Source organism: Stegostoma tigrinum, chromosome 1 (genome assembly GCF_030684315.1).
Source record: "Stegostoma tigrinum isolate sSteTig4 chromosome 1, sSteTig4.hap1, whole genome shotgun sequence".
NCBI classification, from domain to species: Eukaryota; Metazoa; Chordata; class Chondrichthyes; order Orectolobiformes; family Stegostomatidae; genus Stegostoma; species Stegostoma tigrinum.
Genome location: NC_081354.1, coordinates 155,786,879 through 155,931,057, shown reverse-complemented (window position 1 = coordinate 155,931,057; position 144,179 = coordinate 155,786,879). Strand labels below are relative to the sequence as shown.

Here is a 144,179-nt window from a genome sequence, read left to right as displayed (position 1 = left end):
CTACCCCTTACAAATCCATGCTGACTATCACAAATCACACTGAGACGATCCAAGTGATCATAAATCCTATTTCTCATGCCCTTTTCAATAATTTGCCCACTACTGACGTAAGACTAACTGGCCTGTAATTTCCGGGGTTATCCTTATTCCCTTTTTTGAACAAGGGAATGACGTTTGCCTCTCTCCAACCTTCCAGCACTATACCCATAGACAGTGAGGATGAAAAGATCATCGCCAAAGGCCCTGCGGCCTCTTCCCTTGTTTCCCATAGAGTCCTTGGATAATTCCCATCAGGCCCGGGGGAATTATCTACCTTCAAGTTCCTCAAAATTCCTAGTACATCCTCCTTACTATCATCCACCTCCTCTAGCTTACCAACCTGTTTCACACTGTCCTCCTCTACAATTAGGTCCCTCTAAGTTGTGAATACTGAAGAAAAGTGTTCATTAAGGACATCTCCTATCTCTTTAGGCTCAGTTCACAAATTCCCTTTATAATCTTTGATCGGCCCTACCCTTTCTCTGCTCATTCTCTTATTCCTCACATATGTGTAAAAAGCCTTGGAGTTTTCCTTGATTCTATATACCAAGGTTTTCTCATGCCTCCTTATAGCGCTCCCATGCCCTTTCTCCAGCTCCTTCCTGGGTAACTTGTATCCCTCTAAAGCCTTGTCTGATCCTTGTTTCCTAAACCTTACATAAGCCTCCATCTTCCTCTTAACCAGTTGTTCGACCTCTCTCGAGAACCAAGGCTCCCTCACTCGACCGCATCTTCCCTGCCTGCTAGGGACAAACATATCGAGCACACACAGTATGCATTCCTTAAACAATCTCCACATTTCTATGGTGCATTTCCTTGACAGCATCTGTTTCCATTTTATGTTACTCAGTTCTTGCCTAACAGAATTATAATTACCCTTCCCCCAGTTAGGGGCAGCACGGTGGCACAGTGGTTAGCACTGCTGCCTCACACAACCAGGGGTTCAATTCCAGACTTGGGCGACTGTCTGTGTGGAGTTTTCAATTCTTCCCATGTCTATGTGGGTTTACTCCGGGTGCTCCAGTTTCCTCCCACAGTACAAAGATGTGCGGGTTAGGTGGATTGGCCATGTTAAATTGTCTGTAGTGTTCAGAGAGGTTGAGGGTGTATATTAGGTGGGTAATAGAGGGATGGGTCTGGGTGAGATGCGCTGAGGTTCAGTGTGAACTTGTTGGGCCAAAGGGCCTGTTTCCACACTGTAGGGATTCTATGGTACTTATAAACCTTAGCCTGCTGTATGTACTTATCTTTTTCCTTATGGTAAAAGTAACAGAGTTATGATCACTACCGCCAAAATGCTCTCCTACCAACAGGTCTAGCATTTGGCCCGGTTTATTGCCAAGCACCAAATCCAAAGTAGCCTCGTCTCATGTTGGTCTATCTACATCCTCTAATAGGAATCCTTCCTGAATGCACTGGACAAAAGAGATAACAAGGTATGGAACTGGAAGAACACAGCTGGCCAAGCACCATCTTAGGAGCAGGAAAGCTAACATTTTGGGCCTAGACCCTTCACCAGATGGGTCTAGGCCCGAAACTTCGGCTTTCCTGCTCCTAAGATGCTGCTTGGCCTGCTGTGTTCATCCAGCTCTACACCTTGTTATCTCGGCTTCTCTTGCATCTGCAGTTCCTGTTATCTCTCATTTCACTGGACAAAATCCATTTCATCTAAACTATTACAACTAAAATGTTTCCAATCAATTTTTGGAAAGATGAAGTACAACCCTGTGACTTCTGCACCTTTCCAGTATCTGGCTCCCAATCCACTCCTCCATTTCTCTGCAACTATTAGGGATTCTGTAAAAACCCCCCAACAAAGTGACTGCTCCTTTCTTGTTCCTGACCTCAACCCAAACTGACTCTGTAGACATATCATTTTGGAACTGCCTTTCAGTAGCTGCTATACTAGCCCTGTCTAGCAATGCCACTCCGCCACCTCTTTTATCACTCTCTCCATTTCTTTTAAAGCATCTAAATCCCGGAACTTCCAACAACCATTCCTGTCCCTGAGTTCCCAAGTTTCTGTAATGGCCACAGCATCGTAGCTCCAAGTACTTACCCATGCTCTAAGTTCATCCGCCTTATTTCTGATTATTCTAGCATTGAAGTATGCACACCTCAAACCATCTGTGTCAACAATTATGCTCCAACAACCACATTTCTTTGTTAACAACGTCACTCCCTGTTGTGTCTGTTGAAGGCTAAATACCTCATCTTCTGAATTACAAATCCAGTTCCCCACCCCCTGCCGATCTAGTTTAAACCATCCCGTATAGCTCGAGCAAACCTCTATCAAAGGAAAGGGGAGATTTTGAAGCTTGTGAAATCCACATTGATACCATTGGGCTGCAGGGTTCCCAAGCGGAATATGAGTTGCTGTTCCTGCAGCCTAAGGGTGGCATCATTGTGGCACTCTAGGAGGCCCAGGATGGTCACGTCGTCTAAGGAATGGGAAGGGGAGTTAAAATGGTTCGCGACTGGGAGGTGCAGTTTATTGCGAACTGAGCAGAGGTTTTCTGCAAAGGGTCCCCAAGCCTCCACTTGCATTCCCTAATGTAGAGAAAACCACACAGAGGAACCCTGCAGCCCAAAGGTATCAATGTGCATTTTACCAGCTTCAAAATCTCCCCTACCCCCACTGCATCCCAAAACCAGCTCAGCTCGTCCCAGCCTGCCTACCTTCTTCTTCTCACCTATCCCCTCCTCCCACCTCAAGCCGCACCTCCATTTCCTACCTACTAACTTCATCCCGCCCCCTTGACCTGTCCGTCCTCCCCGGGCTGACCTATCCCCTCCTCACTTCCCCACCCATACTCTCCTCTCCACCTATCTTCTCTTCTATCCATCTTCAGTCCGTCTCCCCCTCTCTCCCTATTTATTCCAGTTCCCTCTCCCCATCCCCCTTTTCTGATGAAGGGTCTAGGCCCGAAACGTCAGCTTTTCGTGCTTGGCCTGCTGTGTTCATTCAGCCCCACACTTTGTTATCCCTGTACTTGTTTTTCACATTCTCAGTCCTTTTTCTTCCTATGCCATTGGTACTGATGTGTATCATGACTGCTGGTAGTTCACCCTCCACCTTAAGGGTCCTGAAGTTACAATCCGAGACCACATGAGCTCTGGCACTCGGGAGGCAACACACCATCTGTTCATCTCATTCGCGCCCACAGAACTGCCTGCCTGCGCCTCTTACTATTGAATCCCCCAGTACAATTACTCTCCTATTTTCCCCCCTTCCCTCTGAGCCATAGAGTCAGGTTCAGTGACAGAGACCTGTCCGATATGGCCTTCCCCTGGTAGGTTGCCCCCTCCAAAAGTATCCAAAACAGTATACTTAGTATTGAGGGGAACGGCCACACAGGATCCCTGCACTGTCTGCCTATTCCTTTCCCCTTCCTGACAGTCATCCAGCTATCTTTTTCCTGTACCTCGGGTGTGGCCACCTCCATATAACTCCTCTCTATCACCGCTCAGCCTCCCGAATGATCCAGAGTTCATCCAGCTTCAACTCCAGTTCCCTAACGTGATTTTTGAGGAGCTGGATTTAGGTGCACTTCTTGCTGGTGAAGTCAGGGGGACACCAGCAGTGACCCTTACCTCCCACATCCTGCAAGAGGAGCATGCAACTGCCCTAACTTCCACTCCCCCTCCTCTAGATTTCCAGAAGAATAAACAAAAATGCCTTACCTTAGCCAATGTCCAAATATATTAGTTCACTTCCTGGCTCACATTCTCGCCACTCCCGCCACTGAAAGCATTAATTCCAGGTAATTAAGAATATCAAAAGATAGTACAAATAGTGTGAGTAGAATGTTGACAGGCGAAGTAACAAGTATTTGCAGATGATCAAAGGTATCCAACAGTTTGTGTAAAGTATCAACAGCTGAATAGCAGGTGAAGGGATGATCTATGATCCGATTAATTGATTGATTGATTGATTGATTGATCTTATCGTTATATGTACCAAAATATGGTGAAAAGCTTTGTTTACAAGCTGTGCAGCCAGATCACAGCAAGCAAGGATGTACAGATCAGAAAGACTTAGAGGCATACAGGCTACATTACATGTTACATTATTTGAGGCTAGAGCCCATACAACAGTCTGATAATGGCCAGAAAGAAACTGTTTCTGAACCTGTTAGTGCATGTGTTCAGGCTTCTGTATCTTCTGTCTGATGGAAGAGGTTGTAGGAGATTGTTACCAGGGTGTGATGGGTCTTTGATGATGTTGGCCCCCTTTCTGAGGCTGCAAGCCATGTAAATAGAGTCCGTGAAGGTCTGGGCTATGCACACCACCTTCTGGAGTTTCTTACAGTCCTGGACAGAACAGTTGCTGTACCAGGAGGCAGAGAGATAATTATAAAAAATCAAAAATAAAATGGTGGAAGACACAAATCAAATGGCTGGAATAACATGATCGGTATAAGAGTCACATGCCAAGGCTCTAAGCAAAGTAACAAGTAATCCAACACTGTACAAATTAATTAAGGTAGAGAGATCATAACAAGTTATCAAGGTGATGGTGTCAAAACAGGACAGCAAGGAAGATTTTACTGAAAGGGACAGTGTGGATGTGTTACATATAGCGTGACATGAACCCAAGATCATGGTTGAGGCCGTCTTCATGGGTACGGAAATTGGCTATCAGTTTCTGCTCAGCGATTCTGTGTTGTTGTGTGTCTCAAAGGTTGCCTTGGAGGATTCTTAGCCGAAGTTCAGAGGCTGAGTTCCTTGACCACTGAAGTGTTCCCCTAATGGGAGGAAATATTCCTGTCTGGAGATTGTTGAGCCAACCATCAATCATCTATTGATGTCTACGTGATCTTGCCACTATTCCATGCCTCGGGGCATTCTTTCCTGCAATATATGAGATAGACAACATTGGCCAAGTCACATGAGTGTACATGGTGGGTGGTGTTCCCACATGTGATGGAAGATCTCCGTCGATGCAGAGGTGCTATGGCAGGGTTGGGTGGTGTTGTGGTCAATGTTCTCCTGAAGTCTGTGTAGTTTTCTGTGGACAATGGTCAGTTTGAGGTTTGGCATTTGTTTGAAGGTGAGCAGTGGAGGTGCAGGGATGGCCTTGGCGAGATGTTCATTGTCATCGATAACATGTTGAAGACTGCAAAGAACATGGCGTAGTTTTCAACAAAGAAATACACCAAAGATCCTCAGACTGCACCTTCCAAACCCATGACCACTTCCATCTAGCAGAACAAGGGCATCAGGCATATGGGAACACCATCATCTCCAAGTTTCCCTCTAAGTCACTCACCATCCTGACTTGGAAATATATTGTCATTCCTTCACTGTCACTGGTTCAAAATCCTAGAATTCCCTCCCTAGTAGCATTGTGGATCAACCCACAGTAGGAGGATTGCAGCAGTTCAAGGAGGCAGCACACCACCACCTTCTCAAGGGCAACTAGGGATGGGCAAGAAATGCTGGCCAGCCAGTGACACCCACATCCCACAAATGAATAGAAAAAGAATGTTTCTCTGCTCCAGGGAAGTACTGAACAATGATGGGTATTCTATTGGTCATGTCCTGTGCCTGTCATCTGTGGAGGTCATTACGGTTTTTCACCATGGCACATCGGAGCTGGCCATTGGTGAACTGGGCATCGAATCCCACTTTTAAGAAGGTATCTTTCACCATCTTTTGGTGCCCACTGCTTTCCTTCTTCCTGTGTATAAACAGGGCTTGCCAGTAGGAGATGGTCTTTTTAACATGTTTAGGGTGGAAGCCAGGGAAGTGAAGCATTGTGAGGTTATCTGTTGGTTTGTGGTAGAGTGAGGTACTGAGGTGTCCGTCCTTGATGGAGATACATCTATCCAAGAATCAGATTGATTCTAAAGTGTAATCCATGGTACGTTTGACGGTGAGATTAAACTTGTTGATATCATCATGTAGTTATTTCAGTGATTCCCCACCATGAGTGCAAAGGAAGAAAACGTCATCGATGTATCTGGTGTATGGTATTGGTTGGAGGTTCTACGCAGCAAAGAAGCCTTGCTCAAACTTGTGCATGAAAATGCTGGCGTACTGGGGTACAAATTTGATCTCCATGTCTGTTCCATGTATCCGGATGAAGAGCAGGTTGTCAAAGGTGACGACGTTGTGGGTCCAGGATGAAGCAAATGAGATGTAGTATGGTGTCTGCAAATTGGCAATTGCTGTTGTTGAGTACTAAGGCTGTTGCAGAAATGCCATCATCACGGGGGATGCTAGTGCAGATTGCGGAAAAATCAATTATGACGGGGAATGTTCCTGTTTCAACCGGTCCATGCGTGCTGAGCTTTCCTGTAAGAAGTCTGTAGTGTTGTGACAGAAGGGTTTCTTATACAATGGGTGTCAAGATTCCCTTAAAATAGCTGGAGAGGTTCTCACACAAGGTCCCGTTGCCTGGTAAGATGGGACAACTGGGCGTGTTGGCTTTGTGCATCTTCAGAAGGCAGTAGAAGTCTCCTATGCGAGAAACACATGGGATGAGAGTGCATAGGATGTTCTGAAGATCTGGATTAAAATGTCTTGATCAGTTGATGAGTCTATTCTTTGGTCAGAGCAGGAGGCTGTTGTCTGTAGTGTTCCTGCTTGTTCAGCTGTCAGTCTGCTTCTTTGTAGTTTTATGTTCTCTTCTCTATGACAATGGCTTCTCCTTCAGCTACTAGTTTGATGACAATGTTGCGGTTGGTCTTGAAAGCACATACGGCATTGGGTTGTGTTTAGGTGATACTCTGCGCTATCTTGTGAGTGCGACTGGTGAATCTGGTGTTGACGCATCTCCTGACAGCCTGAGTATATATCTCGAGCCAAGTGCTGTGTTGTGGGTCAACTTGAGTGGTTTCATGATCATAGAATCGTCATAGAATCCCTACAGTCTGGAAACAAACCCTTCAGCCCAACAAGCCCACACCGACACTTAGAGCATCCCACCCAGACACATTCTCCTATAACCCACTTGATCGGTAGCCCTTTTGGGATCTTCGCTGCTGTTGACACTTTACTCAAATCGTTTGATGCTTTTGATCACCTGCAAAGACTTGTCGTTCAAAATAAAATAAAGGAAAGAAATGTGGATGCTGTAAATCAGGAATAAAAGCAGAAATTGCTCGAAAAGCTCAGCAGATCTGGCAGCATCTGTGGAAAAAAAAATCAGTGTTAACGTTTTGGGTCTGGTGACCTTTCCTCAGAAGACTTGTTATTCACCTGTTGACACTCACTCACACCAATTGTACTTTATTTTGATGCTCTTAATTACCTGGAATTCACTTGCAATGATCTCTCTGCCTGTAAATTCTGTGTCTGTGCAGTCCCTCCACTTCACCTGATGAAGGAAAACTTGTGATTTCAAATAAACCCGTTGGACTATAATTTGGTATCATATGACTTCTGTCTTTGATTTAAAGCATATTTGGTTACAATGGATTATTAATCAAGATAACTGGAAGTTACCACAACAGCAGGTGAAACAGATAAAAAGAGAATATTTTTTAAATCCATGATCTTCCAGCCAAACTGCTTCAAATAATAGTCTGCAGCTCGTGAACGAATATTTTAAGACATTTGCAGAAGATTATAGAATCAATCATGTGACTAATAGCCTTCTTCTATCCTCAGCCCATTGAAAAGGCCAGGGGAGTGATGAAAACCATTTAAATGCTGATAATTAAGAATAATGATTGGGATTTAGCTTTGCTGAAGACTAGGGTGACATGATGAAGCAATGTGTTTTGCTGGCAGACTAACTTATCGGCTGAAGGTTAATGATACAATTTCCAATGTTGAATCAGAACTTAGGGCCAAATATCACTTCAGATGACTATGAGTAAGTGCCAAACAAACTGTATGAGAAACAGAAGAGCTGGAAAACCTCCAGGCATAGAGTGAAGAGTTCATCAACTTTAATGGCAGTTACTTGTCAAAAAGCATGGACCAGAGATTGAAAATCTGAAAAAACAGCTCTTAGCCAAAATGAATAGCCACAATCCAAACCCATTTAAATTCCATATGCAACATTGAGCAGAAACGGAAAATTGCTAATATTTTATTTGAGGCCACAAGAACAAATGAGTTTGAGTATCACAAGCTCTGTGATGATGATAGGAAGTCTACATTAATCACCTCACAGGTTGCTGATCCAATCAGGACTTGGTGGGAATGTCAAAAGTTTAAGGACTTAGTTGAAGAAAATGGCTTATTAACTTTATTATAAAATTGAGGTATATTTGAGTCGGAACTGTAGGACAATGAGATATTATCTGAAAATCAGCAGTTAGTCAGACTGAGCTGCGAAAAGGGAAATAATCCTATGTTTCAGAAAGTGATGTGCTACCTCACAGTATATAGTGTGTATCATATGGCTGAGAATTGGCTTGCGCAGAAACTTACCAGAGTAAGACTATTGTTACTCTGCGATTGCAGAAACCTTTCAAAGGTTAGAGGTATCCAATTGTATTCCAGAAGTGGAATCAAACTACAAACCATTCTCAAGAACAATTAGGGATGAGTTCAAAAAAAAGTACTGATTTTGTCTGTAGCTTTCACTCCCCATAAGGAATAAAAAACAAGATTGGAAAACTCTGAACAATATCAACTTCATGCTTAATAATCTAACATATATTTTGCATTCATTGTCTGAAAGGTTGCCTTTATCTTTAAGCCATGTTTATGCATTTTATTTACAATAGCATGCTGGGCCAGATTCTCTCTGTCCCCTTGCAGTTACGACTGAATTTGATTTCCTTTTCCAATTTTTAAAACTTGACAATGTGACACTACCCTATTACACAGCATCTGTGTTTGTGGCATCTCTGATTCAGATTGACCATCAATGTGTGTTCCTGCTAAAATGTGTAGAGTTTGGTGCCAGAAGCATGCACCAAGTGGAAACTGGAATTGAGGACTGAATATTAATTCGCAGGAGGGTTTAGCAATGTATGGTGGACATTAAAGGCACTAAAATGGATTGTGTTACAGGGAACTAGCTCAAAACTCTTGCCATCTTTGGTGCATAAAACCTTGTCCACACAAAGCCTCAGGAGAGAGAACTGTTACTCATTTTAATATTGCAATCACTCAAACACAACAATATTAACATGGCTGAAGCTGTTTAACCGTATATGCAATGGTTTTCTATTCTTCCTGGCACTCAACATTGAAAGTTGGCAGTAAGGCAACAACAACTGAGAAGGATGAAGACCTGACCGGGAAATATGCCAATAAATACTGAGGCAACACAGCTCCATTGTTGTTTGCTTATGTGAGAGGTTCTGTGTAAACTTCTGCTTGGGATCTCTATAACCTTCTGGACTCAATATCAGGTTCAACAATTTTAGGGCTTGAGGCATATTCTCCCATGTCCCTATCCAACCCTGACATATCAAGCCTTGTTATTACATGATCTGCTATTCCACATAACCCATTATTAGCTACAAACAGTCCCCATTAGGAAACATTTATTCTCTTAAGCTGACCATTATCCACTCCTTTGTCTGTCTAATTGTTCTTCTCTTTTTTTGGGCTCTATCTCCACCTATCATTTGTTCCTTAACCCCTCCTCCCATCCTATCTTCTGTATGAAGACAAACTTTTTTCCTAGCTAGCATCAGTTCTGAAGAAGGGTCACTGGACCAGCAGATTTAACGCTGATTTCTATCCATAAATGTTGCCAGACCTGCTGAGCTTTTCCAGCAATTTTTTTTGTCTCTGACAGGCAGTAAATGTTGGCCGGCCAGTGCCTCTGACGAGTAAATTTTTTAAAAAAGTATGGTCCACTTCTGTCTGTCAACTGAAGCAACAATGTTATGGTATAGGAGACATGCTACTGGAGTCAATTAGCTTGGGAAAAATTATTTGTTTAAGATAATTAAATGAAACTATTTATTTATTTAATTTATCCATCTTCCGTGTTATGGGGACAAGTTTGGGGATGTGGAGACAGTATGCTGCCTTTTCATTTTATGTGTCCTCCAACATCGAAATTACACCAAGCTGGGGGTGCAGTGACACCCAGTCCCTCATCTCTCGCCTCTGCTTGACTTCTCTCTCTCTCTCTCTCTTTCTCTATCTCTATCTCTCCAGTTAAATTCACTACAACGAACAAAAACAGAAGTTGCTGGAAAAGCTCATCAGATCTGGCAGCATCTGTGAAGACAACTCAGAGTTAACGTTTCGGGTCCAGTGACCCCAGTTCTGTGGCAAAGTCACCAAACCCAAAACGTTAGCTCTGATTATTATTCATAGATGCTGCCAGACCTGCTGAGCTTTTCCAGCAACTTCTGTTTTTGTTCCTGATTTAGACCATCAGCAGTTCTTTCAGTTTTTATTTAGTCCCTACAACTAACTATTGGTGGAGTAAGAAAGAATATATTGATCAATTTGAAAATTCTATTTTCACATCGTTGCCTACTCATGTGATCTTTACTCTCATTGGAAAATGTTTCCTAATGTGAGCAAAGGATCAGTGGTTTTGTTCCACTGCACTTTGTCATATTTTGTAAAGTTATTTTAGATTACATGCTTTCAGATGACAGGAGATCTGAGCTTAAGCCTTGTTTGAGATATGTTCGGCTGCAGGATCAAGAAATGGAATGCGCAATCAGTGATCATAAGACTTTGATATTGATGAAGCTACAGAACAATTTCTCCAGAGGTTTTCCATAGTTTTTTTCAGTTTGGAAAATTTGTGATTACAATTATAATTAATGAAATACAGTATAATTTGGTTCTTTGCCCAAAGCCATTAAAGCATGAGTGTTTTTTAGGGACGGGAAAATGCCATTCAGCCAAAAGCAACATTTTTCACTTTTCACAGGTCAGTCCAACCATTACACTTTCAACATCATCAACTATATGTATTTACAGAACAGCTTTAGCATTGGAAAATGTCTGCAGATGTTTCTTAAGAGAGAGGGCATGCAAATGTCAAGCTTCTAAGGGAGGGAGACGTGAAGTTCAGTCAAACAGCTGATGAATCCACCAAAGCTTTTAAAGGTGTAGGAGTAGATAGTGAGGTGGGGTTGACATTTGGCAGACTGAGGGAGATGGGACGAAGGTGAATTCATTGCTCCCTCCTGCCTCCACCATCTCTGCACTTTGAACCATTCGCCAGGTGGCAAGTTAGCATCCATCGAGCTGCCAACTGGTGCAAAGAGGGAGCCTCTCACACAATTGGGACAGAAGTGTCACATGCTCAAGGGGCTGCGCTGTGGTTGGGAAGTTGCTCACTGCTATAAATCTAAAGGCCCCCTCCATCTTCCTTTACTGCTTATTTCAGTCTCAAGCAGGGCAAAAATGAAGGTCAAAAGGATGCACACACCACTAGTCTGCTGTTACACACAGTTATAACCCTGCTAACAACTCTTTCCTTCTACTCGTGAGCCACCTCTTCATATCTTCTTTAAATCACTTCCAAATGTTTTTAATAAGACCCAGGTTGATTGGATATTTAAAATTGGCAGGGTACCTCTAATTTCTATGCCCATGTGCTGTCCACAATTTTGAAATTGGCTTGAGGTCAAATTGCAATCTCATCAATTTCACACCATCTTCTATATTCACCCTTGCGAGATGAAAGATGGCAAAGGACCACTGAATTTGTTCAGGTATAGTCCTGACAATGGAGAAATTTTCAAAGAAATTTATTGAAGTGGCTGATGAACAAAGGAGTTGGTGGCCAGTTAATAAGACGTGAAATTAAATCGATAACAAGCAGCAATATAGGATGGGATGGCATAGGATCTATGCAAATAGAGTTGAGGAGCTACAATGGAGCAAAGAACATGATAGGAGTTGTGCACAGGCCTCCAGCAGTAGTCAGAATGTGAGGCAGAACATAAAACTTTAGAAAGCAAACCAAGGTATGACTTATGCAGTAAATGGTAAGATCCTGAGGAGTGAATTGGAACAGACGGACCTAGGAGTACAAGTACCTAGCTCATTGCAAGCAACAGTGCAGGTCGACAGGGTGGTGAAGAAGGCATTTAGTATGCCGGCCTTCTTCAGCCATGGCATTGAGTATAGGGGTTGGGATGTTATGTTACAGTTGTATAAGTCGTCGGTAAGACCACACTTGGAGTATTGTGTACAGTTTTGGTCACCCTGTTATTGGAAATACATAGTTAAACTGGAAAGTATGCAAAGAAAATTTACGAGGATGTTGCCAGGACTAGTAGGCTTGAGTTGTAGGGAGAGGCTAGCCAGGATAGGACTTTATTGCCTGGAATGTACACCTTATTGAGTGTATAAAATCATGAGGGGCATAGATAGGATGAATGCATACAAGTCTTTTTCCCAGGGATGGGGAATTGAGAACTAGAGGTCATAGGTTTAAGGTGAGAGGGGAAAGATTTAAGAAGGACCTGAGGGACAACTTCTTCCTGCAGATATGGTGTGTATATGGAATGGGCTGCCTGAGAAAGTGATTGAGGCAGGTATGAAAGCAACTTTTAAAAGCATTTAGATAGGTACATGGATGGGAAGGGTTTAGAGGGATACGGACCAAATGCAGGCAATTAGAACTACCTGAGTTGGCACAATGGTCGGCATGGACCAATTTGGGCTGAAGAGCCTGTTTGCATGCTGTATTAGTCTATGACTCTATGCCTGTAAGGAAAAAGAAAGCATGGAGGAAATGGTGTGGCGTTTGGGACAACATCATGGGCCGAAGAGCCTGTTCCTGTGCTGCGCTGCCTTATGTTCCATTTTCTATGTTGTAAAGGCACTATCACAACAATCACAAGGGATTTAAATATGCAGGTGGATGGGAAAAATCAGGTCGGATGCAGATTCCAAATACAGGAATTCTTGGAATGTCTACAAGATGGCTTTTAGAGCAACTTGTACTAGAGTCCACTAAGGAACAGGTGAATCTGGATTTGGTGCTGTATAATGAAACAGACTTGATTAGGGAGAATAAGTGAAGGAACCCCTAGGCTGCAATGACCATAATATGATAGAATTCACCCTGCAGTTTGAAAAGGAGAAACTGCATTCAGATGTGACAGTGTTGATTGTAAAGGGAGCCTAGCAGGGAAGACGGTGGGGCAGCAATGGTAGAGGTTTCTGGGCAGTAATGCGGGGGGCACAGCAGAAATTTATGCCAAGGAAGAAGAAACATACTAAGGAGAGGAGGATGGGGCAACAGCATCTAACAAGGAAAGTAAAAGCAAAAGTAAAAGCATACAATGTAGTAAAAATCAGCAGGAAGCCAATGGATTGGGAAAGCCTTTAAAAGCCGACAGCGGATAAACAAAAAAAAAGCAGTAAGGGTGAGAAACATGAAATATTAAGGTAAACAAGCAAGTGATACAAAAGAAAATTCCATGAGTTATTTTGAGATGTATAAAAGGTAAGAGAGAGGCAAGAGTGGAGATTGGGCTGCTGGACAATGGAGCTGGAGAAGTAGTAACGGGGAGTAAAGAAATGGCAAAGAAACTGAATAGGTATTTTGTATTAGTCTTCATGGTGGTAGTATACCAGAACTTCAGGGGTGGAGATGTGGCCTTCACTAAGGAAAAGATGCTCGGGATGCTGAAAGCTCTGAAGGTGGATAAACCACGCAGACCTGATGACTACACGATAGGGTTCTGAAGGAGACAGCTGGCAAGATTGTAGAGACATTGGTGGTGATCTTTTAGGCATTACTGATGTCAGGGCGAGTCATAGAGCACTGGAAAATAGCTAATGTAACACCCCTGTTTAAAAATGGAGGGAGGCAGAAAACGGGAAAGTATAGGCTGCTTAGCCTGTCCTTAAATATTGGTTACATTTTACAGTCCATTATTAAGGATGAAATTTCAGAGTACTTAGAAGTGCATGGTAATTTAAGGCTGATTCAGCATAGCTTTGTCAATACAAAGTCATGCCTGACAAATCTGTTAGAACATTTTGGGAATAATCTATTCGGATTCCCAGCAGACCTTTGACAAAGTGCACAGGAGGCTGCTAAATAAGATAAAAGCTCATGGTCTTATGAACAAAAAATGGCATGGATAGAGGACTGGCTGATAAGAAAAGGTAGGAAATGTGAAAAAGGGGGTCCTTTTGCTCGCCAGTGACTCGCGGAGTTTTGAAGATGTCAAGCTATAGACTAACAATCTGGACGGAGGAACTGAGAGAATTGTTGCTAAGTTTGCAGATGACAGAAAGGTGGAGGGACAGGTGGTGTTGAGGCGGAAGGGACAGAACAGGCTAGGAGAGTTGGCAAAGAGGAGGCAGATGGAATACAATGTGGGAAGGTGGGAGGCTATGCACTTTGGTAAGAAGAATAGAGGCATAAACGATTTTCTTAATGGGTAATGTTTTAGAAATCTGAGGCACAAAGGGACTTGGGACTCCTGGTTCAGGATTCTCTTAAGGTTAACCTGTAGGTTCAGTTGGCAGTTAGGATGACCAATGTAGCGTTAGCATTCATTTCAAGTGAGCTAGAATAAAAGAGTGGGGATGTACTGATGAGGCTGCATAAGGCCCTGGTCAGATCACAATTAGAATATTGTGGGCAGTTTTGAGCCCTGTACCTAGGGAAAGATGTGCTAGCATTGGAAAGGGTCCAGAGAAGGTTTACAAGAATGATCTCAGGGATGAAGGGCTTGTCATATGAGAAGCGGTTGAAGACCTGGGTCTGTACTTGATGAAGATTAGACAGATGAAGGGGAATTCATTGAAACTTGCACAGTACCAACAGATGTAGACAAAGTGGGCTTGGAGATGTTTCCACAAGTAGGAAAGGCAAGGACCCGAGGGCACAGCCTCAGACTAAAGAGATAACCCTTTAGAACTGCAGTGAGGAGGAATTTCTTCAGTGAGAGGAACTCATTTCTATAGAAGGTAGTTGAGGTCATGACTTGAATGTATTTAAGACAGAGATAGATAGATTCTTACATAGTGAGGAGATGAAAGATTATGAGGACAAGGCAGGAGAAATCTATCAGTCGTGATCAAATGGCAGAGCAGATTTGATAGGCCAAAAGGCCATATTTTGTTTCTATGTTATATGGTCTTATGATCTTAGGGAATTATACCACCTTTCCTTCACTGTTTCTAGTTAAATATCGGAAACCCCTTCCTAATAGCACTGTAGGTGTACCTAAACTTCAGTGGTTCAAGGAAGCTCACCATCATTTTCTAAAGGGTAATTAGGAATGATCAATAAATGCAGGCCGAGCTAGTACCATCTACACTACACAAAGAAATAAAATAAATGTTAATTTGTGAATGGTATCTATATGAATGGTAGAAATTTATTGAGAGCATTAGCAATTTGCTGATCCTTTGGGTTTTCGTATCTGTTGATATATTAATAACCTGAGACAGAGTATATAGGGCATCATTGCAAAATGTTCAGATGAGTTGAGACTCAGAAATATGGTTGACAATGCTGAACATAGTAATAGCCTTTAGGTAGACTTCTAAAATGAGCTGATTCATAAATGCTAGCACATAGATGTGAATTTTGCCAAAATAACAGGACAAGTGTTAATTTCAGAAAGTTTTGTGTAAGAGTTTTGTCTATGAGCTCCAGCGAGTTATGTCACACAGTTCTTCATTCCACACCTCATCATGTATGCACCAGATGTTTATGGTACTGCACTTGCGCTATCTTCTGCTCACCATTGGCAGAAGGTCTCAACACTGTCAGGAGCTTCTGGAATATACACAGCTTGAGCCTTGTTTAAGTCAAACTGTGCACCAACTCAAACACTGCTTCACAGAACATGTAGCACTAACAGAAATTGCTGGTAAAACTCAGCAGGTCTGGCAACATCTCGAAGAAGAAAGCAGAGTTAACATTTTGAGTCCAGTGGCTCATCAGAACATTATGCTGCCCACCCTATGAAATTTCATCTGTCATTTTCAGACCCCCAGCATCCACAGTTCTTTGTTTCGTCAATATAGTACATACAGTAAGAAGGAAACAAAGTAGAAGATATTCTGAGAACATTTAGTGGCATAGTGACATTTCATAGGAAATAGAATATCACATTTTTAAGTGTATCGGCATTTTAAATCATCACTTTTCTGAATGACTTGTCATTCTGGTTGCAGCTATAAGAATGTTGCTACAGAGGCTACCAAACAATGCCACCATACCATATTGGAATCTTTCTGCAGAAGTTTTACTCTCTCTCTAAGGCTTAGCATAACACAACACATTGTCATTGCTCATTATGTGTACTTAACATGTTGTTAAGGCTTCAAACAGTTGTTAACAATAACTTCTGGTAAACAATGGGAAAAGCAAAGACAGAATAAATAAAAATTAAGAAAGCAAAGGAAATGCACGGGAAAAGCTTTGGAGGGCAGAATAAAGGAAAGCCCAAAGGGTTTTAAAAAATATATAAATAGAAAAAGACTAGCGGGAGACAACAAAATGTGAGGCTGGATGAACACAGCAGGCCAAGCAGCATCTCAGGAGCACAAAAGCTGACGTTTCGGGCCTAGACCCTTCATCAGAGAGGGGGGTGGGGTGAGGGTTCTGGAATAAATAGGGAGAGAGGGGGAGGCGGACCGAAGATGGGGAGAAAAGAAGATAGGTGGAGAGGAGAGTATAGGTGGGGAGGTAGGGAGGGGATAGGTCAGTCCAGGGAAGACGGACAGGTCAAGGAGGTGGGATGAGGTTAGTAGGTAGATGGGGGTGCGGCTTGGGGTGGGAGGAAGGGATGGGTGAGAGGAAGAACCGGTTAGGGAGGCGGAGACAGGTTGGACTGGTTTTGGGATGCAGTGGGTGGGGGGGAAGAGCTGGGCTGGTTGTGTGGTGCAGTGGAGGGAGGGGACAAACTGGGCTGGTTTAGGGATGCAGTAGGAGAAGGGGAGATTTTGAAACTGGTGAAGTCACCAGTTTCTTGTAATTATCTTGTAATATCTATGGACTCGGGAGATGTGGACACAGTCCTTAATGAACACTTTGTGTCAGTTTTAACAATAGGAAGGGACACACAAATATAGATATTAGGGTAGAACACTATAAAACATTAGAAGGAATTAACATAGTAAGAAAGAAGTTACTAGCAGGTTTAGTGTCTTTGGGAGTATATAAATCTTCTGGCCCAGATGCTTAATCTCCCAGGATGTTAAGGGAGGCAGAAGAAGAGATATCAGAGGCCCTGGCAGTAATTTTCAAATTCTCTCTGGACGCAGACTTTTTTTTAATCATTGGTGCCAGATGACTGGAGGACAGTTAACATTGCCCCATTATTAAAAAATGGGAAAAATGAGGGACCAGGAAGCCACCTCAAAAAGCATTGGGAAAAGCTCACAGGTTTGGCAGCATCTGTGAAGAGAAGCCAGAGCTAACATTTCAGGTCCAGTTATCCTTCCTTTATTCTGATCTAACACTCTGTTTCTCTAATTTCTAAATTTCTAAATCCCTATTCCTTTTCTGAGAGGCATCTTAGTGCAATAAGTCAGGTAAATTAAATGTTTAATTCATAATAACTGGGCAATAACCAGGACGTGTAAGATAATTTGAATCTGTGGGTGTGTCTAAACATTTATTCTCAAGTTTTACATCTCCTCCCACCAGGTGGTAGTACCTATACATTCAATATTGTAAGGTAAAGCTTGAGTCTGTTGCTAGAGTATAGAGAATGTCCTATACATTCACTGTGCCTTATCCTAGATTAGGGTGAGGTGTTCAAGCAGAAGTATGATAACTGAGGGGGACTAGATTAGGTATTGCTTCAGCTTTGAGATAGCAAGAACTGCTGATGCTGGATTCAGAAACAACGCAGTGTGGATCTGAAGAAACCCAGCAGGCCAGGCAGCATCAGAGGAGCAGGAAAGTTGACATTTCAGGTCAGGACCGTTCTTCAGGAATGTCTTTTTCAACTTTCCTGCTCCTCTGATGCTGCCTGGCCTGCTGAGTTCCTCTAGTTCTATGCTGAGTTGTCATTGCTTCAGCATTGTTTTTCCGCATTCCACAACCTGAACTTTAACTCATAGAATTCCTACCATGTGGAAACAGGCCCTTAAGCCCAAGATGTCCGCACCAACCCTCACAGCATCCCACCCAGACCTATCCCCTCTATAACCCACCTAATCTACACATCCCTGAACACTACAGGCAATTTAGCATAGCCAATCCACCGAACCTGCACATCATTGTACTGTGGGTGGAACCCAAAGGAAACCCACACAGACACAGAGAGAATGTTCAAACTCCACACAGACAGTTGCCCGAGGATGGAATTGAACCCGGGTCCCCTGGTGCTGTGAGGCAGCGGTGCTAACCACTGAGCCACCGTGCCACCCGGTTCCTCTTTTATAAAGTTCAACCAATTCTAGGTGTTGTCAGAGTTCTTCCCCATCTTGCTGATATCTGTGCATGTAATCACGCTGAATAGTTATTGATGGGACATAATCAATTGTTCTCTTTCTACCACATGATAATACAATCTCCCATCACTCCCATTAATGTTGGCATTTTGCTACCGATATAGTCTCCACTGGACAGTTAGCTGTTTCACTGACGTACATCTTGCCTTTTCTGTCAGCTATTTTGAATGAGTATGTACTACTGAGTTGCTTCTACACTAAATTCATCTTTTACAGTGCTAATCATACTATCCTCAATCTCTATTGCATATGGCAATATATGACATCTTACATGGTGAATTCCATAATTAGTCTTATCATTGTTAATTAGCATAAGCCCATTTTCTGGTCCTGGGCTGAATACTGAACAAGGTGAGTTAGTTGATATGATTGGCCTGGTTTTAAATGCAGAAGAAGGTGGTGAGGTGGTTATACCAACATTTTCCTTGCAGCACATATTGTACATCTATCTACTATTGTCCTATACCCTTATTTGTCTCTTATTGTCACTTGGCGACAAATTTCCCATCCTTGGCTTTAAGTAAGAGAATAAGGAACACCATCACCCTCACCTGAACATCCCACATGATAACAACTTTTTTCTGCACAAAAGTAATCATATTGTTTATGTTTGAAACAGACTCAAAATTTGGAAACTTGACAGATGGCTGAGTTTCTCCAAGAGTTCCTGTGAATTGTCCGTATATGTTAAATTATTATTGCTTCCCTGTCCAACTTGTGTAGATCTATACTCCAATACTCGCTCTCCTATTTTCCACATAGTCTTGCAATTTGTTATGCTTCTGACAGTTACCCAATTCCCTTTGAAAGCCACTGTTAAGTTATCTCCATTGCATCCTCAGGTACAGCATTCCAGATCCTCACCAGTCACTGCATGTGAAAGTTTTCTCTCATGCTGGATTCTGTCATTTTCAACTTCAATCCATGTCTTAAGGGCTTTGGTGGGACAGTGATAGTGCCCCTACTTCTGGGCTAGAAGGTCCATGTTCAACACTCACCTGACTGGGGCTGTTAATCTGGTCCATTCAGGGAGCCCTGGCTACAAGATATAAACAGGAGTGTCGGGGTTCTGCTCACTCTAGGAGCTGGCTCTGAGCATAGTACATGACACTGCTAGCTCAGCAATCGGCAGGTTTATGGGCCTCTTGCTGAGAGGGCGACTAGGTGATGGAATGCTGGTCTGCAACGAGTTACTGTATATCCCTGCCTCAATACCTCTGTTTCGGGCTTCCTGGATTTATAAGTGTGCAGGGAGACAATGGTCTGGTGGTATTATTGCTGAACTGTTAATCCAGAGATCCAGGTAACATTCCAGGAGCCTGGGTCCAAATCCCACAGCGAAAGATGGTGGAATTTGAATTCAGTAAGAATCTTGAATTAAGAGTCTAATGATGACCATTGTTGATAGTCAGAAAAACTAATCTGGGTCACTAATGGAAACTTCCATCCTTACCTAGTGTGACCATGTGTGACTCCAGATGCACAGTAACATGGTTGACTCTCAACAGCCCTCTGGGCAATTAGGGATGGGCAATAATTGCTGCCTAGCCAGTGCTGCCATCACCCCGTGGATGAATTAAAACATGAATTGGAGGCAGGACATGATTCACACTAGTGCTGTTCTGAGAAACAACTGGCAACTGAACAGCTGCTACCACAGAAATGGGCTTTTGAAATCCATGGTGTCTGGAAAGTGGAATCATAGAGTCATAGAACTGGTCCATGCTGACCAAAATATCTATCCGCTTTAGCCTAATTTCCCTGCACTTGGCCTGTAACATGCTACACCTTTCCTAACAATGTATTTGTCCAAATGACTTTTAAATGTTGTTAATGTACCCACCTCAACCACTTCCACTGGCATCTCATTCCACCCTCTAAAATAGTTGCCCCTCAGGTTCCCATGTATTCTTTCCCCTATTACCTTAAACTGATGCCCTCTAATCCTCGATTCCCCAGCCCTGGGAAAAAGACTGAGTGCATTCACCATATCCATATATCTCGTGATCTTATAGATTTCTAGAAAATCCTCCCTCAGTATCCTGCGCCCTGAAGAAGTCCCAGCATGCCCAACGTCTCTCTATAACTCAGCCCCTCGAGTCCCTGCAACATCCTTGTAAATTTCATCAGCACTCTTTCCAGTTTAATAACATCCTTCCTATAGCAAGGTGACCAAAACTGAACACAATACTCGAAGTACAGCTTCACCACTATAGTTCTGTACAACTGCAACATAACTTCCCAATCTCAAGGGATGCAGGCTCAAAACGATTCCGGTAAATGGATTTGAGGGGACATGAGGAAAACTTTGTTTCACCCAGATAATGGGTGTCTGGAATTTGCTGCAGAGTTCAATGGTGGAGGCAGAAACCCTCAACTAGCTTAAAAGGTACTGTATCTGCACTTGAATTGCCAAAATCTGCAGGTTTATGGACTACTTGCTGAAAGGTAAAATTAGAATGGATGGTGAGCCTTTTTCTTCTGACTGGCACAAACTCAATGGGCTGAAGGACCACTTTATGTGCTATAACATTTCTATGGCTCCATTTGTAGAGGTGACATGATAAGCTGAGAAGGCTTCAGAAAACATATGGGATCCTGACTTCATTAGTAGAGGAATGGAGCACAAAAGTAAGAAAAATATGCTAAACGATTAGAAAACATCAATTAGACCTGAATAATATTATTGTGTTCACTTCTGGCCACCTACTGTAGTTATTGAGGATTTAGAGCACAGAAGGAATTTACTGAGTTATATATTCTTCTTATGCAAGAAATGATTAAGAAGAGAATTAATAGAGATGTTCGAGTACTATAGATGGGTCAGTTTTTGTCTAGTGTGTGCAGGAGGGCTTCCTGACAGGCCAACAAGGGGCAAAGCCACATTAGATTTGGTACTGGGTAATGAGCCTGGCCAGGTGTTAGATTTGGAAGTAGGTGAGCACTTTGGTGATAGCTATCACAATTCTGTTATGTTTACTTTGGTGATGGAAAGGGATAGGTGTTTACCACTGGGCAAGAGTTATAGCTAGAGGAAAGGAAATTACGCTGAGATCAGGCAAGATTTAGGGAGCATAGGATGGGGAAGGAAACTGCAGGGGATGGGCACATTTGAAATGTGGAGCTTATTCAAGGAAAAGCTCCTGTGTGTCCTAGATAAGTATGTACCTGTCAGGCAGGGAGGAAGCTGTAGAGCGCAGGAGCCGTGGTTTATGAAGGAAGTTGAATCTCTGGTCAAGAGGAAGAAGAAGGCTTATGTTAGGATGAAATGTGAAGGCTCAGTTAGGGCACTTGAGGGTTACAAGGTAGCCAGGAAACACCTAAAGAGAGAGCTAAGAGGAGCCAGGAGGAGACATGAGAAGTTGTTGGCGGATAGGATCAGGGTAAACCCTAAGGCATTCTATAGGCATTTAAGGAATAAAAGAATGATGAGAGTAAGATTAGGGCCAATCAAGGATAGTAGTGGGAAGTTGTGCGTGGAGTCAGAGGAGATAAGGGAAGCACTAAATGAATATTTTTCGACTGTATTCACTTGAGAAAACGACAATATTGTTGAGGAGAATACTGAGATACAGGCTACTAGACTAGGTGGGATTAAGGTTGACAAGGAAGAGGTATTAGAAATCCTACAGAGCGTGAAGATAGATAAGTCCCCTGGGCCGGATGGGGTTTATCCTCGGATCCTCTGGGAAGCCAGCGAGGAGATTGCCGAGACTTTGGCATTGATCTTTAACTCGTCGTTGTCCACAGGAATAGTGCCAGACGACTGGAGGATAGCAAATGTGGTTCCCCTGTTCAAGAAGGGGAGGAGAGACAACCCTGGTAATTATAGACCAGTGAACCTTACCTCAGTTGTTGGTAAAGTGTTGGAAAAAGTTATAACAGATAGGATTTATAATCATCTAGAAAAGAATAATTTGATTAGGGATAGTCAGCATGGTTTTGTGAAGGGTAAGTCGTGCCTCACAAAACTTATTGAGTTCTTTGAGAAGGTGACCAAACAGGTAGATGAGAGTATCAGAGATAATGGGAACTGCAGATGCTGGAGATTCCAAGATAATAAAATGTGAGGCTGGATGAACACAGCAGGCCAAGCAGCATCTCAGGAGCACAAAAGCTGACGTTTCAGGCCTAGACCCTTCATCAGAGAGGGGGATGGGGGGAGGGAACTGGAATAAATAGGGAGAGAGGGGGAGGCGGACCGAAGATGGAGAGTAAAGAAGATAGGTGGAGAGGGTGTAGGTGGGGAGGTAGGGAGGGGATAGGTCAGTCCAGGGAAGACGGACAGGTCAAGGAGGTGGGATGAGGTTAGTAGGTAGCTGGGGGTGCGGCTTGGGGTGGGAGGAAGGGATGGGTGAGAGGAAGAACCGGTTAGGGAGGCAGAGACAGGTTGGACTGGTTTTGGGATGCAGTGGGTGGGGGGGAAGAGCTGGGCTGGTTGTGTCCATCCCCTATTCCCAATTCCTCCGCCTCCGCCGCATCTGCTCCCACGATAAGACATTCCACTCCCGCACATCCCAGATGTCCAAGTTCTTCAAGGACCGCAACATCCCCCCCACGGTGATTGAGAACGCCCTTGACCGCGTCTCCCGCATTTCCCGCGACACATCCCTCACACCCCGCCCCCGCCACAACCGCCCCAAGAGGATCCCCCTCGTTCTCACACACCACCCTACCAACCTCCGGATACAACGCATTATCCTCCGACACTTCCGCCATTTACAATCCGACCCCACCACCCAAGACATTTTTCCATCCCCACCCCTGTCTGCTTTCCGGAGAGACCACTCTCTCCGTGACTCCCTTGTTCGCTCCACACTGCCCTCCAACCCCACCACACCCGGCACCTTCCCCTGCAACCGCAGGAAATGCTACACTTGTCCCCACACCTCCTCCCTCACCCCCATCCCAGGCCCCAAGATGACATTCCACATTAAGCAGAGGTTCACCTGCACATCTGCCAATGTGGTATACTGCATCCACTGTACCCGGTGCGGCTTTCTCTACATTGGGGAAACCAAGCGGAGGCTTGGGGACCGCTTTGCAGAACACCTCCGCTCAGTTCGCAACAAACAACTGCACCTCCCAGTCGCAAACTATTTCCACTCCCCCTCCCATTCTCTTGATGACATGTCCATCATGGGCCTCCTGCACTGCCACAATGATGCCACCCGAAGGTTGCAGGAACAGCAACTCATATTCCGCCTGGGAACCCTGCAGCCATATGGTATCAATGTGGACTTCACCAGTTTCAAAATCTCCCCTTCCCCCACTGCATCCCTAAACCAGCCCAGTTCATCCCCTCCCCCCACTGCACCACACAACCAGCCCAGCTCTTCCCCCCCACCCACTGCATCCCAAAACCAGTCCAACCTGTCTCTGCCTCCCTAACCGGTTCTTCCTCTCACCCATCCCTTCCTCCCACCCCAAGCCGCACCCCCAGCTACCTACTAACCTCATCCCACCTCCTTGACCTGTCCGTCTTCCCTGGACTGACCTATCCCCTCCCTACCTCCCCACCTACACCCTCTCCACCTATCTTCTTTACTCTCCATCTTCGGTCCGCCTCCCCCTCTCTCCCTATTTATTCCAGTTCCCTCCCCCCATCCCCCTCTCTGATGAAAGGTCTAGGCCCGAAACGTCAGCTTTTGTGCTCCTGAGATGCTGCTTGGCCTGCTGTGTTCATCCAGCCTCACATTTTATTATCTAGGTAGATGAGAGTAAACCGGTTGATGTGGTGTATATGGATTTCAGCAAGGCGTTCAACAAGATTCCCCACAGTAGGCTATTGTACAAAATGCGGAGGAATGGGATTGTGGGAGATATAGCAGTTTGGATCAGAAATTGGCTTGCTGAAAGAAGACAGAGGGTGGTGGTTGATGGGAAATGTTCATCCTGGAGACCAGTTACTCGTGGTGTACCGCAAGGGTCGGTGTTGGGTCCACTGCTGTTTGTCATTTTTATAAATGACTTGGATGAGGGCGTAGAAGGATGGGTTAGTAAATTTGCAGACGACACTAAGGTCGGTGGAGTTGTGGATAGTGATGAAGGATGCTGTAGGTTGCAGAGAGACATAGATAAGCTGCAGAGCTGGGCTGAGAGGTGGCAAATGGAGTTTAATGCAGACAAGTGTGAGGTGAAGCACTTTGGTAGGAGTAACCGGAATGCAAAGTACTGGGCTAATGATAAGATTCTTGGTAGTGTAGATGCGCAGAGAGATCTCGGTGTCCATGTACACAGATCCTTGAAAGTTGCCACCCAGGTTGACAGGGCTGTCAAGAAGGCATACAGTGTTTTAGCTTTTATTAATAGAGGGATCGAGTTCCGGAACCATGAGGTTATGGTGAATGTGTACAAAACTCTGGTGCGGCTGCACTTGGAGTGTTGCGTGCAGTTCTGGTCACTGCATTATAAGAAGGATATGGAAGCTTTGGAAAGGGTGCAGAGGAGATTTACTGGGATATTGCCTGGTATGGAGGGAAGGTCTTATGAGGAAAGGCTGAGGGACTTGAGGCTGTTTTCGTTAGAGAGAAGAAGGTTGAGAGGTGACTGAACTGAGACATATAAAATAATCAGAGGATTAGATAGGGTGGATAGGGAGAGCCTTTTTCCTTGGATGGTGACCGTGAGCACGAGAGGGCATAGCTTTAAATTGAGGGGTGAAAGTTGGCGGTTGATATGGTGTATATTGATTTCAGCAAGGCGTTCGATATCCTCGGATGTCAGAGGTAGTTTCTTTACTCAGAGAGTAGTAAGGGAATGGAACACTTTGCCTGCAACAGTAGTAGATTCACCAATTTTAAGTACATTTAAGCTGTCATTGGACAAACATATGGACGTACATGGAACAGTGTAGGTTAGATGGGCTTCAGATTTCTGTGACAGGTCGGCACAACATCGAGGGCCGAATGGCCTGTACCGTGCTGTAATGTTCTATGTTCTATGTTCTATAAAATCATTAGTAGAGATCGTAGGAACTGCAGATGCTGGGGAATCTGAGATGACAGGGTGTAGAGTTGGATGAACACAGCAGGCCAAGCAGCATCAGAGGAGCAGGAAAGCTGACGTTTCAGGACTAGACCCTTCTTCAGAAAATGGTTTTCTGATGAAGGGCCTAGGCCCGAAACATCAGCCTTCCTGGTTGTCTGATGCTGCTTGGCCTGCTGTGTTCATCCAACTCTACACCTTGTTATTTCAAACTCAATAGTTTGTTTGAGAACTTTAAAAAAAAGGGTTTCCAGTTGCAGAAGGATCTTTAAAAATCAATTCGAGGAGGCTAACAAAAGAATCATAAGTCATTTGAAGCCACAATGTTACTGTAAACTGAAAAACATTTTTTGGAAGAAGTAGATTCAATCGTATCAGTTAAAGGATGATTGATGAATTGCAATACTTGTAGCAAAACAAATGGCCGGGCCATGGGGAAAGAATGAGGGAATGAAGCTAATTAGATAATCAATTGTTGAACGAGCTCCACTACTAATAGCTGGTGGCTTTTCAATAAAAACCATGGAATGGGTCTAGCTGAGAAGGTCAGTTTCATTGCCTATTCCTTACTTGCCTTGAGAAATGGTACTGAGATGCCTTCCTGAACTGCTGCTGCTCATGATGTGAAGGTATCTCACACTATTGGAAAGTTCAAGGAAATTTATGCTGCAGGGTTAAAATAACAGCGATATCGAATGGCACGATGGCTCAGCAGTTAGCTATGCTACCTCACAGCACCAGGGAACCAAATTCAATTTCAACCCTGTGTGACTGTGTGGAGTTTGTACCTCCTTCCCTGTGTCTGCATGGGTTTCTATCTGGTGTCCTGGCTTCCTCCCACAGTCCAGAGACACGCAGGTGAGGTGGCTTGGCCATGCTAAAATTGCTGTGTAAGTGTCCAGAGATGTATAGGCTTGGTGGATTAGTCAAGGTAAATGTGGGTTTATGGGAATAGGGTTGCGATCTGAGTCTTGGGTGGAATGCTCTTTGGAGGATTGGAGCCGGCTTAATGGGCCTCTTTCTACACTGTAGAGATTCTATACTTCCATGATCTGGAAGTTGAAGCTGGTGGCATTCCTATGTGGCTTCCTATCCTTGTCTTTCTAGGCAGCATGGAATTGGAAGAAACTGTCAAAGGAGATTTGGTAAATTGCTGCAATGAACATAGTCAATAGACACTACAGCTACTGTCTGTGGGTGATGACGGGCTGGCAATCAAGCAGGTTACTTTGTCCCGGATACATGAAGCTTCTTGAATGTTGTTAGAGCTGCACCCATCTAGGCAACTGGGGAGTGTTTCATCAATTTCCTAATTTTGCCCCTTGGAGACATTTTGAGGGTTCGATACGCAGGTCAGCCATCGCAGAACATGCAACTTCTGTTCCACTGTTGTCAGTGTTCATTTGACTGAAATCCTAATAAATTTCTGGTCAATGATGTTCCTCCTGCCACATCCCACCTTAGAATTTTGGTAAAGGAGGATTTGACATGATGAATATAATGCTATTGCATGTGAAGTTTAGCTCTTTGGACTGTCTTGTTGGATTTGGCCATTGCCTGTTGCTTGCCACTTATTAATCCAAGTCTGAAAGTTGTTGCTTGCGGACATATAATGCTGACATTTCTGAGGAGTTGCAAATAACATTGAACATTCTGCAATTAACAGCAAACATCCCCACTTCTGACCATTTGATTTTGGGAAGTTGTAGATGGAAGAGAAACAATCGATGAAGCAACTTGCCTCGATGCCATACTCAGTATAATGCTGTCTCAATGTCAAGGGCACACACTCTCACCTCACTTCCAGAGGTTAACTGCTTTATCCATGCTTAAAACAATGGTCTACTAAGTATGGTCTGCAGCCAAATGGCCCTGCCGGAATCCAAATTGAGCATAGATGAACTGGTTATAGTTCAGTAAATGCCACTAACAACTCTCAAAATGATGATTTATCCTGCTTCTGGGTGAAAGGACACAATTGGGCAATTTTCCACTGTTAGATAAATGCCAGTTTGTAGCTTGGCTAAAAGTATAGCTGACATTGGAGTACTAGTCTTCCGCTCAGCAGCCAGCATGTTGTCAGGGCCAGTATTTGTTATATTCAGTGAACTCCGTTGTTTCTTAATATCATACGGGCTAAATCAAACTGAAGACTGAGGTTGTGTGCCCAGATTTACTTTTAAAAGATTAGTGTTGTACCTAGCCAGCTTTTTCAATATGTGCTCTTTATAGTGCTTTTGCATAGTCATGTATATGTGTCATTTTCCACACTGCTAGGAACATTGCTGGAGACCTCAGCATCAAGCTGAGAGGGATCATTCACTTCTTCCATTTGAAGATGGCCGTGAATGCTTCGACCTCTTCTTTTGCGCTCATGCTGGGAATCGAGGATAGGGATGTTCATGGACCCTCCTTATTGTTTCATTGTCCGCAACCAGTCTTCACTGAACTTTGATCTGTTGGTTGTGGGATTGTCTTAATTCTGTCTATAGCAAGTTGGTTACATTGTTTATGACGTGTGTAGTCCTGTGCTGTAGCTTCCCCAGATTAGAACTTCATTTTAGGTATGTCTGATGCTCTCCAATGCTCCTCATTGAACCCAGGAGGAGAAAAGCCTCAAAGTTGGTGTGGCTGTCTGTTTTTCTCAGCTTCCTAAGGTGTGACTATGGCAGTCAGAAAGTGTATATTTGAAATACAAAGTGCATTTCTTTGCGTAAAATAACAGAGTCTGTGCTAGAAGCATGTCAGAAATTTTTAAACTAAAGAATGATTTATGTAAGTTAAGGTCATGTGGATTTTGCAGGACATGTCTCTGAACCTGAATAGTTTAACATGAGTGTATTGTCAGCAATTATCTCTCTTGTTGGTTTTTAAAGTGTGTGTGAGATTAAATTAGCTGCATGCCTCTTTAATTCCTTTTGCACAGCCACATTGATGCAATAGCTTGAAGGCAATTTGTGTACAGCCTAAAAGGAGGTCTTTCATGTAGCTCTACGCCCACACAGCTTACAACTGTTGAGAATGCACTCATGCTTACCTAAACGTGGGACTGGAAAGAAGAGGCCACAAAGGAGATGGACTGCTGCTGGCTGCTATTAGCCATCTCCACACCCCATCCCCAGCATGTATGAGTTCTGCAGTCTGGCTGTAAGATCTTGCAGTATCAACTCCGTAACTGGTAGCTGATTGACACATCCTCCCCTACATTCCCAACCCCACCACCAAATCTGGTCAATGTGCAATCAAATTGCTGCAACACTAACCCACCCCTACATAGGCTTTTCACACTGTTAATCCTTTCCTGTGTTTCTCGATCTCACCAAATAATCTCCCAAAGTGATAAAGATGGCCAACTCTGAAGTACCAGTTCCACTTTCTGTTTCTTCACCACTGAATATATTTGGGTTTAGTACCTTTGTGGTTATTTTTTGTCTGCGGGAAATGGGTAGAGCTGGCAAGTTCAGAATTTATTGCCCATTCCAAAGATGGGATGGTGAGTCCTCACTCCTGTTCATGGTAAGGATCTTGTGAATGAACAGTGGGGGGACAGAAGTGAAGACAGGAACACTGTTGTTCAGCTGTTCCTTCTACACAATCATTTCCTTGGGGCTGCAAGATATTTGACATTTAAACGGTTTCAGTTCAGTGTATATACAATTGCAGGATATCATACTGCATTGTTGTTCAATATATTTCCATTATGTTCTTTGCAGATTGAACATTCTGATAAACCATTATTCATGATTTAATCATGTTCATAGCTTTGAACAACAGATATTTTTAAAACAGATAATGAGATTGTTATGGAATCAATAGTTTTATGATGAATAAAGCAGCACTCTAAACCTTGCAGTATGCTCCTAGCAACATAAATTAATGAAATTTTAATAGTGTGCTCTTTGAAAAAGATTCAGCTTACTCATGGTGTGACAGATTGTAATTCTAATGTTTAAGCTCCATTTAAAAACTGTAGAGCTCAACGGTAAAGTAGCTTTTAAAATTGAAATGGCAATTGAGGTTTAGGAGCAGATAAGTCTAAGAACAACAGAGGCTAATAATAACATTGCATGCGAAGACATGGGTGGCATATAATAGGGGTGACAGAGGCTTTGCTGACCAGCTGGAGAGGAATCAACAGGCCTGACATGATCGCTTTCTGGGAATGCCTGTTATATTAATGCCATCAGCCACTAATGTGGGCAGCAGAGAGCCTAAAGTTCCTTGGCAACACAAATGGGACCAGTGGTAGCTACCAGCAAGTCAGCTATGAGATTCTCATTAAGGACCAGATACAATCAGGAAGTGAGGGTGGGGAGGAGTTTGCAGAGTGGGATCAGTAGCATAGGCCAGTATTTACCTTTCAGAGGCCAAACCTGTCCCACTGCAGGGCTTCTCTTTCAAGCTCTGAATACCCGATGACAAAGGATCAATCCTCATTCCTTCAAGAAACTTATTAGCATCTCCAAAAGAGCTCACTTAACAGGCTGCCACATCCTCAACCATTGGTGGAATGTTGCCCTTCAGTAAATTAAGTATTCATTAAGTACCCGACCCGGGTAAAATTAGACTCAATAGTCTCGATTTATGGGGAAATGGGAATACTGTACAGGAGCGTTCTCATGCGGACTGAATGGGGGCAGAGGTGGTAGAAGACTTTGGGGTTGCTGATCTCTACCCTTCCGACTTGTCAAAATGCTCCCTGCCTCCAGTCTCATCTTGGGTGAGGATGCTAAGTTCTATCCCTCCTGTGTGTTATGTTTCTAAATTGTCTTCTACAAACCTATAGGCTGATTTTAACACGGGACGGTTATCGGGAGATGGGAGCTGAAATGGGTTAAGAACAAAGTCAGTCTCAACTGGTTTTATTATGTTTTATTATGGTTTGATTGGGTGCTAACCATTCAAATTGGGAAATTGCTTTCAAAAGGAAAGACTTAAGTCAAAATGGTGTTCAGCAGGAACGCAAAGGAAATGGAACAATTTTAATAATGGGCCAGGTCCAAATCGCCCCCACCATTTCTGCCTGTAATGCATTTTTCTTCCTGTTTAAAGATAATGTTCATCAGAAATTTCACAGCTTCACAATAACTCCGAAAGTAAAACATAGCCTGCTTAAACATTGTCCCCTTTAAAACCATGTGTTCACAGGCATTCCAAAAAAATTAAAGATATTGCACATTCAAAAAAATTTGCACTTTCAAATAAAGGTAGCCACTGATTTATGGTGTAGTTCCAATTCTGAATTTGTGGCTATCTCTTTGGGAAACTGTGGCCTGGAATAATGTTGGAAGATTATATTTTGAAGCAAGACTTCAGCCTGACCCTGGTAGATTAGATTAGATTAAATTCCCTACAGTGTGGGGACAGGCCAGTTTCTGCAAAATTCTTTTTGATTCCACTAAGATACAAACACACTGTGAAGTGTATATTTCTCTTTAGTACAGTCTGTCCTTCTCTCCTCTGGGATTCCAGCTTTGCTGATATCGCCGTTACATCATCATATACAATGCTATTTCATTACTTTATACGCACAAGAAAAGCTTAGACAAAATTGTTTTTTGCCAAAGTCATGACTGTCAGTGGACCTATGGTGCTGTTACAAGGGGAATTCCACATGTATGTCCAGCAACAGTGAAGGAATTAATTCCAAGTCAGGATGATATGTGGCTTAGAGAGGAACTTGCAGGTAATGCTAATATAGTGTGAAAATGGAGGAACACAGCAGGCCATGCAGCATCAGAGGCACAGGAAAGTTGACATTTAGAGTTGGGACCCTTCTTCATCAACTTTCCTGCTCCTCTGATGCTGCCTGGCCTGTTGTGTTCCTCCAGCTCAACAGTGTGTTACCTCTGACTTCAGCATCGGCAGTTCTTACTATCTCTTTGCAGGTAATGATGTTCAGTCCTGCCCTGGCCCTTCTAGTGGTACAAGTTACAAGTTTGAAATGTGATCAGAGATAATGGGAACTACAGATGCTGGAGAATCCAAGATAACAAAGTGTGGAGCTGGATGAACACAGCAGGCCAAGCAGCATCTCAGGAGCACAAAAGCTGACGTTACGGGCCTAGACCCTTCATCAGAAAAGGGGGATGGGGAGAGGATTCTGAAATAAATGGGGAGAGAGGGAAAGGCGGACTGAAGATAGATAGAGGAGAAGATAGGTGGAGAGGAGAGTATGGGTGGGGAGGTGGGGAGAGGATAGTTCAGTCGGGGGAGGACAGGCAGGTCAAGGGGGCGGGATGAGGTTACTAGGTAGGAAATGGAGGTGCGGCTTGAGGTGGGAGGATGGGATAGGCGAGAGGAAGAACAGCTTAGGGAGGCTGGGGCGAGCTGGGCTGATTTTGAGATGCGGTGGGGGAGGGGAGATTTTGAAGCTGGTGAAGTCCACATTGATTCCATTGTGCTGCAGGGTTCCCAAACAGAATATGAGTTGCTGTTCCTGCAACCTTCGGGTGGCATCATTGTGGCACTGCAGGAGCCCATGATGGACATGTCGTCTGAGGAATGGGAGGGGGAGTTGAAATGGTTAGCGACTGGGAGGTGCAGTTGTTTATTGCGAACCGAGCGTAGGTGTTCTGCAAAGCGATCGCCAAGCCTCCTCTTGGTTTCCCCAATGTAGAGGTAGCCACACCGTGCAGAGTGGGTGCAGTATACCACATTGGCAGACGTGCAGGTGAACATCTGCTTGATGTGGAAAGACTTCTTGGGGCGAGGAAGGAGGTGTGGGGGCAGGTGTAGCACTTCCTGTGGTTGCAGGGGAAGGTGCCGGGTGTGGTGGGGTTGGAGGGGAGTGTGAGGTGGACAAGGGAGTCGCAGAGAGAGTGGTCTCTCCAGAAGGCAGACACGGGTGGGGTGGGAAAATGTCTTTGGTGGTGGGGTCGGATTGTAAATGGTGGAAGTGTCAGAGGATGATGTGTTGTATCCGAAGGTTGGTGTGGTGGTATGTGAGGACTAGGGGGATTTTCTTGGGGCGGTTATTGCGAGGGTGGGGTGTGAGGGATGTGGTGCGGGAAATGTGGGAGACACGGTCGAGGGCGTTCTCGACCACTGCGGGGGTGGAAGTTGCGGCCCTTGAAGAACGAGGACATCTGGGATGTGCGGATTGGAATGCCTCATCCTGGGAGCAGATGCGGCAGGGGTGAAGGATTTGGGAATAGGGGATGGAATTTTTGCAGGACGGTGGGTGGGAGGAGGTGTATTCCAGGTAATTGTGGGAGTCGGTGGGCTTGAAATGGACATTGGTTTGTAGGTGGTTGCCTGAGATGGAGACAGAAAGGTCCAGGAAGGTGATGGGTGTGTTGGAGATGGCCCAGATGAACTTGAGGTTGGGGTGGAAGGTGCCGGTGAAGTGGATGAACTGTTCGAGCTCCTCTTGGGATCATGAGGTGGCGCCGATACAGTCATCAATGTAACGGAGGAAGAGATGGCGTTTGGGGCCGGTGTAAGTGCGAAAGAGGGACTGTTCCACATAACCTACAAAGAGGCAGGCATAGCTTGGGCCCATGCGGGTACCCATGGCCACCTCCTTAGTCTGTAGGAAGTGGGAGGAATCCAAAGAGAAGTTGTTGAGGGTGAGGACGAGTTCGGCTAGGTGGATGAGGGTGTCAGTGGAGGGGTATTGGTCAGGTCTGCAGGACAGGAAGAAGCAAAGGGCCTTAAGGCTATCTGCATGGGGGATGTAGGTGTATAGGGACTGGACGTCCATGGTAAAAGTGAGGTTTTGGGGACCGTAAACAACTGCACCTCCCAGTCGCTAACCATTTCAACTCCCCCTCCCATTCCTTAGACAACATGTCCATCCTGAGCCTCCTGTAGTGCCTTAATGATGCCACCCGAAGGTTGCAAGAACAGCAACTCATATTCCACTTGGGAACCCTGCAGCCCTATGGTATCATTGTGGATTTCACAAGCTTCAAAATCTCCCCTCCTTCCCACTGCATTCCAAAACCAGCCCAGCTCGTCCCCTCCCTCCCACTGCATCCCAAAACCAGTCCAGCTCGTCCCAGCCTCCCTAACCTGTTCTTCCTCTCACCTATGCCCTCCTCCCACCTCAAGCTGCACCTCCATTTCCTACCTATTAACCTCACCCCGCCCCCTTGACCTGTCCGTCCTCCCCGGACTGACCTATCCCCTCCCCACCTCCCCACCTCCCCACCCATTCTCTCCTCTCCACCTATCTTCTTCTCTATCCATCTTCAGTCCCTCTCTCTCTCTCCCTACTTATTTCAGAATCCTCTCCCCATCCCCCTTTTCTGATGAAGGGTCAAGGCCTGAAACGTCAGCTTTTGTGCTCCTGAGATGCTGCTTGGCCTGCTGTGTTCATCCAGCTCCACACTTTGTTAGCAAGTTTGATATGTGTACTGCGATGATGATTTGCTGCAGTGTTTCACGCAGCTGGTATGCACAGCTACCGACCGAGAGAGGGAAGACAGCAGTACAATGATTGGAAGAACCAAAATAGATTTGGATGCTCAGTACTTTGTACAAAGGTACTGGAAAATTTCAAGTTCCTGATCCTTTGCATTAATAGGCTCTGAAATCCAATTCTTGTCCACTTAGGGACATCAGTCTGCCTCCAATATCCTAATACTGTGGTCATTGGAAGTGGGTGGAAGGGATAAGGCCACTTTCTAAGGCAAAGTCAGTGAAAGGGTGTGAAGAAAGGGCTGTCCCTCAAGGGGGCTTCCAACCTCCAAGATGCTATCTCTCCCAGTTTGTACCTTCAGCATATCTTCAATAATTTTGTCTCTCTCCAGTTACTCGTGGTGTACCGCAAGGGTCGGTGTTGGGTCCACTTCGTGCTCTTGCGGTGTAATCTATACCCGACGAGAACCACAATATCTTGAGGTAGGCCTAACAGAAACAAACTATGTCGTAGATGTGAGATGACAAATGAGACCCTACCACATATCTCAGGATACTGCCCATTCGTTAAAAACGCTCGAATCAAACGCCATAATAAGATCGCTGACCAGTTGCAGAAACACGTCAGTAAGTACGGCTGGACATTGTACGTGGAGCCCAGGCTATTCGACAAACAAGGCTCCCTATGGAAACCCGATCTCATATTTAAGAAAGACAAGAAGATCGCGGTCGTAGATGTCACAGTGCGGTACGAAAATGAAAATAAAGCACTGGAAACAGCATGGCGAGAAAAAGTGGAAAAATATAAACATCTGAATGCCGAGATCACGGAATTGACAGGAGGCGCGGTGCCCAGCTACTTTGGCTTCGTGATGGGCGCACGAGGCAAGTGGTCGGAAATGAATAACCGCCTCATGACATTCCTCGGCATCGAGAGATATGACACGTTCACCCAAAAGACCTCGAGACTCACTCTGTCACTGACACTCGAACTTCTGCAACTCTTCAGTGACAAGTGAGGAAAAACCGGTGAGATAAGATCCTTCACCGAGACATAAGAACAGCAAAGTTGCACATAACATCTGTCTCCGTTAATGACAATAACAAGCACCATTCACGACCTCATCACCTCAGGGGACCTCCCACCCACAGCCTCCAACCTCATTGTTCCCCAACCCCGCACGGCCCGTTTCTATCTCCTTCCCAAAATCCACAAACCTGCCTGCCCTGGTCGACCCATCGTCTCAGCCTGCTCCTGCCCCACCGAACTCATCTCCACCTATCTGGACTCCATTTTCTCCCCTTTGGTCCAGGAACTCCCCACCTACGTCTGTGACACCACCCACGCCCTCCACCTCCTCCAGGACTTCCAATTCCCTGGCCCCCAACACCTCATATTCACCATGGACGTCCAGTCCCTGTACACCTGCATTCCACATGGAGATGGCCTCAAGGCCCTCCGCTTCTTCCTGTCCCGCAGGCCCGACCAGGCCCCCTCCACCGACACTCTCATCCGCCTAGCTGAACTCGTCCTCACACTCAACAACTTCTCTTTTGACTCCTCCCACTTCCTACAGACTAAAGGGGTGGCCATGGGCACCCGCATGGGCCCCAGCTATGCCTGCCTCTTTGTAGGTTACGTGGAACAGTCCCTCTTCCGCACCTACACAGGCCCCAAACCCCACCTCTTCCTCCGGTACTTTGATGACTGTATCGGCGCCGCCTCTTGCTCCCCAGAGGAGCTCGAACAGTTCATCCACTTCACCAACACCTTCCACCCCAACCTTCAGTTCACCTGGGCCATCTCCAGCACATCCCTCACCTTCCTGGACCTCTCAGTCTCCATCTCAGGCAACCAGCTTGTAACTGATGTCCATTTCAAGCCCACCGACTCCCACAGCTACCTAGATAACACCTCCTCCCACCCACCCTCCTGCAAAAATTCCATCCCCTATTCCCAATTCCTCCGCCTCTGCCGCATCTGCTCCCACGATAAGACATTCCACTCCCGCATATCCCAGATGTCCAAGTTCTTTAATGACCGCAACTTTCCCCCCACAGTGATCGAGAACGCCCTTGACCGCGTCTCCTGCATTTCCCGCGACACATCCCTCACACCCCGCCCCCGCCACAACCGCCCCAAGAGGATCCCCCTCGTTCTCACACACCACCCTACCAACCTCCGGATACAACGCATTATCCTCCGACACTTCCGCCATTTACAATCCGACCCCACCACCCAAGACATTTTTCCATCCCCTCCCCTGTCTGCTTTCCGGAGAGACCACTCTCTCCGTGACTCCCTTGTTCGCTCCACACTGCCCTCCAACCCCACCACACCCGGCACCTTCCCCTGCAACCGCAGGAAATGCTACACTTGTCCCCACACCTCCTCCCTCACCCCCATCCCAGGCCCCAAGATGACATTCCACATTAAGCAGAGGTTCACCTGCACATCTGCCAATGTGGTATACTGCATCCACTGTACCTGGTGCGGCTTCCTCTACATTGGGGAAACCAAGCGGAGGCTTGGGGACCGCTTTGCAGAACACCTCCGCTCAGTTCGCAACAAACAACTGCACCTCCCAGTCGCAAACCATTTCCACTCCCCCTCCCATTCTCTAGATGACATGTCCATCATGGGCCTCCTGCACTGCCACAATGATGCCACCCGAAGGTTGCAGGAACAGCAACTCATATTCTGCCTGGGAACCCTGCAGCCATATGGTATCAATGTGGACTTCACCAGTTTCAAAATCTCCCCTTCCCCTACTGCATCCCTAAACCAGCCCAGTTCGTCCCCTCCCCCCACTGCACCACACAACCAGCCCAGCTCTTCCCCCCCACCCACTGCATCCCAAAACCAGTCCAACCTGTCTCTGCCTCCCTAACCGGTTCTTCCTCTCACCCATCTTTTCCTCCCACCCCAAGCCGCACCCCCAGCTACCTACTAACCTCATCCCACCTCCTTGACCTGTCCGTCTTCCCTGGACTGACCTATCCCCTCCCTACCTCCCCACCTACACTCTCTCCACCTATCTTCTTTACTCTCCATCTTCGGTCCGCCTCCCCCTCTCTCCCTATTTATTCCAGTTCCCTCTCCCCATCCCCCTCTCTGATGAAGGGTCCAGGCCCGAAACGTCAGCTTTTGTGCTCCTGAGATGCTGCTTGGCTTGCTGTGTTCATCCAGCCTCACATTTTATTATCTTGGAATTCTCCAGCATCTGCAGTTCCCATTATCTCTGAGGGCGTAGGAGGATGGGTTAGTAAATTTGCAGACGACACTAAGGTCGGTGGAGTTGTGGATAGTGATGAAGGATGCTGTGGGTTGCAGAGAAACATAGATAAGCTGCAGAGCTGGGCTGAGAGGTGGCAAATGGAATTTAATGCAGACAAATGTGAGGTGATGCACTTTGGTAGGAGTAACCGGAAGGCAAAGTACTGGGCTAATGGTAAGATTCTTAGTAGTGTAGATGAGCAGAGAGATCTCAGTGTCCATGTACACAGATCCTTGAAAGTTGCCACCCAGGTTGACAGGGCTGTCAAGGGGGCATACAGTGTTTTAGCTTTTATTAATAGAGGGATTGAGTTCCGGAACCAAGAGGTTATGGTGAATGTGTACAAAACTCTGGTGCAGCCGCACTTGGAGTATTGTGTACAGTTCTGGTCACCGCATTATAAGGATGTGGAAGCTTTGGAAAGGGTGTAGAGGAGATTTACTAGGATGTTGCCTGGTATGGAGGGAAGGATTTACGAGGAAAGGCTGAGGGACTTGAGGCTGTTTTTGTTTGAGAGAAGAAGGTTGAAACATATAAAATAATCAGAGGGTTAGATAGGGTGTGATAGGGAGAGCCTTTCTCCTTGGACGGTGATGGCGAGCACAAGGGGGCACAGCTTTAAATTGAGGGGTGAAAGATATAGGACAGATGTCAGAGGTAGTTTCTTTACTCAGACAGTAGTAAGGGAATGGAATGCTTTGCCTGCAACGGTAGTAGATTCGCCAACTTTAGGTATATTTAAGTCGTCATTGGATAAGCATATGGACGTACATGGAATAGTGTAGGTTAGATGGGCTTCAGATCAGTATGACAGGTCGGCACAACATCGAGGGCCGAAGGGCCTGTACTGTGCTGTAATGTTCTATGACCTCGGGTTTCCTCCCAATGTCCAAAGATATGCAAATTAGGTGGGTTGACCATGCTAAATTGCCCCAGTGTCCAGGGTTGTGCAAGCCAGGTGGGTTAGCCATGGAAAATGTAGGGTTATGTGGATAGTTTTGGGGGATGGGATCTCTTTGGACAGTTGGTGCAGATTTGATGGGCTGAGTAGCCTTGCCCTGCACTGTAAGGATTTGATGATGATTGAGAAGCATTTAAATTCCAGAGATATGCTGGTTTAACTTCATGATTTTTTAAAAACATACTTAGTATTTTCCCACCACCACTTCTTTTCTGCCTTGCTCCCTCATATTCTACAGCTTCCCTCACTCTGATTCCCATTCAGGGGCTGCATTAAATTCCACCCACAAAATCTGTTTCTCCATAGATGCTACAAGGGTAAATTTGGCGGTTGCTGTTTTGCAATGCGACATTTCAATTTTACAATCATCTTAAAATTTAGAAGTAATGTTGGAGGCTGCACATTTCTGAGGTGCAAGTGAACAATAAGACAGGTCCCAGAAAATGAGCTTTGACTTTCTTTTTTTTAATTCATTCATGAGAATGAGGACGTCGCTGGCTCGGCCAGCATTTATTGCCCATCCCCAACCGCCTATAGGGCAGTTAAGAGTCAACCACATTGCTGTGGGTCTGGAGTCACATGTAGACCAGACCTGGCAGTTTCCTTCCCTCAAAGAAATGCAGTCAATGTGAAGAGAAGAGCAGAAGCATATCATCAGCTCAAGAAAGTAAGCTCAGATGAGTACCTACCACAGTACAGATCCATTTTGTACCAAAAGGAATAGATCAGAGAATTTTCTATACAAATGAAGTTAATTACAGTGGCTATGCAAGGAGACTTGGCAAGTCAGATGCATAGATTTTTAAAATGCAATGAATAGATGCAGAAAATAATTGAAAAAAGCTAATGGATTGCTGGCCTTTTTTGTGAGGTGGCTATAGCTTGAGGACAGTTTTACAAAACCTTTTTGGAGCACAGTAAACAGATCTGGGCATCACACCTTCGGAAAGATATACTGGCCTTGGAGGAACTATAATGCAGATTGACAAGAACGGTATAAAAACAGAAATTGCTGTAAAATCTCAATGTTTCTGGTTGTGTGACCCTTCTTCAGAATGTTAATTCTGATTTCTCTCCAGACGCTGCCAGACCTGCTGAGGTTTTCCAGCAATTTTTCATCTTGTTTCTGATTTCCAGCATCCACAGTTATTTCGGTTTTTATTTACAAGAATGATACCTGGACTTCAGGGTTAGGTTAGAGGGACAGATATTATTAATCAGCTGTTTCCCTAGAATTCAGAAGGTTGAGGGGTGATCTGAACAAAATCTCCAAGACATAAACAGGAAAAAGTACGGTGGATAATCTATTCCCATGGGTTGGGGATTCTCAAACTCAGGGGCATAGTCTGCAAATGAAGGACAGATGTTTCACAAGAGATGGTAGGAAGCACTTTGACACACAAAGGATGGAAGATGTTTGGAACTATCTTCCACAGACAACAGTGGATGCAGGATCAACTGTTCAGTTTAAATCTGAGGTGGATAAATTTTTGTTAGGCTAAGGTATTAAGGGATACGGGCCAAACGTTACAGGTCAGTCTTGATGTCAGTGAATGGTAGGATAGGGTTAAGAGACTCAATGACCTACTCTTGTCCCTATGCTCATATGAAAATATGGTTAAAAGTTATAACTGAGCAATTCTGCCCCTTGGGAGTGCCCTAAAGAATTAATGATAGAGAAATACAGTAGTTACATTTTACCATAAGAAATAGGAGCAGGATTAGGCCATTTGGTCCATCAGGCTCTGCTTGCCATTCAATAAGTTCCTGGCTGATTCAACACTCATGTTCACTGTCTTGCCCTTTCCCCATAACCCTCGATTCCCTATCCACCATTCTTTGTAGTTCTCTGAAAGAAACAAACTGTGCAAATAAATTCTTATGCGTAAACTAAATTTCTTTAATCTGTGGTAATAGATTGTACAAGTGCTTTCAGTAAATAATTATAAAAATCTATTTAAATATATATCCTTTTCGCTTTACACAGTAATAAAGCTGTAGATTACTGAATCCCAGGCCACATGATAAACAGGCAATCATTTATGTATCGCACAAAAATTTCTTTCTAAGTCCAGTCGAGAATATTGCATTGCACAATGCCACAGAATGTGATTGTTTTTATAAAGATATTAATAACTGAAGAAAAAGATTTTTAAAAATATATTTAACATATATTTCAATACCTAAACAAAATCTGGTGCTTTTAAAGTGTTGTTGAACTAAACTCAGCCTTATAACATTGTAACTTCACTCTGGATTCCCTTGCTGCCTTTAATGAAGTGTATTGTATTTCTGACCCATGCTATGGCCAGCTGAATAGTTGCTGCAAGTTTTGCTTCTCACCAGTACATTTAGAACAATATTGTATTCTGATCTTCTCCTTGCCGACCCAACTAATCTCATTGGGAGGGTGGTGGGGAGGAGGAATGTGTTAAGTTGAAGGTAAAGAGAGGTAGGGAGGGGTAGGGAGGGGCACGGAAGGGAAGGAGGGAGATTAAAGCAAAAGAAGAAGAAAGAAATAGAATGAGTGGAGAGAGGAAGCGTAAGAGCTAAGGGAGGAAGACAGCAGGTGAACAAAGTGAGGGAGGAGGACAGGAAGGATGAGGAGGAAGACTAGGGTATGAAGGAGGGGAGCAGGGGAACAGAAAGTGAATGCAACTTAGAAACAGGTTGTGTTTATGAACTGAAGAAGCACTACTTTTACTTCATTCCAAAGGTGAGCAATATATTACAAGGAAGATTCCAAGGTTTAGAATCATAGAATCCCTACAGTGTGGAAACAGGCCATTTGGCCCAACAAGTCCACACTGACGCTCCAACAAGCATCCCATCCTATCCTTACAACCCTGCACCTCCCAATGGCTAATCCAACTAGCCCATACATCCCTGGGCATTATGGGCAATTCAGTATGGCCAATCCACCTAACCTGCACATCTTTGGACTGTTGGAGGAAATGCACGCGGACACAGGAAGAATGTGCAAACTCCACACCAACAGTCGCCTGAGGGTGCTATTGAGCCACTGAGTTGTTATACAACCCTGAAATTTTCTGGAAAAATTTTACAACTCTATAAAAGCACTGACTGATCACAGCCCTTTACAATAAAAGAGAATATTTTACCCTCTCCAACATGATGGCAGATTATGGTACAGGCTGAGTTTGTGCACAACACATTACAGTGAAATCAACAATTAAGTGGTTACGTTGGTCTTGCTGCTCCTCTGAACCTTCCCGCCCCAATTTAAAAATCTGAACAAAGATCTTGTAATGCACTGATCCTTTTTCAGCACTGACATCGAAGTCTTTGATCAAGCTGAACTGATTTCTTTTGCTGCAACGTCTTTGGATGTAGTCTTCAATTTCATGCGTCTGAGATTATCAAGTGCAAAACTGAATACAATTACCTGCAAAGGTAGAAATTAAATCAGCAATTATTTTTAGCAATTAGTTACAATACAAAACAGTGAAGTAATTTTTTTTTAATAAAGCCAACAATTTTCTTTCCACTGCCTCCAAGCCTCTTTTGCTTTTCCCCCAAGTGTGAATTGCAAATTACTATCAAATTCTGGGCTTCACAGCTTAAGGAGGACATTAATGTCTTAGACAGAGGGGAAGATAGTTACTAAACCGTTTATAAAATAGACTTCAGTCACCTGGACGTACTAGGGACTGTATCCTTACAGCAGAAAGGATTAACTGAAGGTTTAACAGAGGCTAACAAAATCACAAGGCACCTTAGGTAAATAAGGAGAAATATCCCACTAGGAGAAGGTTCCATATCTAGAGAATGGAGATTTAAAATGATCTGTGCAAGAACCTGGGGTGAGTTGAAAGGATTTTGTTTAATGTAGCAGTTTATAATCTGGAATGCACTGCCTGCAAGCATAGTGGTAACAGGTGCAGGTGTAATTTTTGCAAACTAACCAGATAAACATTTGAAGAGGAAGAAATTACTGAAAAGAGCAGCGAAGTGGGAATAACTGGATAGCTCTTTCAAAAAAATAGGCATACACACAGCAGTACGGAAGCATTTGGGTGTTTCTGTAACTGAATTACAAACATTGCGTATGCAGGTACAACAAATAATTAGGAAAATAAACAGCTCTTAATTGTAAGGGAGATGAAATAGGGGACACCTTGCTACAACTGTACAGCATATTGGTGAGGCCACACACATCCACTATGTACAATTTTGTTGCTTTTGGAGGGACACAATTGCACTGGGTGCATTTCAGAGAATTGGGATAAAGGAATTGTCTTATCAGGTCCAGCTGAGCAGGCTATAAACATTTTAGTTTAGAAAACTGGCAGCTGATCTTTTTGAAAAATACAAGATTCTGAGGGATGAAAGGGTAGGTACTGACAAAATTTTATGTCATGAGAGGGAACAAAATTCGGGGACACAGTTTCAGATAAGAAGCTACCTATTTAAGACGCAAATTAGGAAGACATCAAATCATCTGGTCAAACAGCATATTAACTAGGATCTTATTATCACATCAGTTGAATAACTTAGTTATTCTGTTCAGAAACTGAATCAACAGACGACTCCATTTCTTTCCAACTTACTACAGCTAGTACTGTTGACAAATGCAAAGCAGTAAAACAAATTCAGCAATGGAGAATTAATTTCATTGTAAACAATTCCATTGGAAAGATATTAGTGTACACCTTCATAATCCACAGGCAAAATCCACTATTACCACTAGATTGCAGCATCCGCTGACAGACTTTGTTTCATTTCCTTGCAGGTTTTCCCAAGAAAATTCTAAGTTGCAAACTCCCCGTGTGACTAATACTCTGAAGTCAGAGGAAGGAGGAAAATTTTATCTGAAGGCTGCCTTTTCAAACACCGGACTAAATCAATCAATCTTTGTATTACAAATTAAAACAAACTGAAGAACCAATACACTTTATTGCGGGCGTCAGGAATGGGAAACTGCTAGTAACATTATTATCCCATGAATGTAAAAAACAGATGGATATGGTATATCTCTTGTCTGTAATAGCTCCCAAAAATCCACTATTAACTGGAATTGTTCTGGCTGTTGTGTACCTCAATGATGCTTTTACATTTGTCAAGAGTCATATATTAAACAAAAAAAGAATGTAACCAAGCTCTGTAGTCTCTGTTATTCCGAGGCTGGCTTTGTACCTATCTATAGCAATTGTGTTTAGAAGTCAGCATCAAGAGATTACACCAGAATCAAATGTGAGGTGATTGCAGACACATTAATACAGTTTCCCAATATTCTCCAGATTCAACACTTCTACCTATCAATTCAAAGATAAGAAATGTTTGCGTTATTTAGGAATGGAGAGGAAGGGGCGGCACGGTGGCTAGCACTGCTGTCTCACAGTGCAAGGGACCCAGGTTCAATTCCAGCCTCGGGTGACTGTCTGTGTGGAGTTTGCACATTCTCCCCGTGTCTGTGTGAGTTTGCTCTGGGTGCTCCGGTTTCCTCCCACAGTCTAAAGATGTGCATGGCTTGGCCATGCTAAATTGCCCAGTGTTCAGGGATTTGTACATTCGGTGTGTTATAGGGGGATGGCTTTGGGTGGGTGCTCTGAGGGTTGGTGTGGACTTGTTGGGCAAAAGGGCCAGTTTCCTCACTGTAGGGATGCTATAATAATGGAAGGGAGTTGGGCGATACTTGGTAGCTTACCATGAGTTTACATCATTAGTCTGTATAAAAGATAAAGAGAAGAGGTGAAAAGTTTCAGCTAGGAAGATGCCTCTGCAAGTGATTATGAAAGCTAACAGAACATTATCGTATAGTGTAAAGGGAATCCAATACAAAGATAGGGAGGCCATGCTCAAGTTAAATAGGAAACTGGTGAAAACACATCTGGAGTACTGTGTACAGTCTTGGTCACCTTATTTAAGGAAGAATGTAATGTGAAATGCTGTTCAGACATTTGCCAGATCTATGCCTGGAATAAGAGGGTTGTCTATCAGGAAAGGTTGCATAGCTAGGCTTAGGGGGAAGCAATGGCCTAGTGGTGCTATCAGAAACAGGCCCTTCAGCCCAACAAGTCCACACCGCCCCTTGAAGCATCCCACCCAGACCCATCCCCCTATAACCCACACACCCCTGAACACTACAGGCAATTGAGCATGGCCAATCTACCTAGCCCGCACATCTTTGGACTGTGGGAGGAAACAGGAGCACCCGGAGGAAACCCACGCAGACACGGGGAGAATGTGCAAACTCCACACAGACAGTTACCCAAGGCTGGAATCGAGCCCAGGTCCCTGGCACTGTGAGGCTGCAGTGCTAACCACTGAGCCACCGTGCCGCCCTTTAACTATCAGTGCAGTGTGAATCCAGAGACCTATGAAATGCTCTGGAGACCTGAGTTCGAATGGTATATTCTGCAGGGATTTTTTGTGTTTGGTTTTTAAATAGTTAGAAGTAAGGTTCGTAGACCCACCCTGTTAAAGAAAGAACATGCTTTTCAACAAGATTTCACACTGGCTTTAAATGTCAGGTCCCGGATGCTCGTTCTTTGAAGGTTAACCACAGCAGATTTTCCATTATGAGTTGTAATTGGTAAAATTTGAGTTCAAAAATTATGTAGAATTAAGAGTGCAATGGTGACCATGAATCCATTGTTGACTATCATGAATAAACCCATCTGGCTCACTATTATCCTTTAGGGAAGGAAACTGTCATCCTTAGCTGGTCTAGCCCATATATGACTCCAGACACACAGCAATGTGGTTGACTCTTAACAGTTAGGGATGAACAATAAACGCTTGCCGAACCAGCAATGACCTTGCCCATGAATGAATAAAACAAAACGTGCTCACATTTAGAAGAGTACACAGTAATTTCATTGAAACATAAGATTTTGAGGGGTCTTTACAGGGTACATATAGAGAAGACATTTCCTCCAATGAAAGAATCTAGAACTAGGAGTTCACTGTTCACCCACTTTAAAGAGAAGCTAAGTGTCAGAGGATTGTGAATCTTAGGATTCTCTTCTTGATAAGGTGGTGGAAACAGAATTGCTGTATATGTTCAAGGCAGAAGTAGATTAGATTCTCGTTAATGAAGGAGGTAAAATGTATTTGGGATGGGCATTAATGCAGATTTGAGGTTCAATCAGAACAGCCATGAGCTGGGTGAATGACAGAGTTGACTCAAGCTCACATGTGCTCCTGAGATGCTGCTTGGCCTGCTGTGTTCATCCAGCTTCACACTTTATTATCTCGCATGGTACACTCCTGCTCCTAACTTGTGTGCTCCTGTGTAATTTAACCAGGGAACATTTTATCAACCTGTCACATTGGCAAAAAGAATCCTGAAAATACAAAGCTGTGAGACTGCTCAGAAAATAGAATGGAGCTGGCTTATTATTTGATCACAAATCTGGGAAAGGCACATTAGAGAATTCTTGAGGTTGTGGAAGTAGATTTACCTTCACAAAGAGTAAACTTGTTGATTTATATGCTCAAAGGTAAATTTTGCAGGGATTATGTTGTACTTTGTTTTTAAATAGTCAGAAGCAAGCTTTCTTTAACAGAATGGTCTAAGAAAGAACATGCTTTTCATCAAGATTTCATGCTGGCTTCAAATGTCAGGTTCCCAAGGCTCATTCTTTGAAGGTTAACCATAGCAGATTTTCCATTAGGACTTGTAACAGAGAAAATTGCATTCATTTGCCCCAATCTTTTCGTTTCACCAGGATGAACTTTACAGGCTTTTGGCTAAGTCTAGGTTGAGTCAAGTTCTTTGGAAGAATTTCTGCTATAAGATTTGGCGTGCATCTTAAATTTGCTTCATTGACAACCTATCCAGTTCTAGCCCCACTTTACTACACTCCATTCCCATAATTACTTGCCACTCACTAAATATGCTGGAATTCATCAGCATCTTTCGTATCTATGCTATCTTTAAAAGCCTGTTATGCTGAACTGACCTGCACAATTCCTGCTATTACCCCTGGGCATGGCAGACAGGCGAAAATCGGCAATAATTGTATCAGTGATAATGGAAACTGCAGATGCGGGAGAATCCAAGATAATGAAATGTGAGGCTGGATGAACACAGCGGGCCCAGCAGCATCTCAGGAGCACAAAAGCTGACGTTTCAGGCCTAGACCCTTCATCACAGCTCTTATAGGGGAAAATCGGCAATCTGTTTTGTGGGCAGGGCCCTGAAATTCCAACTAGATACGACAGCTGATATATATAACTGTTTGTGATATACATAAATGATCTGGAGGAATGTATAGATGGTCTGATTTGCAAGTTTGCAATGACACTAAGACTGGTGGAGTAGCAGACAGTGAAGGGGATTGTCGGAGAATGCAGCAGAATATAGATAGATTGGAGAGTTGGGCAGAGAAATGGCAGATGGAGTTCAATCCAGGTAAATGCGAGGTGATGCATTTTGGAAGATCCAACACAAGAACAAACTATACAGTAAATGGAAAAGCTCTGGGGAAAATTGATGCACTGAGAGATCTGGGTGTTCAGGTCCATTGTACCCTGAAGGTGGCAACACAGGTTGATAGAGTGGTCAAGAAGGCATACGGCATGCTTTCATTCATTAGATGGGGTATTGAGTAGGAGAGTTGGCAGATCATGTTACAGTTGTATAGGACTTTGGTTTGACCACATTTGGAATACTGCGTACAGTTCTGGTCATTACATCACCAAAAGGATGTGGATGCTTTGGAGAGGGTGCAGAGAAGGTTCACCGGGATGTTGCTTGGTATGGAGGGCGCTAGCTATGAAGAGAGGTTGAGAAGATTAGGATTATTTACATTAGAAAGATGGAGGTTGAGGGGGGAACCTGATTGACGTCTACAAAATCATGAGAGGTATTGACAGGATGGAGAGCAAGAAGCTTTTTCCCTCCCAGAGTGGGGGGCTCAATTACTAGGAGTCATGATTTCAAGGTGAGAGGGGAAATGTTTAAGGGAGATATGTGTGGAATGTTTTTTTTAAAACGCAAAGCATGGTGGGTGCCTGGAACGCGGTGCCTGAGGTGGTGGTAGAGGCGGGCATGATAGCATCATTTAAGATGTATCTAGACAGATACATAAATGGGCAGGGAGCAGAGGGATACAGATCCTTGGAAAATAGGTAATAAAATGTGAGGTTGGATGAACACAGCAGGCCCAGCAGCATCCCACTTGTGCTCCTGGGATGCTGCTGGGCCTGTGTTCATCCAGCCTCACATTTTATTATCTTGGATTCTCCAGCATCTGCAGTTCCCATTATCACTTGGAAAATAGGTGACAGGTTTACATAGGGGATCTGGATTCCTGCAGGCTTGGAGGGTCGAAGGGCCTGTTCCTGTGCTGTAATTTTCTTTGTTCTTTGGACAGGGTAGCGCAGACAGCCAGCAGTGGGGACTGCGATACTGGACCAGGCCAACCTGGTCCAAGGTGGCTTCCTGTGTTAAAGCAATTTCAGCTATCTAGAGGAATATCCAGCAACGTAGGGAGATAGTCAATGAGTGTCTCCATTCTGCCAGCAACTTTCTTCCTACTTTCATCTCCTAAAATATCTGTCTCTCGCTCACTCTATAAGGAAAATAGACCAAACTGGGCATAATGAGTCAATAAGGGCAGTGGCCTGACTGTCATTTGGCTCCACCCACATTCCGTGGACAGCATCCTGACTACGACTGCTCCACACAGCTCACTGACTATCAGAAGCTGCCCCTGACTCAGTGCCGGGACCACCTGACTGAAGCCTATTCCCCTTTGACTTGAATGAGACTTGCTGACAGCAATGACAAGCTTTCTTTCCTTCGTGTCTAATTAAACGGCAAGGCAAAACAGAAGGAAAATGCACCCAGCATCTCTTGCTGCAGGTGCAATGCATAGAAAGTCAAGGATGTTATGAGCATCCAGGTAAAGTCAAAGTGAGTGAATGCTATGACAGCAAACAGCACAAATCCCAGGGGTGCAGCCTGGTCCAGTCCATCAGTGGCATGTGTGTGCATGCATGTGTGCGTATATGTGTCCACACCCTGCATGTGCATCCTGGAGCTCTTGCCATAACATAATCTTACTATTAATTTACAGTAATGCTTGTTGGTGCTGCACTAAAAATGCATAATTGTTCTTTAAGTGGATCAGAGAGGCTCCACAAGAGCTCTTAGAGGCTGTCACACGTCAGGTGTCACAGCCTGTGGATATGGGCCTAGTATCAATGCAGCATAGGCTGAGATGTTGGTGCCCAACATAGGTCCTTCAGGAACATGCAGAAAATTGAAGTCACTGAGTAACTGCTCTAATATCTGTGTTGATTTTCATGTGGAACTTTCAAAAAACTCTCAAAAATCAAGATGTTGAATGAATGCTCTCCCTTAGTGCGAGAAGAACCAAACAAAAATAAAATGTTAGACTTCAGTTATACAGAGCATTGGTGAGACTACATAGAGTGCTTTGCGCAGTTTTGGTCCCCTTTTAAAAAAAAGGATTAAGGAAGCATTATTGAATTAGGTTTTACTGTCACGTGTACTGAAGCACAGGCATACAGGAGTGCAGTGAAAAGTTTACAATGTTGCCATTCCCATCGCTATCTTAGGTACAAAGTTACCTAGATACAAAATAGAAAATAAAGAAATAAGTCAAGAGTTCAACATTACAGCCCTTAAGTGCTTAGCCATGGGCCTGGATCACCCTGACAGAGAGAGACCAACACCAGCACGAACTAGCCAACAGCCTCAAGTCCCTTTGTTGTGCCTTTTGTCATGATCTTGCCTCTACTGATGGTCCGACCACCCTGAGTCCACATTAGAGGCGGTTCAGAAGAAGGTTGATAATAGGACTAAGAACGTTGTCCTACAACAATAAGCTGGATATTCAAGGCTTCGTTTAACTGGAATTTAAAAGAATGAGGGAATAATTGATTTGAAACGTATCAGATTCTGAAAGATCTTGACAAGGTAGATGTGGCAAGAATAGCTCCTCATGAGTCAGTCTAAAACTACGGGGATACTAAATAAAAAGCGAAAGAATTTCAGATGCTGTACATTAGGAACAAAAACAGAAGCTGCTAGAAAAGCTCAGCAGGTCTTCTGAGGGTCACCAGACCCGAAACGATAACTCTGACGTTTTTTTCTCCACAGATACTGCCAGACCAGCTCAGTTTTTCCAGCAACTTCTGTTTTTGCTTCTAAAACGTAAAATTAGGGGCTACTCTTTAAAGACAGCAAAAAGACTTTTTTTTCTCTCCAGGGGTTGAGACACTTTGGAACTCTCTGACTCAGGAAGTGGTGGAGGCAGGGTCATCACACATTTTAAGGAAGAGATAAGTAAATTCTGGCTAGACAAGGGGATCAGATGTTATCAGATAGATGGGAATGTTGAATTCGAATTACAAACGAATCAGCTATGATCTATTGAATGGTCTATCTCTGCTTCTATTTCAAAAGTCTTATGCATACTCATAAACAGTGCTCCTCTTGATTTTTGGAAGCTCTATCTTCAGGGTGAGATCTGCAAGTGTCTGTGTTGGAAAGACCCTGGCCAACTGGATGGTGAGCAAAGCAACCTCTATAATGTCCGAACAACGTGGCTTTTATCTGTTGCATCGGAGCGATATTTTGATTTTAGATTTTGGGGAAGGTTGGTTAAAACATAAAAATTCATATCAAAAAGGAACTATAAAAGGGGCAATTTTTTTAGCTACATAATAGAAGTTTGAAGGATTAAATGCTTTCTGTTGTTATACATTACTGTTCAAAAGGTAGAAGCTTTAGACAAACATGGCATACATACCAGGAGAGACAATATGAAGTACCTGACCTTTATACTACCGGGGGCTGCTGTTAAATTAAGTCCTCTCCCCATCTCAAATCCCTTGTCCCACCCACAACACTCTCCCCCTACCTGGACCCCTACCCTCTGGGCGATTGTCTGTACTTGGCCTGTTCACTGATAACTGTCGACATGACATTGGTCACCTTAATGTCTCTGCCTTCCCTACCTATTCCGACCTATCTCCTTCAGAAGTGACTGCACTTTGTGCTTTCATATCCAACCCTGACTTTATAAACAAGCTAGATGACAAGTTGTTGTCAGGCGCACTGACCTCTACATTGAAGAGGCTGAGTGCTAGCTCTCAGATACCTCCACCCATCTCCCCTGGACAACGAACCTACCATGGAACACCAGGTTATAATGGTCACTTAACTCATTTCATCTGGTGTTCTCCCCCCTACGGCCTTGAGGCTCATAGACCCCAACCCCACACAGCCTGCTTTTGCCTCCTTCCCAAAATTCGCAAACAGGACTGCCCGGGCAGACCTACCATTTCTGCCAGCCCCTGCCCCTGCCCCACAAACTCATCTCTTCCTATCTCAACTCTGGGTTTTTTCTCTCCTTGTCCAGTCCCTTCCCACTTACATCCGCAATTCCTCTGACGCTTTATGTCTGTTTCAGAATTTCCAATTTGTGGACTTTAGCCACCACCTCTTTAGCATGGACAAGCAAATCTTTTTATACGTCAATTCGCCATCAGGATGGTCTCAGGACTCCGCTTCTTCCAGGGGAAAAAAAAGGACCTAGGCCATCTGCAACCTCCTCCACTGCCCTCCTCAGTCTGGCCAAGCTCATCCTCACTTTGAGCAACTTCTCCTTTAAATCCTCTCACTTTCTTCAGGTCAAAGTGGTGGCCATGGTTATTAGCATTGGCCCCAGTCATGCCTGTCTCTTTGTGGGCTACATGGCACATAGCTTGTTCCAGTCCTACTCAGGCGCCCACTCACAACTTTTTCATATTGATGACATTGGGGCTACTTCTCTTTGTTGTCCAGAATGAAAAAGTTTATTAATTTCACCATTAATTTCACCCCTCACCTATTCCGTCTGACTCCTCCCTTCCCTTCTTCAACATCTGTTTCTATTTCTGGGGTTAGGCTTGCCAACAATATCTACTACAATCCCACTGACTCTCAAAGTTACCTTGATGATACATCCCCACACCCTGCAAACTGTAAAGACACTGTTCCATTCTCCCAATTCCTCTGTCTTCATCAAATCTGTTCCAATGATGCCAACTTTGATTACGGATACTCCAAAATGTCCACCTTCTTCCACAACTGAAGGCTCCCCAGCACACGGCTGACAGGGTCCTCAGCCGTATCTGACCTGTCTCCCACAGTTCAGCCCTCAGCCCTTCTCTTTCCTCCCATAACAGTGATAGGGTCTCATCACCCTCACCTACCATTCTACCAGTATCAACAGCCAGGGGATCATTAGCCACCATTTCCAACGGTTCCAGCAGTCACCTATTCCCCTCCCCTCACCTGTCGGCCTTCCACAGGGACCATTTCCTCCAGGGCACCTTGGTTCTTTTCTCCTCCTCTCAGAACATCTGTCCACACCTCCACTGTACTTTCCTCTGAGATCACAGAAGGTATAACAACCTGCCTGTTTACTTTCTCCCTCCTCAGTATCCAAGGCCCCAGACACTTTCCAGGTGAAGCAGTGCTTTACCTACACTTCACTCAAGTTAGTCTATTGCATTTACTGCTCACAATGTAGTCTCCTTTATACTGGGAAGAGGAAGTACAGGCCGGATAACCACTTTGTAGGACACCTGCGTGCTGTGACCTCTGGTTGTCTGCCAGTTCAGCACACGGCCATGTTCAATGGCCAACATCGGTCTCAGGTTTGATGGAGTGCTCCAGTGAAATTCAGTGCAAGCTGGAAGGAAAATACCTCATTTTCCACTTAGGAACCCTGCAGCCTTCTAGACTCAGTTATACAGTACAAAAACAGACCCTTTGGTCCATTGAGTCCATGCTGACCAGAAATCCTAAACTGATCTAGTTCCACTTGCCAAAATTTAGGTCCTATCCCTCTAAACCCTTCCTATTCAAATACCCATACCACCTCTGCTAGCTCGTTCCATACATACTCCACCCTCTGTGTGAAAAAGTTGTCGCTCAGGTCCCCCTTAAGTATTTCCCTTCTCACCTTAGAACTATTCCCTTGAGTTTTAGATTCCCCTACTCTGGAAGATGACCTTGGCTATTCACCCAATCCATGTTCCTTTTGGTTTCATAAATGCCTCAGCCTCTGACACTCCAGGCAAAAATGCCCCAGCCTGTTCAGACTCTCCTTGTAGCTCAAACCCTCCAATTCCAACAACATCCTTATAAATCTTTTCTAAAACCTTTCAAGTTTCACATCTTTCCTATTGCAGGTAGACCAAAATTGAGTTCAACAATTTTTGCACCCGAGTACCTTCTTCCATATGCTTACCCCAATCCCCACACACCAGGCCTTGTCATCATATATAGAGATAGTAGGAACTGCAGATGCTGGAGCCCGAGGTAACAAGGTGCGGAGCTGGATGAATACAGCAGGCCAGGAGCCGGAAAACTGACGTTTTGGGTCTGGACCCTTCTTCAAAAAATGGGGGAGGGGAAGGGAGCTCTGAAATAAAGAGAGAGAGGGGGAGCTGATGATAGAAGGTGAAGAGAGGAGCAGATAGGTGGAAAGAAGATGGACAGGTCGAGGAGGTAGGGATGAGGCTAAGGTGAGTGCAGGTAGGGAGTTGGGATGGGGTTTGGTCAATGAGGGGGGAGGGCTGGGTAGGTGGGAGGGAAGACAAACAGGTCAAGAGGCAGGGACAAGAGGGGCTGGTCTTGGAATGAGGTCAGGGATGGGGAGACTTTGAAGCTTGTAAAGTCCACATTGAGACCACTGGGCTGCAGGGTTCCCAAGTCGAATATGAGGTGCTGTTTCTCCAGCCTTCAGGTGGCATCATTGTGGCACTGCAGGAGACCCAGGATGGACATGTCATCCAAGGAGTGAGAGGGGGAGTTGAAGTGGTTCGCAACTGGGAGATGTTGTCATTTGTCACAAACCAAATTCCACAAAGTGGCCTCCAAGCCTCCACTTAGTTTCCCCGACGTAGAGGAGGCCACATCAGGAACAGTGGATATAATATACCACATTAGCAGGTGAACATCTGTTTAAGGTGGAAGGTCTTCTTGGGGCCTGGGGTGGAGGTGAGAGGTGTAGGGGCAGGTGTAGCAACTCCTGCTTTGCAGGGAAAAGTGCCGGGGGTGGTGGGGCTAGTAGGGAGTGTGGACCGAACTGTGGACAGGAAATTGCAGTCCTTGGAAAAAAAAACAGGACATCTGGAATTGGAATGACTCATCTTAGGTGCAGATTACCAGAGATACAGACAGAAGGGTCCAGGAAGGAGAGAGAGATATTGGAGATGGTCCAGGTGAACTTAAGGTTGGGGTGGAAGGTGCTAGTAAAGTAGCTGAACTGTTTGAGCTCCTCGTGGGAGCAGGAGGCAGCACTGCCGATACAGTCATCGATATAACAGAGGAAGATGTGGGGCATGGGGTCAGTGAAGCTGTGGAAGAGGGATTGTTCCACGTAACCTGCAAAGAAGCAGGCATAGCTTGGGCCCGTGCGGGTACCCATGGCCATCCACTTTGTATGTAGGAATGGGAGGAGTTGAAGGAGAAATTGTTAAGGGTAAGGGCAAGTTCGGTTAGGTGGATAAGGGTGTCGGAGGAGGGGGACTGGTCGGGCCTGCAGGACAGGAAGAAGTGGAGGGCCTTTAGGCCATCTGCATGGGGAATGTAAGTTTTTAGGGACTGGACGTCCATGGTGAAGATGAGGTGTTGAGGGCCAGGGAGTTGGAAGTTTCAGAGGTGGAGGGCATAGGTGGTGTCACAGACGTAGGTGGGGAGTTCCAGAACCAGGGGGAAGAAAACAGAATTGAGATAAGTGGGGCAGGAGGAGGCAGAGACAATAGGTCGACCAGGGCAGTCGGGTTTATGGATTTTGGGATGGAGATAGAAACGGGTAGTGCGAGGTTGGGGAACGATGAAGTTGGAGGCTGTGGGTAGGATGTCACCCGAGGTGATAAGGTTGTGGATGGTTTGGGAGATGATGTTTTGGTCAGGGATGGGGTCATGATCAAGGGGGTGGTAGGAACTGGTGTCAGAGAGCTAGTGCCTGGCCTCAGAGATGTAGAAGTCAGTGCGCCATACTACAACTGCACCTCCCTCGTCCACGGGTTTTAGGGTGAGTTTGGGATTGGAGCGGAGGGATCAGACGGCTGCATGTTGTGTGAGGGAGAGGTTGGAGTGGGTCAGAGGGGTGGAGAGTTTGAGGCGATTGATGTCTCGACGGCAGTTGGAGATGAAAAGGTCCAGGGAGGGTAGGAGGCCTTGGGGTGCTGTCCAGGAGGAAGGGATATGTTGGGGGCAGGAGAAGATATCATTAGAGGGAGGGTTAGACTCACAATTAAAGAAATAAGCATGGAGGCCGAGAAAAAACTGTTCAATGTCCGGGGGGGAGTGGTAATTCATTGATGTTTGGGTGGAGGGGGATAAAGGTGAGCCCTTTACTGAGGACTGACCGTTCATCCTCAGTGAGGGGGAGGTCTGGGAGGATGGTGAAGGTCAAGCAGGGCTGGGGCTAGAGTTCACTGTGGAGTTGCTGGCTGTGGAGGCAGCGGGGCATCATTGGTGGGTGTCGTTGGTAGAGCAGCGTCGGCAGCAGCATGGGCTGTTACCACAAACAACCCATTGTCAACCACTTACGGTCCCCATTAGCAGCCTATATACCATTCTTTTTCTAGCTGCAAACTGTTCTGAAAGAGAGTCACTGGACTCAATGTTAACACTGCTTTCTCTCCACATATGCTGCTAGACTTGCTGAGTTTTTCCAACAACTTGTTTTTGTTCCTGACTTCTAACATCCCCATGGTTTTTATTAATTTACTGTGTGAACATGCAACAAGAACGCAAGCTGAACTGACAGCAGGATACAGAGACTTATTACACATCAAAGCAGCTTTCTTAAAAGAAGTCTGTAAATCTATGCAAAAAAGAATTAAGAGCAAGATGACAGAAACAAAACACACCATATCTCAAATAACAAGGTGTAGACCTGGACGAACACAGAAAATCTTCTTAAGAAATTTTAGACCCGAAACGTCAGCTTTCCTGCCCCTCTGATGCTGCTTGGCCTGCTGTGTTCATCCAGCTCTGCACCTTGTTATCTCAGATTTTCCAGCATCAGCAGTTCCTACGATCTCTGTAAGACCACATCTCAATTTTTCTTTACCAAGTCAAATATGTATTTTCGAGCCCATTTGCACATAAGCCATTGAGAATTAGGATTTTTTTTGTTTCAATTTAGAAAAATCATTACATTTTCCGCTAATCAAAAATGCTCATCGCTTTTCAGATATTCCATGGTGCCACTTAAATGGTCATTAACTTCTGCTGAGTAGTAATTTTCACATATCAACATAATGAATAAATGCACTTTCTGCCTTCCACATCCAGCAGCTTTTAACCAGTAAATTGTATATTGGCAGAAAGTGAAATGATGATGGCTTATTAGTACCCCAGTAGTGAGATCATTTTTATATTTGGTGTTCAGCCATTAAGTGAGAAACTAACATCTTGGTGATAGAATATTTGAACAATGAATGCAGTAATTCAGGACAAATAGTTTACTGATTACATATTTTCCAATGAAATAAAATTATCATAAACGCTGATAAACCCAATATCTTTCAATTTTAAACATAACGTCAAGGATTACATTGGTTAAACAATTTTTATAATTTTGTTTAATGCTGTGTCCAAAATAACCAATTTATATCCGACTGTAACAGTTAATTTAAATCACATCATGTGACAATCAGTAGTGCAGTTTTTTTAATATAAAACACAATCACATATTTTTGAGATAGTAGGAACTGCCGATGCTGTAGAATCTGAGATAACAACGTGTAGAGCTGGATGAACACAGCAGGCCAAGAAGCATCAAAGGAGCAGGAAGGCTGACGTTTTGGGTCTAGTCCTTGAATTTTGTATTAATTGTAACTCTAAGCAAATTGCTGATGATATAACTGAACAATGTGGATATATTACCTTATGTTAATTCGAAGGATTACCTTCAAATAAATGATTAGTGATTTGCTATATCCTGTCCTGTACTTTGTGATAAACACAGCCAGGGAGTAAAGCTTACATTCATAAAGTCATGAGTATAACTGGAGATTGAGCATTTATTATCTAGAACATCATTGCACTTTCCTTCATTTTCACTGTACCAAATTGCTAATTACAGTTTTGATGAGAGGCTTAGATAGAGTGGATAGTCAGAGATGTTTTCCCAGGGCAAAAATAACTATTACAAGGGCGCATAATTTTAACGTGATTGAGGGAAGGTATAGGGGAGATGTCAGAGGTAGGTTCTAGAGTGTTGCGGGCGCGTGGAATGCACTGCCGACAGCGGTAGTGGAGTCAGATACTTTAGAAACTTTTAAGTGACTCTTAGATAGGCACGTGGAAGTAGTAAAATGTCGGGTATGCAGGGTAGATTGATCTGAAAGAGGATAATAGGTCAGTACAACACCGTGGGCCAAAGGGCCTGTACTGCGCTGTACTGTTCAATGTTCTATGTAGTCCACACTTGGAATAAACTTTCTAAGGATAAAATACAGCTCTAAAAAGAAGCCTTGTGGAAATAATGATGTGCTGATTTTAAATGCATCAAACAACTAAAAGTCTGAGAGATAATGGGAACTGCAGATGCTGGAGAATTCCAAGATAATAAAATGCGAGGCTGGATGAACACAGCAGGCCAAGCAGCATCTCAGGAGCACAAAAGCTGACGTTTCGGGCCTAGACCCCGAAACGTCAGCTTTTGTGCTCCTGAGATGCTGCTTGGCCTGCTGTGTTCATCCAGCCTCACATTTTATTAACGAAAAGTCTGATTAGTGTTCACTTGAAAGATTCAGCAGAGTTGTTTTGCAATTGCCCATCATGATAAGTTGTTCAGAGACAGAGTCAAAGATATACAACAAAAGTACAGATGAGCATGTACCCTCATATTGTAGAAAATGGTGCTTCTTTTTTCAAGACAGTTCTTGTGTCCTAGTTCTGATGAATCCAAGGATAAAAGTTTCAATCTCCTCTTCTTTTGGCAATGTTAACGTTATGCACAATTTCCAAAATGAAAAGTGCAGAGTCACATCTTTCTATAGCATGTAGTAAGCAACAGAGTGAGACACCCACACATAATACCTAACGTGCCAGGAATAGAAAGAACAAAATTGAATGGAACAACAAACGTAAAACAATTAGGCAGAAGACAAGAAAAGAAATTAAAATACAAAACAGAAAGACATCAGGTACCAGCAGTAACAGTCGCAACTGAAGTAAAATAAATAGTAGATTGCAATAAGTCCACAATTTAATAGAAGTTCCACTGATTTTATCTGCAGATGTCTCCCATATGTTATTCATACAAGGCATCTCTCAATGACTATCTGAAGAATTACTGTGCCTTAAGATTAAAAATCCATAGGTTTTCATGTCACACTGCAAGATAATGACACTACTTTGTTGCATGCTTGCATTTGAGTCAGAAAGTTCCAAGTGCAAACCTTTGTCCAGATCTTTAGCTACAGTATGGGTTGGCACTTTACTGTAGTACCAAAGGAGTCTTCCATTGAGTGTCATTCTTTTGTATAAAACATTTAGCACAGATTTCACCTGCCTAATTAGCAGCTTTTAAAAAAACCTAAGACACTAGTGAAGGACAGGAAATGCTCCCAGTGTCTCGGCTCTCTTGACCAGCAATTCATTCCTTTTTTTTAAATCATATGCACAAGTTGGCTGCCTGTATCACAAAATAAAAACTTTAAAAGTTGTTAATTAGCCATGGCACATTTTGGGGATGCACTGAGGTGATAAGTCAACATGAGGCAAGTGTTTAGTAGCAGTTTGCCAAGATGGAGAAACACTGAGTTCAGATCATCCTAAACATGATTAAAGGGGGCAGGTGGGAATAACTAAAACGATAAAATGACTAGAATAAAAATGAAACAAAGATCACTAAAAAGTATTGAACTAAGAAAATTATACAGGCATGGGTGGAGTAATGGGACAAACAAATTAAAGAGCAGACAAGGAAAAGATTGAATATTAGAAGTTCGAATGAGGCCATCTGTTAGAAAATAGGAGAACTCTTTATGGGACAAACAATAGGAGAGGGGAAAAGAAAATGTAAAACATAGAAACAATGAGAAAGGGAAGTGAAATAGAAAATCAGGAAAGCAAATTTATACCAGATGATATGGCATCTTTTAAAATTAGACATATAGGTATGGCTAGGGTTGTTTTAAGATTGATGTCAAGAAAAGGAAAGTAGAAATTTGAATACTTGAACAGTTTTGTCAGCATAACAGACAATTCAAATGAATGCTGCAGCTATTATTTCAACATATTATAATGCAAGGATCATAGAGATTTGTAAGTAAGTATCTGACTTTACAGTTGAATTGCATGTTTTCAGGTCCAAAAAAACTCTTGACAATGTGAAGTGTAGCACCAACAGGAAAAAACGTCATAGTTTTTGCCTCCGATCTCCCAAACCGCACATTATTGATTTTGGATAAGACATTATAGGAACTGCAGATGCTGGAGAATCCAAGATAACAAGGTGTAGAGCTGGATGAACACAGCAGGCCAAGCAGCATCCTGCTCTTAAGATGCTGCTTGGCCTGCTGCGTTCATCCAGCTCTACACCGTGTTATCTCACATTATTGATCTTAGCTGGAGACACTGTCAATCCTTGCCATACTCAGTTATCCTCTGGCGGCCAATCCTGGCACAGCTAGTCTGATCACATGCTAAGCTCTTCAAATCTATCTATGCATTTCCATAACCCCTCTGGTTGTCACGTGATTGTTTATCAGTGAGGAGGAGTGAATGAAGAAGGAGGAAGAAGATTGAGAGAAAAAAATTAAAGTAATTAAGGAAACTTAAAGCCTCAAGGGATTCATTTTGGAAGGTCGAATTTGAATGCAGAATACAGGGTTAATGGCAGGATTCTCAGCAGTGTGGAGGAACAGAGAGATCTTGGTGTCCATGTCCATAGATCCCTCAAAGTTGCTACCCAAGTTGATAGGATTGTAAAGAAGATGTATGGTGTGTTGGCATTCATTGGCAGGGGAATTGAGTTTAAGAGCTGTGAGGTTACGCTGCAGCTCTATAAAACTCCAGTTAGGCCACACTTGGAATATTGTGTTCAGTTCTGGTCACCTCATTATAGGAAAGATGTACAAGCTACCTGGACTGGAGGGCAAGGCTTATGAGGAAAGGTTCAGGGAGCTAAGGCTTTTTCATTGGAGTGAAGGAGGATAAGAGGTGTACAAGATGATGAGAGGCTTGCTCAGAGTGGATATCCAGAGATTTTTTCCCCCGGGTGGAAATGACTATTACGATGGGGCATAATTTTCAGGTGACTGAATGAAGGTATGGCGGAGACGTCAGAGGTAGGTTCTTCACACAGAGAGCGGTGGGCGTTTGGAATGCACTGCCCGCAGTGGTAATGGAGCTAGATAGTTTACAGACTTTTAAGCGATTCTTGGACAGGCACATGGAGGATAGTAAAATGTAGGGTATGCAGGGTAGATTGATCTTAGTAGGATAATAGGTCGGCACAACATTGCGGGCCGAAAGGCCTGTACTGTGCTGTACTGCTCTGTGTTCTAAGTTCTAAGAAACTGCAAGCACTTTCAAAATAAGACTATTTACATTTCTTAAATTGATCCATCTTTCTAACTTGCAGTATAATAACATCACCCGAAAATTGAAAGAAAATATTTCATGAGTAGGAACTAAATGGCCATATTAAAGCAACAGCAGTAACTTTGTGGCATCAGGCTGAGTAAGAGAGGTCCGAAATCCATTCATCAGCAAATACACACTAAACGTATTACAGCATTTTCACATGGCAGGAATCAACCAAAGCCTTCAAATGAGTGTTCTGGCTCCGTGGAGCCTTCGTACCACAGAGTCAGATGCTTCTGGGTTCATAGCCTGTCCAAAGGTGTGGGTATATGATGGCTTCAAAGCCATGAGCTGCTCTTTAATATCTTAGTTGTGATTCCTAATCATCTCCAGTTGATTTACATTAAGATGGAAAAAGTCTAAAAATATTCAGGGCCATGTTTTAATTGTTAAATAGATAAACCATTGTGTTGCACTTTTCATTAAAATAAACATTTGAAACTGTAAGCAAAAACATCATTTGGAATGCAATGAACCTATTTGAATACTGTAGGGGCATCGTGACTATAGACAATATCATTGGTTTGAGTTAACAAGTTATAGAGCTGGGTGAACACAGCAGGCCAAGCAGCATCAGAGGAGCAGGAAAGCTGATGTTTCGGGCCTAGACCATTAAGGGTCTAGACCTGAAACGTCAGCTTTCCTGCTCAGCCTGCTGTGTTCATCCAGCTCTACACCTTGTTATCTCAGACTCTCCAGCATCTGCAGTTTCTACTATCTCATCGATGCGAGTAACAGGTTTAAAGGTTGCATCCATAATTGTGCCTAATATGGCCAAGATGATAAATTATTCTGAATGTACCACTGGAAAGGTTTTATTTGTCATAAGAATCAGATCAGAAGTCACATGAAAGCAGGTTATCGTCCAACAGGTTTATTTGAAATCACAAGCTTTCAAGGTGAAATAAATGACAAGATGAAGCATCACTTCAGCTGACAAAGCAGCAGCACTCCGAAAGCTTATGATTTCAAATAAATCAGTTGAACTGTAAGCTGGCATCGTGTGAATTCTGACCTTGTCCACTCCAATCCAACTCCGGCACCTCCACATTATGGCTGTCATAAGAATCAGTAATTGTGACAATTGTTTTAATTCTATGTATTTCATGTCCAAGCTTGACTTTATTGACAACTATACAGCTGAAAAACATCAAGAGTAATCTATTTTGATTTGACTTATTTAAAAATTGCTCCTTATGTACATATGTTGAACTTATTAAAAATGCAAATTACACATTGCACAATACATGCCAGTCAACTAATTCAAAAACACAGTTTGTGTCTTGCAAATCCAACAATTTTTTTCAGGCTTTATTGGTATAACAAAAGAAGTTGCCAGCCCCTGATTAAGGTTGACATTTTGGTATGGGACTGACAGAATGCTGTGCCATTGGTTGAAGGATGCCTATTATCATTACCATCAAGCCTGGAGATCACCTTGATTAGACACAAACATTTATTGGCCATTAAGCCTCTTCAGTCTGCTCCACCATTCATAGCTGATCTGATTGCAATCTCAAATTAGCATTCTTGCAATAACCCTCACAACCTTTCAACCCTTCGCTTAACAAAAATTTATCTATCTCTGCTTTAAAATTAATGAATGACTCCACTTCCACTACCTTTTCAGGAAAAATTCTAAAGACTCATAACTTACAAAGAAAAAGTTTCCCATAATCTCCTTTCTAAAATGGGCAATGCCTGATTTTTAAACTGTGACCCCTGGTTTTAAGTTCTCCCATTAGAGAAAACATCCTCTCTGCATTTACCCTGTCAAATCTCTTCAGGGTTTTCATCTCTTTCTCTCCTAAACCCAAGAAGATTAAAGCCTAGTCTGTGAAATCTTTCCTTATAAGATACCTCTCTCATTCCAGGTATTACTCTGGTAATCCTTTTCTAAACTGACTCCATCACATCTCTATTCTTCCTTACTGGGTGACCAGTACTATGCATAATTCTCCAGACAGGTCTAAACAGTTCCCTGCATGAATTTGCAGCAACCTCATCATAAATGACAACATCCCATTTGTTTTCCTGTGTAATAATAGTCTTTTGTGATTCATGCACAAGGACATCCAGAACACACTGCACCTCAGAGCTCTGTATTCTCTTATCATTACATAATTTGCAGTTCTTTTATCCTTCCTGTCATATAGACAATTTCACAGATGCATCATCCTTACAGACTCACTTAGGCCATCCACATCATTTTTAGCCTTATACCCTCTTCACAACTTACTTTCCTTCCTATCTTTCCTATCATCAGTAAAACTGATAAATGTATCTTCTGTTTCTTCATCCAAGTCATTTATATAAATTGTCTGAGGTTTGAGCACTCACCCCTGAGCATACCACTTGTTAAACCTTGCTAATCTGAAATAAGACCTATTTATGCCTACTCTCCACTTCATATTAACCAACCAATCTTCTCTCCATGCCAAATACTTACCCCTACACCACCTTTTTTACCTTTATAGGCGTACAAAACAGTTTGGATTTCCTGTTTATGTTAGCTGCCAGTCTCTCTTAGCTTCCTTTATTTGTTTAGGTCCCTTCTAAGTTTTCTATATTCAGCCTGGCTTGCAAGTGATCTAATAATTGGCATTGAATCTAAAAATAGGCCTAAGCACCAAATACACAGATCTAATAATTCAATGTGGAAAATGATCCGGGAGATAGACATTGCTTTCTAAATTAATGAGAACATCAGAAATTCCATTGTATTTTGAAATATAACATAAAAAATGTTAATGACCCTTAAACTAGCTCATCAGCATAGCCAAGGATTAACCATCAAGCTCTTGCAAATTTGAAGAGTGCTGCTGTATTTTGACAAATCTAAGCATCACAGAAAAAAGCCTTCATAATTGTTTTCCCTCTATTTTGTATAGTTGAGTCTTATTTAAATGCTGACAACACCTCAGCAGGAAATTTATTTGAAGTGATATGACACATTTATTCTCAAGGTAAAAGCTCAAGCATGCCTTTGAAGGCACCACCTTTTGATGGTGAAATAACTAGGCTGGAAAAACAAATCTTCTAGCTTTTCAAAGTAATTCTGTTTTCGCCCTTCACTTTTAATTAATCTGAACTTAAGTTATTCTTTTCTTTTAGTCATTTAAAAATGGTGTGATGATGCTGTCACGTTAAAAAGGTTACTTTATCCTTAGTTTTATTTTGAAGAGAGGTTGTAAAAGGCAGAGGTACCAGAGAGCTCAGGGAGTAACTGTTTAACAATGGAAAGAGAAACCAGTTCAGGTTTTCTCCCAATTTTTTTTTGTCTGGAGCAGTCACAAGATATTTTCAGTAGCAGAAGTGCTGCAAACTTCAGCAAAGCATTCCTCTAACATTCTCTGAAAGCTCTTTCTAGATGTTGTCCCCTCCTGCCTGTAAGGATCTGTGTTTGAATTTACCTTCTTGCCAAGGGGTGTGCTTATGGGATGTCACTGCATTGGAACAGCTAGGTTTTCCAATAGTTAAGTTACTCCAAATTCTACTTTCTCTTGGTCGTGTTTGCACTGTAATGTTTAAATAAATTTTGTTTTGCTTAAAGCAGAGTGGTTTGACCAGCTGCATCATACCTGGAACACCCACTTCACAGCGACCTTCATAAAATATTTTGAGGGGGTCTGGCCAAGTTCATAACATTGGTGGAAAAGATTCACATTCCACATGAAATGTAGATAGCTTACAAATGTTTAATTAACACAATGTTTCTCAGAGGGATGTCCCATTTAAGTCCCTGGAAACATCAAAGTAAAAGAAAGTCACTGAAAACACCGTGGGGACAATCTTCCCACCCCTTGGTGGGAAAGTTGGAGGAAATGCACGAGACTAGCAATGAGGAGCTTTGCGCCGTGAAGAGGGAGGAGTCCCATTTTCCAACCAAGAGTTGGACGGTGAGATGAACTTCTTGCTGGTATGTGTATCCTCATTATGGCATCATCTCACCTCATTAACACGCAGTTTCACTCTCCTACCCACTGAAGTGAAACCTGACAGCAACAATTCCCAGCATGGTGGTTAGAGTGCTATCTTGGTAGCCCCAGCTTGCATCCACAGACATCTTTTAGTCACCAACATCTTAGGACACGCGTCCATGAGCAGCAACTGCATGCACACTACCCAATTATCAAGCAGGACCTCCAAGGTCCTCTCAGTCTTGTGCAAATAAAATCAACCATCCAGGACCACTGCTGAGTGCCACAGCTTGAGCAGGTGCACAGCTGGACTTTAAAGACAGCATCGCCACCAGGAACCTGCAAATGCCCCAATAATGGGCAGTACATCTACCTGTTGAAAGCATCGGGGAATATGATGAGCCATGACCGTTGGGGGCACAGAGCTTAGGTACTGAGAGGAGTTTAGAAAGATAACGTGAGAAAACTCTCAGGCCTGTGAAGCAAAAACCTCCACAAAACTTGCCATAATTGACTCTTGGCTGATTTTTGATGAAAATCAGTCCTTTGTACCTGTTCCCCCATTGAAATGATAATGTTTCCTTCAGAAAAGATACTGAACAAATCCTGCAGCTTAATCCAGAGGGATTTAATTCATTGGGTCGAGTGATTTCGCCAAGATATCCAAATCACTTGCTTTTCTGGGGTCCAGACAGGAGATAATCCTAAAATTAGTCAGGTGCTCCCATCCTACACCACTCAATGATATTACCCATGCTACAATGAAAGTCTCACCCCTGTGTATCATATTGCTCTCGGTCCACATGTCTTTCTTCTGTTACTTCCTCCGCTCGTGCTAATTCATCTGCCATTAGAGCTTCTTCCAGTTTTTTCCGTACTTGCTGTACTCGTTCCTCCTGTTTCCTGAAGCATAAAATATAATTTTACATTTCTTTGGAGACGGCTGTTTTTAATTTGTACAGTGACTTAGCAATCGAAAAATCTATTTTTAAGATTCTGCAATGTGATTTAGAAAATGCACATAAAATGAAATAATCAACAATTAAATATGAAAACAGATAATGGAAAGGTGTAGGAGAAACAGTGTGGTGTGACTGGGATTCACTCAGTGTTAGGGGTCAAGACGGAGCAGAATTTGTAAGGTGTGTCCAGGAGGGTTTTCTAGAGCAGTATGTATGTAGTCCAACTCGGGAAGGGGCCATACTGGACCTGGTGCTGGGGAATGAACCCGGCCAGGTGGTTGATATTACACTAGGGGACTACTTTGGAAATAGTGACCGCAATTCCGTAAGTTTTACAATACTCATGGACAAGGATAGGAGTGGTCCTAAAGGAAGAGTACTAAACTGGGGGAAGGCTGATTATACCAAGATTCGGCAGGATCTGAGGAATGTAGATTGGGAGAAACTGTTTGAAGGTAAATCCACATTTGATATGTGGGAGGCTTTTAAGGAGAGGTTGATTAGCGTGCAGGAGAGACATGTTCCTGTGAAAATGAGGAATAGAAAAGGCAAGATTAGGGAACCATGGATGACAGGTGAAATTGTGAGACTAGCCAAGAGAAAAAAGGAAGCATACATGAGGTCTAGGCAACTGAAGACAGACGAAGCTTTGCAAGAATATTGGGAACGTTGAGCGAATCTGAAATGAGGGATTAAGAGGGCTAAGAGAGGACATGAGATATTGCTGGCAAACATGGTTAAGGAAAATCCCAAAGCCTTTTATTCATATATAAAGAGCAAGAGGGTAACTAGAGAAAGGATTGGCCCACTTAAGGACAAAGAAGGGAAGTTATGGCCTGAGTCAGAGAAAATGGGTGACATTCTTAACGAGTACTTTGCATCGGTATTCACCAAGGAGAGGGACATGACGGATGTTGAGGTTAGGGATAGATGTTTGCTTACTCTAGGTCAAGCTGACATAAGGAAGGAGGAAGTGTTAGGCATCCTAAAAGGCATTAAGGTGGACAAGTCCCCAGGTCCGGATGGGATCTATCACAGGTTGTTGAGGGAAGCGAGAGGGGGAATAGCCGGGGCCCTAACAGATATCTTTGCAGTGTCCTGAGACACGGATGAGGTCCTGGAGGATTGGAAACTTGCTAATGTTGTCCCCTTGTTTAAAAAGGGCAGCAAGGATAATACAGGTAATTATCAACCGGTGAGCCTGACGTTAGCGGTAGGGAAGCTACTGGAGAAGATACTGAGGGATAGGATCTATTCCCATTTGGAAGAAAATGGACTTATCAGTGATAGGCAACATGGTTTTGTACAGGGAAGGTCATGTCTTACCACCTTAATAGAATTGTTTGAGGATGTGACAAAGTTGATTGATGAGGGAAAGGCTGTAGATATCATATACATGGACTTCAGTAAGGCGTTTGATAAGGTTCCCCGTGGCAGGCTGATGGAGAAAGTGAAGTCACATGGGGTCCAGGGTGTACTAGCTAGATGGATAAAAAAACTGGCTGGGCAACAGGAGACAGAGGGTAGTAGTAGAAGGGAGTTTCTCAAATTGGAGACCTGTAACCAGTGGTGTTCCACAGGGATCTGTGCTGAGACCACTGTTGTTTGTGATATAGGTAAATGATCTGGAGGAAGGTGTAGGTGATCTGATCAGCAAGTTTGCTGATGACACTAAGATTGGTGGAGTAGCTGATAGTGAAGGGGACTGTCAGAAATTACAGCAGAATATAGATAGACTGGAGAGTTGGGCAGATAAATGGCAGATGGAGTTCATTCTGGGCAAATGAGAGGTGATACATTTTGAAAATCAAATTCAAGGGCAAACTATACAGTAAATGGAAAAGTTCTAGGGAAAATTGATGAAGAGAGATCTGGGTGTTCAGGTCCGTTGTTCCCTGAAGGTGACAACGCAGATCAATAGGGTGGTCAAGAAGGCATATGGCATGCTTTCCTTCATTGGACGGGGTATTGAGTACACGAGTTGGCAGGTCATGTTGCAGTTGTAAAAGACTTTGGTTCGGCCACATTTGGAGTACTGTGTACAGTTCTGGTCGCCACATTACCAAAAGGATATGGATGCTTTGGAGAGCGTGCAGAGGAGGTTCACCAGGATGTTGCCTGGTATGGAGGGTGCTAGCTATGAAGAGAGGTTGAATAGATTAGGATTATTTTCATTAGAAAGACGGAGATTGAGGGGAGACCTGATTGAGGTCTACAAAATCATGAGGGGTATACACAGGGTGGATAGAAAAAGCTTTCTCTCCCCCCCCCCCCCAAGAGTGGGGGATTCAATTACTAGGGGTCATGAGTTCAAAGTGAGAGGAGAAAAGTTTAAGGGAGATATGCATGGAAAGTTCTTTACACAGAGGGTGGTGCGCGCCTGGAACGCGTTGCCAGCAGAGGTGGTAGACGCAGACACGTTAGCGTCTTTTAAGACATATCTGGACAGATACATGGATGGGCAGGGAGCAAATGGACACAGACCGTTAGAAAACAGATGACAGGTTAGACAGAGGATCTTGATCGGCGCAGGCTTGGAGGGCCGAAGGGCCTTTTCCTGTGCTGTAGGTTTCTTTGTTTCTTTGTTTGTTAAACACCTGTAATGAATTTAGTACAATGTTTATGTTAGTTGAAGAACTCCTTAATTGAAGGGTCAATAGTGAGGTGGCATATTTTTGAAGTGAATAGCAGCAGGTTTAGAGATTATTGGAGGAAAAATACTATCACCAAGGAGGTGGCAGGAATCTGGAATGCGCTGCTTGTGAGGACAGTAGAGTCAAGAAACCTCTCAATCTTTAACAAGTACATGGGTGAGCATTTGAAATGTCATGAAATTCAAAGATATCATTCCAATGCAGGAAAGTGGGATTACTGTGGATAGGTCATGAAGACTTGAAGGGCCTCTTCCGTAGTGTATGATGTGACGATTCTATTAGTGTTACTTGTACTCCTCAAATTCAGAGGTCGGAAGAGCTGCACATGTTCCAAACAATGCACTGAATTTTGTGATAGATCAAGATTAATGCAAGATGATAAACATTGTGATTATAGTTCCTGACCATATGATTGGTTTCCAGACTTTGTCAGACAGTGTTAAGCACAAGGGAGATTCTTCAAGTTAAACATTCTGTATAAAGTGACAATGGGTTTTTGTATTTTAAAAAAATTAAAACAGAGTTGAATGGATTTTGAAATATCAAGTAGTTGAGGGCTCTGGGAGGCTGGCACAAGAGAGGAGTCAAGGCCTGGGACTGATCAGCCATGATCCTATGGGCTGCCTTGAGGGACCAAATGGCCTACTCCTGCTTCTATTTCTAATGTTCTTATATTCTGTAAGAAGCTGATCAAGTGCACTTCTGTTTTCACCAATTGCAAACCATATGGACAAGACAATTTTAACATGACATAAATCATTGCAAAAGTATTTGGTATCATAAAGTTTGTACATAAACTGATAGACAATAAAGTTCCTGGACCAAGCACAGAACATGCAGGAGAAAGACCTGCAGGCATAGATAATAGACTTCTTGAACAATTCTAATTTGATTTTCTCTGCCACACAATACTGGGGGCCACTTGGACTGGTAGGAATGCTAGTCAACAATCACTGATTGTTGTGGCCCAGCTAAAAGGAACAGTGGACAAGTCAGATCTCAGAGTGAAACCTGCCTGATAGACCTCAACTTTTATTACTGCAATTTGTTAGTCACTGAGCATATTCACACGAGGCTGCCAATGTGCTTTTAAAAAATAACTTAAGCTTCTTAAGCACGAACAGGGAAAAAAATGTAGGAAAAACTATATTATATTTACTTTACAAGAATTCTAAAAATAGTCACGTTAAAAAGATCAGAAATAGCAATCTAAACCTTTTTACCTTCAATAACAGCCCTGCAGTTATTCAAATGTCAGTGAAGGTCACCTGATTCAATTTCAAAGGTCTTATTCAGTTGGTACAATTATAACTGATACCTTTCCAGCAAATTTTGGCATTCATTCAACTACTTATAAGTCATTAACATTGGTCAATGTTTCTTCCCAAGAACATTAAACAAATTGCTAACTTAGCTCATATACTCCTTAACTTGGGTTGCTAAAAGAGCTGTTTCACCGTGTTTTTGAAGCTTTCCTTTTACTAGCATAAATCCACACAAGACACTTTTCTTCTGCTGTAACTGATTTGGAGGTTGCTAAACTGCATTGCTGATTGTACTTTTCTCAATGATTGACATGCTTCTCTCTCTGAAATAGACTTGAACACTCCTTGACCATGTGCATAGTTCTGTCTTATCCTTAAATAAAAAAAAACACAGGTTTCTGTCTGTGGCCCTGTGCCACAGGAAACCTTAGGCAACAACCTTTTTTAAAAAAAAAAGTTCTCTGCTACACTTGTTCCCAAAGCACTAAACTGATCGCCTCCAGGGTTTTGACACTACATGTAAAGAAAAATTCCAGAAAACCTGTTAACATGTTCAGAACGTTAAAAATAAACTAAAACAGTATCTCTCCTTCTTAATAACAAGACAGAAATACAAATCTAACTTAAAGCAATGCATGATTCTGTTCACTTTAGAATCCAAAGACTCCAAGTAATAATAGATTGTATCAGAGATAATGGAAACTGCAGATGCTGGAGAATCCAAGATAATAAAGTGTGAAGCTGGATGAACACAGCAGGCCAAGCAGCATCTCAGGAGCACAAAAGCTGACATTGAGATGCTGCTTTGCCTGCTGTGTTCATCCAGCTTCACACTTTATTATTTAATTAGTAATAGATGATGACTTCAGCGCACTAAGTAGACCAGCAAAAACTTCTCACTATTCCAGAATCACACCAATAAATCCAATTTTCTTTTGGCCACTGCTAAATGCCTCCTGAAACCTCTCTCTTTCATCCTCACCTGCAACAAGTGCTAGGATTTCATGGTCTTTTGCATTTCTCACCCCATTCTTTGGTCAGTTCTTTCATACACTTGCTTTGCATCTTCTAATCTACTTCCTCTCCTTCTGCCCCTTCAGCCAATGAGAAAATTGGAGGTCTGTGTCAGTCTTGCACATATCTCCAGTAACGAGCAACAAATAGATTCTTTTTTTGAGTGGAAGGCAGTGACGGGTGAGGTAAGCAAGGATTAGTGTTTGAGCCCCAATTATTCACAATACAATACAGGGCAATTTTGACAGTATTGGAAAATAACTTTCAGAGGTTGATAGGGGAGGCTATCTGCAGGGAAGGGGACAGTTGGTAAGTGGGAGACCTTTAAGAAAGAGATAACAAGTGTTGAGAGACAATACATTCCTATTAGTGCGAAGAGCAAGGCTGGTAGGTGTAGGGAATGCTAGATGACTAGGGAAATTGTCTGCTCAAGAAAAAGAAAGAGGTACATATCAGGATTAGGTAGCTGGGATTGAGTGAATCCCTAGAGGAGTTTGAGGGAAGGAGGGAAATCAGGAGAGCAAAAAAGGGGACAGGTGATAGCCTTGGCAAATAAAGGTACGGAGAATCCAAAGAGATTCTATAAGTACATTAACAGCAAAAGAGTAATTAGGGAGAGAACAGGGCCTCTTAAGGATCAATGTGGCCATATTTGTATGGAGCCACACAAGATGGGTGAGTTGCTAAATCACTATTTAATGTGGAGAAGAAAATGGAAGCTAGGCAACTTGGGGAAATAAATAGTGAGGTCTTAAAAATGGTTCATTATACAGAAGAGGTGGTGTTAGAAGTCATAAAACATATAAAAGAAAGGTAAATCACTGGGACCTGATCAGGTGCACTCCCAAACTTTATGGGAAGCAAGGGAAGTGATTGCTGGGTCCCTTGTTGAGATATCTGCATCATCTATCACCATGGGTGAGATGCCAGAAAACTAGAGGTTGGCTAATGTGATGCCATTATTTAAGAAAGGCTGTCAGGACGAGCCGGGGAACTACAGGCCACTGAGCCTTGTCAGTAGTGGATAAGCTGTTGGAGGGGATTCTTAGAGACAGCGTTTAAATGCATTTGGAAAGGCAAGGACTTGAAAGCAGACAGTCAACGTGGCTTTATGTAGGAGAAATTGTGTCTCACTAACATGGAGATTTTTGAAGATATAACAAAGAATGCTGATGAAGGCAGAGCATTAGACATTGTCTATATGAACTTAAGCAAAGAGTTTGACAAGGTTCCAAATGGTAGACTGGTTAATAAGGTTAGATTACACGGGATCCAGTGGGAGCTAGTCAACTGGACACAAAATTGGCTTGAAGGCAGGAGGTAGAGGGTGGTGGTACAGGATTGCTTTTTGGATTGGAGGCCTGCAACCAGCTACAAGGATTGCTGCTGGTTCCACTGCTTTCTGTCATTTACATAAATGATATGAACGTGAATATAGGAGGTATGGTTAATAAGATTGCAGATGATACCAAAGAGGTGGTACAGTGGACAGTGAAGACTATTATCCCAGAAGTACAAAGGGATCTTGATCAGATAAGCAAAGAACTGACAGATGGAGTTTCATTTAGATAGACGCGAAGTGCTGCATTTTGACACGGCAAATCTGGGCAGCACTTATACAGTAAATGGCATGATCCCAGGAGTGTTGCCAAACAGACAGACCTAGGGGTGCAGGTGCATAGTTCCTCGAAAGTGGAGTCACAGGTAGACAGAGTGGTGAAGGCAGCATTTGGTATGCTTGCCTTCACTGCTCAGAACACTGAGTATAGAAGTTGGGATGTTATGCTGTGGCTGTGGTGAGGCCATTTTTTGAATACTGAATACAATTTCTGTCGCCCTTCTATGGGAAAGATGCTGTTTTAGTGTGAGAGGGTGCAGAACAGATTTACAAGGATGCTGCTGGAACTTCAAAGTTTCAGTTGTACGAAGAGGCTGAATAGACTGAGGATGTTTTCCCTGGTGCATCAGAGGCTGAGGAGCGACCATATAGAGGTGCATAAAATCATGAGGGGCATAGCTAGGGTGAGTGGCTAAAATTTTTCTTCTAGGGTAGGGGAGTTCAAAACTAGAGGGCATACGTTTAAGGTGAGAGGAGAAGGATTTAGAAAAGGATCCCAAATCTAACCTTTTCACGCAGACAATGATGCGTTTATGGAACAAACTGCCAAAGGAAGTGGAGGAGGTATATAGAATTACAGCATTTAAAAAGCATCTGGATGGGTTTATGAATAAGAAGCAGTTAAGAGGGATATGGGCCAAACGCAGGCAAATGTGACTAAGTCAGCTTGGGACGTCTGGTCGGCACAAGTAAGGGTCTTGTTTCCGCGCTATATAACTTTATTCCCTCTTTATTCATTTAAGGGATGAGCGCATTGGTGGCTAGGGAGCATTTATTGCCAATTCCTAATTACCCAGTGGGCAGTTAAGAGTCAACCGCATTGCAATGGGTCTGGAGTCACATGCAGTAAAGACCAGATAAAGATGGCAGTTTCCTTCCCTAAAGGATATTCGTGAGCCAGATGGGTTTTTCTGACATCAATAATGGATTCATGGTCATCATTAGACTCTTCATTCTAGACTCTATGACCTGATATCAATGATTTGGATAAGGGAATCAAACTGAGTATTTTGAACTTTGCTGATGACACAAAATGGTGAAGAAATTGAGAATGGTGAGGAGGATGTAAACAGGCTTTGGGTAAGTTGACTGAGTAGGAGGAGACAAGGCAGATACAGTATAATGTTGTAAATGTGAAGTTACTCACTTCTGCAGGAGAAAACAGAATGGGAGTGTATTGTTTAAAAGGTGATAAATTAGAGGAATGATTGATGTCTAAAAGGACCTGGTTATCCTTCCACACCAGTCACTGAAAGCAGGCATGGAGGTACAACAATTAGGAAAGTAAATAGTACTTTGGCCTAAATGGCAAGAGGTTTGGAGTCAAGAACCTTGCTGTAGGTGTACAGTGCCTTGGTGAGACCATACCTAAAGGGCTGTGTGCAGATTTAATCTCCTTATCTAAGAAATGTTTTAATGTCACAGGGAATGCAGCAAAGGTTCACTAGATTGAGTCCTGGGACAGAGGATTATTCTGTGGAGAGAGATTGGGTCAACTGGGCCTCTACTTCCTGCTTTGAAAGAATGGGAGGAGATCTTACCTAATTTTGAGAGAGTCTGACAGCGCTGGACAGACTAGATGCAGAGATAATGTTTCCTATTGTGGGAGATCTAGAACAAACGATAGCCACAGGATATGGGGTGGGCTATCTGGGACTGAGGTGAGGAGAAACTTCTCTCAGAGGGTGACGAGTTGCAACTCTGTCCAGCAATTAATATAATCCCTTCTTCGGATCTAACTTTGTTACTTTTGTTTGTTAATCAAGTAGAATTCTTTATCATGTAAGACTGTAGAAACCAAATCATTGAATGAATAAATAGCTACCTAGACACTTAAGGTGTTAGTATATAGGACACAGCAGCAGTATGGTGATGAGATAGAGGGTTACCATTATCATATTCAATAGTCAAGCAGACTCAATGGGCCAAATGGCCTGCCTTTGCTTCTATTTTCTAGGTTTGTAGTTTAAAGTCCTGAGTGGCATTGTTTGGCAAAGTTTCTGGATGCACACATTTTTAATAAGGGTTTAAAGCTCTGGAGTTAGAATAGTTAGGGTGGTCATTTTGACTGACACAGGCACAGTGGAGCGTTTTCTATGCCATCTCTATCACTCTAAGAAGATTTTGAGGTGAATAAGTCAGGACGTGAGACAAGGCCGTTCCCCACTGATGGGTTTCAGATTCCCCAAAGATAGCCCAACCATGAGGACAAGCTGTGTTGTTTAGGTTCAGTCAGAGTAAAAAGCTCTTGCTGGTATAGCAACTTACTTCCCACCTATCTTTTTTGCTGTCAGCAAATTCAACTACCATATATTCAGCTCCTTCATCTAAGTCAGTGATATAAATTGTAAATACATGATTTCCCAGCATTTGTACCTGTGACGCCCCACTTGTTGCATCTTGCCGATCCAAAAATTGCCAACTTACATCTCCTGTTTCCTGTTGGCCAACTGATCTCTATCCATATTAATATGTTATCCTCTCCACCATGAATGCTTTTTTTGGATTGTAACCATTCATGTGGCAACTTGACAACTGCCTTCTGCAAATTCAAGTAGCCCACAGGTACAGGTTCCACTTTATACAACTTGCTTGGTACTTCCACAAAGAATTTTAATGAATTAATCAAACACGTTTTCCTTTCCATAAACCCAAAGTGACTCTCACTGACTACACTGAAGTTTTTCAAGTGCCCTACTTTAATCTCCATAATAAAAGACAGATGTGGGGTGATGTTCTACTTCTGTGGAGGCATATGCATAATACTTCTACCAGAACTAAGTTACAAACAGTCCAAACCAGGAGGGCCTACTTTCTGCCATGGCCCCAATTTCCAGTGCCCAATATCCATCATTCTTCGAAGTACACCCTTAGTGCCTGGGATTTCGGAGGAAAGGCGGCATAGTCCAAGGGTTGATCTCTCATTAGACAGACACAGCTGGTGGTGGTTTAACCTAAGGGTCACCATGCTTCAGGTGAGGGGCAATGTTGAGATGGCAGGACCTTCAGCCTCATGGGGATTGAAACGCAAAATGTCAATCTGCAACGTAACTCAGCTAACTGAGCTAATTGAGCCATGAGAATAACCCTATACCAGGCAATGGGCAGGGGAAGCTGCCAAAGTTAACCTTGTACACGTGAATAAGAGTTTTATACTGAAATCCGTTGCTTGATATTGACAATAATATTGAACTGCACAGGCTTCTAAACATGCTCACACATATTCTGGAAAGCAGATTAGAAAGCAAATAATCCATTGGCATACACACAATATTACTACAGGTTATCAGACAATTGCCAAAAAAGACATTCAATTCACAGATGGTGCAGTTAAAAATTGAAACATAAAATAGTAAAAGGATGCAGAATTGCTTTATGAGTCTCTTGAGGAAGCCTAGTAACTGCATAAATATTTAATTGCTTTCCAAGATTATACTTTGTTAAGAAAAACAACACCCTGTGGGCAGATATGCTTATCAAGGAAATGCAAGTAATGTTGTGGTCACTGAGGGTTCAACTAAAGATGACTGGTTATACATTGCATCACCTAGATACCATATGTACTATTAGAGCTTTTAGATGTGGCCGAATTAGATAATAGTTATGGAGTTAAAATGCTACATTCTCAGCTGAATTCAAAGAGCAACTGACCCACAGAAAGTGACTGGCCTGGATGGACTCCCCGGCTGTGCATTCAGATCCTACGTGGACCAGCCAGCAGGAGTATTCACAGGCATCTTTAACCTTCCTTACTATGATCTGAAGTCCGCCACCTGCTTCAATATCACTGGCAAAGAAAAATCATGCAGCACACCTCAATGACTACCACCCAGTCGCTCTGGCTTCCATAATTATGAAGTGCTTCAAGAGATTAGTCATGGCTCGCATTAACTCCAACCTACCAGATTTGCCTTGATCTTCTGCAATTCACTATCAGCGCATCAGGTCCACAGCAGATGCCATCTCCCTGGCCCCACACACATCCCTGGAACATCTGGATAACAAGATACATACATAAGGCCCCTACTTACTGACTACAGATCCGCCTTCAACACTAATTCCAAACAAACTCATCTCTAGACATGCAGATCTAGGTCTCAGCTTCCCCCATCCGTAAATGGATCCTAAACTTCTTGACCCCTAGACCACAATCAGTAAGAACAGGGGGCAACACCTCCTCCACACCGGTGCCCCGCAAGGCAGCGTACTCAACAGCCTACTATACTCTTTATACACTCACAACAGTGTGGCCAAATTCTGCCCCAACATAATTTATAAGTTTGCTGATGACATGTTGTTTATGATCTGACCACAACATCAATGAAGCAGAATACAAGAAACAGACTGAGTGCTCAGCGGTATGGTGTAAGAACAACAATTTCTCCCTCAATGTCAGCAAAATGAAGGAACTGGCCAGGGACTTCAGGAAGTGTAGTGGAGAGTATGCCCCTATCTTAATCAATGATGCTGAGGTGGAGTTGGTTGAAAGTGTTACTCCTGGGAGTGATGATCAACATGGTACCAGAATCATAGCAAGATGGAAGCTTTTCACGATATTTTACTTATTTTCATGAAAAACATATGTGACAATAAAATCAAATCATTAAATCACCAATCTGTCCTGGTCCAGGAAGCTAAGGAAATTTGGCATGTCCACAAGGACTCTTAGCAATTTTCACAGATGCACCATAGAAAGCATCCTATGCGTCACAGCATGGTCTTGCAACTGATCTTCCCCAGACCGCAAAAAACCAGAGGATCATGAACATAGCCCAGTCCACCACACAAACCAGCCTTCCATCCATTAACTCCATTTATAATTCCCGCTGTCCCAGAAAAGCAGTCAATATAATCAAAGACTGCTCCCACCCCGGTTATGCTCTCTTCCAACCTTTTCCAATGGGCAGAAGATATAAAATTTTGAATACACCTATGAACAGATTCAAGAACAGCTTCTTCCCAGTTATCAAACTTTTGAATGGACTTCTCAACTGTTAATTCTGATCTCTCTCTCTCCCCATCTGCACTTTCTCCATGGTTGTAACACTGTATTCTGCACTGGTACCCTGACACACTTTGTATATGATCTGCCAGTTTAGCTTGCAAAAACAACACTTTTTAAACTGTATCATGGCATATGTAACAATAAATCAAACTCAAAACACATACTCATATGAAACAGCAACTATAACTAAATGTATAATTGACTGTTTATATCACAATAAAAAATCTGAACAGAAATGATTAGTTGGATATGATGTCCTTCACTACTAACAACCTACCAAGAGTCAATATGAAGGCTAACATGTGAGAATAGACAGATATTTGAAATGCCTGTTGAATGATATTTCAGAGTGGAGGGAGGTGAAGGAGGAACTGGTTTGAAATATCTCAGTGTTATAGAAATTGTGTGTCCTACTATATTTAAGCATTCCATTAATTAACTTAAATTTTGCCCAGTGAAATTGTCAAACTGAATGGGGCATGTCGAAAATGAAATGTTCTTGCTGTTGTAAAAGAAGTCTGATGTGTTGGCGCTCTCACCTGATATCCTTATCTGTGACAACAAACGCTCTGCAGAGTGGTTGGTAAGTGTTAAGCCAAACCGCTGGGTTCTTTTCTACAGCTGCAGACACTTGTCCTGTAATGGGTCCAGAACTGGTATGCAAAGCACTTGCTATTGCTGACAATAGCGCCTCATTTGTATGGCCAGGGCCAATACCTTGATTAAAAAAAGAGACACAAATTATTGTTATAATACGCAAATTAATTTCTCACCCTTGCATAGCAGTAACTTAGATGCTATGACAGTCAATTTTCTTTAATGCACACATTAATATTTAACACCAACACCATCATAATTTTCCTGCAAGATGTAATGTAGTTGAATGGCATTGTGCTATTCCTATTGAAAAAAATTGACATTTATTTCACTCGTGCAGGAAGAGAATGGAAGAGATGATGGTGTGGGAGTAAGTGTTGTTGCAGGGAAAGGCTGGTTGAAAATATTTTAATTTATTATGCAGAACATAATATTCATTTTACTTTTGTATGATAATTCAACTTTAGCTTTTAATATTATTTGGCTGACTGGTACACAGGAATCAGATCTGTTAGCTACCCTGCTCATGCAATGTTAGACACGTGACATGGTCGGACAGTTGAGATCACTCAGTATTTACGCACTTAAATAGTAAATGGGGTGCTTCAACCAGTTATTCAGTTTATCGGAGGACTAGATGGGGAGCAAAGAGGGGGTGATTAAAAATTTCTTGAGTGGACCCCATTTAATGCTCGAACTGTTCTCATTTAAACCGAGCTTGTGAAAGGCAGCAAAAGCGCAAAAATAAAAACCAAAGCAGTAGTATCTGATATAACAAGGTGTAGAGTTGGATGAACACTGCAGGCCAAGAGGAGCAGGAAAGCTGACATTTTGGGTCTAGACCCTTCTTCAGACATGGGGGAAGTGAAAGGGAATCTGAAATAAATAGGGAGAGAGGGGGAGGCAGATAGAAGGTGGATAAAGGAGAAAAGAGGTGGAAAGGAGACTGACAGATTGGGGTTGGAGCCAGTAAAGGTGAGTATACGTGGGGTGTTAGGGAATGGGTAGGTCAGTCCAGAAAGGACGGACAGGTCAATGAGGTGGGATGAGGTTAGTGGGTAGAAAATGGGGTGGGGCTTGGGGTGGAAGGAGGGACAGGTTAGGGAGGCAGGGACGAGGTGGGCTGGCTTTGGCATGCAATCAGAGGGGAGATTTTGAAGCTTGTGAAGTCCACATTGATACCATTGGGCTGCAGGGTTCCCAAGCGAAATAGGAGATGCTGTTCCTGCAAACTTTGGGTGGCATCGTTGTGGAACTGCAGGAGGCCCAGGATGGATATGTCGTCCAAGGAGTGGGAGGAGGAGTTGAAATGGTTCGCGACTGAGAGGTGCAGACTTTGGTCGCGAAACGAGCGTAGGTGTTCCACAAAGCGGTCCCCAAGCCTCTGCTTGGTTTCCCTGATGTAGCGGAGGCCACAATGGGAACAGCGGATACAGTATACCACATTAGCAGATGTGCAGGTGAACATCTGTTTAATGCATAAGGTCTTCTTGGGGCCTGGAATGATGGGGGTGAGGGGGGAGGTGTAGGGAAAGGTGTACCACTTACTGCGGTTGCAGGGAAAACTGACGGGGGTGGTGGGGTTGGTGGCGTGTGTGGAGCAGACAAGGGAGTCCCTGACATAATGGTCCCTACGCTAAGTAGATGAGGGTGGGGAGGGAAAAATATCTTTGATAGTGGGGTCAGATAGGAGATGGCGGAAGTGCCAGAGGATGATGCGTTAGATTTGGAGACTGGTGGAGTGTACGTGAGGACGAGGGGGATTCTGTTTTATTAGTTGTTGCGGGTAGGTGGTGTGAGCGATGAGTTGCAGGAAATGCGACAGACACAGTTGAGGGCGTTTTTGACTACTGTGGAGGGTAAGCTGTGGTCCTTGAAAAGCGAAGACATCTGGGATGTCCAGGAGTGGAATGTCTCATCTCGGGAACAGATGCAGTGGAAGCAAAGGAATTGGGAACTGGGGATGGCATTTTTGCAGGAAGGTGGGTGAGAGGAGGTGTATTCTAGGTGGGAGTTGGTAGGTTGTTGGCAGAGATGGAAATAGAGAGGTCCAGGAAGGAGAGAGAGGTATCGGAGATGGTCCAGGTGAACTTAAGGTTGGGATGGAAGTTGCTAGTGAAGTGAATGACTGTTCAAGCTCCTTACAGGAGCACGTGGCGGCGCCAATATAGTCATCGATGTAACAGAGCAAGAGGTGGGGGATAAGGCCAGTGTAGCTTCGGAAAGGGATTGTTCCATGTGTCCTACCGAGGCAGGCATTGCTTGTGCCCATGTGGGTACCCACAGACCCGAAACGTCAGGCTTCCTGCTACTCTGATGCTGCTTGGCCTGCTGTGTTCATCCAGCTCTACACCTTGTTATATCAGGTTTTCCAGCATTGGCAGTTCCTACTATCTCAGAAGCAGCAGTATATTGTATGGCCCCTGAATCCTATTCCAATAAATTATTCAATAGATTATGGCTGATATTTAGTCTCAATTCCTCACACCACCCATTCTTCCTATTCCTCTATTTCATTTGTCAAAAATCTGGGCCTCCACAACTTGCTGGAATAAACAACTGCAAAACTTCACAACACTTCAAGAGAAATTTCTCATCACGATCCCAAATGACTGTCACCGTTCTAGACTTGCCTTTCCCCAACCCTAACTCCCAGCACACAGACACACCCCCAAAACTGCCCTTACCTAACTCCTGCACCACAAGGCCAATATAATATAGTGTCACCTTAATTGTGTGGAGCATACACATGCTAACATTGGTGTGCATTGTAAGGGTACACACAAGTCCATCAAGATTTCTAAATGCTGTGTTAAAAAAAAATTTAATTTTTTGCTGTCGAGCTAATAAACTAAATTCCTTAAACTGTACTGCCACTTTGCTGCTCATTTAAGATATCAATACCCGTGTGTACATTTTACAGTTTACACTCCCACCTAGATGCTTTTAATCAACCACTTCAGACATGTAGTAACAAATCAGGTGGAAGGTGACAGTTGAAACCTGGCCCTGAGGTAGGGACACTATCATTGCATCACAAGGGCCCTCCATTTCTCCATGTACATATTTTTCTTATAAAACCTGTTCAGAGGTGTTATTACACACCTCTAGAACAGGTAGGATTTGAGCCCATTGTAAACAGCTGAGGTTCCTGTACTTTTTGAAGTGGCACACCACTAGTTATACACTGCCAACAGGAAAATATTTCAGTTGTGCCCCTTCCTTGCTTCCCAATTGGCAGAAGGTATTACAGTTTGAATGCATGGATGAACAGATTCAAGAATAGCTTCTTCCCCACTCTTCAGACTTTTGAATTGACCTGTCAAATGTTACCTCTCTCTCTGGGGCTATAACACTACATTCTGCACTCTGTTCTGCTACCCTGATGCTCCTCGTATGGTACGATATGTAGCATATATAGCATACAAAAGAACACTGTATCGCAGTACATGTGACAACAATAATTCAAACCCAATTTTGTCCTGGCTCCCACAAATAATCCTCCCCATTCCAGTAAATTATCCCAATATCATGAGGCCTTGTCTTGGGTATTTAAATTTTGGGTAGCAACTAATCAAATACCTAGTCTCAAGCATATTATATCTGCAGGCTCCCTTTTATACGCCCTACTAGTTACGCCCACAAAAATGTCTAATAAATTTGTAAAACCCCTTTGTCTGATTGTAATGTGCTTTTCTAAGTGCATTGTTAATACTTCCCCAATAAATTTTACATTTTTTTCAACGATGTAAGTTAACTGGACTGTCATCCCATTTTCCCCTTCCTTCCTTCCTTTCTCGAATAGCGGTATTGTATTTGCTAACTTAAAAACTTCTGAGACCATTTTAGAAAATCACATAGCGCATACAGCGTCTCAATTAGAAACCTAGGATCATGGAAATGAGAGATTTGGTCTCTTGTGTTTCTTTAATATATCTTCTCTGATATTGATTACCTTAGTTACACATACTTGTTAGCCTCTTTGGAACCTTCTATCCCTATTATGTAATTTGCATCTTCTACTTGGAAAACATACACAAAATAGCTATTCAATATTTCTTCCATTTTCTAATTACCTACGAGTATATTTCCTGTTTCTGCTTTTAAGGAATAAATGTTTAGCTACTCTCCTTTGTATATGTTCATAAAAGATTTCTATAATCGGATTTCATTTTCCTAAATAGTTACCTTTCGGTCTATTTCTTCCCTGTTTGTAAACTTTTTGGCAGCCTATCACTGGTTTCTAAAATGACAATTTTCAGGTTATGGCAATTCCTTAACAAATTAGAAACCTTTTCTTTTAATCCAAAACTACCCTCAACTTTTTTAGTAAGTCACAAATGGATCTCTCTTAAGTTTTAGTTCTTCAGTGGAATATATTTTATGTTGAACAATGAATCTCGAGGTTTACTCACTGCCATATCTTTTAAACTAACTACTAATCTTAGCCTAAGTAATTGGTTTTAAGTTTTTAAGTCTGGCTTGGGATTAGAGTACAAACCTAATAGAGAATTCAACCGTATTGTGATCACTTTTGTCAAATAATTGATTAATCCTGCTTCACTGCAGAATACTTATCTCTAATTGGTTCCACAATGAATTATTCCAGAAAATTGTCAAGAAAATAGCTACAAACTCATCGGACCAACCTTGGCCATTGATTGGTCCATCCTCTATGAAGATTAAAGTTCTTCCACATCTATGACATTGTTATTTGATATATAACATATTTGTTGTAAACTCCAATTATTTCTTGCTTAATGTCCTGTTCAGTGTTATGCCAATGTCAGGGGATCTATAAACTACTCCCATCAGCAATTTCTAACCCTTGAGCAGGGGATCAGATTTACTATGATGTTTTCTGCCTATAATTGCCACTACCTTGCCCAGGTTGTCTGCACCTATAAAAATATATACTCAGCTGAGCTACTTCTGAAGATATAAAACAAGTAAAACAATTTACCGCCAACTAAGCAGAAAATAGTTTCCACTACAGTGCAATTTTATAAATCCAGTACCCAAGAAGAATTCCCTATCAAATTTGTTTAGAATTTAAAAGAACTCAACTTATTGATGCCTAAAATCACGTTTTATAGACGTTTGCAGGCGTGTTGCCATTTTACAGGCTTAAAACCAAGTCTGCAAAAGACACAACAGGGAATGTATTACAGCCAGCAGCCGAGAGATTGTAAAGGCTGTAAAAATCCATTTTAAGAAAATGTTAGCCTATGATCTGAGAGTATCCATGAAAAGCAATATGGATTGGTTTACTTATTTGATTACCACATTATCAACGAAACATACCTTGCAATCCTTTGGGAAGTTCCATGGACTTAATGATTTGCTCGGCTATGTCACAGGCACTCAAACCCTGCAGTCGTTTCTCCCAAAACAGCTGTTTTTTAAAAAAAAAAGCACAATTAAAATTTTAAAAAATAAACAGAGGTTAGTCTTCCTCTACCAGTGTGACAAGGGGCAAAGGAAAAAAAAACACTGGGGATGAGGAGGGGTAACTATATCAATTAAGTAGGTGCAAATATTTTGAAAGAAATAGTGGTGTAAATAGGAACAAACATGTAATTGAACTGAACCAGTTTGATCCTTTCTTAACAGATCTCAAATGTACCTTCATACCTTAAATCATCACATAATTCCCTGTCAATTTTAAACAGAAACAGAATTAAGTGGTCTTAATTAATTTCTCAGGGTATATCCTCATTCAGTTTTCAAGCTGAGTTGCATTAACTTATGATTGTTAGACTGCAGGAAGGCAACAGTGCAATAACAGGTGTGGCAGAGGACCAGATTATACTTGTGAAACCTCAACTCTTAATGAATGAATCCAGATACCTCCTCAGTTGAACCAGCAGTTGTTAAAGCATGTCAAAGAAACATGCTGCCCTCCCGAGGGCCAATAAAGAGCTGAGGGAATAGGGCTTAAGGTGACAGAACATGGGTCAGGTGACTAGATGGAAGGAAAATTTTACTATCATCTGAAAAGTGTGTATGGAATAGCATCTCTACTTGCTTAACACCCAAGTTGATTTGTTTCTCAGTGTGTTGTGAGACAGCAGCCAAATATCAGTTTCACCAGCCTGAGTTTTAGACTGCTTTCAATAAAATTGACAAAGTCTATAATGGTGCTTTATTCATTCATGGGATGATGGGATCGACAGCTAGGCTAGCATCTACTGCCCATTCCTAATTGCCCACATTGTTGTGGGTCTGGAGTCACACGTAGGTCAAGCCAAGACAGCAGTTTGCTCCCCTAAAGGAAATTAGTGAACCAGGTGGGTTTTTCGAACAAATGGCTGTGGATTTGTGGTGATCTTCAGATTCTTAATTCTAGGTTCCTTTTTATTGAATTCAAATTCCACCATCTTCCACAGTGGGAATCACACCTGGGACCCTGAAACATTATCTTGGCCCCTGGATTAACAATCCAGTGATAACACCACCAGGGGATATATGGCGTGAGTGGGGGAGTGAGGGAGGGGAGGAGTGGGCGAGTGTCACGCTCGGGGTGTGAGGGTGTGGAAACAAAAGAAGAGAGAGCCAAAGATTTTAGGCGTAGAAGGTTTTACACTCTGTGGAAGCTGCCACACTACTACTGTTCTACCTGCTCTGGTCTTCATTATTGCTTAGTAATCAAGACATACAAGTACAAGCACATGTAAAGTACATCTCTCTTTCTTTGCATTAACAACCAATGAAAAACAATAGCTCTAGATGCTCCATAATAACTTGTGCTATTTTATACCAAAATACTTATAAATATGAATGACAAGGAACAAGTGTGTTAAGTAGTAATCTACCATAAAAGATTGAGAATTGTTGTCATCACTAAGAACAGGCATAGACAGACACAGAGAAAGGTTCTTGAAAGAGTCAAAAGCAGAAAATGCTGAATATACTCTGGTTTGACAGCAATTGTGGATCTCTGCCTAAGGAAAGCCACAACAGCAATAGTATCTCCAGTGAAAGTTTGGATTTCACAAAACTTTATTCTTTGCTTTTACACACACATCATGTAAATCAAATTGAACTCACCATTTACATGGAGCTCATTATGTGCTAATGGCGTTTGATTTGGTAGTTAACAGTTAATCAGCATGATCTGATGCATTCTCCACGACAACACCAAAGCCCACGTACCACCAATCAACACCAGTGAAGGGAAAATAAGGAGTTAACATTTCGGGTCCATTGATCCTTCAGTGTTCTGGGGAAAGGTCACCAGACCCGAGACTTTAGCTCTGATTTTTTTTCTTCACAAATGCTGCCAGACCTGCTGAGCTTTTCTAGTAATTTCTGCTTTTGTTCCTGACTTACAGCATCCGCAGTTCTTTCGGTTTTTATTACTAATCAACAGCCCTCTTGTGTGAATGTTGACATTCCCTTCAAATTGGGATTATCACAAGTTGGCCGTATATGTGCAAGGCTAAAAACTTCAACAGAACGTGACTTCTTTCTGCAATATATTTCGTTTGTTAAACTCTTGATTCAGTGATTTGTGCATAAGAGGTTTTTCAACAGCAAAATCCCAAACCACACTTTTGTAAAAATCTTAATTTACCTTAACAATTTAACATTAAACATATTAGGGGCAATTAAACAGTTCTTGGATAAGCATATGGATGATGCTGGGATAGTGTAGGGGGATGAGCTTAGATTAGTTCACAGGTCAGCACAACATCGAGGGCCGAAGGGCCTGTTCTGCACTGTATTGTTCCATGTTCCATGTTCCATGTTCCATATTCAAATCTTAACCCAAGATAATACGGTGTGAAGCTGGATGAACACAGCAGGCCCAGCAGCATCAGAGCAGCAGAAAAGCTGAAGTTTCGGGTCAAGACCCTTCTTCAGAAATGGGGGAGTGGAAGGGGATTCTGAAATAAACAGTGAGAAAGAGGGAGGCGAATAGAAGATGGATAAAGGAGAAAATAGGGTGAGAGGAGACAGACAGGCAAAACAGGTGGGGTTAGAACCAGTGAAGGTGAATATAGGTAGGGAGTTAGGGAGGGGATAGGTCCACCCAGGGAGGACAGACAGGTCAAGGAGGCAGGATGAGATCAGTGGGCAGGAGATGAGGGTGGGACTTGAGGTGGGAGGAATGGTCAGGGAGGCAGGGACTAGCTGGGCTGGTTTTGGGATGAGGTTGGGGGAGGGAGACTTTGAAGCTTGTGAAGTCCACATGGATACCCTTGGACTGCAGGGTTCCCAAGCGAAATATGAGATGCTGTTCCTGCAGCTTTCAGGTGTCATCATTGTGGCAATGCAGAAGGCCCAGGATGACATGTCGTCCGAGGAGTGGGGGGTGGGGGTTGAAATGGCTCCAGGAACTCCCTACATATGTCTGTGACACCACCCACGCTCTCCACCTCCTCCAGAACTTCCAATTCCCCGGTCCCCAACACCTCATTTTTACCATGGACGTTCAGTCCCTATACACCTGCATTCCCCATGCAGCTGGCCCAAACATCCTCTGCTTCTTCCTGTCCTGCAGGCCCGACCAAGCCCCCTCTACTGACACCCTCATCCACTTAACCGAACTCGTCCTCACCCTTAACAACTTCTCTTTCAATTCCTCCCACTTCCTACAGACAAAGGGGGCTGCCACGAGTACCTGCATTTGCCCAAGCTAGGCCTGCCTCTTTGCAGGATACATGGAACAATTCCTCTTCCAAAGCTACATTGGCCCTATCCCCCATCTCTTCCTCCGTTACATTGATGGCTGTATCGGCGCCGCCTCGTGCTCCCACGATGAGCTCGAACACTTCATCTACTTCACTAATACCTTCCACCCCAACTTTAAATTCACCTGGACCATCTCTGACACATTAAATGAAAACTTGGAAGCATGGCTAAGAACAGCTTAAGCGTGGAAATGCAAATAAATGCAAAGTTTTCTCTGCTTGCAACTTGTTATAATTCCGTTACAGTTGGATAAATATGTTATCTCCTATAATCAGGCAGAAACAACAGGTAGGTAGACAAAAATTTCCTTCTACTGCATTTGACAGTGCAGTTCATGCAATATTCCTGCTTCGATTTCAACTATTCACCGAAACATTTACCATCAGCTCTGGAACATTTGAAAGAAAACTAATTGACATGGTCAGGTAAGCACACAAAATTCACAACTTCATCAAATACGTGGCCAACCTTCCTGATAGCTTGGCCAGCATGAAAGAAATATGCTTCTATCATGCACCAGTCTAAAATTACATTGGTTTGCAGCTGAAAAGTCTCAGTACAGAAAGCAGCCACTTGGACCATTATATCTGTACAAATCTAGTGCCTTCACCAGTTATAATTCCATTCTCTTGTTCTTTTCTCCATATACTTTAATTTTGTTGTGATTGCTGTATAATGAATGGCTGTTGTAGCACAGTCAATCACAATAGCATTTTGCAAGAAATTAATTTTAACATCCTTTTTCATGCCTAATGATAATACTGCGGATTTCCACCTCTTTGCTCAGGATCATCAGCGTAAACCGTTCACTAAAATTTGAAAATAAAAGTTTCTGTTTAATGACAACCCAAAAATATTTATAAAAACATTATTTCCTTCAAACTGTCTTGCAACAGATTATGCCTTCACATAACCTCAAAATATATCATTCTTTAAGTATCAGGGTAATTAACAAAGCATTGTTAAAGGTCTTTCAGTAATTAAACTTGAAAATGCCTGAGTACCACGAAGGTGGTTAGAGCCTTAAGTTTTTTTTGTTTCCTGTACACTGTAAAAGTGCAACGACATTTTCTTTAATATAATATTTGCGAAAGCTACACAGCTGTCTGCTCAAAGAAGCTAAACTACTATATACTACTATACTATATCGTATAGTACTACTACTATAGTATATAACATACTACGAACTACTTTATACTAGCAATCTTGCAAAAGTCCTAATGATTGCACATCAAAAAGCTTCAACAAAATGTCTCTTTTCAACAACACTCATACAAATACAAATCATATAGAAATTATAATATAAAAAACTTTAAGCTGAGGCTTAACCTGCATGTTCTCCTGGCTTCATCAGACAAGAAAGATTCTGAAGTAATAACCAAAGAACAGCAGGCAGCTTGGTATCATGATCAGCTTCCCCCATGCCCCCCACCTTTTCCAACATTATCAAAAAGCAGATAAACCTTATCATTTTGCTGCTGTCTGTAAGATGTTATAATCTGCAAGATATTGACAAAGCAGTCACTGTTATAAAGTAGCAGCAAGAAATTTCTGGTTGTGTGACAGGAAACAATCAACATTTATTTACATGATCATGAGACTACCAACTTGAATGTGCAGATGCATTGTTAAATACGTAGACTCAGAAGATGCTGGCAATGATTGAGCCCACATAAGCAGTCATTGTTGAAGTCCTCACAGATGATTTAACATAGAACATAGAACAGTACAGCACAGAGCAGGCCCTTCAGCCCACAATGTTGTGCTGACCATTGATCCCCATGTATGCACCCTCAAATTTCTGTGACCATATGCATGTCCAGCAGTCTCTTAAATGACCCCAATGACCTTGCTTCCACAACTGCTGCTGGCAACGCATTCCATGCTCTCACAACTCTCTGCGTAAAGAACCTGCCTCTGACATCCCCTCTATACTTTCCACCAACCAGCTTAAAACTATGACCCCTCGTGCTAGCCATTTCTGCCCTGGGAAATAGTCTCTGGCTATCAACTCTATCTATGCCTCTCATTATCTTGTATACCTCAATTAGGTCCCCTCTCCTCCTCCTTTTCTCCAATGAAAAGAGACCGAGCTCAGTCAACCTCTCTTCATAAGATAAGCCCTCCAGTCCAGGCAGCATCCTGGTAAACCTCCTCTGAACCCTCTCCAAAGCATCCACATCTTTCCTATAACAGGGCGCCCAGAACTGGACGCAGTATTCCAAGTAAACATGAACTTCTGAGTCAGGCCAGTCAGTTCAGTATTAATGAAGGGCAAGACTTCATAAATAATACTCACAGGGAGGAAAAAAAAAAATCAGTGCCCACTTGGACAGGTTTGAGTTAATTAAGAAGAACCACACAGATTTGTAAAATGCAGAGTGCATTCGATAGATTTTCACTAGGTAACAAGAAATGATCACTGAAGAAAAGGCAATGGATGTTGTCTTTACAAATTTAAGAAAGCTTTTTTACAAAATGATGGTTAATAAAATTGAAACTCATGAACAGAAGGGGTAATGCCAATTTGGATAAAAAATAGGCTTACAGTAGAAAACAGAGTCATGGAAAATTTTTCTTTTTCAGACAGCGTGTTTGTAGGTAATAACAGAATACTAATATCATGGGAAAATGTAGTAAACTGGACTTGACTATTCGCAGATCCAGGCATAATCTCACTGAATGGCAGAACAGACTCAGTACTTCTGGCCTTAAGTCTTATTTAGCCTATCCATGCCAGGTCAGAAAGAGCAATTTCACAATAAAGCCTCCCTTCAGTCCAAAAACAAAATCCAGTAACCACTTCTCTCGTCCCTCAGACAACATATCCATGTTATTATTCATTCTTTGATTCTCTGTTTTAATGTTGTCCATAAGCATGCTGTAGACCACTTTCTCAAACCCCTTTGTGAAGCAGCGTTCCCCACAGTCAATGCATAAACCACTGTTCCCTTTTAGATTATAGACAGAATTTGAGTATTGGAATGGAGAGCAAAATTTCAAAATATGCTAATGATACCAAACTTGGAAAAGTGGCACACTATAAGGATGCTACCAATTCTATGGACAGGATATAGACTAGCTACATAATAAGCATCCAAGTGACAGATGGATTTAATAAAGAAATATGGAGATGTGCACTTTGGCAGGAGAGATAATGAGAGATAATAAATTTACAGACATAATTCTGAAGCGTTTGTAGGGACAGAGGAACCAGGAAGTTCATCTGCAAATGGTAGGACAAATGGAGGGGAAGTTAGCCAAATTCTTGGGCTTCATTAAAAAGGTTGAGTTAAAAAAAAAGCTGGAAGTTGTGCTGAACACCGATACAAGTCTGGTTAGGTCCTAACTTGACGTTACATGGTCAGACCACATTTTAAAATCCTTTTAAGGAATGCCGGCATCTTTGGAGAGGTTATCATTTATAGTCCATCGTTAACTGTCCCACAAAAGGTGGTCTGGCTGTATCCACACTGCTATTAAGAAAGGAGTTCCACGATTTTCATCCAGTGATAGATAAGGAACGACAAGGCACCCTACACATCAGGGTGGTGTTTGGTCTGGCTTTTCGCCTTGAAGCAAAAGACATTGAGGGGAGGCATGACAGGTCTGCGCATGATTGATTATAATTCAATTTAGTTAACGAAGGGGCAGTAAGGTAAACAGCAATAACAGGAATCTCTGACAATTTTATTTTAAATGCTGGCAGCTTGGTCTTCTGTCTCCCAATCACTCCACACATTAATAGTAAACTTGATGGGAACAGCCAGAGCAGTAGCACTGCTCACATATGATTCTTAGAGTCAGTGTCATACGGCACAGAAACGAGTCCATACCAGCTAAGTTTCCCAAACTAAACGAGTCCCACTTGCCTGCATATGGCCCATATCCCTCCAAACCTTCCCTATTCATGTGTCCATCCAATTTCCTTTAAATGCTGCAACTGCGCCTGCCTCTACCACTTCTCTGGCAGTTCATTCCACATCAGAGCTACAGTGTGTGGAAAAGTTGCTCTTCAGGTCTGTTTTAAATCTTTCTCCTCTCTCCTTAAAAATATGCCCCCTAGTTAAGAACTTCCCCACCCCACGTAAAAGACCTTTGCTACACTCCTTATCTATACCCTTCATGACAAAGTCCCAGTCTATCCTTGTAACTCTAACACACCAGTCTCAGCAAAATCCAAGTAAATCTTTTCTGAACCCTCTCCAATTTAATACCCTTCATACAGCAAGGTGACGAGAATGTACACAATACTCCAAAATCATCTAAAACATCACTGCAAAGTTGCTGATTTTATCTGAGTTGCTAACACATCAGGAACCAGGGATAATGGGTAGATTAATGACAACTCACGATAATTTATTGTTGCAAAAATATGCTTTTCCTAGCTATGATCAGAGCTGAAGGAGGGTCACTGGATCCTAAATGTTAATTCTGATTTCTCCCCACAGATGCTGCCAGATCTGATGTTTTCCAGCAATTTACATTTTTGTTTCTAATTTTCAGCATCCATAATTCTTTCGTCTTTTAGCAATGGTTAATTGATATTTGTTCCTTCAACCTTTATTAGAAAACATTGTCGCATGTTGGTACTTTTCTCATGCTATTGATGCCATTTACTGATGGCTGCATTAACTGACTGCAGCATCTCCTGACTGAGCTCTCAAACTTGTGCAAGGAGCAGTCCAGAGATCTCAGTGATAATGATTAGCCATGCGTATTGGTGAATGGAGTGTGTGCACGCCATTGTTACCTTTGAGCGTCATTCACAAGCTGTTCTCAATTTGTCAGCATGCCAAATGCAAAATCTACCACTGTTCAATCATATTTTAATGCTGTTCGTGCCACTTCCTTCTGTCATGTCTGGAATATTGGAGCTTTAAATGTCATTATCCTGAGCTCAGTAGTAATCAGTTCCATATGATACAAATGCACTTCATTGGAAAATGTTTTTACCTACATTGATGGCTTACGTCTGTTCACACGATCTTCCCAAACTTCACAGTTATCTTCATAGACATTTCAGAGGCCAGGTCAGAGGTGAGCAAAAAGAAATGTGGTTGTAATCAGGGAGGTTAAGGTCAGGGGAACAGACATTGTTTTCTGTAGCCAGGATTGAGAGTCCTAAAGGCCGTGTTGCCTGTCTGATGCCCACATTCAGGATATCTCATCTGGGCCTACGGGAACTTGGAGTGGGAAGTGGAAGATCATGTTGTTGTGGTTCACATAAGTGCCTACTATTTGGTAGAAAGACATTTTGTTGAAGGAATATGAACAGTTAGGGGTTAAATTAAAAAGCAGAACCAAAAAAGGTAATAACTTCCAGCTTACTACCTCAGCCATGAGCAAGGGTCAACAAGATTAAAGACGTAAACATGTGGCTCAAAGATCAATGTGGGAGAAATGGAGGCAAACTTGTCGGAAATTGACACCAGAACTAGGGAAGGAGGGAGCTGTTCTGATAGGATAGGCTCTCCCTGAATCATGGTGGGCCAGAGTCCTGGCGAATCACATAACCAGAGATTATTAAGATTCCCAGAACAAGTAATTGGATAGATAGTATAGAAAGCTGCAGGAATTTAACTTCAGGCACAGCAGGTAAGGGGACAGTCAACACATCACTGAGGGTATTGTATTTAAATACACAGCATATGAAACAAGGTAAATAAGCTTGTATAGTAGACAAATTGGCAGGTGCCATGTTGTAGGTATCACAGGGATCAGTGTCGGGAACTAAATATCCAAGGATACATATCCTCTCAAAAGAACTGGCAGACTGGCAGAGGGGGCAGGGTTGCCTTGTTAATAAGAAATTAAATTAAATTGATAGCAAGAAGTGATATAAAGTTCAAAGGCATAGAATTGTTGGGGTAGATTTGAGGAACCACGAAGGAAGACCGACCCTGATGGGAAATGTGTACAGGTCTACTAGCAGTGGTCAGGATGTGGGGAAGAAAATAAAGAGGTAGAAAAGGGATGTAGGATGACACTATTATCTTGATTACTGGGGACTTCAATATGCAAGTAGACTGGGAAAAATCAGGTTGGTAACAGATCTCAAAAAAAAAGGAATTTGTGCAATGTCTACGAGATTTCTTTTGGGTAGCAGTTTGTGGTAGGCCCACTAAGGAAAAAGCAATTCTGGACTTGGTGATGTATAACAAGGCAGACCTGATTTGGGAGTTGAAGGTGGAGAAACGCCTGAGGGGAAATGACCATAATATAGAATTCAGACTGCAGTTTGAGGGGAAGAAGCTGGAATCAGATGTGACAGTAGTACAATTGATTAATGGTAACTACAAAGATACAAGTGAGGAGCTGACCACAGGTAATTGGAAGGGGAACCTACTAGGGAAGGTGGTGGAGCAGCAAAGACAGGGATTTCTAGGGAGTAGTTTGGGAGGCACAGCAGAAATTCATCCCAAGGAAGAAGAAACATACTAAGGAGAGAATGAGGTAACCATGGCTGACAAGTCAGGAACAGCATTAAAGCAAAGAAACAGCATGCAATGCGTAAAGATTAGTGGGAAGCCAGAGGATTAGGAAGTCTTTACAAACCAGCAAAGGATAACCGAAAAAGCAATGGAGGGGGGCAAAGTTGAAATAACTCCACTGAGACCAGTATCCTGTCACCAAGGCACAATTTATTTACACACGGAGAGTCCTTGATGCAGATCCAGCTCTCAGAGCGAACAAGATGTCTGACACTCCTGTTTTTATCTGTCAGCAGGGCTCCCTGATTGGATCAGATTATCAGCCCCAAGCAGGGAACTCATTCTATGAAGTCCACCTGCTGACCTTGTTACAATCGCTACAGAGAGAGATGAAGAAATATGAGGAAGCTAGCTGCTATTATAAAAGAAGATTACACAAGTTTTTTCAAATAGTGAAAAGGTAGGTGAAGCAAGTGTGGACTTGCAAACGATCTGGAGAATTAGTCATGTGGAGGAAGAAACAGCAAAGGAACCGAATAGGTACTTTGCACCAGTTTTCAGAATGAAAGACATCAGTCGCATACCAGAACTTCAAGAGAGTCAGGGGGCAGAAGTCAGTGAAATGACCATCACTAAGATGATACTGGGGAAGCTGAAAGATCCAAAGGTTGATGAATCGTCCAGACAAGAGAGACTGCACTCCAGGGTTCTGAAGGAGATAGCTGAGGAGATTCTAGAGGCATTGTTGGTGATCTTTTAGGAATGACTGGAGTCAGGGAGAGTCCCAGACAACCAGAAAAAAAGGCTAATGAACACGCCCATTTAAGAAGGGAGGGAGACAGAAGATAGGAAACTATAGGTCAATTGGCCTGAACTTGGTCGTTGGTAGGATTTTAAAGTCCATTATTAAGAATGAGATTGCAGAAGACTTGAAAGTAAAATAGGGTTGAATCATGATAGCCTTGTCAAGGGTAGGTCATATCTGACAGATCTGTTAGATTTCTTTCCAGAAATAATGATTAAGTTAAATAAAAGAGAGCCAGTGGACAGGATACATTTGGGTTTCCAGAAGGCCTTTGACAAGGTGCCACACAGGAAGCTGCTAAATAAGATAACAGCCCATTGTGTTAGGGGCAAGGTACTACCATTGGCTGACTAAAAGAGGCCAGACAAACGTGCAGGTTCAGTTAGCAATTAAGAAGGAAACTGCAATAAAGGACATTCATTTCAAGAGGACTAGAATAAAAAAAAGTAGAAAAGTATTGCTGAAGTTGTAGAAGGCTCTAGTCAGATTACATTTTGAATATTGAGAGCAGTTTTGGAACTGCATCTAAGAAAAGATACGCTGGCATCAGATAGAGGCCAGAGGAGGTTTACAAGAATAATCCAAGGGGCAAAGAGCTTGCCATGTAAGGAGCAGCTAAGGTTGGAGTCTGTACTCAATGGAATTTAAAAGGATGAGGGTATTCCCATTGAAGCTTCAAGTACTGAGGCCTGAATAGACTGGATGGGGAGATGTTTCCACTAATAGGAGAGTTTAGACTTGACGCACAGCCTCTGTGAAGAGACGACTCTTTAGAAGTGAAAATGAGGAGGAATTTCTTCAGCCAGAGGGTGATGAATGTGTGAGACTCATTGCTGCAGATGGCTGTGGAGGCCAAGTCACTGAATGAACTTAAGACGGAGGTGGATAGGTTCTTGATTGGTAGGAGTTACAGGGATAAGCCAGCAGATGGGGTTGAGAAACATATCAGCCATGATCAAATGGTGGAGCAGACTCATTGGACTGAATGGCATAATTCTGATCTTGCAACTTACAGCCTTAACAAAGAACTCCATGAAGGACTCAACATCTTTCCCTGGATAGTAATTGGTGAATAACCCTGCAATTGTGTATACACAGAACAGAACTGTTTATCTACTTATGTTCGCTGGGGACTAAAGTGATGCTGCAAAAGAGTCTAGCAAAGGATTCAAGACATTTCATTCTTCATTTAAATAAATGGCAACTGAGACAATCCTGAGAAAAGCAATTGTTTTCAAAAAGATAATACCATGTTTCTTGCACTAGTGAAGCTATTAGAAATGCACAGAGGTATGCAAAGCATAGAACAGTGGAACATTTGATTTCCTGTTATGCAGACCCACTTCTTACAACAATAGAATATTAACCGAAATTTCTCATGCTCAGGAAAATATAAATAACCCCTTTCTTTACAGAGAAGAAACAACACCTCAATTCACTTTGTATTATCAAAGTAATAGCGAAAGCATTTCTTTTTGATGTGCATTATGAAGTGCAGTGAACCCCACAGATATAGGAAACTGATGTACATTGACTTTGACTAAATTCCAATTCCTGACATTATCCACACTAGATTGTTCAATTGCAAGGATGTATTTAAGACAGCAGCCTCTAATTTCAGTTTCAAAAAAGATAAATGCTCTCTATTTCTGATTGCCTTCCCTTACCCAGTTCCAATTAAATTTGCCCACTAGAAAAGGATGAGCAAGTTAAAGTTCTTATTTTCAAAAAAGAAACATTAAGGAAATTCATAAAGCTGATTCAGTGAAACATGTCTGGGGCTGGATGAACACAGCAGGCCAAGCAGCATCTTAACGTCAGCTTTTGTGCTCCTAATATGCTGCTTGGCCTGCTGTGCTCATCCAGCCCCACACTTTGTTATCTTGGATTCTCCAGCATCTGCAGTTCCCATTATCTCTGATCTCAGGTGAAAAGTGTTCACAGGGTCAGAGTGATGCAGTGCTGGCAAAGGCTATTTGACTTATTGAATGCAAACTGGCTCCGAGGATGGTTAACATACAGATTGGTAGATTTCTGATTACCAAACATGTATAGGCTTATGGGAACTGAATGAGTAAAAGACATTGTACTGTTCAACCAGTCATAATCACATTGAACGGCATGGCAGGCTCAATGAGCTAAATTCTGTTTTTATTTTCCAAACTAGTCTTCACAGCTGTACACATCAAAGCATGTTCGGCTTCATTAGATTAGTCATGTGATTTGAACACAGGATCCCTGCACACTACAGACAGTGAGGGGTCACAGCGGAATAGTAGTAATGTCACTAGATTAATATTCCAGAACTCCAGGTCAATGATATGGGGATACACATTTGAATGCTACCAAGTCAGAATTCAATAGAACATGTGACACTAGATAGCCTAATGGCAGTCACGTAACCTTGGTTAATCATCATCTAAACCTATCTGGCTCACTAATGTTCATTAGGGAAGGAAATCTGTTCTCTTTACTTGGACTGGCTTACATACAACTCCAGACCCACAGCAGCATGGCTCAGTTTTAACTGCTGTCTGGGCAGTTCAGCTTGGATTTGAGGGGTAGATCATGCCTCACAAACCTATTGAATTCTTTGAAGAGGTGACCAAACACGTGGGTGAAGGTAGAGCAGTAGATGTGGTATACATGGATTTAAGTAAGGTGTTTGATAAGGTTCCCCATGGTAGGCTCATGCAAGAAAGTAAGGAGGCATGGGACAGGGGGAAATGTGGCAGATTGGATTCAGAATTGGCTGACCCTTAGAAGGCAAAGGATGGTAGTGGACGGAAAATATTCAACACGGTGCTCAGTTACGAGTGGTGTACCACAAGGATCTGTTCTGGGTTCTCTTCTATTTGTGATTTTTGTAAATGATTTAGATGCAGGAGTGGAAGGGTGGATTAGCAAGTTCACAGATGATACAAAGGTGGGTCACGTTGTGGACAGTGTGGAGGGCTGTTCTAGTCTACAAAGGGACATTGATAGGATGCAGAGCTGGGCTGAGAAGTGGCAGATGGAGTTTAACCCTGACAAGTGTGAGGTGATTCATTTTGGAAGGACAAACTTGAAAGCAAAATGCAGGGTTATCAGAAAGATTCTTGGCAGCGTGGAGGAGCAGAGGGATCTTGGAGTTCATGTTCACAGTTCCCTGAAACCTGCCACCCAGGTGGTAGAGTTGCTAAGAAGGCGTATGGTGTGTTAGTTTTCACTAATAGAGGGATTGAGTTCAAGAGCCGTGAAGTTATGCTCCAGCTATACAAAAGCCTGGTTTGGCCACATCTGAAGCGTTGTGTCCAGTTCTGGTTGCCTCATTACAGTAAAGATGTGGAAGCATTGGGAAAGGTGCAGAGGAGATTTACCAGGATGTTGCCTGGAATAAAGGGAAGGTTTTACAAGGAAAGGTTGAGAGAGCTAGGGCTTTTCTCTTTAGAACGGCCAGGATGAGAGGTGACTTGATGGAAGTGTACAAAATGATCAGAGGTATAGACAGAGGAGGCAGACGGAGACTTTTTCCTAGGGTGGACGTAGCTTTTACGAGGGGGTGTAGTTTTAAAGTGAAAGGAGGTGGATATCGAGGAGACATCATAGGTAGGTTCTTTACTCAGAATGGTCAGAGCGTGGAATGCATTGCTGGAGAGGGTAGTGAAGTTGGCCTCATTCGGGGCATTTAAGCAGCTATTAGATAGGTATATGCATGATAATATAAGATAGGGGTGGAGGTTAGATTGACCTTAGGTTTTGGGTAAAAGTTCGGCACAACATTGAGGGCCGAAGGGCCTGTGCTGTGCTGTGCTGTTCTATGTTCTGAGTGAGCAATAAATGCTAGGCTAACCAATGATGCCCCCATCCCGTAAACAAATTTTAAAAAAAACTTACAGTCAAATGAGTTCAGGAAACAAAACCATAATACATCCTAAAGAACAAAAAACAAAGAAAATTACAGCACAGGAACAGGCCCTTCAGCCCTCCAAGCCTGTGCCGACCCAGATCCTCTAATCTAAACCTGTCACCTATTTTCCAAGGATCTATATCCCTCTGCTCCTTGACCATTCATGTATCGGTCTAGATACATCTTAAATAACACTATCATGCCCGCCTCTACCACCTCCTCTGGCAATGCATTCCAGGCACCCACCACCTTTTGCATAAAAAACTTTCCACGCATATCTCCCATAAACTTTTCCCCTCTCACCCTGAAATCATGACCCTAGTAATTAAGTCCCCCAGTCAAGGAAAAAGCTTCTTGCTATCCACCCTGTCTATACCGCTCATGATTTTGTAGACCTCAATCAGGTCCCCCCTTAAACCACCATCTTTCTGATGTAAATAATCCTACTCTACTCAACTTCTCTTCATAGCTAGCACCCTCCATACCAGGCAACATCCTGGTGAACCCCCTCTGCACCCTCTCCAAAGCATCCACACCCTTTCAGTAATGTAGCAACCAGGACTGTACTCAGTATTCCAAATGTGGTCACACCAAAGTCCTATACAACTGTAACATGACCTGCCAACTCTTGTACTCAATACCCTGTCTGATGAATGAAAGCATGCCGTATGCCTTCTTGACTACTCTATTGACCTGCATTGCCACCTTCAGGGTCCAATGGACCTGATCGGCCAGATCTCTCTGTGCATCAACTGTCCCCAGGACTTTTCCATTGAGCATATAGCTCTCTTTTGAATTGGATGTTCTAAAATGCGTCACCTCGCATTTGCCTGGATTGAACTCCATCAGCCGTTTCTCCACCCAACTCTCCAATCTATCTATATTCTGCTGCATTCTCTGACAGTCCCCATCACTATCTGCCACTCCGCCAATCTTAGTGTCATCTGCAAACTTGCTAATTAGACCATCTATACCTTCCTCCAGATCATTTATGTATATCACAAACAACAGTGGTCCCAACACGGATCCCTATGGAACACCACTGGTCACAGCTCTCCATTTTGAGAGATTCCCTTCTACTACAACTCTGTGATAACAAAGTGTGAAGCTGGATGAACACAGTAGGCCAAGCAGCATCTCAGGAGCACTCTGTCTCCTGTTGCCCAGCCAGTTCTCCATCGACCCAGCTAGAACGCTCTGGATCGCTTTGTTAAACTTAAATATGAAGGCATGGGAAACTCAACCATAGATCTTCCAAGTTGTATCATAATATATTGGAAAAAGACATCCTTGGACAAATCCAAATAGAGTTTTTTGTCATCATGTGATCTCTATGTTTGAGGAAGAGTGTGAAACGTCTTCAGGACAAATTCATCAATCTACGTTGACCAATCTTTTCCTCGTAATCCCTGAAAATCCCCTTAAATCTATGCCCCCAGTCATTGATCCCTCCATGAAGGGGAAAGGTTTATTTCTGTCTGCTCTACCTATGGTTTCAATCATATACATCTTGATTATGGCCCCACCACAGGCTCCTCTGCTCTAAGGAAGAAAGAGAACAACGATCTCTGTTCACAACTAAAACTATCCAGCCCAGGCAACATCATGGTAACTCTCCTCTGCACTCTCTCCAATATATGATTCCCAGAGCTAAACACAATCCTCTAGATATGGCATTTTATACAATTCCAGCGTAATCTCTCTGCTCTCAAACCCTCATCTATCAAAGGCAAGTTGCACACGTATTTTCAAACCCATTTTAGTCACTTGTCCAGTATGTTGACGAACAGTGGACATACACACCATGGTCCCTCTGATCCTCCGTGCTTCCCACAATCCTGTTGTTCATCATTTGCTCTCTTATCTCACTTGTCCTGCCCAAGTGCAACACGTCACATTTATCTGGATTGAATTCCACTGATCAACCTAACTGGCCAGCCTGTCCATGTTCTTTTGTAGTCTAAGGCTATCCTTCTCACAATTTACCAACCATCAATTTTTGTATCAATCACAATATTATTGATTGACCCTCCTACATTCAAGTTTATATCTTTTACATGTATTACAAACATTAAGAGTCTCAAAACTGATCCCTGTGGAACCCCACTGAACACAAGGTTCCAGTCACAGAAATACCCCTTGACTAGTTCCTGTTGCTACCTGCCACTCAGCCAATTCTGGTCCATGGATCTCAAAGTCTTTTACTTTCACCATTAGTCTCCCATGCAAATCCTTACTAAAAGACTTGCTGAAGTCCAACTAGAGGATGCTGAATGCACTGTTCTCATCAACATACCAGTCACCACATCAAAACATTCACTTATGTTGGTCAGACATGACCTCCCCAACTTGAACCCATCTTTTCATTTCTGCAGTAAACTGAACTTAACAACCAGTACAAAGCAAACAATTGCTCTTACGTTTTGCTCTTACAACACTATCATCGCTGCAAACTCTCATTCTAGCAGTCTTGCTAAAATTAATGAGATTGTACATAAACTATGAAATACATTAACGAGGCACTCAGTGTATATTATCAGTGCATCACTGATACACATTGATGTCGAAAGCAACATCAGTAAAAGTTTATTTTTCAATCACATAATAATGAAGTTAAATTGCTACCTCTTGTTGGCACTCTCCCCTTCTACACTGTTGCCTCCATCTCAATTTCACTGTATCATTCAAAGGCCTAGTCTAGTCTTGTCAATCACAGAAGCCAGTATCTCAGAACTGGTTTATTACATGTTTAATTATTCAATACTTTTTCATTTATTTTTCATGGGATTGGGTGTCAATCACATTGTTGCCCATCTCCTAACTGCCCTTGGACTCTGCGCTGTATGAGGTCATTAAAGATGTAATTTACAGTCACAGGATCAGAGATACAGAGTGGAAACAGACCCTTTGGTCCAACTCATCCATGCCAACCGGATTTCCTAAATAAATCTAGTCCCATTTGCCTGCATTTAGCCCATATCCCTCTAAACCCTTACTATTCATACATCCATCCAGATGACTTTAAAATGCTGTAATTGTACCATCCTTCACCACTTCCTCTGGCAGTTCATTCCATACATAGACAATGCTCTGCCTGAAGAAGTTGCTCCCTAAGTCCCTTTTAAATCTTGCACCTCTTGCCTTAAAACTATGCCCTCTAGTTTGGACAGCCCCACCCCAAGGAAAGGACTTGTCTGTTTACCCTATCCATGTCCCCCATGATTTTATAAAATTCTAAGGTCACCCAACAGCATGTGGCGCTAAAGGGAAAATAGCCCCAGTCTATTCAGCTTCTCCCTATACCTCAAATATTCTTTATTCATTTTCATGGCTTCAGTTAACTTCAGATTTAAAATGAAACAGTTCAAAAAGTAGGTATTTTCTGCTGCATCTAATTTAATATCTGAATATAGAACCGCTAGCTTTATTTCAGGACCTACTAATGTTGTTTAAAAATGTACCAGTTGCTACTATAATGAGCACTGTGCAACTATTGAATTTCAATCAGATATTAAATCTGAGATGCAAACAGAAAAGCAGAAAAAAAATCAAAAGATTGCCCTTGTAAACAGAAAGTTATTTTGACCGTGATTCACTGAAATATAAAAGGTCCAAAGTAAATAGCAACAAAGCGAATACATTAATGTCATACACCAAATTGTTTGTGGGATCATTCTATATCATAAGTAGCTGCTGCAGTTGATAAAACACTGAATTCACTTCTGAGTAGCAATCTACTGACAACAGAGTTGCTTGCTGATAAATACGATATCAATTGTAAATAAAAATGATGCTCTAATATAAAGCATAATCTGCACGAGGATTTGATTTTCTTTTAGACGAGCAGACATTGCCAGAGCCAAAGATTTGATGAAACAATCAGGTTAAACTGGATCAGGCTAAACAGCTCCCACTTACAAAGCAGAGCTCAGACTCTGTGGACAGGTTTGAACTGGCTATTCTCCGAAAATACTTGCACTTGCAATACTAAGTATTCAACACTGCACCTTTGGAGACATCTATTGGTGATTTAGTGCTACACAATACTAACATTTTACACAAATGAAAGCATAATAAGCTCCCCTAGTGTCAAACTGTATACTGTTCAGAAGCCCAGAAATTGAGTATTGCTAGAAAAAGACATTTTATCAAATACTTTACCTTGGGCTCATTACGTCAGAAGGGTCTGTTTCCATGCTATACAACTATGATTCTATGACATTTTATATTGGAGGAGAAAAGAAATCTAGTTGGTTGGCAAGTGCAATCTGATGAGTTCAGGTGCTTCTACAGAAAATGTACCCCAGTCAGATGATGACAAACAATTAATTGTTTTATTTAAATTTAAACAAGACAGGCTGACTCTGATTGGTCGAAGTACTGCTCTGAGAAATGAACCAGAAAAGGAGGGTCTAGGCCCGAAACGTCAGCTTTTGTGCTCCTGAGATGCTGCTTGGCCTGCTGTGTTCATCCAGCCTCACATTTTATTATCTTGGAATCTCCAGCATCTGCAGTTCCCATTATCTCAGAAAATAACCAGTTTTGTTGAGGTGAAACAAGCATATAATGCACGTGTGTTCTGTCTGTCTACAAAGAAGGGGGCAATGTATTAGCATATGAAATTTCCAGTCTATGACACACTCTTAAACCCAATGAACAATCTTAAATTTGTTAGCAGTATAATTCCCAGCTTCTGTACCATAGAACACTACAGCGCAGTGCAGATCCTTTGGCCCTCGATGTTGCGCCTACCTGTGAAACCAAACTGAAGCCTGTCTAACCTACACTATTCCATTACTATCCATATGTTTATCCAATGACCATTTAAATGCTCTTAAAGTTGGCGGCTCTAGCACTGTTGCAGGCAGGGCATACCACCCCTTACTATTCTGAGTAAAGAACCTACCTCTGTCCCATATCTATCACCCCTCAATTTAAAGCTATGACCCCTCATGCTAGCCATCTCCATCCAAGGAAAAAGGCTCTCACTGTCCACCCTATCTAATCCTCTGATCTATTAGGTATGTCTCTATTAGGTCACCTCTTAACCTTCTTCTCTCTAACGAAAACAGCCTCAAGACCCTCAGCCTTTCCTCATAAGACCTTCCCTCCATACCAGGCAACATCTGAGTAAATCTCCTCTGCACCCTTTCCAATGCTTCCACATTCTTCCAAGAATGCGGCAACCAGAACTGTACACAATATTCCAAGTGCAGCCACACCAGTGTTTTGAACAGCTGCAACATGACCTCATGGCTCCAAAACTCAATCCCTCTACCAATAACACCTAACACACCATATGCCTTCTTAACAACCCTATCAACCTGGGTGGCAACTTTCAGGGATCTGTGTACATGGACACTGAGATCTCTCTGCTCATTAACACTACCAAGAATCTTACCATGAGCCCAGGACTCTGTATTCCTGTTACTCCTTCCAAACTGAATCACCTCACACTTTTCTGCATTAAAATCTATTTGCTACCTCTCAGCCCAGCTCTGCAGCTTATCTATATCCCTCTGTAACCTGCAACATCCTTCTGCACTATCCACAACTCTACCGACTTTAGTGTCATCCACAAATTTACTAACCCATCCTTCTACACCCTCAGTGATAATGGGAACTGCAGATGCTGGAGAATCCAAGATAATAAAATGTGAGGTTGGATGAACACAGCAGGCCCAGCAGCATCTCAGGAGCACAAAAGCTGACGTTTCGGGCCTAGACCCTTCATCAGAGAGGGGGATGGGGTGAGGGTTCTGGAATAAATAGGGAGAGAGGGGGAGGCGGACCGAAGATGGAGAGAAAAGAAGATAGGTGGAGAGGGGAGTATAGATGGGGAGGTAGGGAGGGGATAGGTCAGTCCAGGGAAGACGGACAGGTCAAGGAGGTGGGATGAGGTTAGTAGGTAGGAGATGGAGGTGCAGCTTGGGGTGGGAGGCAGGGATGGGTGAGAGGAAGAACAGGTTAGGGAGGCAGAGACAGGTTGGACTGGTTTTGGGATGCAGTGGGTGGAGGGGAAGAGCTGGGCTGGTTTTAGGATGCGGTGGGGGAAGGGGAGATTTTGAAGCTGGTGAAGTCCACATTGATACCATTGGACTGCAGGGTTCCCAAGCGGAATATGAGTTGCTGTTCCTGCAACCTTCGGGTGGCATCATTGTGGCACTGCAGGAGGCCCATGATGGACATGTCATCGAAAGAATGGCCATGGGCACCCGCATGGGCCCCAGCTATGCCTGCCTCTTTGTAGGTTACGTGGAACAGTCCCTCTTCCGCACCTACACAGGCCCCAAACCCCACCTCTTCCTCTGTTACATTGATGACTGTATCGGCGCCGCCTCTTGCTCCCCAGAGGAGCTCGAACAGTTCATCCACTTCACCAACACCTTCCACCCCAACCTTCAGTTCACCTGGGCCATCTCCAGCACATCCCTCATCTTCCTGGACCTCTCAGTCTCCATCTCAGGCAACCAGCTTGTAACTGATGTCCATTTCAAGCCCACCGACTCCCACAGCTATCTAGAATACACCTCCTCCCACCCACACTCCTGCAAAAATTCCATCCCCTATTCCCAATTCCTCTGCCTCCGCCGCATCTGCTCCCACAATGAGGCATTCCACTCCCGCACATCCCAGATGTCCAAGCTCTTCAAGGACCGCAACTTCGCCCCCCCACCACAGTGGTCGAGAACGCCCTTGACCACGTCTCCAGCATTTCCCGCAACACATCCCTCACACCCTGCCCCCGCCACAGTCGCCCAAAGAGGATCCCCCTCGTTCTCACACACTACCCCACCAACCTCCGGATACAACGCATCATCCTCCGACACTTCCGCCATCCACAATCCGACCCCACCACCCAAGACATTTTTCCATCCCCAACCTTGTCTGCTTTCCAGAGAGACCACTCTCTCCGTGATTCCCTGGTTCGCTCCACACTGCCCTCCAACCCCACCACACCCGGCACCTTCCCCTGCAACTGCAGGAAATGCTACACTTGCCCCCACACCTCCTCCCTCACCCCATCCCAGGCCCCAAGATGACTTTCCATATTAAACAGAGGTTCACCTGTACATCTGCCAATGTGGTATACTGCATCCATTGTACCCGGTGTGGCTTCCTCTACATTGGAGAAACCAAGCGGAGGCTTGGGGACCGCTTTGCGGAACACCTCCACTCGGTTCACAATAAACAACTGCACCTCCCAGTCGCAAACCATTTCCCCTCCCCCCTCCCATTCTTTAGATGACATGTCCATCATGGGCCTCCTGCAGTGCCACCCGAAGGTTGCAGGAACAGCAACTCATATTCCGCTTGGGAACCCTGCAGCCCAATGGTATCAATGTGGACTTCACCAGCTTCAAAATCTCCCCTTCCCCCACCGCATCCCAAAACCAGCCCAGTTCGTCCCCTCCCCTCAAAGCACCACACAACCAGCCCAGCTCTTCCCCTCCACCCACTGCATCCCAAAACCAGTCCAACCTGTCTCTGCCTCCCTAACCTGTTCTTCCTCTCACCCATCCCTTCCTCCCACCCCAAGCCGCACCTCCATCTCCTACCTACTAACCTCATCCCACCTCCTTGACCTGTCTGTCTTCCCTGGACTGACCTATCCCCTCCCTACCTCCCCACCTATACTCTCCTCTCCACCTATCTTCTTTTGTCTCCATCTTCGGTCTGCCTCCCCCTCTCTCCCTATTTATTCCAGAACCCTCACCCCATCCCCCTCTCTGATGAAGGGTCTAGGCCCGAAACCTTCTACACCCTCATCCAGGTCATTTATAAAAATGACAAACTGCAGTGGCCACAAAACAGATCCCTGCGGTACACCACTAGTAACTGAGCTCCAGGATGAATATTTCCCATCAACCGCCACCCTCTGTCTTCTTTCAGCAAGCCAATTTTTTATCTAAATGGCTAAATCACCCTCGATCCCATGACTCTGTATTTTATGCAATAGCCTACCGTGGGGAACCTTATCAAACACTTTACTGAAATCCATATACACCACATCAACCGCTATACCCTCATCCACCTGTTTGGTCACCTTCTCAAAGAACTCATTAAGGTTTGTGAAGCACGACTTACCCTTCACAAAACTGAGTTGACTATCCCTAATCAAATTATTCCTTTCTGGATGATTATAAATCCTATCTCTTATAATCCTTTCCAACATTTTACCCACAAAAGTAAGGCTCACTAGTTTGTAATTACCAAGATTGTCCCTCCTTCCCTTCTTGAACAAGGGGACAACATTTGCTATCCTCCAGTCTTCTGGCACTATTCCTGAAGATAATGACGACATAAAGATCGAAGCCAAAGGCTCTGCAATCTCCTCCCTAGATTCCCAGAGAATCCTAGGATACATCCCATCCTGCCAAGGGGACTTATCTATTTTCACAACTTCCAGAATTGTTAACACTTCTTCCTTCTGAATCTCAATCCAGTCTAGTCTAATAACCTGTATCTCAGCATTCTCCTCAACAACAGTCTTTTTCCTGTGTGAATACTGACGAAAAATATTCATTTAGTCAGACACCACGCACAACTTCCCACTATTGTCCTTGACTGGCCCTAATCTTACTCTAGTCATTCTTTTGTTCCTGACATACCTGTAGAATGCTTTAGGGTCTTCCTTGATCCTACCTGCCAAAGACTTCTCATGTCCCCTCCTGGCTCTTCTTAACTCTCTCTTTAGGTCCTTCCTGGCTAACTTAGTGCCCTAACCGAGCCTTCAAGCCTCATCTTTACATAAGCCTCCCTCTTCCTCTTGACAAGAGCTTCAGCTTCTTTAGTAATCCAACAAAAGCTTCAGCTTCGTTAGTAATCCAACAAGAGCTTCAGCTTCGTTAGTAATCCAACAAGAGCTTCAGCTTCGTTAGTAATCCAACAAGAGCTTCAGCTTCGTTAGTAAGCCAACAAGAGCTTGAGCTTCATTAGTAAGCCAACAAGAGCTTCAGCTTCTTTAGTACAAAGAACAAAGAACAAAGAAACCTACAGCACAGGAACAGGCCCTTCGGCCCTCCAAGCCTGCGCCGATCGAGATCCTCTGTCTAACTGTCATCTATTTTCTAACGGTCTGTGTCCATTTGCTCCCTGCCCATCCATGTACCTGTCCAAATACATCGTAAAAGACGCTAACGTATCTGTGTCTACCACCTCCGCTGGCAACGCGTTCCAGGCACCCACCACCCTCTGTGTAAAGAACTTTCTTCGCATATCTCCCTTAAACTTTCCTCCCCTTTCTTTGAACTCATGACCCCTAGTAATTGAGTCCCCCACTCTGGGGGGGGGGGGGGGGGGCGAAAAAGCTTTTTGCTATCCACCCTGTCTATACCCCTCATGATTTTAGAACATAGAACAGTACAGCACAGAACAGGCCCTTCAGCCCACAATGTTGTGCCGACCATTGATCCTCATGTATGCACCCTCAAATTTCTGTGACCATATGCATGTCCAGCAGTCTCTTAAATGACCCCAATGACCTTGCTTCCACAACTGCTGCTGGCAACGCATTCCATGCTCTCAACTCTCTGTGTAAAGAAGCCGCCTCTGACATCCCCTCTATACTTTCCTCCAACCAGCTTAAAACTATGACCCCTCGTGCTAGCCATTTCTGCCCTGGGAAATAGTCTCTGGCTATCAACTCTATCTATGCCTCTCATTATCTTGTATACCTCAATTAGGTCCCCTCTCCTCCTCCTTTTCTCCAATGAAAAGAGACCGAGCTCAGTCAACCTCTCTTCATAAGATAAGCCCTCCAGTCCAGGCAGCATCCTGGTAAACCTCCTCTGAACCCTCTCTAAAGCATCCACATCTTGCCTATAAAAGGGCGACCAGAACTGGACGCAGTATTCCAAGTGCAGTCTAACCAAAGTTTTATAAAGCTGCAACAAGATCTCACAACTCTTAAACTCAATCCCCCTGCTAATGAAAGCCAAAACACCATATGCTTTCTTAACAACCCTGTCCACTTGGGTGGCCATTTTAAGGGATCTATGTATCTGCACACCAAGATCCCTCTGTTCCTCCACACTGCCAAGAATCCTATCCTTAATCCTGTACTCAGCTTTCAAATTCGACCTTCCAAAATGCATCACCTCGCATTTATCCAGGTTGAACTCCAACTGCCACCTCTCAGCCCATCTCTGCATCCTGTCAACGTCCCGCTGCAGCCTACAACAGCCCTCTATACTGTCAACGATACCTCCGACCTTTGTGTCGTCTGCAAACTTGCTGACCCATCCTTCAATCCCCTCATCCAAGTCGTTAATAAAAATTACAAACAGTAGAGGCCCAAGGACAGAGCCCTGTGGAACACCACTCACCACTGACTTCCAGGCAGAATATTTTCCTTCTACTACCACTCGCTGTCTTCTGTTGGCCAGCCAATTCTGTATCCAGGCAGCTAAGTTCCCCTGTATCCCATTCCTCCAGACCTTCTGAATGAGTCTACCATGGGGAACCTTATCAAATGCCTTACTGAAGTCCATATACACCACATCCACAGCTCGACCCTCATCAACATTTCTAGTCACATCCTCAAAAAACTCGATAAGGTTTGTGAGGCATGACCTACCCCTCACAAAGCCGTGTTGACTGTATTTGATCAAGCCATGCTCTTCCAGATGGTCATAAATCCTATCCCTCAGAATCCTTTCTAACACCTTGCAGACGACAGACGTGAGACTTACTGGTCTGTAATTGCCGGGGATTTCCCTATTTCCTTTCTTGAAGAGAGGAATTACATTGGCCTCTCACCAGTCCTCAGGTACGACTCCAGTGGAGAGCGAGGATGCAAAGATCTTCGCAAGTGGCGAAGCAATTGCATTTCTCGCTTCCCAAAGCAGCCGAGGACAAATCTGGTCCGGGCCTGGCGACTTGTCAATCTTAATGTTTGACAAAATTTTCAGCACATCAGCTTCCTCTATCTCTATCCATTCCAGCATGCACACCTGCTCTTCAAAGGTTTCATTCACTACAAAGTTTGTTTCTTTCATAAAGACAGAAGCAAAAAACTCATTTAGGGCTTCCCCTACCTCCTCAGACTCCACACACAAGTTCCCTATGCTATCCCTGATCAACTCTACTCTTTCTTTGACCATTCTCTTATTCCTCACATAAGTGTAAAATGCCTTTGTGTTTTCCCTGATTCCTTCTGCCAAGCCTTTCTCGTGCCCCCTCCTGGCTCTCCTCAGACCATTTTTGAGCTCCTTCCTTGCCTGCGTGTAATCCTCTCTAGCTAAACTTGACCCTAGCTTCCTCCACCTTACGTAAGCTACCTTCTTCCTTTTCACAAGAAGCTCCACCGCTCTCGTCATCCAAGGTTCCTTTCTCTTACCCCTTCTTGCCTGTCTCAGAGGGACATATTTACTCATCACTCGCAACAACTGTTCCTTAAACAGTCTCCACATGTCTATAGTTCCCTTACCATGCAACAATTGCGCCCAGTCCATCCTTCCTAACTCACGTCTAATCGCGTCATAGTTTCCTCTCCCCCAATTAAATATCCTCCCATTTTGCCTAATCCTCTCCTTCTCCATAGCTATGTAGAATGTGAGGCAGTTATGGTCACTATCACCAAAATGCTCTCCCACCACAAGATCTGATACCTGCCCCGGCTCGTTTCCGAGCACCAAGTCTAGAATGGCCTCTCCCCTCGTCGGCCTGTCAACGTACTGCATTAGGAAATCCTCCTGAACACACCTTACAAAAACAGCTCCATTCAAATCTTCTGCTCGAAGGAGGTTCCAATCAATATTAGGAAAGTTAAAGTCACCCATTACAACAACCCTACTGCGTCCACACTTTTCCAAAATCTGCGGACCTATGCTTTCTTCAATCTCCCTACTGCTATTGGAGGGCCTGTAGCAAACCCCTAACGAGGTGACTACTCCCTTGCTGTTCCTAATTTCCACCCATACTGACTCAGTAGGCAGATCTTCCTCGACAATGGAAGCTTCTGTAGCTGTGATACCCTCTCTGATTAATAGTGCTACATCCCCTCCTCTTTTCCCCCCCCTCCCTATTCTTTGTAAATGTTCTAAACCCTGGAACATCCAGCAACCATTCCTGCCCATGAGAAACCCATGTCTCTGTTATGGCCACAACATCATAGCACCAGGTACTGATCCATGCTCTAAGTTCATCACTTTTATTCCTGATACTCCTTGCATTAAAGCAAACACACTTTAACCGATCCCTTGGTTCCTTCCCACTAGCTGGTCTACCTCTTGCTACTGCCTCACCTGCATCAACTCTCACCTCCGGTATTCAGCTCAGGTTCCCACCGCCCCCCCTCCCCCCCGCCATACTAGTTTAAACCCTCTCGAACTACTTGAGCAAACCTTCCACCCAGGACATTGGTCCCCTTCCAGTTCAGGGGCAACCCGTCCTTCTTGTACAGGTCCCACCTTCCCCAGAAGGCATCCCAATTATCTACATATCTGAAGCCCTCCCTCCTACACCAGCTGCGTAGCCACGTGTTAAGCTGCGCCCACTCCCTGTTCCTCGCCTCGCTATCTTGTGGCACCGGTAGTAAACCAGAGAACACTACTCTGTTCATCCTGCTCTGCAGCTTCCATCCTAACTCCCTGAAATTGCTTTTAATATCCTCAATTCTATTTCTGGCTATATCATTAGTGCCAATATGTAACACGATTTCTGGCTGTTCGCCCTCCCCTTTTAGAACCTTATACACCCGATCGGAGACGTCCTGGACCCTGGCACCAGGGAGGCAACTTACCTTCCGGGAATCCCGATCCTGACCACAAAATCTCCTGTCAATTCCCCTAACTATCGAGTCCCCTGCCACGAGTACTTTTCTATTCTGCCCCCTTCCCTTCTTTGCCACAGTGTCAGGCTCAGTGCCAGAGAACTGACTACTATGGCTTTCCACTGGTAGGTCAATCCTGGGGGAGGCTAAGTTGGAGCAGCCACATAGCAATTCTGGCTGAAGGTTATTCTAGTACTTCAGATTTCTCTTTTGCATGGATATGCTGGACTCCCCAGCATGATGGATGAGAATATTTTTTGATACTCCTCCTCCAGTTAGTTATTTCAATTTCTAATACATTCATAAAAAGATGCGGCAGGACTTGAGAGTTTCAGTCTAATCCATTGGTTTTGGGATCTTGGAAATACAATCTAAGAAATTTTAAAAATTTGGAATTTGAAAAGACTGTTTTCCTTTTGAACAGGAGCAAAGCCACATGATTTATTTGTCCAAGCTGAATAGCTCCAACTCCTTTTATACTACTGAGTTCAGCTGCTTGCAGAAGTTAAGTCAGTACACCAAAAAAGTCAGTCAGTTGAATGAGGACATTTATGTATTATTAATGGGCATGATACCCCTGGACTGAATTAATTTATTTGAATTCAAGCTGAATGGATTTTTTTTAAAAAACAGTTCCATGAATTCAGAAACATTTTCACAGTATTGAGATTATTTGGACTGAAGGTTTTGCCTTTTGAAGAGACATCCTTAACTCATTCCGAAGGGTCACTGAACTCTTTAAAAATACTCTGCTTTCTCCAGCTCTAAGGAAGGGTCACCGGGCCCAAAACGTTAACTTTTTTTTCTTCACAGATGTTGCCAGATCTGCTGAGCTTTAGCAGCAACTTTGTTTTTGTGCTGCTTTCTCCCCACAGATGCTGCCAGATCTGCAGTGTTTCTCCAAAAATTTCTGTTTGCCTTTCAGATTTGTTACTATTTGTTATTTTTCAAGACTTAAAGTGTTAGTAAGTTAACTGTGGCTGAATTCCCTACAACTGTAAACTCATCTATCTTTGATAAATTGATTTCAAAACCAACAAATCCTGACATAATCATTTTGAAATTTACATTGATTACTGAAATTGAGATAAAAGGAAAAAGAAATTTACCAGTGTTTAAATATGACAGATGGAGTTTCTAATTTCAAAAGATGAAAAACTAAATCTTGGTAGTTTACGGATTTGAGTATCAAGGAAGAATCTTTATTCAACTATTTTTCAACATATCTTAGCAAACGTATCTCAATAATTAGCTATCTACCCATATGGCAACCCTCGCATCTGATTCCATCCCATTTTCCCAAGCACCATTCCCAGAACAACTCACCACTCACTGGAAAATCTGCCAAGTCTCTTGCACCTGCATAATTTTTGAAAGGTTGCTGAATATGTGAATGAGAACTGTCCCTCACCAGTGATATAATGGCACAGCTGCCACAAAAGTAGTCTGATCATGACACACAGCCGCCATTGCTGACGCTTCCTCACATATACAATCCCAGTCTCTAGTCACGAAAGAATCAGCATCGCAATGCTGGGCAACCCTGGAAGAAGCTGAGCTGCAGCATTCACACAGCACTTCAATCAAATTCCCCCACAGTCTTCTCAGAATTTAAGACCTCAATCAGATCTCCGCAACTTATACCCCCTAACCAACACCATCCCCTGCACCAGCAAACCCTCAACCCCTCTTTTGCACCCTCTCCAAAGCAATCATATCTTTTCCTAGGAAACCGGAACTGCACACAGTACTCAACATATGGCCTAACTAGCATTATAAAGAGCTCCAACATAACCTCCATATTCTTGTATTCGATGCCTTCGGAATAAAGAGTTATACAGAAATGGCAGGAGACCGTAATTAAGGTTTGTCAGGTCTGCCTTGATCTCACTGAATGGTGAAATAGAATGGCTGAACAGCCTGCTTTTGCTCTCACATCATAACCCTACGGCCAACTCTCCATCTTGTGTTAGTTAGCCAATCCTCTTCCTATGCATACTACCTCCAACACCATGGGTTCTTAAATTATTAAGCACTTATGTTCTGTATCTAATCAAATGCCACTTCAGAAATCCAAATATATGAGAACTAACACTGCTTCTTTATTTATGGGATACAGAGGTGTAGAGCTAGAGCAGCAGGCCAAGCAGCATCAGAGGAGCAAGAAAACTGACGTTTCAGGTCTAGACCCTTCTTCAGAAAATCTGGTCCCGAAACATCAGCTTTCCTGCTCCTCTGATGCTGCTTGGCCTGCTGTTTTCATCTACCTTAATATCTCAGATTCTCCAGCATCTGCAGCTTCTGCTATCTCTTTACTTATAGGTTTGTTACCTTCTCCAAGAATTATAATAAATCTGAGAGGCATGACTTTCCTTTCATGAAGTCATACCAATTTGATCGATTATGTTATGTATTTCACAATGCTCTGCATTTAAACTTTTATAAACTAAAACTCTTTCAACGGCAAAACTAAATCTATTTAACCTGCAGTTGCCTTTTTCACCTACCTCCCTTTTTAATCAATATTATGTTGGCAGCTTTCTAATCCTGCAAGACAGTTCCAGGATCTGAGGTCTCTTGAGCCATAATTACCAGTGTATCCATTATCTTTCGACCTACTTCCTTTAATATCCAAAGATGTAGTGCATCAGATTTGGGGGACTTATATCTTTAAACTCCATTATTTTTCCTAGTACTGCTTCTCTGACAATAGTAATTCAATTAATTTATTCAACTTCCCTGTCATTTTCTAGTTCCCCATTATTTTCTCCCCACATTAGCCTCTCTCTTCTTTTTCAGACATTGAAGCAGCTCTTACTGTTGGTTTTAATATTACTTGGTGGTTTACACTCAAAAGGTTATTTTGTCTGGTCACCTTTTGATGGTTTTTAAGAATTTTCCAAACCTCTGGCTTACTGCTAATTTTTGCCACATTTTCTTCTTTTTTAATTTCAATTTGGTGCTATCCTGAACTTTACTTTGTTAACAGTAGTTGGGCATTATCCACTTTCCAGAATCTTCTTCCCCTCACTGGGATATTTCTTTGTTGTAAGTCATGAACTGTCTTTTCTGCTAAACTCCTTTCCCCAGTTAATTCCAGCCAGCTCTACCCTCATTCCTGTCTAACAACATGAATTTAAATTTGGAACAGTTGTTTCTGACCCAAGTTTCTCTCTTTCAAACTGAATGCTAAATAACCATGCACTGATTTTCAAGTGATCTTTTACTGAGATCATTTATTAAATTTGCCTCATTCTACACCACCAGATTCAAAACCACCTGAACCCTGTTTACACCCACAATTCTTTTCCAGAAAAGTGTCCCAAATATACTCCATGAATTTTCCATTCGACTACCTCTGACAATTTAATTTTCTAATCTGCATGAAGATTAAATTTATCCGTGACTACAGTACTGCCTTTACATGTTTTCAATATCTCCTGATTTATTCAGTCTTACAGTATAGCTACTATTAGGGTACTCCCAACAGTGTCACCTTCTCCTCATTATTTCTTACCTCCAGTCATATGAATTGGAGATCTTCCAATCAAAGATTATTTCTTGTTATTGTACTTTTTCTTACTTCTTCCATATCATTCTACCAATTTTATCCTGTACCCTTTCCTTCCTGTCTATATTTCAAAAAGTCATATACCCCTGAATATTTAGTTCAGAGCTTTGATGTCCTTATAACTACATCTCCTGATGTATCATAATTCCTTTCGTGCATTTAAGTCAAACTTTATTAATTTTGCCTTTTGACTAATTTTTTGTCCTTTAAAGCCTACTTGCTGCTTTGTTTTATGATAGTATATGCTGTCCTTTCCAGTCTCACCCTCAATATTGTCATTTAAAAGTTGCCCTCAATACTACTATCATATAGTTTTGCTTTGTAAGCCTACTTATCTCTTCTCCAGAACCATGCCCCCAACATCTATTTGGTTCAAAGCCCACGCTGAAGACCGATGATTTTGTTTGTACAGGATACTGACCCCAGCATGGTTAAGGTAAAGCTCATCCCCATTTTAGATAAAAAGGCTGATTACTACTTAAGGCCATGACAAGAAGAAATTTCTTCACTCAATGGGTTTTAAATTTTTGGAATTTCCAACCACAAGAGGGCTGCAGATGGTGAGTCATTAAGTATACGCAAGGCACAAAAATATAGACTGTAGGGAAAGGTTATGTTTACAACTGTAGGAAAAAGAGGAATCAGTGGGAGAGTTGAACAATTGTCAAAGATCAACACAATCTTAGTGAATAGCAGAACAAGCTGAAGAGAGCTCTATAGTCTATTCTTGCTTATATTTATACAGTGACATTTTGAAAATAGTCCACCTATACAATTGTGCCATAGTTTGGAAGCTTAAAGTGTCTTCTATTACAAATGTACAAATGTCCTTTTATTTCTAGCATTCAAAGAATGTAATCCATTTGGGGGAAATGGCTAGTCCCATTTAAAAACCAAGGCATGCTGAAGTTTTAGCAATCCATAAAGGAACAAATATTAAAGAAGATTGTGTTTTGCAATGAAATACAACTACTGAGATTCAGAAACAATATTCATACAGTAAGATAAACTTACTTGTTGTGGTTGTTCCGTTACTCTCTGCAGCTCTGACTTTACTTTGTTGTTAGGGTGATCTGTAACTTTTGTTACTGGTTGCTTGAAAATAGATGCCGTTTGTCTTATTGGCAGGGCTGTGTTCAAATCTAGTTTGCCCTGCAAGTAGGAAAATACAGGAAAAAAAAGTCAAAAATGATACCCTTTGCTCTTTTACATAAAAGGTTCCTAGAGCAATTTTCCAACCTAAGAGAAAAGTAGGTGCTTTGCACCACAGTATCAACAGTGGCAGGTTGGGGTCTACAAGAGGCGAAGAGGTCTACAGCATAGAAACAGGCCCTTTGGTGCAGCTCGCCCATGCTGCCAAATTTTCACAATTAAAGTAGTCCCATTTGGCTGCATTCGGTCCATATCTTTCCATACCTATCCCATTCATGTGCCTGTCTAAACGTTTCTTAAATGATAAAACTGTACTCACTTCCACCACTACCTCTGGCAGCCCGTTCCAGACACTCAACACATTCTGTGAAAAGATTTTCCTTCTGAACCTTTTTATATGGAGTGCTTTAGCTGAAGACACTAAAATAATTGAAAAGGCAAGCTGCGAGAGGGATGAGAAAAGTTTAGACAGAGAGAAATGACTGGTTAAGCAAGAAGGCAAAATGTTGGCAAATGAAGTATGATGTGGAAAAATATGAAGTTGTGCACTTGGAATGGAGAACAAAAGAACAGAGTCAGTTTTAAAATGGAGAAAATTGCAGAAAAATGCAACATGAAGGGACTTGGGGATACATGTGAATAACACAGAAAACTAGCACACAGGGGCAGCAAGTAATCTGGAAGGCAAATGGAACACTGGCCTTTATTTCAACAGATTTGGAATAATAGATTACGGAAGTCTTACTGCACCTTATGAGGAGTTGGTGAGCCGACATCTTGAGCACTGACAGCAGTTTCAGCCCCTTTATTTCAATAAAGATATCATTTCTCTGGAGTTGTTTAAAGAAGGTTCACAAGGATGACCCCCAGTGTGGAGGAATTTTCTTATGAGCAAAGGGTAAATAGATTGGGATCAATTCACTGAGTTCAGAAGAATGAGAGCTGATCTCATTGAAACACATAGGATTCTTAAGGGTTTTGACAGAGTTAATGAGGGATACTTGCCCTCACAGGAGAGTCCAAGACCCGAAGGCGTACTCTCTGAATAAAGGGGTAACAATTTAAGACTGAGATGAGGAATTCCTTCTCTCAGAGTTGAGTGTTTTTGGAATTCCTTGCCAGAGAGCGCCTTGGGAGTCCTTGTGCATATTTAAGGCTAAGATAGATAGATTCTTGATCAGTAGGGTAATCAAGGGTTACAGGAAAGAGCAGAAACATGGACATGAAGAATGTCAAAACAGCCACGATTCTATTGAATGGCACAACAGGCTCAAGGGGCTGAATGGACTACTGTTCCTATTTTTTTATGATTTTTTTGGGTGTGGGCCACAGTAGGGTTGTTTGGCAGTGTGGAACTTCAGTACTGCTGATTTTAAAAAATGCTTTTCCCAAAATGTTTTATCTTGTACTCATCAGTTTTGCAAAAGGACCAACTCAACAGGAAATCCAACATTTATACTGCTGATTGGTTATGGCAGCACCATTTGCCAATCAGAACTCTTCTCTTATGCTGTATGAATGTCAGATTTCCCGTTGAATTGGTACGCTTGCAAAACATCCCATCAAGTACAGACCTAGAGTCTACAACTGCTCCTCAAGTGACAAGCACTTCAGTGCTAGGATCATTCTTGCAATCCTTCCTTTGACTCCCTCAAATGCCAGCACATTCTTCCTTAGATACGGGGCCCAAAAATGCTCAGAATATTCCAAATGCAGTCAGACCAGAGTCTTGTACAGTGTCAACTGTTGATGTCTGCTTTTGTATTCTTGCCCTCTTGAAATGAATGCCAAAATTGCATTTGCGTTCCTAACTACCAAGTGAACTTGTATATTAATCTTAAAAGAATCTTGAATCAGGACCTCCAAGTCTCTTTGTGCTTCAGGTTTCTGAAGTCTTTCCCATTTAGAAAATATTGTATGCCTCTACTATTCATACGAAAGTGAGGGAGGCAGTAGATAGGAAGCTATAAGCCGGTTAGCCTGACCTCGGTTGCTGGTAAGATTTTACAGCCAACGAGCCAACATTTTATCCCATCTGCCACTTACTTGCACACTCACCTAGCCTGTCCAATCCTTCTGCAACTCCCCGCTTGCTCAACAACACCTGTTCCTCCACCTATCTTTGTTTCATCTGTAAATGTAACAACAATGCACTCAGTTCCTTCGTCCAGATCTATACCGTAAACAGTCATGATCCCAACAGTAACAAAGTGTGGAGCTGGATGAACACAACAGGCCAAGCAGCATCTCAGGGGCACAAAAGCTGACATTTTGGGCCGAGACCCTTCATCCTCTCTGATGAAGGGTCTAGGCCCAAAACGTCAGCTTTAGTGCTCCTGAGATGCTGCTTGGCCTGCTGTGTTCATCCAGCTCCACACTTTGTTATCTTGGATTCTACAGCATCTGCAGTTCCCATTATCAATGATCCCAACAGTGACCTCTGCGGAATTCCACATGTCACCAGCTGCCATCCGGAAAGAGACCCCTTTATCTCTACTCTCTGCCTTCTGTCAGTCTGCTAATCCTCTACCGACACAAATGCTTTGCTCTTAGCACTTTGTGCTTTTACCTTATTTCACAGCGTCCTGTGCGACATGTTGTCAAAGGCCTTCTGGAAATCAAGTCACTGGCTCTCCTTTGACTAACTTACTTGTTACCTCCTTAATTCTAACAGATCTTCGGCATGATCTTTCTTTGACAAAGCTATCCCAACTTTGCCCTATTTTACCATGCACTTTCAATTATTCCACAATTTCTTCCTTAATAATGGGCTCTAAAATCTTACCAGCAACCGAGGTTAGGCTAACCGGCTTATAGCTTCCTATCTTCTGCCTCCCTCACTTCATAAACAGGAGCATGACATTAGCCTTTTCTCAGTCCTCTAGCGCCCACCCTGGCTCCAGCGATACCTGAAAGATCACCAAAGTCTCTACAACATCTTCAGCTATCTCCTTCAGAACTGTGCGATGTAGTCCATCTGGTCTGGATGATTTATCCACCTTCAGACCTAGCGAGTTTTAGTGATGGTCATTGCACTCATGCCTGCCCACTGACTCTCTAAGTTCTGGAATGCTACTTGTGTCTTCCACTGTGAAGGTTGATGCAAAGTATCAAGTCAGTTCCTCTGCATTCTTCATTTCCCATCCTTACTTTGCCACCCTCATTTTCCACTGGTTCAATGTCCATACTTGCCTTTCCTTAAATTCTACATATCTGCAAAAACTCTTGCAATGTTTTTATATTACTAGCTAGCTTACTCTCATATTTCATCTTCTGCACCCTTATTGCTTTTTACATCAACCTTGCCGGGTTTTAAAAGGTTTCTCAATCCTCTGGCTTCCCTCTAATCTTTGCCACATTGTATGCTTTTTCTTTTGTGCTGTCCCTGACTTCCTTTGTCAGCCATGGTTGCCTCATCACCCGTTTAGCATGCTTCTTCTTCCTTGGGATGAATTTCTGCTGTGCCTCCCAAATTACCCCCAGAAACTCCTACCATTGCTGCTCCACCATCTTCTTTGGTCAGCTCTCCTTCCAATCGAGTCTGGCCAGTTCCTCCCTTACATCTTAGTAGGTACCTTTACTCAACTGTAATGCCATTACATCTGATTCCAGCTTCTCCCCACAGACTGTAGGGTAAATTCTATCATGGTCACTGCCCCTCCTCCCCACTTCTCCCCACCCCCACCCCAAGGGATCTAGAGGTTCCATCAGCTGCCTATTCAAATCTGCCTCTTTACACATCAAATCTAGAACTGCCTGTTCCCTAGTCAGCTCTACCACCAACTGCTCCAAAAATCATTTCATACAGTCCATAAATTCCTTACATTGGGATCTACTACCAACCTTATTTTCCCAGTTCACCTGCATGTTGAAGTCCCTCAAGAGTATGGATGTCATGCCTTTCTTACGTGCCTTTTATTCATCTCATGTATTTTCTTCTCGACCTTCTGACTACTGCTAGAATATCTGTAACAACTCCCTGCTGGATCTTTTTTCTCCTACCTTTGCAGTTCTTCAACTCTACCCATATAGTTTCTCACCTTCTACCCGCTATATCACTTCTTGCTATTAATTTAGTTCATTTCTTACCAACATCGCATCCAGACATCCACTGCCCATCTGCCTGACCTTTCAATTGAACAAGTATCCTTGTATATTTAGTTTCCAGCCCTGATCCCTTTGCAGCCACAACTGTGGTAACCAGTACCTGCCATTTTCAATCTGCTCTGTGTTTACCTTGTTTCATATACTACTTGCATTTAAGTACAACACCCTCAGTCCTGCCTTCACTACCCCCTTTCTCACAGTTGTCTCCTGATGAGCTGTGTCTCCAGTTAGATTCTTGGCCCTTTCCATACTCTGTCCTATTACTTGTTCTGGAATCATTGACGTCTGCTGAGCTGTCCACTTCTTTAACTTCTTGCATTATTTTCTGTGGAATTAAACCTCTAAATGACATTAAGTTTAACTTGAAATAAGGGATAAATATAAAACAGAAAATGTTTTCAATATTGCTTACAATTGTAACACAAACAGGTTATTCACTCCATATTAATTGCCAAACTCGCACCCTGCTCCCATGTCAACTAACTCTCCACACACCTCCTTCGGTCTGATTTTATTTATTTATTGTTAAAGGTAATATGGTCTATGCTTCTTTCAACAACACACACTTAGAAATCATTTTCTCTGCTTTTTAAATTACATACACTAAATCGTGTATCCATATCTGTTCATTGTAGGTGCTCTACCACTAAACAGTCCATTTCTATCTAGAGAGACAAACAGGAGGCTGGAAGAACACAGCAAGCCAGGCAGCATCTGGAGGAAAGGAGCAGTCAACATTTCGGGTATAACCCTTCTTCAGGACCATTTCTATCTGCTGTGTTCAATACTAGCATGAATTTAAACATTTTTACTATTATGTCCAACTCCCAACTGTTCTCCTGAACTAGTTCAATGTTTTTTTCAAATTTCCTTCATCAGTATTTGCTGAACCTAGTGAATCCATGCAATTCCTACTGTATGAACTTCCAGTGTTGTAAAACCAGAGCTACACACAATACTAAAAATGTGGCCGTGATGAGGTTATACACAGATTCATCATTGTTCCTTAACTTCTACTTCCTGTATCTCATTTTATCTACAATTCTCAAAATCTTCCATGTTTGAACATCAAATTTGTCCTTCTACATTGTCTGAATGGTAATGATCAAATCCTTCTCACCAAAAGGTAACACCTCATACCTGTAGAATTCAGAATTCTGTCATAACTTTTGATCATATCATCTTATAATAGCATCCTGCAGTTTACAACTCAACAATAATTAATTTTGCCTGATGTTCAATGTTTAGGTAGGTTTGGACGCCCATTTCCACCTAAATATTATTGTGATATATTCAAGAGAACTACTGACAACAAACCACTGAAATATTGCCATTTTCAATCTTTGCCCTCATCTCATACTGGGCTTTGCTCACTTCTAGCTAGTAATTAGACTAACTTGCCACGTTTTCACAAAGTCCATATGCTTAATCTAAAAGTCTGTGGTACTTGTCAAAATCTCTTTACATCTTTATTTAATTAAAATTAAAGCAGATCAAAAACATAATTAAACTACACTGTTGCCCCATCAAAGTCTGCTTCTAATACCAAAATGGAATAAACGGTCCTCATAAACTATAATCCCTTATCTGGGAAACTGAAATCATAAAAGAAGCACTAACAACCCAATTTCAGAATACCTTCCAACCACCTGGAACTTATTTCAGTAAGTGTTAAGCATTATCAAAGAAATTGTACACTAAACTCAATTACCCGAATACCTAGATAAAATATTCTTTAATCTCAAAACTTATGACAATTCTTGAATTACAAGCTGCATAGTTAGGGACCAATGAGATTAACTTAAAATAATTTTTAGGATTTGTTTAAATCATTTAATGTAAATGAAAGTAGCTACCAAAGTTTGTGTTAACTACAATATTCAATCCAGTTAATTGCTACATTTCAGCATCTTTTCAATCACTAAGGATCAGGTCCGAATAGCAACAATATAAATGAAGTATGTTAAATTTTAGTCAGTACACTCTGCTCTTAATTAAAAGTTCCTCAATCCATATTATGATAATTAAATGTTTAAACCTCCATCTCTCAGGTGGCTAAGTTGAAGTTTTGATAACACAAATTAATCAAAATTCTAACTTCTTGCTTCATATCAGCAGTACACTATGGCCGGATGGTCTAAAAGCTTCCTTGGCGAAGTGCAGAAATAATGTTGCGTGCATAAACATGTGCAATCATTATGTAAACCTGTAGGGGGAGGTATTGGTTTCAAAAGCAAACCTGAAAGTGAATTAATGTCTGCCCTAGAAAACACTGAATTAACATGGAGAAAGAGATATGAATGCAAATGCAAAAGTTTGTGTTAACCACAATATTCAATGCAGTTAATTACTACTTTTCTGTTTCCTCGCAATCAACAGAAAAGCCATTTAACTAAAACCATTCGACTCAAGACTTCAATTCAACTTTGATGCAAATATACCCAAAACAGTGAAATGCAAGAGGAGGGAGGAGTACTTTACTCCTGCAGGGTGAGATTATGGTATCATAAACCTCAAGAAGTCAATGGCAGAGAAAGCCTTCCATAGTTCAAGCCATGCCTGACAAAGAGAAACGTGGTCATTTCTGCCAGTTAATGTAGCTTCGGGACATTTCATCCAAAGTTTTTGAAGATAAAATCAGAAGTGGGATCCATTTGCTGATAGTTCTACGTTGTGCTGTTCCCAGGGCTCCTCCAAAAATGTATTAGCATGTGTCAGCCTACAAAGTGTATCAAGTCAGTACTTACTATTCTGCTATTACCACCTCCAAGATACATAGCTTCCCCAATCTTCAACATCACAATCACTAATTCCCCATTCATCAATAACTTGGAAATCAACAGTGACTTAGGGTATCAATTCCAGGACACAAAAATGTTGGGCTTTCTTGAAGGTGCAGGCCCCTCCAAAAAAAAATGTCAGGCAATGACAGACTATAACAAATTCACCTGCCTTGCAATCTAATTCCTGAACCAAGTCTGTGCTCAAGTACTTTAAGGAATTCTTAATGATTAACCAGTTTTTTTGATAATTAATGAGGCTCAGTAACAAAGGGCTGAATTATCGCTCCTGGGTTAAGAGCGCAGAGGTGAGGCAATTCCCAGTTCCACAAACCTTACTCAAGACCAAAAGCCCCACATAGCCAGATTTTTCAAATTGGGACAAGTATGCATGGGAGTCTAACACACACCACTACCAGCAAGAGTGCAAAAACAGCTAAAGAAACTGGGTTCATCCACATTTATACATATGCTGTTTCTTATTGACAATCCCAAACAGAACATGGTTTTCCAAAAAAGTCAATTTTCATCACCTAGTGGTGTCTCTTGATCTATCCAAAAGCATACCCCACCTCTTCATAAACCTCTTGATTGATCTAGTGTACAAATCACGTTTTGGTCATTCCATGTCCGAAAAATTGAACCTGACTGAAGGCAGTTACGTTTTAATATGTGCAGCTTCTTCAGTAGTCCACGGATGTGCAAATGCAACCCATCCCCTGCTCTTTACCCCACCAACACCTCAGCTCCACAGCAAAACATTCAAGTACTTATACACTTAATGGTAAGGTCCTGGGGAATGATGCTGAACAAAGACCTTGGACTGCAGGTTCATAGTTCCTTGAACATAAAGTCGCAGGTAGACAGGGTGGTGAAGAAGGTGTTTGTGTGCTTGCATTTACTGGTCAGTGCATTGAACTATAGGAGTTAGGAGGTCATGTTGCAGTTCTACAGAACATTGGTTAGGATACTTTGGAATTCTGCATTCAATCCTGGTCTCCCTGCAACAGGAAAGACATTGTGAAACTTGAAAGGATTCAGAAAAGATTTACAAGGATGTTGCCTGTGTTGGAGGGTTTGAGCTATAGGGAGAGGCTGAATCGACTGGGGTTATTTTCCCTGCAGCATTTCAGGCTGAGGGGTGACCTTATAGAAGTTTATAAGGTCATGACAGGCATGGATTGGATGGATAGTCAAGGCCTTTTTGCCCCCCAAGGCAAGCGAGTCCAAAACTAGAGGGTACAGATTTCAGGTGACAGGGGAAAGATTTAAAAAGGGACCTAAGGGGCAAGTTTTTCAGGCAGAGGGTGGTGCGTGTACAGAATGAACTGCCAGAGGTCGTGGTGGAGGCTGGTACAATTATAAAGTATCTGATGTGTATATGAACAGGAAGGTTCTGCAGAGATATGGGCCAAATGCTGGTGAACAAGACTAAATTAATTTAGGATATCTGGTCAGCATGGACAAATTGAAGCAAAGGGTCTGTTGCTGTGCTGTACATCTCTATGGACTCTAAGTGCTGGAATCAGGGGCATCTGTTTTCTGGCCTTCAACATCGTTTTGGTTAAGCTGGAGACACCCCTCTGCCATGTGAAAACTATGGCCAAAGTCTTCAACAGAATTGAGATTCTTTCTGCTCAGTTGAAGACAACATAGCATTGTAAACGCCTCAAAAATAAGGTCTAATATAGCATCGGGTACACGTCAACACCAAAGGTGTAAGTACTACTTCTGGAATTCTGCATATCCGCCAAGCACGGCACTGACAAGCTACATGCTACTTTCTAACCGAAGCCACTAGAGAATTGGTCTGAAGGCACACCACACCGGTAAATGAGCTATCCACATCATAAATTCTGCTTGTGGGAATTTCTCTGCAACTTGTTTACAAAATATCACACTGATGAGTTTCTTTAACACATGAGGCTAACCAAAAATCAGGGAAAATGTCATCACAGGCAGTTGTGAAACAAGAAAGATGGAGCAATTCTGGACAGGATCAACCTGTCCCAGTGGATCCTATATACAACTGGTTCTAATTGTCAACGTAGACATGTATTCTAAAAATTGTAATCAATAAATCAAAGATCATGCCATCAGGAGACAGAACAAGTTTCAAGCTTACGTCCAATTGCTGTTTTCCAACCAACGGGAAAATAAAACCAAGCTTTCCAATTCAGAAACCCGACTACAATTAAAAGAAAACGCAAAACGGCTAGATACAACTGCCATGCTTGGGAAACAGAAAAGTACATTTTCAAAGTAAAAGACAATAGCACAAATTAGTGAAAACACTTAAAAACCATAATTGACGAAAATTAATATACTTAAACTGAAATTGGATTTAAATTTTGACAATGTCAATATTGTCTCTGTATTGTTCCACATGCTTTAATTTAATTTCTACAAAAAGTACAATTACTGCACAAATTCTGTATCCGTGCAGAGGCATAAAATAACAACCTGGTGCATTCTCCACAATAAAGCCTCAACCAGAGTTAACTTCCCAAACCAATCAGCACCCCTTCGACATGCAGTATAAATTGGTGCTCCCTTCAAAATTTGCCAACTTTTTGTTTTAAGCAATGCAAGAGCTAAGTTATCTAGTCTGCATTCGCCCCTCTCTTTCCCTCAATTTTTGGCACAAGATTTCTGGAGCAATTAGGGATATGCAATTGACAGCAATGCTCACATTCGACAAAGCCATTTGAAAAAAATCTCAGCCACTGCACTTGATTCTGAGTTAAAACCATTCATAAGCAAAATATATGGAGACTTCTGCTTAATTAGATACTGGGAGGAGACTTAAAATCGTCCAAGTTGAACTTTAAATTCAAAATCCCTCCTCCGGTCTCTGCACATCAGCTTCATTTTTGATGTGGTAAACAATAAGTACTTACCTTGAAAGGAAATGGAAGACTCTAATCTGCAGTCACCACTTCACAGTACAAGACGCAATGGGTGCCCGAAAGATAACATTCATAAAAATATGTAGCGTTATTAAAACATCAAACCTGAAACACACCCTGATCAGAATTCTGAAAGGATACAATACCTTTGCTTGATTTATGGCTTCGTTCCGAAGACGCTGTTTATTCCTCTGTAATTTGTTAGGCATCATTGTCCCGGTTCGAAAGTCAAAGCTATTGAGATCGATACTGTTTCCGAGATAGCGAGCCAGCTGAGGCTTACTCCTGAACTTCTTACCACTTGGGCTGAAAATTGGAAGTAAAAAAAAATCTGGTTCTAGTACCAGGTGATAATACATGCCATTACTGTGGCCCAACAATACACACTAGGACTTAAATCAAGACAATGTATACGAGATAGAATATATGTATCTAACATATATATCACTTGGGATCCAGGGGAGCTAGCCAAATGAATGCAAAATTGACTTGAATGGAGGAGGCAGAGGGTGGTGGTAGAGGATTGTTTTTAAGAGGGCTCTTATTGTGCAGAAGTAAAGTCCCTACCCCAGGACTAACAGGACCGGGTTCAAATCTCACCTACTCCACAGATGTGTAACAAAATGTCTCAACAGGTTGATTAGACAAAAAAAAGGGCTGCTTTTCAGACTGGAGCCTGTGATCAGCTGTGCGCTCCAAGGGGTTGGGTCCTCTGCTTTTCATCATTTGGATAAACGATTTGGATGTGAATATTGGAGGTACAGTTAGCAAGTCTGCAGGTAACACCAAAATAGGTGATGTAATAAACAGTGAAGGTGGTTAGCTCAGAATACAACAGGACCTTGATCAGATGGGCCAATGGGCCAAAGAGTGGCAGATGGAGTTTAACTTAGATCAATGTAAGGTGTTGCAATTTGGTAAGGCAAATCAGGGCAGGACTTATACACTTAATGGTAGGACCTCAGGGAATGTGGCCAAACAAAGAGACATAGGAGTGCAGGTGCATAGTTCCATGAAAGTAGAGTCACAGGTGGGTGGTGAAGGCAGCATTTGGCACACTTGCTTTCACTGTTCAGAATATTGCATACAGACGTTGGGATGTCACGTTGCAGTTGTACAGGACATTGGTCAGGCCACTTTTAGAATACTGCGTATGATTCTGGTCATACCTCTATAGGAGGATGTTGCTAAACTTGAGAGGGTGCAGAAAAGATTTACAAGGCTGATGCCCAGTTGGTTTAAGTTATACGGAGAGGTGCATAGGTTGGGGTTTTTGCCCCAGAGCATCGGCGGCTAAGGTGTAGCTTTGTAGAGGTTTATAAAATCGTGAGGGGCATGGATACAGTGAATTGTTACAGTCTTTTTCCAGGTAGGGCAGTCCAAACTGCAGGACATGGGTCTAAGGTGAGAGGGAAAAGATTTAAAAAGGCTCTGAGGCGTAACTTTTAGATACAGAGGGTGGTGCACAAATGGAGCAAGCTACCAGAGGAACTGCAGGAGACTGGTACAATAACATAATTTAAAAGGCATCCAAATGGGTTTATGAACAGGAAGGGTTTAAAGCGACATGGGTCAAATGCTAGACAATGAGGCTAAGTCAGATTAGGATGTCTGGTGGCACAGATGAGTTGGACCAAAGAGTCTGTGATAGAATGCGTTTTTGTTCTACACAATGATTAGGACAACATCAATTTTTCACTCCAGGAAAGCTTTGTCTTTGAGAAATGGAGTTACAGTTAAAAATTAATACATAAATGCCATTATCACGGATACTTGGTATGGTTGGGCCTCCAATGTTTGTTTCCAACAGTGTGATAAAATGATTGTTTAGAGAAAGGAGTTTGTGACAGCCAGCAGTGGCTTTGCAATCGGTCGAATCAGCAACAATCGCATCAGTAAGAACGCCAGTAAAGCTAACGAAAGCATACATCACAGTACAGTGAACAAGCACTAATACATAGATCCCAATCTAGTTCAGAGAAGAACATTTCCCGACTGTATTTTCAATTCCCCATTCTCAATTTCATCCTACAGTTAGTACACACTGCTGCTACCGAATGTAGGTGGTGGGGCAAGTGGATGCTTGTGGATGTAGTGCCATTCAAGCAGGCAGCTTTGTCCCGGAAGTTGCCACGTTTCTTGAGTGTTGTTGGAGCTGCACCCATCCAGGCAAATGGGGCTTATTCCATTACACTCCTGATTTGTGCCTTGTAGATGGTGGACAGGGTCTGGGGAATCAGCAGGTGAGTTACTCACCAAAGTATTCCTAGCTTCTGACCTGCTTTTGTAGCCAATGTGTTTATGTGGCGGGTTCACATACGTGGACTTCAAGAGGCAGCATGGTCCACCCCTGCTCCTATTTCTTAGGTGCTTTCATAAAATAAAATGTAACTTTTTGTTCAAATTCTCTAATACAAATTGCTTTGAAGAAATGAGTACAAGTAAATTCTGAGTGCTAGATGAAAGTTATCTGGCTATAATTATGATTTGGCACATCATCAAAAATTCATTTACACCTGAATGCACCACATTTAACACTTGTTGTTTACTTGCTAACAACGTGCCCTTACATGGATTTCAATGTTGAGTCTATTGCTTTAGACCATGCCTGCCAGTTTGAGGAGGACCAGAATAACACAGACAGCAATTTCCTGATTTATAAACTGTTTTACTAGTTTCACTAGTTTCAAATAGTTCTCAAATATACATCACGAAAAAAAAGTTAATATTCTTGAAATACTGGTAACAATCTTATAAATTAAAGATAAGATCATATCCAAATGTAGTTGGAGTTCTTTAGAATTAATTAGAATTATTCACTTGCAATGTTTCATACACCTGGATGTGCAAGATACTACACACAATTAACCTATCCTATCAACCAACCTCACCCAGGATCTCACAACACTGTGCTACTGAATCACTAGTGCACATTGAGTCATACTTTCCAACAGCATAGGCCCACTCAAGCTCTCCTGTTCAGTGGTTCAGAGACTACACTGTCCTCCCAATTCCACCTCATTTCCATTCTTGTGCAATTTTCACAAAACAGCTGCATGAGCTGAGCTCAAACCCAGAATCCAGGTCTACAGTTGTACTTCCATCCTAACCTCACTCCAACCAAAACAGTCTAGGTTGAAATGGATGTTCTTCTTGCAAACTATAGAATTCTGCATCCAAAATTTCTTTCACTTTTATCATTGACCCCCAGCTTATTTGTCGATGAACTGACTTAAAAAAAGCAGGATATGATTTATGACTCACTCCATTACCTTAACAAAACACACATTCCAGCTGTCCTCACCATTGAAACAGTATTAGTAACTATTCTTCACACCCCGCTCCGTTGTCTGTAGTACAGATTCAAACCATCTTGACCCAGTTAGAATCTGAAAGTGGTTATAGTCATTCCACCATCTAAGGATTAATTCATCTAGTATTACTCCATTGCCGTGCCTCTTAGCCCTGCGTTTGTGTGGTTTTTCAGAGAATGATCTCATCTGCTTAGGAAAGCCTCAGTTGAACATCCTTCCACCATAGCTTCCAGATCCCAACCAGTTGCTGCATGAAAATTTCTCGAGTTTCTCAACTTCAGTCTGTGCCTTCTACCTCTCTATTCTTCTATCAATAGGACATTTCACCTCATCTAGACAGGAAAAAAAGCCGAAGACTGAATGAATTTGGAAGACAAGATCATCATCAAGGAAATGTTGGAGACATTATGAAGAGGGAATCAAAAATGGGGAAAAAGAGGAAATCAATTGGTTTGTTTTCAGAGAAAAAACAGGATGTGGATAAGAGGGAGCTAGTGCCGTGATGCATGCTGGATTGAAGATATGAAATTACTCGCAAGCATATTCATAGCCCAATTTCTTGGTAAAGGTATACCCTGCAACATTACAGCAAGCTAATGACACACCAGTGACGCTTTGCAGAGCACTGATATTTTCTACTTTTTTAAAAAAAGTATCATTCATGACAGGGCCAAAACTACAACCAGTACACAGTACTAATCAAACAGATGAGTCACTCTGGAACGTAAAGGTCAGCAGTTGACATTGCAGTATGGGATACATTCAAAAGAAACATTGGAAATAATGAAAGCTCCCCGGAGAACAAGATCCAGTTTTCCTACTTACAAGGGTCATGACAGGTCATTACGCAACTCGTACATTTTTTCCTACACTAAGTTCAGGGACTTCGAGAAAAAAAAGGAAAGACTGACTTCTTTTATGAAAGATCTGAATTCCATTTGCCCTAAGTGTTAATTTGTAGAGTGAAAAAACAATGGAACAGTGGCAGTGCAACCAGACATTGCCTTATTGAGAAGGAACACTTCTAGATGGGGAGAAGAATGAAGTAGCATTTCACAATCGGGGGAATAATACCATGCAGTTAGAATGGAAGGAAGTCATAGTCAAGCATTTCAGAAACTTGATAACCACAGTGCTGAGAAAGTACGGTAATTGGTACTGTACATGCTCCAAAAAGATTTCTTAGAGCACAGGGCATGTAATCCTAGCATTTGGGATAGGGAACAGTCCATTAAGTATTTGTGACTCAGAGTTCCACAGAATTCCCTCATCATGTACCACACCTCACCCTGACGTATGACAAATTGCTGCTGTGCTACTGTGGCCAGAGATCACTGGAGTTACGACACCATGACTCACCAGTGATCCACCCAGCAGCTAGACAGTCTGCAACAGCTCTTATCAAGAATACATACACAGTACATGCAGAATTATAGGGTGCTGAAATACAGATGATGATGTACATCAAGTTTGTCAAGGCTGGCTCACTTTGTACAAATGTGATTTCTGAGTGGTTCATTTAAGTACGATGCAAGAAAACAGACTTCTGGGAGGTGATACAAAAGAGTAATTCAGTACAGGGTATCGTGGATCAAAGTGCAAGAGTGATGCTGGAGCTGGTAGGAGATCAGCAACATGTTGGATTTAATTATGACCTTGAAATCAGTTACTTTTTTTTGTTAGTGCACATTTTAACTTTGCAGCTAGCACAATTGTAGGATCAGCATTATCTAGCACATTTAATGTAAGAAATGTCCAATGACACTTCACTGCCACTGCCCTGCTTTTTCATAGTCCTGCTTGTTTGTTTTTCAGATAATGATTAAATTCACTTTCAAAGCCATCTGTCTCCACTACACTCTCCTGACCTACTCTGTTCAGATCCCTCATAATTTTGAATACCTCAATCAAATTTCCTATCAAACTTCTATTCTCTCAAGAAAATGGTTGCAACTTCTCCAATCTTTCCACATAACTGAAGTTCCTTATCCCTGGAAACACTCAAGAATCTTTTCACCATTCCAACAATTTCACATCTTTTTTAAAATGCACAGTCCAGAACTACATGCAATACTCTAGATGAGGCCAAACTAGTGTTTATAAAAGTCAGTTTTACGTAGGCAGCTGACATCTTTGCCAGAGCAGCACTGAAAAATGAAAGAAGGGTGAATAAGAGTTTTGATACCCAATAAGGTTTTGCAGAGATGGGCAACTTTGCTGGCGTAGCAAAAGACCTTAGTGATCAATGGGCATAAAGTGTAAATTCAATTCTGAATCAAATAAGTCACTAAGATTTCTGAGTCCGGCTTAACTTGACCATATGGTCTGGAAGGCATGGACAGTGAGTGACAAAGGCTTGGACTTTATACTGAGGACATTGAACAAGGGCTTTGGATTTTTGAACAGTTGGAGAAAGCCACATTGAGCCAGAGGAGCAGTCTGACAAAGTGGATTCAAGGCAAATGGAAATGCTAATGCAGGATATTAACCCCATAGTTACAAAAGGGTATACCCTTGTGACAAGACCACACTTCAACATTAGACCCCATCAGCAGGAGAAATAGAAGTGTGGGATTTGCTTGGCAAAAGTACTGTATGAAGAGTTAAGCCTTAAGGAGACTTCTGAAAGTGCAAGTAGTTGTAAGATTTTGAAAAAAAATTTAAAAACTGAAATCCAAAATGCAGCAGCAAGAGGCTAAAAAGTTTGTCTCCCAATTGTAATCCAGGGCAAAGAAAGGATTGGAAAGTATAGAGAAACAAGAAAGGCGGTAACAAGAAATTTGGGCCACAGTAGAATTCAAAGAGGGCAAGGAAAGTTTACAATTCGATGCCAAGGGCCAAGATTTGTAAATCAATGCACTGGGAAATTCGGAGCCAGTGAAAGTGAGCTGGATGTGAAATTTTAAGCTTAGCATCAGATTATGGCATTTACAAACTATCAGCATGAGCTGCAGACTGCGTCTAGGAAGGGATTACAATTTTTGTTAGAACCGGACAAGACAGATCCAGTCCAGTCTCTCCTGTAAGAGCGGCACGGTGGCTCAGTGGTTAGCACTGTAGCCTCACAGTGCGAGGGACCGGGGTTCGATTCCAGCCTCGGGTAACTGTCTGTGTGGAGTTTGCACATTCTCCCCGTGTCTGCGTTTCCCGTGGGTTTCCTCCGGGTGCTCCGGTTTCCTCCCACAGTCCAAAGATGTGCAGACTAGATGGATCGGCCATGCTAAATTGCCCATAGTGTTCAGGGGTGTGTGGGTTATAGGGGGATGGGTCTGGGTGGGATGCTTCAAGGGGCAGTGCGGACGTGCTGGGCTGAAGGGCCTGTTTCCATACTGTAGGGAATCTAATAAAAATAATTATCTGCTCATCGACAGCTGGGCATCAGTCACTGTTGAGCTGAAAGCCAAACTGGCTCACCTCCAACTAGATACAAAAGACAATGCAATATACCTGAGAGTGCGAATCAAGTGTTGTAGTGGAGAGGTTAAGACGGGTGTCAAATGCATGCGTACAAAAACAGACTTCTTGTTTTCAGAAAATGTGAACAAAAATGACAGTACACGAAACTGGAGGTAAACTATTGGGTAAATAGGAAATTGGTTTGGAGATGAAAGAGATAATGAGAGAGATACAAATTGGCAGGATGTGACTGGTGGTATCCTGTAGGAATCTATACTAGGGCTGCAGCCGTTCATTATAGATGTGAATGGCTTGCAAACATGATTAGAAAGCTGTGCATCTAACTTTACAGTAGCCACTAATAAGTTAACTCTCAATTAGTATAGATGGAAACAGGAAGCTGTAAGGGGAGAATATTGGATTAAATGAATGGACAGAAATATGGCAGATACAGTTTAATGCAGGAAAGTAAGTGCTCATCCACTTTGGACTCAAGAAAGATAGATCAAAGTACTTTCTAAATAGTGAGAGGCTAGGAAATGCGAATGAGCAAAGAGTAGGGACACAAGAACAGAAATCAGTAAAAGTAAGTAGTACAAGACTGATTTTAAAAATCTTTATTCTGCATACGTACTGTCCTGCTTTGTGACATGTAGAAGATACGTTTAAAACACGTCTATATGTTTTTTATTGTATCAGCGTTCAAAGCCACATGCTGAATGAAAATATTGGGAAAGATCAAAAAATGAACATAAAGGTACAACATGTAATTTGGTCATTTTGGAGGCTTTCCCTCAATCCCATCTGTTTTCTCTCTTACTCTGGTAACTGCTGTTACTAATTAACTGTTAAAACCTAATTTAGAAAATGGCAGATCTGAATTATCTGAATGGCAGATCTGAGCATTAGAATTCAAAAGTGTCAACATTCAGTTACTAATAAAAGCAAGTACTGCGGATGCTAGAGATCTGAAACAAACACAATGTTGGAGAAACTCAGCAGATCATAAAGTATCTCTGGAGTGACAAACAGAGTTACTGTTTTGAGAAACTCAGTAGGTCTAGCAGCATCTGTGGGAAAAAAAGTGGAATTAACCTGTTGAGTCCAGAGATCCTTCTTTAGAACAGAGATGATGTTGCCGGGCATGCAGAGTTTCTCCAGAAATTTCTGTTTTTGCTTCAGATCTTTGGCATCCACAGTTCTCTGTTTTATTTTAACATTTGAGTCCAGTGTGACTTTTCTTCAGAATCTGAAGAGAACAGAAAATAAGTCATACTGGACTTGAAACTCTGTTTCTCTGTCAACAGATGCTGCCAGACCTACTGAAGATCAGTTAACTGTTGCCCAAACCTCTGATAAAGCGCAGCTTGGAAAAGGACATTTAGCTCAGAGCACTGCACCTCCTGAAGGACACATGTTTATTGGAATGGGTGCTATGGAGGTTTTCCAGAATCAGAATTGGGCTAAAAGGGTTGCAAGTGAAGGTTGAATAGATGAGACTTGTTATTTCTTTGAACACGGAAGATCAAAAGGTGACCTAGTTGTGGTGTTTAAGGTAATTGGATTACATCAAGCATTTCTGCCAGGGTAGACCAGCAGATTACAAGATGTAGGAGCAGAAGTAGGCCATTCAACCCATAGAGTCTGCAGTGCCATTCAATGAGGTCATGTCAGATCTGACAATGCTCAAATCTGCTTTCCTGACTTTTCACTATGACCCTTGATTCCCCTACCAATTAAAGATCTGTCTATCTGTCTCAGCCGCATTAGCTCTCGGTGGTAAAGAATTCCAGATTCAATATCCTCAAAGACAAAATAGCTCCTCATCTCTTTCTTAAATATGCGAACCCTCATTCTGAGATTATGCCTGCTGGTCCTAGGTTCTCCCACAAGGGAAAGCAACCTCTTCACATCTACTCTGTTAAGTCCCCAAAGAAACCTTGCATGTTTCAATATGGTGGCTTCTCATTCTTCTAAATTCCAATGAGTACTCGACTACTCGACTTTGCCTCATAATACAATTTCTCCATTCCTGGTATCAAACTCATGAACCTTCTCTTGGGCCGCCTAGAATGCCAGTATGTCTTCCCTTAGATAAAGCCCAAAACTGTTTGCAGTATTGCAGCTGTGTTCTGGCAACTGCCTTGTAAAGTTTTAGCAAAAGTTCTCACACTTTTATTCTCTAATCTGTTTTTAAAAAAGGCCAACATTCCCAGTGCCTTTCCTATTACCTGCTGAACTTGAATGCCAGCTTTTTGAGATTCATGGTCAAGGATTTCCACATTACTCTGTTTCACAGCTTTCTGCAATATTGTTTCATTTAAATAATATTCACTTTTCTATTCCTCCTGTCAAAGTGCACAATTTCATATTTTCCCACATTATATTCTATTTGGCAAGTTTTTGCCTACATTGTCTGCATCCCTCCACAGCCTCAGTGTCATCTCACTACTTCCCTTCCTACATATTTTTCTGCCATCTGCAAATTTGTCTGTAGTACATTCATTTTCATCATCCAAGTTATTAATATATATTGTAAATAACAGTAATCGCTGGGCCACTTTACTAGTTACAGGTTGCCATCCTGAAAATGCTATCCTTATCACAACTGTCTTCAATTAGTTAGCCAATCCATTACATCCAATGCCATGGGCTATCCTATTAAGTAGCCTAACGTGAGGCACTTCATCGAACGTCTTCCACTGCCTCCCCTTCATCCTGCTGGTTACCTCCTCAAAGAATTCTAGTAAATTTGTCAGATATAATATCCCGTTCATGAAACTCTGAGATTACAGAGCTCTAAGATTCCCAATAATCTGCTTGTTTCCCTGCTTGGCTTTTTGTTTTAAAATGAAAGTGTTACACTGGAAGATCAGCAATCCTCTGAAACTTTTCCAAGGATTCGCAGAACATTACTACCAACGTATTCAATATCTTTGTAGTTACGTCCTTTAATATCCTGGGATGCACACTATCGGGTCCATGCTATTTATTGGTCTTTCGTCCATTTGTTACGCCAACACTTTTCCTCAAGTGATAGCTATTGTACTTATTTTCTCTCCTCTTTTTCCCCCTTGATTATTTAATAATTTTGGAATGCTCTCAATTTCTTTTACCATGAAGGTTGTTGCAAAGTATTTATTCAAATCGTCTGCCATTTCCTGGTTGCCTATTCGTATTTCACCAGTCTCATTCTCTAAGAGGCCACATTCACTTTGGCTTCTCTCTTTTCTTTGCATATTTAAAAGAAGTTCTTGATGTTCATCTTGATATTACTTACAAGTTTACATTGATATTTATCTTCTCCCCTTTTTGATCATCTTCAGTTGGTTTTTAAATATTCTTAATCTTCTGTCCACCATTATTTTTTGCAACACTATGATTTTTATTTGAGTTTGTTGCTATCCTTAACTTCTGAGATTAAGGATTGTTGATTTATCCCCTTCTCAAAATCCTAAGGAATATATCTGCTGTCAGCCATGAACTATTTTCTTAAACATCTGCCATTGTTCCTCAGCCATCTTTGCAGCTACACTCCTTGCCCAGTCCACCCTAGCCAGCTCTGCTCTCATTCCTCTGTAACTATGCTTTTTAAACTTAGCATAATTGTTTCCAATGCTACTGGGCCTGCTGTGTTCATCGAGCCTCACTTTTCATTATCTTGGATTCTCCAGCATCTGCAGTTTCCATTATCACTGATATAATTGTTTCCAAGCCAGGTTCCATCATCTCAAAGCTAATGCTAAATTCTAACATATTATGGTCACTGTTTTCTCAGGGATCTTTCACATAGCCTCCTCATCTCCTAATTTATTCTACATCTCACCATATATATTAGCAGTTTTTGTGCCTCCTATCAGTCTCCTCTTTCCTTTTTATTTAACTCCAGCCTATTGATTCTATACCTTCCGATTCAACATAATTTCTTGCTATAATGCTTATTTCATCCCATACCATTAATGCTACCCCACCACCCTTCACGACCTGTCTGTTCCTTTGAAAAATTCACAAACTCCCGAATATTTAGTTCCTAGCTTTGATCTCCTTGAAACCTTGTCTCCATGATAGCTTTAACATCATACCTATTAACCGGTATTTGTTTTGTTAATTCATTTAATCACTTATAGGGTAGTACTTTGCCTCTAAGTGAGAAGGCATTGAAATCAATGCCAACTATAGGATAGCACAACAACCTTAGCTAACAGTGCAGAAGATCATTGAGGGAATGCTGCACTGATGGAGGTGCTGTTTATTGAATGAGACATTGAACCAAGTCCTTCAGTCTCAGATGGACACAGAAGATCCCGTGGAAATAATTCAAAGTAAAAATTAGGCTAATATTTATTCTTGCATCAACTGCACTAAAAAAGAGATAATCTAGTCACACACACACTGCTGTTTCAGGAGCCTACTGTACCCAAATTGGCTATTACACTTCCTGTATTACAATGTATACGTGACACTGTGGTCATGTTACTGGAATAACAATCGAGAGGCCTGAACTAACGGTCTATAGATATGACCAGTACTCAGGAGCAGAAGGTAGCCATTCAGCCCATTGAGTCGTCTTCACCACTCAATTAAATCATGGCTGATCTGATGTTTCTTAACTCCACTTTCCTGCTTTGTCCCTATAACCTTCAACTCCCTGGCTAATTAAAAGTATGTCTATCTCAGCCTTGAATGTACTTGACACCACATCATGGTCCACAGATTCAGAGAGAAGGAATTCTTTCTCATCTCTGTCTTAAATGTGAGACTCTTTATTCTGCAATGACTTTTTTGTTTCCCCTTGTGGGAGGATCTCGGACCAATCTTCACACATCTTCCATGTCAAGCACCTAAGAAACGTGTGTTCTCCAATAAGTTTGCCTCTCATTCCAATGAATACAGGCCAAACCTAATCGACCTTTCCTCATACAACAGTGTCTCTACACCTGGGATCAGCCTAGTGAACCTTCTTTTACTGCCTCCAATGCTAGTTTATAATCCCTTAAAGGATATGCTTAAAATCCTCCCACATTAGCTGATAATTTTAAACGTAATACAGTAGGTAAAAGGTAAACTTAAAATTGAAACTACCAGATGGTCACAAGAAATCATTTGCTTCACTTATGTCCTTTAGAAAATGAAATCTGCGATCTTTTCTGGTTCAACCTATGTGACAATGGATCCTCAGCAAAGTACATTACACTCTGAAATGTTTCAGTCAGCTATTACATCATTCCAAACCCATCCCATGACCAATAAAGTGTGATAGCAGTGGTGAAATGGAAATGTCCCTAGACTATTAATTCCTTAGGGAAAGAAAGCTGCAATCCCTACTTAGATTGGCCTACATGTGATTCCACATCTACAGCAGTGTGGTCAACTTAACTGTCTTCTAAGCAGTTAGGGATGGATAATAAATGCTGGCCTGGCCAGTGTACCTACATCCCATGAATGAATAAGAATAAAAGACTTCATTAGGGATCAAGCACAAGGTCTTGGCCTTCACCCAATGCTTTTTTATTTAGCACGGGTTAGATGCAACAATGCAATGATAACCCATTTCCAAAACTATCTGCAGCGTAACCAACATTGTAATCCTTGGCAAGATTTTGCAACAAAAAGTGTACCTTGCTATCAGTATTGACAAACTACCTTATCTATGGTACACTGAGCTGGTGATTATGGCCTGTGGAGGAAGATTCCCTAAAGCAGGTGAACTTAATATTAATAAAGTTTGCATCCAATGAAAGCAAAATATGGGCTCAAAGGATTTGTACAGTCTGCAACAGTTATGAGAAAAGTCTATTTGCAATTAACGGTCAGTGGGGAGCATTCAACATGTTCCCTCCAAGTAAGTCATTCAAATGGTGTCGTTGAATTAAGTGTCAGCTAACCGTGAAAACCTTTGAATGGTCACTATCTCTCAGTCCTCTTTACTGATAGCCAGTCTCCATTGCCAGCACGCTGTAGCTGCAGGATGCATTATCTGCAAGATCCACTGCATATTTTCAACAACACTTCTCAAACCTATGACCACTACTACTAGATGGGCAAGGGCAGCAAACGCTTAGAAACACCAACACTAAGTTCTCACTTAAATCTATTGTCACCTTGTCGATTGTTCTGAGGAAAGGTCACCAGACCTGAAATGTTAACTGTTTTCTCCTTCACAGATGCTGCTAGGCCTGCTGAGCTTTTCCAGCAAACTTTGTTTTGTCACCTTGTCGTTGACGTGTATCATCCACTGTTCACTAATCATCGCAGGTTCAAACCCGAAGCCTAACTACACAGTGAAAGACCTTGGACCACGTCTGCACGTCATCATGTCTCAAGGACAACCTTTGGTGAATAAATGTTGACCTTAGTAAAAATGCCCATGTTTCAAGAAATATTTGAAAATAAACTCTCTCTCAGTTATCTGAAATAATTACCTTTGTAATCCGTCCCCAGTACCTACACTGATTGTTTTCCTTCTACTTTGCCAGTGCAACTGGGAATCCCACTCAGTATAAAGGTCTTAATGCCTACTCTACACCCTAAACTTATTGAGGAGATAAAATCACTCACCTCAAGTGCCTGAACCAACAACAGGCCCCACAACAAAATCCCAAGCCCTCTTACTTGTAGTAATAACCCGCATAGCATCTGAAGTAATACAGCGTCCTGCTGAACCCATTAATAACACCACCGCCCTCAGGGCAAAATGTTACACAGCACAGTATCCTCTGTAGTATGCCTCAGCCGCTATACAGAGTGACATTCCCTCACTGCCACACACAGTAAGATCAGCCATCCACTGTATCTGCAGTAATGTTTCCTCTCACTGTACCTGTTGTAATATTCCACACCTCTGTTGTAAATAAACTGCCTGCGCACACACACAGTAAAGTATTTCAGTATTGCTCTCCGCTGGTGCTTTCTCTCTCACTCACTCTCCAACTCCCTCCATCCTCCCGACTCTTTCCCTCCCTCCTCAACTCCCTCCCTCCTCCCCACTCTCTCTACCCACTTCCTGCCAAGTCTCCCCCAACCAAATCTCTCCCCCAGCCAGCTCTCCCCCCTCCCTCCCTCCACCAGCTCACCCCCCAGCCAGATCTCCCCCCTCCCTCCCCCAACCAACTCTCGCCAACCCCCCTCCCTCAACCACGTCTCGCACCCCCCCACTCTCCCTCAACCACCTCTCGCCCGCTTGCTCCCCCACAGCCAGATCTCCCCCCTCCCACCCCAAACCAACTCTCGCCCCCCCCACCCTCTCCCCCAACCACCTCTCGCCCCCAGCCAGATCTGCCCCCGCCCTCCCCCAACCAACTCTCTCCAAGCCCTCTCCCCCAGCCGACTCTCTCCCAGCCGACTCTCTCCCCCCCGACTCTCTCCGCTCTCCCCCAACCAACTCTCCCCCCGCTCTCCTCCCCCAACCAGCTCTCCCCCTGCTCTCCCCCAGCCACCTCTCGCCCCCAGCCAGATCTCCCCCCCTCCCTCCCCCAACCAAGTCTCTCCAAGCCCTCTCCCCCGGCCAGATCTCCCCCACTCCCTCCACCAACCACCTCTCGCCCCCAGCCATATCTCCCCCCGCTCTCCCCCAGCCACCTCTCGCCCCCAGCCATATCTCCCCCCGCCACCTCTCGCCCCCAGCCACCTCTCGCCCCCAGCCATATCTCCCCCCGCCACCTCTCGCCCCCAGCCACCTCTCGCCCCCAGCCATATCTCCCCCCGCCACCTCTCGCCCCCAGCCACATCTCCCCCCGCTCGCCCCCAGCCACATCTCGCCCCCAGCCATATCTCCCCCCCGCTCTCCCCCAGCCACCTCTCGCCCCCAGCCATATCTCCCCCCGCCACCTCTCGCCCCCAGCCACCTCTCGCCCCCAGCCATATCTCCCCCCGCCACCTCTCGCCCCCAGCCACATCTCCCCCCGCTCTCCCCCAGCCACCTCGCGCCCCCAGCCATATCTCCCCCCGCTCTCCCCCAGCCATATCTCCCCCCGCTCTCCCCCAGCCACCTCTCGCCCCCAGCCATATCTCCCCCCCGCTCTCCCCCAACCATATCTCCCCCCCGCTCTCCCCCAACCATATCTCCCCCCCGCTCTCCCCCAACCATATCTCCCCCCCGCTCTCCCCCAACCATATCTCCCCCCCGCTCTCCCCCAACCATATCTCCCCCCCGCTCTCCCCCAACCATATCTCCCCCCCGCTCTCCCCCAACCATATCTCCCCCCCGCTCTCCCCCAACCATATCTCCCCCCCGCTCTCCCCCAACCAACTCTGGCCCCCAGCCAGATCTCCCCCCTCCCCCGCCTCTTCACCCTCCCCTCCGCACCCCCCCTCCACCTATCTCCCCCCCTCCGCACCCCCCTCCTCAACTCCGCACCCACTCTCCCCCCCACCCCGCACCCCCCCTCCTCACCCCCTCCGCACCACCCTCCGCCCCCTCCCGCACTACCCTCCGCCCCCCGCACCCCACCTTCTCCTGCTCCGCACCCTCCCTCCCCCCGTCCCCTCAAACTCCCCCCTACTCCCTCCCCTCAAACTCCCCCGCCCAGTACCTGTAATAATAAACATCGCTCTTGCCGGCACTCAGCCCCGATTTCCGGATCACCTCCTCCTTTTTCCAGCCTGGCGGCAGACACGGACAGTCTGTGCGCTTCCTCTCCATGGCGCAGACAGAGACTCAGTCAGCCCCACAGACACACACAGTGCCGGCGTACAGAACTGACACACTCTGGGCCGGACTGGGCCGGTCTGCCGAACAGCGGTCCCTCCCCCACAAACACACAGCCACACCCCCTGCCTGCTCCGTCTGTCAGGGCAAGGCAATCCCCGCCCCGTCCCCCGACCGGCCTCCTCGTCCTCCTCCTCCCGGGCCCATCCCCTTCCCAGGACGGGACAACACCAGACTTGGGATCCACCCCGCCGTAGGCCACACCCACCCGACTCCACCCTCTACGCTCGGCCCCGCCCATCAATATGACTCCGTCCCACCCAATATTGCCCCGCCCCCGCGACACCACCCAATTGTAGCCCCGCCCCTTCCCGGGCCGCGCCCACCTACTTGCCCCGCCCTCCCCTTTCAGTCCTTCCCGCCCCTCTCCCTGACTCCGCCCTTCGGCACTTTACTGTTTGCTGGCTCGGTCGTTTAGCCTTGGTGCTTTATCATGCTAGGCATCTGTTGGTGACTGTGTGCTGTTTGCTCATTCTCCTCGTGTTTGTGTGAGGTTTGCTCTCACAGTCCAAAAATGTGTTGTTTGGGGCTGTGGGCAATTGTATCTAACGTCCAGGGAGAATGTGGGGTTATAGGGAAAACTGTTGGGTCTGGGTGGGTCCCATTTCTGAAGAAGGATCTAGACCCGAAACGTCAGCTTTCCTGCTCCTCTGATGCTGCTTGGCCTGCTGTGTTCATCCAGCTCTACACCGTGTTATCTCTGCTTTTCAAAGGGTCAGTGTGGGTTGAATGGCCTGCTTCCTCACCGTAGGGATCTCCCTATCCACAGAAGTCCTGCCTCCAGATTGAGAAATTGCTCAAGTCATGAAATTTTTGGGAAGACTGCAAGAGTAAAACCGAAATTGCTAGCAAATTTCAGCAGGTCTAGCAGTATTTGTGGGAAGAAAACAGAGTAAAAGTTTTGAATCCTCAGACACAACTCTGATTTTTTTAAAGTGGTGACGGAGGTAGTAAAGAGGGGAACATCTGTAGATGTTTATATTGACTTCTAGAAAACTTTTGATAAAGTTCCACAAAAGGGACTGTCAAATAAAGCAGGAACCCATGGAATTAAGGACACATTACTGGCATGGCTGGAAAATTGATTGAGTCGCAGGCAACAAAGTAGGGATGATGGGTAGACACTTAGATTGGCAGGATGTGACCAGAGAACTCCCACAATGTTCCATCTTAGTGCCTCAAATGTTCATATTATTGTTAACAATTCAGATGATGACACAGAAAGTCATACATCCAAATTTGCTGATGATACAAAGTTAGGAAGCTTTCAACAAAGCACACAAAGGGATATTAATAGATTAGGTGAATGGGCAAAAAACTGGCCAATTGATGTAAGCAAATGTGAGGATATCCATTTTGGACCAAAGAGATTAGAACAGGATTGTTTTCTGGGTGGTATAATGTTAAATGCAGTGTATGTCCAAAGAGGCTTGGAGATCCAGTTGCTTAATTTTTTTTTAAATACAATGGAACAGTTGTAGAAAATAATCAAGAAGGCCAATTGAATGCTGACCTTTATATCTAGATAACTAGACCATAAGGATACAGAAATTATGTGGCAGTTATAAGGAACAGTAATTACGGCCCGCTTGGAGTACTATCAGCAGGTTTCAGGAGGGAGTATGATATGATTTTACAAGAATGGTACCTGGACTTCAGGGGTTAAGTTATGAGGAGACATTGTACATATTAGGAGCAAAATCAGAAATTGCTGGAAAGCCTCAGCTAGTCTCGCAGCATCTGACAGACTTCTGTTTTTGTTTCTGATTTACAGCATCCACAGTTCTTTCAGTTTTTTCACAAATTGGGCCTGTTTTCTTCAGAATTTGGACGGTTACTGGTGATCTGATCAAAGTGTTCAAGATATTAACAAAAAAAGACAATTTCCAGTAGTTGAATTTTCTGGATCTAGGGGAGGTAGTCTTAAATTTAGGGCCAGACCTTCAGGAGGGATGTTAATTAGCACTTCTACACACAAAGGGTGACACAGGATTGGAACTCTCTTCCAGAAGTGGTAGCTATAGTGTGACAGAGATGTATAGCATCAAAACAGACCTTTCGGTCCAACTCATCCATTCTGACCAGATATTCTAAATTAATCTAGTCCCATTTGCCAGCGTTTTGCCCATACCCACTATTTATATACTCATCCTGATACTTTTTAAATATTGTAATTCTACTGGCTTCCACCACTTCCTCTGGCCATTCATTCCATACATGCACCACTTTGTGTGAAAAAGTTGCCCCTTAGCTCCCTTTTAAATCTTTTCCCTCTCACCTTAAACCTATGCCCTTTAGTTTTGAACTCACCCACCCTTGGGAAAAGACTTTGTCTATTTATCCTATCCATGCCCCTCATGATTTTATAAACTTCTATAGAGTCACCTCTCAGCCTCCAACACTCCAGGGAAAATAGCCCTGGCTTATTCAGCCTCTCCCGATAGCTCAAGCCCTCCTACCCTGGCAACAACCTTATAAATCTTTTCTGAGCCCTTTTAAGTTTCACAACATCTTTCCTACAGCAGGGAGACCAGAACTGTACAAAGTATTCCAACAGTGGCATAACCAATGTCCTGCACAGTTGCAACATGACCTTCCAACTCCTATACAATATACTGACCAATAAAGACTTGCAGACTAAATGCCTTCTTTACTATCCCATCTCTGATTCCACATTCGATGAACTATGAACCTGCACTCCCAGCTCTCTTTGTTTAGCAACAGTCCCAGGACCTCATCATTAACTGTACAAGTCCTGCCCTGATTTGCCTTTCCAAAATGCAGCACCTCACATTTATCTAAATTAAACTCCATCTGCCACTCTTCATCCCGTTTGCCCAGATGATCAAGATCCCATTGTAGTCTGAGGTAAACTTCTTTGCTGTCCACTACACCTCCAATTTCAGTGTCGTCTGCAAACGTACCTCTCGTGTTCACATCCAGCTCATTTATATCAATGACAAACCGCAGTGGATCCAGCACTGATCCTTGTGGTATACCACTGGTCACAGCCCTCCAGTCTGAAAAGCAACCTTCACCACTACTCTCCGTCTCCTACCTTTGAGCCAGTTCTGTAATGAAATGGCTAGTTCTTCCTGTATTGCAAGTGATCTAATCTTGTTAACCAATCTATCATAAGGAACCTTGTTGAACATCTTATTGAAATCCATTATAGATCACATCCTTTACTCTGCCCTCATCAATCCTCTGTTACTCCTTCAAATCATTAGTGAGACATGATTTCCCAGGCACAAGGCTATGTTGACTATCTATAATCAGTTCTTGCCTTTCCAAATACATGTAAATCCTGTCCTTGAGGATTACCTCCAACAATTTGCCCACCACCAATGTCAGGCTTACCAGTCCATTGCTCCCTAGCTTTTCCTCACCACCTTTCTTAAATGGTGGTACCACCTTAGCCAACCTCTAGTCTTTCAGCATCTCACCTGTGGCTATCGATGATACAAATGTCTCAGCCCAGCAATCACTTCTCTAACACCCCACAGAGTTATACGTTACACCTAATCAGGTCCTGGGGATTCAGCCACCTTCATGTGTTTTAAGATATCCAGCACTTCCTCCTCTATAATATGGACACTTATCAAGACATTCAGATTTTTTTTCCCACGTTCTATACCTTACATTTCCTTCTCCACAGTAAACACTGATCATAGAGCTATACAGCATCGAAACAGACCCTTCGGTCCAATTCATCGAAACCGACCAGATATCCTAAATTGATCTAGTCATGTTTGTCAGCATTTGGCCTATATCCCTCTAAATCCTTCCTATTCATTTGCCCAACCAGATACCTTTTAAATGTTGTAATTATACCAGCCTCCATCACTTCCTCCCTCTGCATGAAAAAGTTGCCCCTTAGGTCCCTTTTAAATCTTTCCTGTCCTATCCTAAACCTATGCCCTCTAGTTTCAAACCCCCCCACCTCGGGGAAAAGACCTTGGCTACTCACCTTCTCCATGCCCCTTGTAGAGGTTTTATAAACCTCTACAAGGTCACCTCTTGGCCTCTGACGCTGTAGGGAATAATAGCCCCAGTCTATTCATCCTCTCCCTATAGTTCAAACCCTTCGAACCTGGTAATATCCTTGTAAATCTTTAAATGTTGTTAATTTAAAATCTGAAATAGATGCATTTTTGTTAAGTAAAGGTACTGAGGGATATGAGCCAAGGGCTGTTATATGGAACCCAAAACAGAAATTGCCAGAAAAACTCAGCGGCGAAATCAGAGTTAACACTTCAGGTGGAGAAAGCCTTTCTCAAAACTGACGAGCGCAGATATATGGGAAAACTGTGGATCAGCCACCGCCTCTCATGGTCAGTGAAACGAGTTGTGCAGAAGGATTTTAATTTACATTCATTTAATTTTAATTTAATTTGATTTGATTTCATGGAAAGATGGAAGAGGCTGGAGAGGCTGAATGGCCTGACTCCTGTTCCTGAGTATGGAGGCCAGGCCCCCAGAGACAGGGCCTACCCTCCCTGACGACCTCTTCAACTAGCCCCCACCTGAGGACCTTGCCCTCTTCCCTTCCCAATTGTGCCCCCACCGTCACACCTTTGACCCCGCCCTTTTCCCTCAGTGACGCCTCTGGCCACGCCCATTCTGATTCCCCCTCCCCCTCTCGGCCCCACCGGCATCGTAGTGGCTGCCGCAGGGTCCTCTTTTCACCCCTCCCTTCAGGAGAACACAATCCTCCCACCCCGGAGCGGGATAAGATAAATGCTCCTCACAACCATTCCTGAACCCTCCGCCAAACCGCTCCAGAAATAGAGCGAGCGACAACCGGTGGATCCCTGCCGCAGAACATTTGTGAAACTGCAAATTAGTGCTTATTCTTTATCACGAGCTTCCGAAGAGACTTGAAAAGGTTTTTTGAACTGTGAATTAAAATGCTTCCGCGGAACCCGTTTCACGGGCTGGTGGCCGACCACAAGTTTCCCCAGATTTAATCAGTACACCTTTTCACATAGTGGGGACGTGAATCTTTGACATAATTCACATCCTGTTGATGGACAATT

The 144,179-nt window shown here is 43.0% G+C and overlaps 1 protein-coding gene across 3 annotated transcripts; it reads right to left on the bottom strand.

Annotated features, from left to right (window-relative positions):
• Positions 1-39,878: 39,878 nt before the first annotated feature.
• Positions 39,879-139,145, bottom strand: LOC125454317 (methyl-CpG-binding domain protein 2-like). Of its 3 annotated transcripts, none has more exons than XM_048534941.2 (7): positions 138,965-139,145; positions 123,870-124,029; positions 113,790-113,927; positions 81,909-81,999; positions 76,547-76,724; positions 64,264-64,392; positions 39,879-41,368 (listed from the first exon to the last, which is right to left on the bottom strand). In XM_048534941.2, exons 1-7 carry the CDS (start codon positions 139,072-139,074, stop codon positions 41,365-41,367), a joined length of 810 nt encoding a protein of 269 aa, XP_048390898.1. In that variant the 5' UTR covers positions 139,075-139,145; the 3' UTR covers positions 39,879-41,364. The 3 variants fall into 3 exon arrangements, with proteins under 3 accessions (XP_048390898.1, XP_048390914.1, XP_048390905.1); XM_048534957.1 differs by lacking the exon at positions 39,879-41,368 and adding an exon at positions 56,823-57,016; XM_048534948.2 differs by lacking the exon at positions 39,879-41,368 and adding an exon at positions 74,905-74,996 and having other exon boundaries at positions 64,314-64,392.
• Between the last annotated feature and the right edge of the window lie 5,034 nt (positions 139,146-144,179).

Coding starts and splice junctions, on each gene's coding strand:
- LOC125454317 (XM_048534957.1), bottom strand. CDS start 139,074: ATGGAGAGGAAGCGCACAGACTGTCCGTGTCTGCCGCCAGGCTGGAAA. Junction 113,928..123,869: donor AAGCCATAAATCAAGCAAAG/GTATTGTATCCT, acceptor TCCTACTTGCAG/GGCAAACTAGATTTGAACAC. Junction 57,017..64,263: donor GAGCAATATGATACACAGGG/GTGAGACTTTCA, acceptor CTGGCACGTTAG/GTATTATGTGTGGGTGTCTC.